General features: G+C 43.5%; 2 protein-coding genes and 1 pseudogene across 6 annotated transcripts in view; 2 read left to right on the top strand and 1 right to left on the bottom strand.

Moving 5' to 3' along the window:
* The window catches only part of Cfap300 (cilia and flagella associated protein 300), a 20479-nt gene extending 14401 nt beyond the window's left edge, over positions 1-6078 (top strand). Inside the window, exons 4-7 of one of the 2 annotated variants that reach the window (XM_027415162.2) lie at positions 75-241; positions 1514-1686; positions 4030-4096; positions 5513-6078. In XM_027415162.2, coding sequence (XP_027270963.1) covers positions 75-241; positions 1514-1686; positions 4030-4096; positions 5513-5641 — 536 coding nt within the window. In that variant the 3' untranslated portion in view covers positions 5642-6078. The remainder of the gene's footprint in view (positions 1-74; positions 242-1513; positions 1687-4029; positions 4097-5512) is intronic. The other variant, XM_027415164.2, reaches the window with a different exon arrangement.
* A 17840-nt stretch (positions 6079-23918) lies between these two features.
* Positions 23919-107215, top strand: Yap1 (Yes1 associated transcriptional regulator). 4 transcript variants are annotated; one of them, XM_027415166.2, is made up of 9 exons: positions 23919-24374; positions 26802-27049; positions 60796-60911; positions 73562-73675; positions 85223-85404; positions 87636-87683; positions 99288-99418; positions 102903-103015; positions 104323-107215. In XM_027415166.2, exons 1-9 carry the CDS (start codon positions 24093-24095, stop codon positions 104559-104561), a joined length of 1473 nt encoding a protein of 490 aa, XP_027270967.1. In that variant the 5' UTR covers positions 23919-24092; the 3' UTR covers positions 104562-107215. The 4 variants fall into 4 exon arrangements, with proteins under 4 accessions (XP_027270967.1, XP_027270966.1, XP_027270969.1 ...); XM_027415165.2 differs by having other exon boundaries at positions 85223-85416; XM_027415168.2 differs by lacking the exon at positions 87636-87683.
* Positions 80000-82881, bottom strand: LOC103163787 (annotated as a pseudogene).
* Positions 107216-144179: the final 36964 nt, after the last annotated feature.

Genomic DNA, 144179 nt, shown 5'->3' with positions numbered 1-144179 from the left:
TCAAAAGTTTAGAAATAACTAAAATCGTTAAATTTCACTTTGCATCGTTATTCTTTACAAAATATTTTTTTTAGGAACTGAAGTGAAAAAAATTGAAGCTGTAAATGTTCCATGCACACAACTTTCCATGTCATTTTTCCAACGGTTATACGATGAAAATATTGTACGAGAAAGTGGACACATTGTCAAGTGCTTCGATTCTTTCTGTGATCCGTTTCTCATTTCAGATGAACTAAGAAAAGTAAGTACAGCATCTTATGATTTCACAGTGAAGGTTTATTGAAGGAAATGAAAAATGCCAAAAACTTAAGTAAGCCTGGTTAAAACTTAAGTTACCTCTAGCCAGTCGACATGACCAGTGTGGAGGACTTACTATGGGCTTGTGTGTGCCAGTCAGACACTGATGGCAGGACACTGAAGACTGGGCTGGCACTACACAGTCACAGCACAGCAACTTGCAACAGTTCCCTGGCCCGGTGTGTCAACCATTCACAGGTAGAGAAGCTCTGGCCTATTTAATGACTAGCTACTGTCTTCAGTAGAAGTCTTTATATCAAATTAATATTAAGAATATACACAGGAAGCTGGTAATAGTGGCCCCTGCCTGTAATCCTAGCGCTGAGGAGGTAGAGGCAGGGGATCAGGGATTCAAGGCCAGCCTGGCTTAAGTAATTACAGGCTATCCTATCTCAAAAGCAAAACCAACAAAACTAAACTAAAAATGGGGCTTGGGGCATAGTGCAGTTGACAGAGTGCTTAATCTGACAGAGTACACAAAGCCTTGTGGTGATCCTCAGCACATCACAAATATGGCATGGTGGCACATGCCTATTAACCTAGCTCTTGGGAGGTAGAAACAGGAGGATCAGGGATTGAAGGTCATCCTCATCTATGTAGTTCAAGGTCAACTTGGGATACATGAGACCCTGCCCAAGAATTTTTAAAAAAAGATATTAGTAATTTGTTTTTTAAAAGAGTATATTTTATGTGTATGTTTGTTTTATCTGTATCCATGTGTATATGTGCCACACATATACCTAGTGCTCATGAAGGCCAGACAAGGTCTGAATCCCCTGATATTGGAGTTACAGATGGTTTTGAACCACCACGTGGGTGGTAGAAACTGAGCCTGGGTCCTTTGTGGGAGATGGGAACTAATCCTCTCTCCAACCCCAATATTGTTTGTTTGTTTGTGTGTTTGTTTGAGACAGCCTCCTGTATCCCAGGCTGACCTTGAACTCGCTGTGTGAATTAGAATGGCCTTGACCTTCGAATCCTCATGTTTCTATCTCCCAATTTGGGGTACAGAGCACACCACTGCACCTGTCGTGACTGGTTCTCAAAACAGCCTAAGATTGGTCAGGGGGTGTAATTTAATGGTGAACATAACTCTGTGTGTGATCCCCAGCACCACAAAAAGCACTAATTTTAAATATACTTTAAAACTTCCAAAAGCTTCAAATCAGCCCTGTATTATACATTCCATTGTCTATCATGATTTTTCTCATCTTAGGTTTTGCTCATGGAAGACTCCGAAAAGTATGAAGTCTTCAGCCCTCAGGAAAGAGAAGAGTTCCTGTTCTGTCTTTTTAAGCATCTCTGCCTTGGAGGGTCCCTTTGTCAGTATGAAGACATGCTGAAGCCATATCTGGAGACAGCAAAGCTGATCTACAAGGATCTGGTGAGGTAATGGTCTCAGTGTGTACATCTCTAGCCAGTAGAGAGAACCCTTTTTTGTTTAACCCTGGTATAATCACAGAGCCACTCATGTTCACATTGGCGACTCCTCAGGCCCTTTTGTAGCCTCCTCTCTTTCTCCAGGCCAGAAGGATTTTGTGACTATGTTTTTATTTTCAATTTTGTTTGTTGTTTGTTCATGGGATAATTTTTTTCTTCCCAGTGCTGGTATTGAACTCAAGTCCTTGATCAATAGGCAAACATTCTAGCATGGAGGCAGCAGCCCGGTCTGTAGGGTTACTATCAGTTTTTGTGTGGTTTGGTGTGTCTTGTCTTGTGAGACAGCCTTATACTGCAAAGCAAGCTGCCTTAGAACTCACTGTGGCCCAGGCAGTCCTGCATCGAAGGACAATGGCCCATTCCAGTTACTGCAGCGCCCAGCTCCCCAGAGTTAGTTCCCAGTCCTTTCATTGTTCTTTCCTCATTCAGATGTGCCCTTCACGCTGTCCTTCACTCTGTCCTTCACTCTGTCCCATCCAGTCCTGTGTTAGCAACTGCCATCTCCATTCCTCTCCCTCCACTCTCCTTCTTTTAAATACCAAAGGAATACAAGAGACCCCAAAGGATGTATGAGTTTGCTCAGGTAATTGTATGGGGGGGGCGTATTTGTGTGTGTGTGTGTGTGTGTGTAAAACCTTTATTCTAAAGAAGTAGAAGAATTTTCATTTAGATGTAATCTTTACCCTTCCAAGTTAATCCCTAAGACATGTCATTAATTTTAAGAATTCTAGGCTCACCCTTTCTCCATCCCTCTAGCCCTCCCTCCTTCCCACCCTCCTTCCTTTCTCTCTCCCTCTCACCCTCCCTCTAATCTGCCCTTCTTCATACCCTTCCTAACTTTTTGAAGCTGGAGAGAGTCCCGGCACTTAAGAGAGCCTCTTGTTCCTTAAGAGAGCCCAGTTCAGTTCCCAGAACCCACATGACTACCACCTGTGACTTCACTTCCAGGGAATCTGATGCCTTTTTCTGGCTTCTATGGGCACTACATACATGTGCTGTACACACATGTGCTGTACATACATGCATACAGGCAAACATTCAGACACATAAAATATAAGTAAAGAAATATTAAAAAAAAACATAATTTCAAGGTTAGGAATTGGGAGCCATGCCTATAATTCCAGCCCTGAGGAGGGAGAAGCATGAGGATCACTGCAGGTTCTAGGCTAGCCTGGTCTACATAATGATTCCAGAACAGCCTAGACTCCATAGTGAGATTATTAAAAAAAAAAAAAAAAAAAAAAAAAAAAAGGGAAGGAAGGAAGGTCATAGAAACATGGAAGTAGCAAAATGACTCAGCAGGTAAAGATTCTTGCTCTACTAGCCCATCACCTGAGCTCAGTTCCTGGAGAAGGAGAGAATAGACTCTACAAAACTGACCACTGATGCTGTGGCAAAGAAAGCAAACAAAAAGAAAACATTTTCAGGAAAAGCATGCATGCCCAGCCAACATCAGACTGCAGTGTGTTCTGTGCATTTGCAGCTCCTGTAAACCCAGGACACTGCACGCCAGCCATGTATGCACATGCTAACACTCTGCCATTCCACAGGAGCTTGTGGAATGTCTCACTGCTGTGTGCAGTGGGAAGGGCTCACTGGGACATTTGAAATAAATAGCTCTAGATCTTAAACACTGTAGATAATCCCACCTCATAGTCGAACCTGAAGCTTCCTCTACATTTACAAAACTTCTATTGGTGTCTATTAACTATACATAATAATGGGTTTCATCATAGTTTAATATAAATGTGTATAGTCTATTTTGATTGTATTCTCCCTGTGGCCCTCTTCTACATTTTCTCTGTGTTAAAATTTTAAAAAGACCTGAAGAGTAACAAGTGTTCATAAAAAGAGGAGCTAACTGATGTCTTATTTTGTTATGATTTATTTGTATGTGGGCACAGGCACAAGTCCAAGGAGGCCAGAAAAGGGTGTTGGATCCCTGCAGCTGGAGTCACAAGGAGGTTACAAGCCACCTAATATGGGTTCTGGGAACCAAACTCAGATCTTCTGCCAAAGCAGCAATAATTCTCTTTTCTAAACTATTATATGGACATTTTGTACTCATGTATGTCTGTATACCACATGTATGTCTGGTGCCCAAGGAGCCAGAAGAGGGTGTCAGATCCCCTGGAACTGGTGGTAAGGATGTTTGTGAGCTGCCATGTGCATCCTGGAAACTAAACCCAGGTCCCCTGCCTGGGCAGTGGGTGGGTGCTCATAACCTCGGAGCCATCTCTCCAGCCTCCAGGTTTGTTATATTTTAAATGTGCCTTTCTTCCCTCATCTTAGTGTTCGGAAACATCCTCGAACCAAGGAAATACAAATCACCTCTTCTGTCTTTAAAGTGAAGGCCTACGTGAGTATTGTGCTTCTTGATGACTCTTTGCCGATACAGTTGCTATACTTGTGGCTTAGGAAGCTAAACACTGGGAGGAAAGATGGTGGTGATGCTAAATATGTTATAAAATTCAAACGTGATAGGTCTAGCCTCACAGGAATCGAGCCGGAATCTGGAGCCAGGAGCAGAAGCACAGACTGTGGAGGAAGGGTCGCTGACTCGTTTGTTCTCAATGTTTCTTCCAAGTCTGCACACAACAGCCCATACTACACTATGAAGGCTAACGGCTTTCCCAGCCCAAACCTCCAAACTCCTTCCACAGTCCTCCCCAAAACAACATGGTCAGGTCTGTCACTGCAGTACCTCACTGTCTGGTACCAAGTTCTACATCCATTTGCTCTCTTTTGTGATGAAACACTGACCTAAAACAGCTTAGGGAAGGAGAGGGTTTATTTGCCTCCCATGACTCAGCCTCAGGTAAGGTGGCGGCTCAAGCAGAGGCCACGGGAGAGCGCTGCTTACCAGCCTGCTCCATGGCGGCTCTCTTGTGCAATCCCGACCACCTGCCCAGTGTTGGCACCGCCCACAGTGGGCTCAGTCCTCCTACATCCATCATTAGTCAAGATGATGCCCCACAGGCCTGTCTGATGGAGGTAATTCCTTAAGAGAGAACCCTCTCCCCAGATATGTCTAGGTTTGGGCCACACTGGCAAAACCAAACAGCACACGTGGCAGACACTTTACTCACCGAGCATCTCACTAGTTCAGGAAGCTCTTCTCTAAAACTGATAGTCAGTAAAGGTACAAACTTGGAGTCCCAGAACCCAGGGGAGGCAGAGGGCTACTGAGCTCTAGTCTAGCCTACTCTACATAGTGAATACCCTATCTCAGTATACACACACACACACACACACACACACACACACACACACACACACACACACACACTTGCACGCACGAAAAAAGCCAACAGGTATAGTGGCTCACACCTGTGATTCCAGCAGCAAAGCAGAGTCACCATGAGTTTGAGGCTAGCCTGGGGTATACAATTAAACAAAGCATAACAAAACAGCAAAAATATCCTGGAAAGAATATGATTGAACTGTACATTCCATAAGGGCAAGACTTAACAGTTGTGGTACATGTGTATAATAGATTTGCACTGTTAATAATACTACTGGCAGTTTATTGCTGATTTATTATCAAAAATTTTACATATGTTTCATGAATTTTGTTTATGGAGACAGATATGTTGCTATGCATCCCAGACTGGCCTCAATTTCAGTCCTTCTGCCTTAGCCACCCAAAGGACTGGAATTAAAGATGTCTGCCACTATACCTGCCTGTGTTTCATGATACTTGGGCAGAAAAATGTGTGATAGTCAAAGACTTGGAAGTGGTTTAACCCTGAATAATCCAGGCTTATCTTTTCAGGACTCTGCTGGTGTGTGCTACCCTTCAGCTAAAGAGCATGAGCAGACATTCTCTTACTTTGTCGTGGATCCCATCAAGCGTCATGTGAATGTCTTATACCACTGCTATGGTGTGGGGGAGATGGCCTAGGCTTATGTAAACCATCGTTAGTGCTGCCCCTTAGGCATGGTATCTCTGTGTCAGTAATAATGGATGAACAGATTTCAAGCAGAAAAAAGCAAACCCTGAAGTGTCTGTCCTACATTTGCCCAGCACACTGATGCAGGAACCCCTGACAGAACTGGACAAAGCAGAGAGGCACAGTGCATGTTTTTTCTGTCAAGATGTAGCCACACTCTCAGTTGCCTGTATTTTAAAATTGTTTGGGAGGCAGAGGCAGGGAGATCTTTGTGAGTTCTAGGCCAGCTTGGTCTACAGAACAAGTTCCAGGACAGCCAGGGCTACACAAAGAAATGCTGTCTTGAAAAGAAAAAGGAAAAAAAAAAGGAAGGTTTATGTCTCTACAGTTGGGAAAAACATGGAATTCTTTTGCTTCATTTTTTCCACTTAAAATCCTCAATTAAAAATAATTGTAAATTCTCATTATATATAACAAATTAAAACTCTTGCTGCCATACAGTTTCTAATTGATACATAGTAGTGATACATATGGTCTGGGGTACATTAGAGATGGTGTTTCTAATTACATGCTAGGCAATTGCTTTAGCCACTGTGATATGTCAGTACAAGGCCTCATGTAGCTTAGTCTGGCCTCAAACATGATATGTAATCAAGAGTGACAGTCAACTCCTGACCCTCCTGCTTCTACATCACAGGTGCTAGGGTGACAGCTATAGGCACTAAGAACTGTCTAGCTCTTAGATTCTTTGTTTTGTTTTTCAATTCAGGGTTTCTCTATGTAGCTTTGGAGCCTGTCCTGGTACTCACTTTGTAGACCAGGCTAGCCCCGAACTCACAGAAATCTGCCTGCCTCAAAGGTGTGCGCCACCACTGCCCAGCTAGCTCTTGGATTCTTAATTCTACCATTATTTACTCTGTGACCCTGAAGGGGTTTCTTAACCTTTTTTTCCTTAGTTGCCTTTTCTGTAAAATGTAGGAACTAATAGAATTCCTTCATAAATTGTTTTGAAAATTAGAAAAATTAAAACATATCTTGGGTTACAGTGGTGCCAAGTATATATACTAGCCTTGCAGGGATAGTACACACCTTTAAACTCAGCACTTGGGCAGCAGAGGCAGGTGGATCTCTGTACATTTGAGTCTAGCCTGGTCTACAGAGTGAGTTCTAGAACAGCCAGGGCTGTTACACACACACACACACACACACACACACAGAGAGAGAGAGAGAGAGAGAGAGAGAGAGAGAGAGAGAGAGAGAGAGACTGTCTCAGAAAACAAAAACAAAACAAAAAAACCAGGACCTTGGTTTAGTTGTGTTTTTATATTAATATGTTTGTTTGTTTTATATGTGAAGAGTTTGTTTGTTTGAGGAAGAGTCTTGGAATTCACTACATAGACCAAGCTGGTCTCCAAGCTTGTAGTCTTCCTCTCTCTGCCTCCAGAACACTGGGCTTCCAGGTGTGCAGCACCAGAGCAGGTGCTCCTTCATGTACTGTGGTGTCTCCTTCATAGACTCTTTCATCCCAGTGCCTAACACAGCATCTGGCCTTGGAAAGACACTCAGTAAATCCCCATGTCCAGGCTGACAAAGAGAAGCTGATCCTTAGAGTGACCTGGTTGAGTGTGTGGGGTGAGGTAGGGTCCCTCGGGGCAGGGGGCACAGACACAGAGCCCCTCTGTAGCGTATCAGCCCTTGAGTCTGCTACAGTTTACATGCCATGTTAAGCTCTCTTTCTGCTCAGTCCCTCCAGTTATCTCTGAAGCATTTATTGAAGTTTTTGAACTGTCAGGACCTGGATTTAGTTGTGCAGTGTGGGGTGAGATATGAAGCCTGGGAACATGCCTGAGGCCCTGGAAAATCGCTACAGCCTGTAGAAGCCATTTTCAAAAAAAAAGCAAGCTGAGTCAACTGAGAGTAGAAAGGTCTGGGTTGGGACAGCTGACCATGTGACAGCGGAGTCATATGCATAGTTTTCTGGGACTTCAAAACATTCTTCAGAGATCCCAGCTGCTACTTGAAGAGGAGGTCACAGAATTGTAATTTGGACATTAGATAGAGACATGGGTGAAGGCTGGGAAATGTCGGGCACTGTAGTTCCCGTGAGCAAATAAAGCTAGAGAAGCATAGGTGGCTTGGGAATCATGGGTGCACCTGAGACAGGGCACCCTGGCCAGGACTCTGCACTCCTCAGGAAGGCAGCTTCTTAGCGACCTGCTCACTCAGGCCAGAACCCAGAGAGACAATTCATTCTGGCATAGGCAACACAGCCATCATCAGTTGACTGAGCTGGGTGGGAGCATCATAAAGCAAAACCCTGGAAAGATTACTCATGCACTGATGAGACAAAAAAGTCCAGAAGGTAGAGGCATGCTGGGAGCTGTCAAAGCAGCATACCACCAGCTCTAAATCTATACCACCTAAGGGCAGTCTGGACATTGTGAAGTAAAGACAGTAAATGGGGCGGGGGGGGGGGGACCAAACAGGGCTGAGGCTGTAGCTCCATGGGTTGAATGCCCCCTCACAGGCACAAAGCTCTGGGTTTGATCCCCAGCACCTCAGGAACCAGAGAATTGGAGGCAGGAGGATCATGACTTCAAGGCCATCTTCAGGGAGACATGAATTCCTGTATCTAAACAAAAATAATAGCAAAGAATCCCAGCACTCGGGAGGCAAAGGCAGGCGACCTCTGAGTTCAAGGCCAGCCAGTGTATAGACCAAGTTTCCAGACAGCCAGAGTTACACAGAGAAACCCTGTTCTCAACCAAAACCAAAATCAAACCAAACAAACAAACAAAAACCAGCAGCAAAATGGAAATGATGGACCAACAAGATGTTCTGTGGTGGGAGGTGCTTGGTGACAAAACTAACTGACCTGATTTCAACCCCAGGACCCAAATGTGGAAGAAGACAGTTGCAAGCTGTCCTATGCCCTCTATACCCATACCATGCCTCATGCCTGTTTGCTTGTCTACATACACACAATAAATAAATGTAGTTTTAGAAAACTTTAAATCACGACTGGGAGCATAGCCCCATCCGTACTAGAGCACTTGTGAGCTCCTGTGTTCAACTCCAACACTGCAAAAAGAAGAAACAGAATAAGATAAAATCAAATGTGGCTCAAAATAGAAAGAGTTAGCCAGTTGGGTGAGTTCTGAGGTGACAGGGCTCTGAGGACCCGGAAGTGGGATCTGTGGGGGGAAGTTGTGGTTAGACAGGGGAAATCCCTCAGCTGAGCCCTCCCTTTTTCTTTTCTTTATTCCCTGAGCCTTTGTTCTGATTCACGAGTCTGTAGGCATTGTTCTCAGCCGTTCTCAACCAGCTTTGGTCCCCACACTTTTGAAAACAGCTCTGCAGACCCTAACAGCTGATTGGAGGCTTCCTAGGGAACACACTATCTTAAATTCTCTTAGCCAATTAATCAGCACTCAATGGTACAAACTCCTATAGCTGGGTGTGGTGGCACACACCTATAATCCTAACCCTTGGGAGGTTGAGACAAGAGGATCCTGTGAGGTCCAGAGCAGCCTGGGAAAATAGAATGAGCCCTTATTTCAAAACAAACAAAAAACCTAGCATTCATCCCATAAATGTTTACTATAATTTCCTACTATGTTCCAGCCAGGACCCATATAGTTTGTACACATAATGGTTTGGAGTGGTGAGTTGTGCTTGTAGTCTCAGTACTAAAGAAGCCAAGGTGGGGATTCCTGCAAGTCTGAGGCCAGCCAGACCTACAAAGTGAGAGCCTGACTGGAGACAAAGCAAACAAAGGCTAGAAAACTGATTCCCAACTTAAGAGGCATCAGTGCTCTTTGAAAGCCTGAAAGTGGTTCCCAGCACCACATACGGCTGCTCACAACCTCTGTACTCCAGCTCCAGGGACCCAGCAGCCGTTTCTGAATGAAGCACATTCACACACTTTATACATGAATAAAATTCCTTCCAGAGTTTGCGCTCTCTTGTTCTACTCATCCTCTACAAAAGGTTAAAGTTTAGTGTGTTTTTTAAAGGTATATTTTTATTTGTGTGTGTATGTCACATGTTCAAGTGCTCAAGGAGGCCAGAAGAAGGTGTGAAATCCCAGAGGCTGAAGTTGCAGGCAGTTTTAAGCCACCCAATGTAGGTGCTGGGAACTGAATTCTGTCCCCTGGAAGAGCAGTAAGCATCCTTAATCCCTGAGCTGTCTCTGCAGCTCTGATGTCAGTCTTAAGCATGGGAGTATTGCACATTTTGAAAGACCCCTGTGACCATTATGTGGTAAATGGGTCCAAGAAGCCATGCAGAAGTGGGAAAAGCAGTTGAGCTAGACGGCTTCTATGGAAATGAAGTATTGTGGGAAGAACTGAGCACTCCTCCTGAATTTGTCTTGCAAATATATATATATTATATATATATTATATATATATATTATTCATTTTTGTTTTCTAGCAAAATATATTAATTGCTAGTACCCTAAATGGTAACTGTATTTGGAGATAGTGCCTTTAAAGAGATAATTAAGATGAATTTAGATCATATAGGGAGATTCATATGGGTAAACAAATCTTATTGGTGTTCTTAGAAGGAAAACAGGTTAGAACACAGACAGGAGCTAGGCAAAATGGCTCAGGGATCAAGGAGGTAGCTGCATAAACCTAACTACCTGAGTTCCGCTCCTACAACCCATGATAAAAGAGAGAAACAACTCCTAAAAGTTCTCCTCTGATTCACACACATACATACACAGAGAGAGAGAGAGAGAGAGAGAGAGAGAGAGAGAGAGAGAGAGAGAGAGAGATTATTTTTTGAAAAAGAACAGATAGACTAACAGGGAAGAATGTGCAGAAAGAGGAATACAAACAAGAATTAAACCTCAGGAGAAACCAACCTGAAAAAGGTCTTGACCTTGGGTTTCTGGCCCTCAGGAAACTGTGGGGAAGCTTTCTGCTGTTTAGACCTGGCATTTCTGTGTAGTTTGTTGTGACAGTCTTCCAAAATAATACATGGAGGAAAGTGGATGTTCCAGATGCTGCCTTGAACCTGGAACCAGTGCAAGTGCCAGTGGATTTCAAAGAGACTTGTACGCTAGTGGTTTAGAACTTCCAGAACACTTGGGAGTTAGCATGTGATGGCAGTGAGCAAAGGCTTTGAGGCCGAGAGGGATGGGAATGAGTGAGACCTGTGAAAGCCTGGGGACCCGGACACGTGTTCTGCAGATGAAGCCACCGTTAACTTCCTCATGGATAATACTGGTGTGAGATACACAGTAGGGACCCACCGAAGTTTTAGATGGGTGAATAGGGGTGAAAATGTCCCTTGAAAGAACTGGTGTGGAATGGTAAAAGATTCATGGGAACAGGAAAGACTGGATGGAGACTGGGAGAGCAGCCAGGAGAGCAGGAAAAAAAATTACAGTTTTTCCAGGAATTGGCTGGAAAAACTGAGGTGTGAGTTGAGAAGGGCCTGATGTCCCTGAGGTCAGAGGGACTAAAGACTTTAGTCAAACACACACACACACACACACACACACACACACACACACACACCAGGCACACCCCACATCATTTGCCATATAGACAACAATCCTACCTAAACTAAGTGACCTCTTTTTTATTTTTATTTATTTATTGAGGCAAGGTTTGCTCTGTGTAACAGTCCTAGCTGTTCTGGAACAAGATTTGTAGACCAAGCTGGCCTCGAAATCACAGAGATCCATCTGCCTCTGCTTCCCAAGTGCTGGGATTAAAAGAATGTGCCATAACCATCCAGCACCAACTCACCTCTTAGAGCAGCCTATGGGGAGTCAGGATAGAGGCCTACAACAATGCTTTGTAGAGAAACTAAATAAATGTTTGTATAATAGAAAAGTAATTTGCAAGAGTGTTGGCGCTGAGCAAGAGGCACAGAGCCTGGAGAGAGGAGAGGAGAGAGAGAGAGACAGAGAGACAGAGAGAGAGAGAGAGAGAGAGAGAGAGAGAGAGAGAGAGGAGAGAGAGAGAGAGAGGAGAGCATTGGCAGCCAAGCAAAAGGCCTGGAAGCATTAACAGCAGCAGCTTCCAGCAGCTGCCTTAAGAAGTGCCTCTGGGTATGCCAGGAGACAGCAGCAACAGCCACAGTTGCCAGAAACTATCCAAGCACTTGGGCCTCAGCCTCAGGCTCCCTGCCTGCACCAGAGGAGAGAGCATCTGAGCCTGGGGGCCATCTACACCTGGAGCGATCACCAGAGGCTCCGCCCTGCCTGCACCTGATGGGAGCATTCACCAGAGCCACAGCACCCAGCTACACCAATTGGAGGAAGAGATGGGTAGACAAGGTAAACATTGAACAACACAGAGAGCAATACAGCACCACCAGAAACTAGTGGTTCTACTGCAACAAGACATGAACATCCCAACATAGATGAAGCAGAAGAAAACATTAAAAAATACTTTATGAAGATGATTGAGGCCCTTAGAGAGGAAATAAAAATCCCTTAAAGAAATGTAGGAAAAGACAAACAAAAAATTGAAAGAGATAAAACAAATCCCTTAAAGAAAACCAAGAAAAAGTGATCAAACAGGTTCAAGATTTAAAAACTGAAATAAGGTCAATAAAGAAAACACAAAACCAGGGAACTCCAGAAATGGAAAATTTGGGTAGATAAGCAGGAACTACAGATGCAAGCATAACCAACAGAATATGAAGATGGAAGAGAGAATCTCAGGCATTGATAATACCATAGAGGAAATAAATTCATCGGTCAATGAAAATGTTAAATCCAACAAATTCCTAACACAAAATATCCAGGAAATCTGGGACACCATGAAAACACTGAACCTAAAAATTATAGGGATAGAAGAATGAGAAGAATAACAGCACAAAGGCACAGAAAATATACTCAACAAAATCATAAAAGAAAACTTACCCAACCTAAAGAAAGACATGCCAATGAAAGTATAAGAAACTTACAGAACACCAAATAGACTGGACCCAAAAAAAGTCCCCTCACCACATAATAATCAAAACAATAAACATACAGAATAAAGAAAGAATATTAAGAGCTGCAAAGGAAAAAGGCCAAGTAGCATATAAAGGCAGACCTATCAGAATTACACCTGACTTCTCAATGGAATCAATGAAAATAAGAAGTCAAATTCTCTCTATTTGCTTATGATATGATAGTATACGTAGGTGACCCCAAAATTCTACCAGAGAACTCAAAAACATCAGTAGCCCTCCTAAATACAGATGACAAATGGGCTGAGAAGGAAATCAGAGAAGCATCACCCTTCACAATAGCCACAAATAACATAAAAATATCCTGGGGTAACTGTAACAAAACAAGTGAAAGACATATATGACAAGAACTTCAAGTCTTTAAAGAAAATATCAGAAAATGGAAAGAACTCCCACGCTCTTGGATAGGAAAGATCAACATAGTAAGAATGGCAATCCTACCAAAAGTTATCTACAGATTCAATGCAATCCCCATCAAAATCCCAACATAATTCTTCATAGACCTTGAAAGAACAATACTCAACTTCATATGAAAAACAAAAATTCCAGGATAGCCAAAACAGTCTTGTACAATAAAGGATCGTCTGGGGACATCACCATCCCTGACTTTGAGATCTAGTATAGAGCTATAGTAATGAAAACAGCTTGGTATTGGCACTAAAAACAGACAGGTAGACCAATGGAATTGAATCAAAGACCCCGATATCAACACACACACACACCTATGAACTTTTGACAAACAAGCAAAAAATAGGGCTGGAGAAATGGCTCAGAGGTTAAGAGCACTGACTGTCCTTCCAGAGGTCCTAAGTTCAATTCCCAGCAACCACATGGTGGCTCACAACCATCTGTTATGAGATCTGGTGCCCTCTTCTGGTATGCAGATATACATGGAAGCAGAATGTTGTATACATAATAAATAAATAAATAAATAAATAAAATCTTTTAAAAAAAAGAAGCAAAAATATAAAATGGAAGAAAGAAAACATATTCAACAAATGGTGCTGGTATAACTGCTGTCAACATGTAGAAGAATACAAATAGATCCATATCTATTGACATGCACAAAACTCAAGTCCAAATGGATCAAAGACCTCAATATAAATCCATCCACACTGAACGTCATAGAAGAGAAAGTGGGAAATAAATTTGAACACATAGGCACAGGAGACCACTTCCTAAATAGAAGCACAGACACTAAGAGTAACAATTAATAAATGGGACCTCCTGAAACTGAGAAACTTCTGTAAAGCCAAGAACACAGTCAACAAGACAAAACGGCTCCCTACAGAATGGGAAAAGATCTTCACCAACACCACATCTGACAGAGGGCTTATCTCCAAAATATACAAAGAACACAAGAAACTAGAAATCAAACTACCAAATAATCCAATTTTAAAAATGGGGTACAGATCTAAACAGAGATTATCAACAGAACAATCTCAAATGGTGGAAAGACACTTAAGGAAATGCTCAGCATCCTTAGCCATCAGGGAAATGCAAATCAAAACAACTCTGAGATACCATCTTTTACCTGTCAGATCAAAAACACTAATGACAGTTTATGCTGGAGATGATGTGGAGTAAGGGAAACACTCCTCCATTGCAGGTGGGAGTGCAAACTTTTACAGCTGCTTTGGAAATCAGTATGAAGTATGATGGTTTCTCAGAATATTGGGAACAATCTACCTCAAGACTCAGCAATACCACTTTTGGGCATATAACCAAAAGATGCACACTCACACCACAAGGACACTTGCCCAACTATGTTCATTGCAGCATTATTCCTAATAGCCAGAACCTGGAATCTACCTAGATGCCCCTCAACCAAAGAATGGGTAAAGAAAATGTGGTACATTTTCACAATGGAGTACTACTTAGTAGTAAAAAACAATGACATCTTGATATTTGCAGGCAAATGGACAGAACTATAGAAAGTCATCTTGAGTAAGGTAACCCAGTCTCAGAAAGACAAATATAATGTCCTCACGTATAAGTGTATATTAGACATAAAGCAAAGGATGACCAGCCTACAGGCCACAACCCTAGAGAGCCAAGGTAAAAAAGAGGACCCTAAGAGAGACATACATGGATCTGCCTAGAAAGGGGAAAAAGACAAGATCTCTGAGTAAATTGAGAGTGTGAGGGGCAGGGGAGAAGGTGGAAGGGAGGAGGAGACGAGGGAAGGGGAGTGGGGAAAAATATATAGCTCAATAAAAAATGGCAAAAAATGAATATGAGAGGACACAGAAAGCTCAAAAAGTTTTAAAATCAAGAATGAATGAATGAATGAATGAATGAATGAATGAATGAATGAATGAATCTGGCCTGGAATTCATGACAATCCTCCTGCCTCTGCTTCCTTGATGCTGCTATTGTAGGCATGCATGATGTCGAGCTAGAGAAGTACTTATATTTTGTCTATTGATGTACCTCAGAACACATAATTTTTCTCCATCACTGATTAGCTTTATGTTTCTGAGCAAATCACGCACACCAGTACATTCCAGAAACCTCTGTGGTAAAGGGACTGCTTCACATAAGCACCACACAGTGCCACAGTGGCAGCCACATGTGTGAAGTTCTCCGTGCCTTTGGTGGCTGCCTTATCAAACAGTGCAGAACAAAGCCCTGAAACCTCAGGTTCTTCCTCAAAGGAGGAAAGAGTGATCCAAGTTCTTGTTTGCCTTTTGGTTCCAACAGCCATTCCAACTCACACAAATGCAAGAGTGCTTCCCAGAAGAGAGCAAGTTCTGATCCCCCCCCCAAAAAAAAAATACATCACCAAAGAAGGTGACATTATACCTTGTGCATATAGAGAAGTTGTATATAAATGATGTATATAAATGATGTTTTTGACAGTTCATGGTCTGTATACTGTATCAGAAACTGGAAAAATTCTTGGTGTATTTGAAGAGAAGTCCGAGCTGTGGGAAAATGACAGAAGAGTTGAGGAGCCTGAGTCAAGGTTAAACAATTTATACTGTTCAGAGAAACAGACAGTCCAGCTTTACCAAGGTGTTCTAACATAGGAGAAGTTATTAAATAGTATCAGCTCTTCTTCACTCACCAGACAGAACCCTAGGGAATTACATAGGCATTAAGAGTTGTTTCCAGCCGGGCATTGGTGGCTCACATCTTTAATCCCAGCACTCCACAGGCAGAGGCAGACAGATCTCTGTAAGTTTGAGACCACCAGCCTGGTATACAGAGAGGAGTCCCAGGACAACCTCCAGAGCAATACAGAGAAACCCTGTCTCGGGGGAAAAAAAAAAAAGACTTATTTCCAAACTGGGAGGTGGTGGCCCATGCCTTTAATCCCAGAGGCAGAGGCAAGTGGCTCTCTGAATTCAAGGCCAAATATTATAATGTAACAGAATTACCAAGATGACTCAATAAGACCCAGATTGCACCTGGACATGGTGGTGTATGTCTGCCAAGAGTTGAGACCAGCTTGGGTGAAACACCCAGTCTCAAAACAAAGCATACAAAAATTCTAACTGAAAATTACACTACAGTATATGTAACCTTTTGCTTTTATTTTCTGATAAAGGTCTCACTCTCTAATCCAAGCTGACTTTGAACTTTTCCAAACTCTTCTGCTTCAGCCTCCCATATATAACTATGCTTTAGAGGAGCAGCCTACATCCATCTATAGTTGTTACAACATTAAACACACACATATCTGAAAGGGGCGGGGCTTTGTGCAATAGGCCTGACATCAAAACACAAAAGAGCAATACTGTGTAGGTTAGCCAACCACATAAATCTGTGTCAACATTTCCAAGTTAACAGAGCAAAACCCTGGAATTCTCAACTGGGCAATGGTGGTACAAACCTTTAATACTAGCACTCAGGAGGCAGAGGCAGGTGGATCTCTGTGAATTCAAGGCCAGCCTGGTCCACATAGAGAGTTCTAGCACAGCCAAAGCACAAGACACAGAGAAATCCTGTCTCAGAAAACCAAATTTACATTTTAAAAAACTTTTATTTATCTTTATGTGTACGAATCTTGCCTGTATGTATGTCTGTGTCATACATGTGCCTGGTGCCCACAGTGGGCAAAAGAAGGTGTCAGACTCCTGGAACTGGAGTTAACAAACAATTGTGAGCTGTCCTACGGGTGCAAGCAACCAAATCCACATCTGGAAGAGCAGCCAATGCTGAGTTGCCTTTCCAGTCCAGGAGTTTCTTTTTTCTATTTCTTTCCATTTGTTTGTTTGTTTGAGTCAGGGTCTCACTATATAGCTTTGATTGCCCTGGAACTCCCTATGTAGACCAGGCTGGCCTCAAACTCACAGAGATCCACCTGCCTCTGCCTCCCAAGAGTTGGGATTAAAGGCATTCTTTTCTTGATTTTTAAATTTTAATTGTGTTTTATTTGCTTTTTCTGCAGTTATTCATTTCATTGTGACATTTTCGTACCTATCATTTTTGTTGATTTCCTCTCATTCCTGCCGTATCCTGCACCCCAACTTATACCCACCCATCCCCAGCATCCCTTTTACAGTTTCATGTCACATGGATCCTTCCCTCTTCTCTGCCCCCTCCTTGAAACTTCTTTTCAGTTCTGCTGACTTATGCTGACAAATGAAAGTTAATAACTCAGATGTCCATATGAGAGAAACACAGGATTTGTCTGAGTCTGGATTGCCTCATTTAATTTAGGAATTTCCAGGTCTTTCTTCAATTTTTCTACATGATTTCATTTTTCTTTGTGGCTAAATAAAACCCCATTGTATGTATGTTTTCCATTTCATCATCTGTCGATGTCCAGCAAGGATAGTTCTATCTCCTTGCTGTTGTGCACACAGTAACAATGAGCACGGATGTAGGAGCATCTCTGTGTAAGCATGTGGCCAGGAGGCAGAGAGCTGGGTCACATGGTAGTTCTGTTTTCTGGGTTTTGAGAAACCCTCATAGTAGTTCATCAAGGCAATCCTAGTTTATACTCCCAGAATCAATTATTAGTGTCCTCTCTCCCCACATCTGCAGTGTCTATCACACAATTGACTGTTAACTTTTTTCCATCAAAAAAAATTTGAAGTAGAGTGTGACATTAAAGTGCTTGGCCTACTACATCTGAGAACCTGTGTTCGAAACCCTGCACTGGAAAAAAATAGAAAGAAAGAAAAAAGAAAACTCAGGCAGAATTCTCTAACTTAGAGAATACTGTGAAACCTTGCAGGTGCATGGCCTAGAAACTTCAGTCTCGGGAGTATAGTAGGTAGCAAAGCATTTAAGATTCAAGCTAAAACTTGGTAACAGACTCTGGGGTCCTCATTTATCTCTCTCCCTCTCCTACTTTTCATGTTTGTTGAGCATCTATTATTTGTTAAGCATTCCTGGCATTGGTTATAGAATCAGGAACACCACTGCAGAAGCATTAAGTGGTCTGGCAACTATAAACAGTTAAGGCAAACAGAGGCACTGTTTGTGCCCAGAGATGAAGCTTCTGCCTGCTGTGAGACAGGAAGAGATAAAGTGAGCTTGGAGTTTCAGGAACAGCGGGGAGGGGGGAGCAAGTTCCAGGCAGCAGTGATTATGTCTGCAGGGGACAAGGGTCAGAGAGAAAACTGTTCAAGGAACCACAGTGGCTTAGTATGCCTGGAGACAGAACACAACCACCAGCCACACTGGTGCATGCACTTGGGAGGCTGAAACAGGAGCCCCAAGAGTTTGAGAAGAGCCCAGACTGTATAGTAAGGGAAGAGAAAAGGAGAGGACAGAGAGATGGAGAGAGATGAGAGATGAGAGCATGTACAGGTGAGAGGCAAGGGCCAGAGGGCAAGGGCTGGAACATGCCACACTTGGGTGCTGAGTCTGAAGGGCTCCAGACAGGGAACCAGCTCACACCCAGGAAAGGTCATGCTAATGTCAGAGCACAGTCTCTTGGAGTCAGGTACAACTACAAACAGGACCTTGACTTGCCAGGTACTACGAGGAGCAGAGCAGAACTGGAAACAGGGTTTCGGAGTTGAGTGGCAGATATGCAGAGCTCCAACAAAAAATTAACCCACATTAGGAAGTGGTTGAAGATTAGTGATGGGGAAAGGGAAGTGATTAAGGACACACCCCATTCTCTGGCTTGAACAAATGGATGGGTTGTGCTAACATTGACACGGTGAATCAGAAGGATGTGGCTGGATGGGTGTGCTGCTGGAGTTTGAGATGGGAGTGAAGAGCTCAGGGTGTTAGGCTGGCAAGTAAATGAACGAAAAGTGCCCAGCGCAAGCCTAGGCCAGCTTTCCCAGCACCAGCTGAGGAGGGGAGGGCTCCAACCTGCTGGAGAGGTTCCGGTTCTGCAGATTCAGGGGAGACTTGAGCATGGTGGCCTTGTGTCTCAGATCAGTCCCAAACGAAGCCATTTCTGGAGGGGAAGAAAGGTTACGAATAAATGTGGTAAGGGTGTGAGTGGTGGCTACTTGCAGACACCAGGAAATACGATTCGACATCATAAATGGGGGTGCACCAATCCACCCAATTGTGGGTGTCCCTTAAGCAGGATTCCAAGAGTCTGGTGGAAGATCTGGTCACTTCTATTCCTTTTCTGGCGTTCTCAGACATGCCAGCACACCAAGAAAGGGTTACCAAGCCAGAGACATTCCAAGTGTTACTTTTGATTTTTTTTTTTTTTTTTTCCTGAGACAGGGTTTCTCTGTGTAACAGTCCTGGCTGTCCAGGAACTTGCTCTGTAGACCAGGCTGGACTTGAACCCAGAGCTCTGCCTGCCTCTGCCTCTGCCTCCCAAGTGCTGGGATATAAAGGCGTGTGTCACCATTATCGGTCTTACTTTTCATTTTTGTGAAGGATATCCCTATGATGTAGTCTCAGGTGACCTGGAATTCACTGTTGCCAAAATTGAGGCTGAGGCCTCGAATTTGTGGCCATCATGAATCAACCTCCAACACTGGTGTAATAGATAGGCACCACCATTCTTGGCTGTTTATTTACTTTCTTTCTGTTTGTTTGTTTGCGATGGAGTCTCATGCTGTAGCCAGGTTAGCCTCCCAAATGCTGGAATCTCCCTCATGAGCTTGGTTCCAAATAGTTAAGTTTAATACCTTTAATGCATGATAAATTCTTACAAGAAATAATATGCTAGTCACCAGGCAGTTACAGAATGTTCTTACAGGACTCATTCATAGTGCACCACAGATAGTGTTGTCTAGTGATGGGACAGAATTTAAAGTTCGTCAGTGAATGACTGTGCAGCTTCACAGCTCAGTCCTATCACCGGGACGGTAGTATCAAGCCTCGGTAACAGTGCCAAATGCTTGGTTGAAGCTTTTAATTGATGGGAATCCAGGCCCCATATGCTGAGCAAGGTGGTGCATGAAAGAAAAAAGGTTGAACTGAAATCATCCTAGCACTTGGAAGGCTGAGGCACTAGGCTTCACACAACTTCCTGGTGGGAGCAAGTTCTGGTGCACTTGAGGTGTAGTGCAACCTGAATTAATTCTGGGAAGTCACTGATGTTCAAATAACAGCAGAAGGAAGAGGGGGCTGGGTGGTTCAGGAGAGAGGCTCATGACAGATGAAATCAGAACCCTGAAACCATGCTGCCAATTGGTGGTCAAGAGGAGAGGATGACACAGTTCCACATCCCAACTGCAATGTCCTGGACAACAATGGGTTTGGGACTAAAAAGAAGCAAAGGTGAAAGTCTACTGTTGCAGAGTCCAACTGTTTTGTATATTTGTTTTTTCATTACAGAGTTCCTCTGTGTAGCTCTGGCTGTCCTGGAGGTCACTTTGTAAACCAGGCTGGCCTCGAACTCAAAGATCCACCTGCCTTTGCCTCCGGAGTGCTGGGATTAAAGGTATGCACCACCACCACACAGTCAGTCCAATTGTAAATTTAGTGACCTACACAGACATTGATAATGGTCCAGGACAATGGTTCATTTTTTAAAATGTCTTATTTGTATGACTGTCTTGCCCAATTGTATTTATGTGCATCTTGTGACTGCAGAGGCCAAAAGATGGTGTCAGTTCTCTTGGAACTGGAGTTATAGGGGTTCTGAGCTGCCATGTGGGTGAAGGGAGTCAAACTGGGGTCCACTAGAAGAACTGCTCTTAAACCCTGTGGATCCCTCCAGCCACCAATGGTAGGTCTATGTAGGAAGATGCCTACCAAGTGGGGTGTGGTGGTGTATGCCTGTAAACTCAGGAAGCTGAGGCAGGAAGGCTGTGAGTTCAAGACCATCCTGGAGTAGAGCCTGAGATCTTGTCTCAGGAAACTACACACAAAGAAAAGCTGCCTTAAAATAATAACTGCTGGGGGTGGGGGGTGTCAGGCACTTGTGACTAAAATCCTGGGAGGAATGGTGAGGAGCACGGTCTCATTGAAGATACAGTGGTCCTAACTGAACACAAGATCCCTCCAGAAAGCCTTGTAATCCACAGTAACTTTGTTCTCAGTTTAAAGGCCAGTGGAACTATTGACCAAAGTACCCAAGCCCTTTAATTACAGTGTCCATAGTAATAAAGCTGTCTTTAGGGGACAGCTTCCATTGACACATATGGTCACAGTGATGTTTGTTCTACACATTTCCTTTCAGCTCAAAGTTTTGCTGTTTTGAGACCGTGCCTCATGTAGCCCCATTTCCTTTACACTTAACTGTGTCAATGAGATTGTCCTTAAAATTTTACCTCCTGCTTCCCACCTTGCCACCTTGCCCACTAGAAACAGGTTCTCTCTGTGTAATTCAGTCAGACCTAGTAGTGGCAATTTCCCTGCCTCAGCCTTCCAAATTTCTAGACAATTTGAGTTCAACCTTTTTTTGTTTGTTTAAATTTTTAGACAGTCTCGCTATGAAGACAGGCTAGCCTAAAATTCACTGTATAGACCACACTGACCTAGGACTCACAGATATCCACCTGCCTCTGCCTCTGTTGTGCTGGGTGTACAACAGACATACACTACCATGCCTCGTTCAGTTCATCTTTCTTCTGTAGATTGTCTTGCCCAAAAGCTTTGTTTGTGGATTAACTGTTGGCCCTGAGGAGGGAGTGCTATCAGGCTTCTAAAGGGCTCTGGCACAACAGGCTGGGTTACTAAGTGAAGCAACCTGTAAACATGGGGTAGTGGCAATGGCTGACAACGACTAAGAACTCACCTTGTGTCACAGACTGGGCCAAGTGCTTACATCCATTGACTCATTTAATGTCTCAACAAACATGAGGTGGATGTCATTACCCTGACGCCAAAATTAGAGGGCAGGGAGCAGTTTGCTTACTATCTCACAGCTGCTGCATGGGGAACAGGACCTGAACTCTAAACTCTGAAGTTCCAGAACCCACAAGACTGTGGTTAAATGCTCTTGGCACTTGGTGGGGGTGGGGAGCAATCCTGGAATCAGTGCTAGAGAGGATATTTACCCTACTTCCTCTCTTGGACAGGAAACTGAGGCTCCTGAGCAGCTGATTACAATCTTGCCTGTCTGAAGCTGGCTTACCCGCTCTACCACACGAAGCAATAGATTGCTGCTCAGAATTCTCCTGGGCATGTCCTGGCTGGAGGGAGAGATTATCTTTTTGCTCAAGGGTCCTTTCTTTGCTTAATCCTATTTATACCCGTTTCACTTGCACTACAGACAAAATCATTAAAACAAGAAACCAGATTTCTGGAGAAGAAATTTATGTGTTTAAAAATCAGCGTTGCACAACCCTGGGAATACACTCAAAAATCACCGAATTGCTTAAGTGGAAAACTATAGTATGTGAGTTGTATCTCAATAAAACATTTGTTGTTGTTGTTCATGACTTCAACAAGGCATTGAAGAGATAGCCAGTCGCTAAGAGCACTGACTGCTCTTCCAGAGGACCCAGGTTTGCATCCCAGTACCGACCTGGCAGCTCACATCCAGTTCCATGGAATCTAAACAACTCCTTGTGGCCTCTGTGGGACCCAGGCAATCATGTGATACAAAGACATATACACAGACAAATCACCCAACACAAACCAATTTTCATTGTTTTTGAGTGATTCCAGATAGGCTCCTGGTGGACTGACACACAGAAAATTGGGGGCAAAGCTGACCTCCCTTGCTTATTCTCTTTAAGTCTCTCTCAGTGTAACCCTTGTGAGCAAAAGGGAACGTGCTCCCTCAAGTTTGTGTTTTGAGTTGAAGTTCTGAGTGACTAAATGACAGAGTTTTGGTGCTAAAAAAATATGATTTGACTCTGGGCATGGCGGAGCATGCCTTTAATCCCAGCACTCTGGAGGCAGAGGCCAGCCTGGTCTACCGAGAAAGTTCCAGGACAGCCAGAGATAACAACAGAGAAACCTTGTCTCAAAAAAACCAAACCAAAACAAAAATTTGACTTGCTTTCTGATTAAAAAAAAAAAAAAAAAAAAAAAAAAAAAAAAAAAAAGAAGTAATAATGGTTTCCTGGGCAAGGCGGTCCACATTTGTAACCCAGCCCTGTAGAGCCTGAGGCGGAGGAACAAGAATTTAAAGCCAGCCTTAGCTACATAGAGAGTTGGAGGTCAGCCTGTGCTACATTGAGAACGAAAACAGGGCAGGTGAGATGTCTCAGGGTACCTGACTTCGATTTCAGAGACCCACAACAAGGAAGAAAACAGACCCTACAGATTACGTCTGACCTCCACTTGTGCTCCACGGTACGTGGAACTCACTCCTACATATGTATGTAATAAAATATTTAATTTAAAAGAAGGAAAGAAAAAAAAAAAAACGACAAAGCTAAACCAATTCTAAAAACCGGGGAAGCAGAGGCCCTTGCTTGGACTCCTAGCAGTCAGGAAGCTGAAGCACAAAGTTTGTCAGCAGTTGGAGGATATCCTTGGCTACAGTCGGCCTGTTTCAAACAAAACTTAAATCATGTTTCCCTTTGTCTCCAAGCTTCAGTTTGTAATCATTTGCACTCCCAGTCGTTTTGTTTGGTTTGGTTTTTCGGCAAACTCGCTGGTAAATGGCAAAACTGGGACGGATGTTTAAACGCAGACTCGACTAAAATCAGTGCGGGTGAATAGGACGGCTCTCCAAGCAGCCTGCCCACGCGGCTGTCCCTCGTCGCGGCCTGGCCGTGGCCGCGGACGCGCAGCTCCAGGCCGGCCGGTGCGCACGCAGCGCCGCAGCCTCCGGGTCACGTGCGGTCGGGAGTCTGCAGGAATGTAGCGACGCGCAGGGAAAGTTTCCCCGGGGGCCGCGGGCCGCGGATTCGGTGCGGGCGGGCGCGCAGAGGAAGGAAGAGCGACGAGGAGGCGGAGCCCGCGAGGCGCGCGGGCGGGCGCTCCGCGCAACTTTTTAGTTTGGGCGTCTGGAGCCGAAGTTTCTGTCTCAGTCGGGACGCCGCCGCGGTCGGGGCGAAGAAAGGGAGGACGAAGGAGCCCGGGGAGGGCAGGGAGGGTTCGGCGGCCTCGGGCACAGGGTGCAGGGCGATGCGGGCGCGCGGCGCAGCCCCCCGAGCCTGAGCGCAGCTCCCCGGGCGAGCGTCGAGCGAGGCCGCAGCCATGGAGCCCGCGCAGCAGCCGCCGCCCCAGCCGGCCCCGCAAGGCCCCGTGCCGCCGTCCGCGCCCGCGCCGCCGTCAGGGACCCCCGCGGCCCCGCCCGCGCCCCCGGCCGGCCACCAAGTCGTGCACGTCCGCGGAGACTCGGAGACCGACCTGGAGGCGCTCTTCAACGCCGTCATGAACCCCAAGACGGCCAACGTGCCGCAGACCGTGCCCATGCGGCTGCGCAAGCTGCCCGACTCCTTCTTCAAGCCGCCCGAGCCCAAGTCCCACTCGCGACAGGTAGCGGCGCCGCGGGGGCCCGGGGACGCGCGGGGTGCGGGACTGGGGTTGGATTTCCCGGAGTCGGCGGCCGCGGGGGGCTGCACAATGCGCGCGCCTCCGTTCCGCACCTTCGCTTCGGCGGGGAGGGGGAGGGGACGGGACAGGAGGGGAGGGGACGGGGGAAGAAGGGGGGCGGCATCTGGTGCGGGACCCCAGTCCGGGGACACCCGGCCTCCCCTGTCCCGTGGCGCCGCGTTTACCGTCCCCTTGTTTTCCCGAGTTGGTGAGGGGTGGGGGTTGAACCGGTCCATTGAGTTTCTGGTTCCTTCTCTCGGTCCCCTCCCCCTCCCGCTCGCCGAAGCCTCTGCTCTCGGCCCAGGCGCCGTACGACCGACCGACCGACCGAGTGCAGGCTTCGAGCTCCCCGGCCCCCGCTCGCCCCCGCCGTGCCCTGGAACTCCGGCGGGAGGGATCTTTTCACACTCGGTGGGCTCACGTGTCGCTTGCCCGATCGTAACCTATTATTTAGCGTTCGGCCCGAGAGCTTTTAAATTGGCCACATCTGGGCATTGCGCAGGAACTCGGCTGCGCTCTGGGCGCAGAGGCTCTCCGCCGGCCTTTGATAGAGCGTTGCAGGTTGACTCATAGGCAGAGTCCTGCCTGGCTCAACTGTGATTAAAGGTAATGTTTGGGAAGCAATGACTAATTCCAGGCTCGCCATTGCTTTTTAACTGACTGCGGATGTGAACATGGCTGCTTATAACCACATCCACGACGCCTGGTTGTTTTCCCAACTGGATCCTACACAGAAGTGAAAACGTTTCAAAGTATTAACATTCCGATAGGTCCTGGTAGATTTCTTTAGTGTCGCCCCCCCCACCCCCTTCTCCATTTAATTACTTAATTTTTAAAGACCTTGCTTTAGGCTAAACCAGCGTAGGAACTTTGCCCAAAACTTAATTGGTTTTCCAAACACTGCCATCGTTAGCCCACTCGGGCTGTAACTTGAGTGGAAAGAGAGTTGCCGCCCCCACTCCAACCCCCCTCCTAGGCAGGCCTGCAGCAGAACAGGGTTTTGGAGCTCCGAAAAGCTCGATTAACCTCGCTACAAAAAGCCGAGTTAAGGAGGAAGGAAAGGTTATTTAGCCTCTAGCCTAAACACTTAATTTGTTACAACAGTAGACTTAGGTACTATTCATTATCCCCTCCCCCACTAGTGGGTTTCTGGACTCGCTGAGCTAAATGCATGTTGGCGTGCAATCTTGAACGGCCGCGGAAACTTTGAAGGAACGCTCAGATTGAATGCTCCATTTTGTAGGAACGACCACGGAGAAGTATACTTGTAATATCCGACTTCCACCCGGCCGTTTGTGGGGTAGATTTGCCTTCTGATGAGCATTTTAAGAGAGCTAGCTGTGTATCAAGAAATTTACCTTTTCTGTGTGCTAATGATTTCCTAGCCCTAAATTTAATCTGATCAGAAACTCAGAAATGCCCCTGTCTTTGCTGTGGAGCTTTAAGTGACTGCTGGGTCCTTTCAGTTTCCTTATGCTCATGAATCTAGGAAACTAAACGTTTTTGATAAACCCTAATTATAATAAAAGGATTAGATTATGAATAGTATGGGTCTCAGTTGTAAATAGTTGTCTAAGGTTCCTGCCTGAGAATTCCTATACCCCTACATGCTTCTGGCATGGAAAAACTGATTTACAGAAATGAAGACAAGTTCACTTCTGATACTTTGTCTAACACTAATCTGGTTAAACCCAAATTCGAATGTTTGGGGTCTCTGCAGGTTTTTCTTTTTCCTTCCCTTGCTGTTAATGTGTATAGATCCTTAAGTTATAATTGTAGGCACAAAGAGGGCTACCTTGTTCTCTTCATTAGGTAGTTTTTAGCATTGGTACAGTTCTGAGCCTTTGAATTCATTAAGAGTCTATAATTTATATGGTTGATTTATTAATTTACAGTCAAAAAGTGACAGATGAGGGCATTAGTTATTTAAAACAAAGTATGGGAAAAGTGCATAGTAATTCCCTGGGTTTTGTTCTAGGACTTTGAAAAGCAACCATACTGCTGTGAAATGAACTGATTTATTTATTTTGGTGTGTATAGAACAAACATGTTCTCTGCCACCAAATAACAGCTCTTGCCCTAATTTTTTTGAAAACGGGTTTTAATGACAAGTATTTACTGTTTTCACAGTGTCTGGGAGGTAGACTTTCATTCAGATGGACTCAGTAAAATAACATTTATAGTGCATATTAAATTTTCGTAATTTAAAAGTGGTCCATTTGGACACCTGTGTTCCTTAGTGTCAAAATTGAACATTAAAGTTTGCTTTTGATATTTAAATATATGCTTGCCATGAGATTCTACCTAGGAAATAGGGGGTAGGTGCTATTGTCTCAGTCGTGTAAATTTTCATTTTATTCTTCCTAATAGGCTAGTACTGATGCAGGCACTGCAGGAGCTCTGACTCCACAGCACGTTCGGGCTCACTCCTCTCCAGCATCCCTGCAGCTGGGAGCCGTTTCTCCTGGGACTCTCACCCCTACTGTGGTGTCTGGTCCTGCAGCCACCCCTGCAGCACAGCATCTCCGACAGTCTTCCTTTGAGATCCCTGATGATGTACCCCTGCCTGCAGGCTGGGAGATGGCCAAGACATCGTCTGGTCAGAGATACTTCTTAAAGTAAGTGAAGGTAACCCTGGGAGGTGGCAGTGCAGGAATGGCACTTTGCTGGTGCTAAAGATGGAACTCGGCCTTATCGGTTAACAATCATACTTTGCCATTGAACGGCACCCCCCCAGTCCTCCATTTTTATATATGGGAGTGTCCGCTTTAGTGTTGGTCATCTTGAAAGCCTATTTATTCTTGGCTCAGAGCCTTTTTGCAAACTTTTGTGGCAATATGGGGTAATCTCATTTTGAGTTTGTGCCAGATTTGTTAATTAGCCTGGCACAAAACAGAATGCCATGAAAAATTTAAATTTTAAATAGCAAGACTGACACTGGTTATATTTTCTGTGTGTGTGTTGTCCCTTGCCCGCCTCTCCCCCTGCATATACTCATATGTCTTGAGTTTTGAACCAAGGACCTTGTATATTCTTACCAAATAAATAATTGACAGAGAAGGAAATAAGTAGGACTTGGGGAAGAGGTGACTCTACAATACTCCTTGTGAAACAACAATCAGTTAAAGCTGCCTTTTGATGCCATTAAACAGCTTTTTCCCTCAAAATGAGAAGAAAACACCAGTTGTTAAGTTTGGCCTCCAGTCATGCACACTTTTCAGGCTGTACCTTCTCTGGGAAATGGAAGCAAGCCCACTGGGTATCCCTCAGCCCAGTCTTTTTGTTTTTAACAAAATGGCAAAATAACACCCATCTGAAAAGGACAAAATAGAATTTTATCCCCTCAAATTTTGAAGTTGGAGGTAGATCTAATTTTCTAGGGCTTGTTTGAATTTAGAGTGCAAACTGTCTCAGACTGGTTGTTACAGACTGTGGATTGTTCTGCTCTTTGAGTTGGTTAATTGGGCTGAGATGCTGATGTGAAGAACAATGCTCATTTTGATGCAGATCTGTTTAGATGTCTCAAGTAAATGCAGCCTCATTTATTGGATCAGAGAACACCAGTAACAACCTTGTTTTGTTTGTGAGCTACACCCCGCACCCCCCACCCCTACCCGGTCTGTATTTTCAGTTGATTGTCTTGGGTGGGTTGCTACTTTGTGTGTATTTGCTTTTTGAGACAGGGTTTCTCTGTATCCCTGGCTGTCCTGGAACTTGCTCTGTAGACCAGGCTGGCCTCCAACTTAGATCTGCATGCCTCTGCCTCCCAAGTGCTGGGATTAAAGGCTTGAGTTACTGCTTTATAGTAAGGATACAGAGTTTTGTGACATTGCAGTTCAGGAGGACAAGGGAAGAGATTTGATCTTGATCTTGGAAAGCCTCTAACCCCCCCCCCCCCCCCGCCCCCAACACACCTTGTTTTTTGTTTTGTTGCCATTTTTTCCTGTAAGGCTTTAAAAACAACAACAACAACAACAACAACAAAAACATTTTCTGGTGTTCTGGTACTCATTTCAAGGGGTCAGGTTTCAAGGAGAACAATAAAGAGCCTGAGACTGGAAAGTACATATAAGCCTGGCAAACTCATCCACCAGAGCGAGATCATTTATTCTCTAAGCAGACTTCCAAAGTAGATGGTTGGGAGAGGGGGGCTGTGTGTCCTGAAGGAGAAGGGAGGGGAAACAAACCAGGTTGTTAGGGAGGAAAAGAAAGACTTGGAGTCCTGACTGCCTCCCTGCTGTGTCCTGTGGTGACCTGGGGTGATGTTAAACAGCTTAATAGCCTGCAGGCCTTCAGTTGTGGCTGTGGTTGTGAGCCGAAGGTTAAAGAGCAACATTTATGCTGCTTTTACTCTTTTGTGTTTTCTTAAAATTGCTTGTTGGTGACATCTGTTTGCATCTTCATTATTTGAGGGAGTGATCTTTTCTGAGCTGAAATAAGCCTCTTTGTAGATTCTCTTAATTTTTTTTTTTCTATAATTCTTCCTATGGCAAGTAACTGCTGGGTATGTAGGTTTGAGGAGGGGTGCTCCACACTAGCTCCACCCCAGCTTAGCATTCTCACCTATTTTTCGTGGGGGCTAGGAAGATGGTAAACCACACCAAACTAAGACTTGCCATAGGAGGATTGAGGAAACTTGGCCTAGGAAGCAAATGCTGGCAGGGTCTGAGAATACAGTATTGATTTTGAGGCTGCCCATGGAAGTTGGGGCGGCTTCTATGATGAATGAGGGTTAGGGTTCTGTAAGCTTTTCCACATCATGCTCCTAGAAGGTCACCCACCCCTGAGGGGTGACTTGAGCCCTCACAGCAGGTGAGCTGAGTCACTGGGTGTGGTAAAGATCCTGTGGAGAACTGAATGTAGGAGGTGGGTAGTCTTATGAAGTTGCTTTTTCTGAAGAGGAAACGCCTTATGAACAATATGCGGTTTGGAGAAGTGATGTGAAACAGAACTTTCTCTCCATTGCTGGCTTCCCCCTGCTGTTGTGTACTGTGTAGTTACCATAAAGAGAAAGAGCTGTTGTGCACCAAACAGATGAATGAAATTAATATCTGCCCTCACTGAGTCAGAGATGATGATGGTAAACTAAGCTTTGATGCCAAGTAGCTATTGTGTCAAAATTTATTTTTATCTTAGTTTTTAGAATCTATTTCTCTTCCCATCTCGTGTGAGGTCCTGAATATAGCTTACAGTTTTAGTGTGAGCCCCAGGAACCGCATGATGAAAGGGGAGAACTGACTCCTCAGATTGTCCTCACACATTACAAACTCAGAACTGTGGTGCGTCCACATTTGATATGCACACACAGGTGCATAAATACATAACTGTAACAAAAACCTTTCAAAAGGATGCCAGCCAGTCGTGGAAGGAAGATCTGAACTAGTTTCTGAATTCTAGCTCATGCCAGCATGAAAACTAAACCTTCCATTCATCTTTTTAGGTATTTACTGGGACAAAGTATGTCATTTCTTGAGATTTATACATGGGGGGGGGGCGTGGAATTCTGACCACAAATGGTCCAAGTTGTCAAGGTGTTGTAACTTGAGAGATCTGGGAGAATTAGTGACTTTGGGGACAGCTAATTGTTGCCTTGTGACCTCAAATGAGTGTTGAAGTCTATTGGCCCATCCTCCACTTTCAAGGCCACCTAATTACCATGGTTGGTGTTAAAGCCTGTCCTTAAGCCAGTGAGCTCTAGAGCCTTGAACTTTATATTGGCAAATGACCGGGGCTGGGGGTGGGGTGGGGAGGTGGTGGTGGTGGTGGTATTTGCAGTACAAGCACCTCTGTCCCGGACAGGGACCCAGACTCTAGAGAGTATGCTGTACTAAAAAAAAGCCTTAGTCACTGGAGATGCCATATCTTTGTCACCAAACTTAATGTTTGAAACCAATTTCACCACAGCATTTTGAGTTTTTATTTTAAAAGAATCAATTCTCTTTATACCTCAGCACTTCTGCAGGTTTTCCTGCAGGAAATAGTTCTTCAAGTAGTTGGTCAACAACTTCCTATTTCTTTTATAGGCTGCTGAATAACTTCCTGAATTAGTGTTCGTAATATCTTTGGTTACAAGGAGTGCTTCTACTTAGGTTTATTTTATTGAATCTGGTACCTTGTAACCTTTTCCAAGTACAAAGAACTTATTGTAAACTATTACCATGTAGGCATTATAATTTGGTGTATCAAATGTGATCTAGTGATTTAATACATTTGTAGGTATACATTGTTTTAATAATGTTCTAACAGTTTTAAAGCATTTTCTGGCTGGGCGTTGGTGGTGCACACCTTTAATCCCAGCACTTGGGAGGCAGAGGCAGGCGGATCTCAGTGAGTTCGAGGCCAGCCTGGTCTCCAGAGCAAGTGCCAGGATAGGCTCCAAAGCTACACAGAGAAACCCTGTCTCGAAAAACCAAAAAAAAAAAAGTTTTCTGTGGGGATGTTTTGGGATGTATTCATTTGTCATTTTCTGAATAGAGCCAGTTCTAGAGTTTTTAGTCTTTGAGATTCGAGTTCTTAGGGCTGTGGTTTATTTAAAAGTAGAGTATTTTATGGGGTGGGAATGAAGTTCTGGCATAGCAAACACAAGGCCCTGGGTTTGCTCTATTAACTTTCTATACCACTTAGGATGGGCTGGGATAGGAGGCTCCAGTAAGCCAGTGAGATGGCTTGGTGAGTTAAACCCTGTTCAGCAAACTAATGACCTGCTTTAATCTCCAGATCCTATGGTAGGAAGAGGACCATCTCCCCAGAGTTGTCTAACCTGCAAATGTGCCTCATTTGGTGTCTGTGTGTCTGTCCTATCTCTCATGAACAGAGTAATGGGGACCAGCTGTGGCTGTGCACACCTTTAATTCCCACAGAAGCAGGTGAATGTCTTTGAGTTTGGGGCCCACTGGTTTACATAGCAAGTTCCAGACCAAGCAGGCTGCATAGAGACCCTGTCTCAAAAAAATCACCCCTGCTCTGAAAAAGAGAGAAAGAAAAGATAGAAAAAAAAAAGGCAAATAGCTTGTGGGTTTGAATGACTTTTTAAAAAGTATGTGAAAGTTACTAGAGTATCTTCTTCCATCATTTCAAAAGGTTATTTTCTCCGATTTTTTTGGAGTTACTCAGCATTTAGCTTAGCCACATACCAACTTAGAATGTACCTGCCTCATGAGTGTACTTCATGAATGTTAAGTATAAGTACTTTAGTTTGATTCTATCTGTTATGTGCTCTTTTAGAAGAAGCACTTCCTGGCCTTGAAATCCTTCCTTTTAGTAATGTAGAAAAATAACCAATTATTTTGTAGTTAGAGGAAAGAATGAAAATCAGACCCTAACTGTTCTGTTCTACCCACCCCTGATCTTCTGCCTTAAGGCTTTGGGGTAGAGGTTAGCTATTAACCAGTCACCAGTATGTTGGAATTTTAAATCATAGGACAAATCAAAATGAAGTAATTCATAAAGTCAATTATGACGAAGATTCAAACTTAATTTCCTACTGCCTGTGATAGCATTACTTACAGCTTGGAAGTCTAGTGATGACTGAGTAGCTTACAGAAGAGCCTCCTGTGATCACAAAGTGATGCAGCCCTTTCCTCAGAATCCAGGCATGAAAGGACTTGGGTGACTTTATGGTCACCCAAGTGGTTTTGCTTGCTGCAGTACCTCAGCCCAGGTTTCCTGGGAACAGCTGTGGCTACCTCAGAAGCACAGCTCTTTATGTGAGCACTCACCTCTTCCAAAAGCAAGCCCAGAAGGGTTTTCCTCTACTTCCCTCTAAATTCTGGCTAGGCTAGGGAGGTAGTTCTGTCATGACCAGGCTGTTAGCAGGAGCCATAATTATTCACGAACCAAATGATAAGCTGTTCTCTGAGTAGTGTTTCAGATTAGCAGGATAAAGCACACTGACATAGCCGTACAATGCTAGTTTCACCCACCAAGTGCTGCTGCCTCATCTATCACCATGTGCTTCTCTGTGTCTCATGGGGTAACGTGAGTCTACCCGTGACAGACACATGGGTCAGTTCTGCTGGGTCCTGACCTGGTGAATGAAGGGGGCATTTGGTTAAATCTTCCCTCTTGTAATTGTTTACATTGAGGAGGTTTTCTTTTATTTGTTTTAAGTTTGTGTGATCAAGTATATTTAAAAAGAGGTGCTGTTTGTTTGAGGCAAGGCTATGTGATTACCCCAGGCTAGTCTGGTATTCTGCCTCCTTCACGTAGCTGAGGATGACCTTGAATTTCCTGCCAATTCTCTGTCACTTTGATGCCTAGTTGAGAGGTGCACTTTTTGAGACATAAGAAAGCTTAACTACAGACTCTTGACTTGGGACTCGAGTAGATCGGATTTTTAGAATGTTGTACTGACAGAGTCAAGTTGCTGGCTCCCCTGCAGGGGTCGTCGTATGGAGCTGCCTTGGAAGAGGACCCCGGCCCAGCCAGCAGAGAGGTGGGACAAGAGTAGATGGGCTTTTTTTTGTAAAGAAGAATGGACTTGTTTTGCATTTATGACACTGCCCTCACTTACCTTCTACTTTGTGGAACTGACCTGATGTGTCTGTGTGTACACGGATATTTTGCCATTGTGTGTATGTGGAGGTCACGGCATGTGGAAAGTTGGTTATTTTCCTCCATGTAGGTGGGCAGGCTTCATGGCAAATCCAAAGTATATGTTTTTAGCTATAGAGGTAACACTCACTGACCCTGGGACAGAGTCAAAGCACTGAAGAAAGGGAGTGTACACAGGAGGACACAGCTGGCTCTGCTGAAGAGAGTAGTTTCAAGATACTCCTTTCCCATAGTTTTATTTATAAACTAATAGTGTAAAATTTAATTTGAAGGGAGTTACATGTCAATTTAGAAAGGCCCTCAGTCCTTTTTGTAAAGACAACAGTAAAAGCATTGGATTTCCTTTGGCTTGCATTCTCTCTAGGCAGACCCTTCTGATCCTTTCCAGCCCGCGCGCGCGCGTGTCTGTGTCTGTGTCTGTGCGTGCGTGCGTGCGTGCGTGCGTGCGTGCGTGCGTGTGTGCCTGTCTGTCTGTCTGTCTGTCTGTCTGTCTGGGTTGGAGGTAGCATCGATCGATTTTTCAAGGCGAGCTCTGTGTCTTTCTGGAGCCCTAAGACTCCTGTAGCACCTTGGCCCAGTACTAGAATTGCAGTTGCTACCCCCACATCCGGCTTTGTATGTAAGCTTTGGGTGGTAGCCATTTTACTAAGTGGACCATCTCCCCCACCAGCGCACCCTTATAAACCTCCTAAAATTGTATTCATAAAATATGTTATACTGCTGTTTAGTTTTCCTCACCCCCCCCCACACACACCTTCCGTGATCCTCCTAGAATAATTACTGAATATTTCTTTTGTTTTTTACATTATTGGGACTATTTGGGTTTTTCCGATAGCTGATTTTTCTAAGCAGTTTTTACATTTTCTTTAGAGTTATTAATCTCCTCCCCTTAATTTATATTTCTGTTACTTTTGCCTTCCTTGAACACCACCAAGAGTTCTTTGTGTTCCCATTCTGGACTCCTTAGACTTGTGGCTTTAGAGTCATACCAGACACAGCCATGGCTGTCATTGCAGGAGGCTTGTTCAACTAGTTGGACTCTATTTTCCCCTCCCTTGATTTGCTCACACCTTTTTGCTCAATTTTCAGAAATTTGCTGAGAAAACTACACAGATTCACAGGCAGTGACTGAGACTCAACTCTTAGCAGAGTTCAAAGAATTAAGTTTGTTTCCTTGGAATTTTGAGGGATGTATTCTATTTCACTCTAGTTTCCAGTTTTACTGATATGTTATATCAATCCTTGGAAACTAATATTTTGTTGTCTTTGGGTTCTGAAATTTTATGAAGAGCCTAAGTGTATACTCCTTAACACTCCTGGTACAGAACAAGTGGTTAGAGATGTGTGTGGGAGACCCAGGCCCCTCAGCTCAGGATTTTGCAGTGCAGCCCTCTTGACTTTGTAAAATCCTTCCTAGTTCCCCGTGAATCCCTCCCATATTCCTGCTAGTTCAGGGCCTTCGGTTTTCTTGTTTTAATGATTTATTTTTATTTTATGTGCATTGGTGTTTTGCCTGCATGTGTGTGAGGTTAGATCCTGTGAACTGAAGTTACTGATAGTTGTGAGCTACCAAGTGGGTGCTGGGGTTAAACCAGGGTTCTGGCTATTCTGGAAGAGCAGCCAGTGCTCTTAACCCCTCAGCCAGATCTTTGATTCTTATCAACCCTCAAACCTCTTCAACTTTGACTTGTAATGTTTTAAGTTGGTTTTTGTCCCTCTAAGATACTTACTTTTTTGGCAGGCATGGTGACATGCTTATAATTCCAGCACTTGGGAAGCTGAGGCAGGAGTATTGCTGTGAGTTTGAGACCAGCCTGAACTACATTCTGAGTTCCAAGCTTGCCTAGACTACAAATGAACCTTCCAAAAATACCGGAGAGAAAAAGATGGATGGTTCTTAATTTCAGTGTCCCCTTTCTGTGTTCAGTGTAAAGTATCTTCACCTGCTGATCTTCTAGTTCAACTTCTGAAATTTTTCTTTGCTTGCTTATCTTCACAACAGCAACACCCTGAGGCTGGTCAAGGCCTTGAATGTTGGTATCTTGTTATTTCTGCTCGTAGCCTGTTTCTTTAGGTGGAGGTCTTTCCGTTTTCTTTGCAGTGGACTTGGGTAGTGTTGGTATGAACACTGGGCACCACTGTTCTGGAACTGATCAGTGGCATCATCCATGTTCTTGGCTGTACTCAATGCCTGAACACAGCCTCTAGATCTGTTTGTGTGGAACGTATATATGTTCATTTCAACTTTTTCTCTGATCAGGTAAGATTTTTATTATCTTTATTAAATTATATAACTCTTGTCTGTTTAGGTCAAGTAACAACCTGCAGAACATGGTTCCCTCCACCCATTATCTTGGTTCAGGGATGGAACTCAGGTTGTTAGGCAGCCTCTGCCTTCTAAGTGCTGGGATCAAAGGCAAGTGTCTGCTTATTACAACAGGGTCCCGCCTAAGCTCAGTGTGCAGCCCAGTTTAGCTTTGAACACTGGGCAGTCTTCCTGTCTCAGCCTTCCAAGTGCTAGAGATTACAAGCCTATCACACCATGCTTACTTAACCTCCTCTGTTTTTTTTCTATGAATCATAAGACAGTGCTTGGTATACAGTTGGTGCTCATTAAATAATGAGTAAAGAATGGAATTCTAGTTGACTTCTCCTTTGTAAATGACAACAAATAGTCGTCCTTGTGTGTGGAGACCAAAGGGCCCACTTGGTTTTCCTTTTTTGTGTTCACATCTGTTTTCCATCAGTGTAGGAGACACTGCTTTGTGTTTCTTGTCTTAGTTCCATTTGTGTTGCTTTCTTTAGTGGATGCTCTTCTTTTTGTGGTGCACTTACGTGTGTGGGCACGTGTGGAGACTAGGCGTGTCATTTTCTAAAGGTGCTGTCTACCCTTTTGTTTTGAGAAGGCTAGGCTGGTTGGCCAGTGAACCCAAGGGACTCACCTGTCTAAACCTCCCCCTCTTGTATATCTGGCTTTTTTCCTGTTTGGGTTCTAGGGATCAAACTCACGCTTGAAAAGGCACTTTTACCAACTGAGTCCTCCCCTCCCCCATACTCCAAATGCTTTGTACGTCTAACTCAACCAAAAGTAACTTATATTTGGTCTTAATGGACCATTGTTAATTTCTCAACTAGTACCCCTGTTTTAACCACTGGTCATGGGTACCTTTTCAGAGGCCACCTTAGCAGCTCAGGACTCTTGAGTTAAACTTGTCTTGGAGGCTGGCCTAGTCTACATAGCAAGTTCTAGGACAGCCAGCACTATATAGTGTAAGACTTTGCTTTAAAGAAAAGCACAACACCTTAGTGACTAGAGCAGGAGGCAGCAGTTGGAGAAGAGGGATAAATGCCACTGTTGACAGAAAATACTCCGGGAGAGACTCTTAAGAGCTACACTATGAAGTGCTGACTACTGTGGGTGAGTGTGAGCCTGCGCAGTCAGTGAAGCACACAGGGCAGGGAGTGTATGCAGCAGAGCTTCTAAGTAGACATTCCCAGGACACTGACTGCATGGGACCAATCATCACAGTGACAGTGTTACCCCCATGATCTTCTGGGGGTGTGGGTGGGTGGGTGGGTGTGCTTGTGTTTGTTTGTGTTTGTTTTTAAAGATGAAAAAATCCCACAAAACTAGTGAAGTTGTCCAAATGCAGATGTTTGTTTTCTTCTACACATGTTCAGACTGATATCAGTTCAGTTTCTGAAATCCTGCAGCTTGGACGTGCTCCAGGTGATCAAACTGGGTGCCTTGAACCACCTGATCCAACGGGAATTGGACCTGGGCTTTCCTGTTGGACTAGTGACCAAATCTCTTATGGGTGGGAAAAATAGCCATGGCGATTGAGGACGACGCCTGCCCTAGTTACCTGTGTGTGCTCTACTTTTGAGTTAGTGCTGATATACTCTGGTTAAGAACCTGTGGGCCAGCAAAGCCAGCTTAGCTGGTAAAGGCACTTGTCTGTCAAACGTAGTGGAAAGAGAGAATTCTCTCTCACAGTTGTCCTCTGACTTCCATAGGTGTTTGTCACACACACATTATACACAGGGTTAATGAACATGTTCTTAAAAAGACTTCGTATGCCTGGGCGTGTGTGTGTGTGTGTGTGTGGGTGTGTGTGTGGGTGTGTGTGTGTGGGTGGGTGGGTGGGTGGGTGGGGGGGGGTAGCTCAGTGCTACAAGAGTGCCAAGTCCCATTTGCAGCATTGTGTGTACGCCATACAGATGCACAAGACAAGAGTGTAGCTGTTGGTCAGTGGGGAAACTCCTTTACTTCAAACCACACAGTGGCTTTTCCCAAAAAAAATCCACGGGGATGACATTTCTGGGTTTGTTCATTTTGATGCAGTTACTGTTTTTTCTCCTGCTCATTTTGTTTCTTCAAGGCTGGGTTGGTCTCAGGCTGGTTTCCAGCACACTCTGTAGCCTTGTCTGGCACAGCAGTCCTCCCAGTTCTGCCTCAAGTTGGAGAGATGTCAGGCTCTTCCTGGGTCTTTAAGTACTTTTATTTGCACTCATGTGCTCTGTGGTCTTCTGGTTTCATAAGCTTATGGTCTTTGTGCCACAGGCGGTTTTAAATGTTAGCTGGGGAGCAGGCACTCTCATAGGCTGACATCTCTGCCATTTCTCCCTGTGGGCTTCCCTAGGTGATGCTATCTAAAGAGATAACTTTTTGCTTCTGTTGCAAACAGAAGTGCCTCTAAATTTGCTTGTCAATTTGGATTTTCTTGGTCAGTAGTCATCCTGGTTGATACCAGTAGTTAGTCCTGGTGTAATTATTGTCCTTGTTCTCCAGAGTTGTCAGTTTGATGCTAACACATTTTTCTGAAAGCACCATGGAGCATGCAGTATTAGTGATGCAGGAAGGGGAAGGAGGATTTGTTCAATGCACAGTTTCATTGTGGGGAAGGTGTGGCTGCTTCCTGGCAGTGGGAGTGAAAGGTGGCTCACTCATCTCTCAGCCAGAGCCTACCAACCATAATTCTCTCCCCATGCCCAAAGTTCACACTTTCCCTAAACGTTAGCTGGTAGCTGGGCAACTGTGGGGACAGTTCACATTCAGACAGTAGCACTAGAATGTTTACTTTGTGTGTGTGTGCGTGCGTGCGTGCGTGCGTTTTCCAGCTCACCACATGTAGCCGAGGTTAGCTTTGAACTCCTGTTCAAGGATTACAGGCAAGGATCATCAAGGCTGGCTTCTGTAATTTTCTTGTCATTTCTTTTCTTTCTCATCCTCCCTCCCATTTTCATTCTGTATCCTTGGCTGGCTGTGAACTCCTGTGTAGCCTGATGATGAGCACCTCTTCTGCCTCTTGAGTGCTGGGGTCCAGGGTTGTGGGTGTGTGAGGCAGGTAGTCTACTAACTGAGCTATACCCCAACCCTTTTCTCAGCTTTGAGGCAGAGGTTCGTTGTATAGCCCAGGCTGTTCTGGAACTCAAGATTCCTGTCCTATCTCAGTGCTTCCTGCGCCCAGAGCCCAGAGGCAGTCTGTTTCTTAAATAGCTGCTGGAGACTTTTAGAAAGAGAGGGTAATCTTGCTGTACCTTGGCTAACCTGAACCCTGCTAATCTTGGACATCCCTTTTTATCAGTTAGGCCAGTAGTTCACCAAACCAGCACAAATTCGAACTCAAAAAACAAGTTCATTTTTCTTTGATTTTAAAATTTTTGTATGTATCAGTGTATAATAGTCTACATGCATATGTATGTAACTGCTGTGTGCTCTGTGTCCACCTAAATCAGAGGGACCCTTGAAACTGGTGGTTGTAAGCCACTGTGTGGGTGCTGGGAATGGAATCCCTGTTGTCTGTAAAGAGCAGCAGGTTCTCGTAACTTCTGAACAATTGTTCCAGCACCCCCCCCTTTTTTTTTAATCTGTTTGCTTGTTTTGAGTCAGTATGGCAGGGTAGCCCTGGCTGACCCTGGTGTGCAGTGGGAGCATTGGAGCGACCCTCCACCTCTTCCTGCCCCTTACTTAGTATTGAAATTGTAGGTGTGTAACAACATAGTTCAGGCTGGCCTTGGGCTGGCCGTCCCTCCTCTCCTCTCCCCCAAGTCTCTGAAGATCTGTCTGGAATTATTAGTAATTATAGACCTGCATCGCCATGCCATGTGTCGCCATGCTGGGGTTCTAATTTGCTGCTTTGATCAGTTTTACGAGACTTGTGAATATCAGCGTAGCCCTTTTCTTGCTGGGTGACTTCAGTGACTCTCTCCCTCTTTTCCTTCCCTCCCAAGGTTCCATATGGGAACTCCTGCATTCTAGGCAGTTAGTGTACAACATAACTGTATCCTTATTTTCATCTTTTATTTTGAGACATGCTTTAAATTCCCCAAGGTGGCATTGTACTTGGTCTCAGTCTTCCAAGTGACTGGGATTATAAGCCTGGACCACCAGGTCTGGCTAAGTTCAGTTATTTATTTCCACCGTGGTATGGTTCTGCTGCATGCCTAAACTGCAGACTAAACTGTTGCATTGTTGAGAAACATGAGGCTGTTAAGTAATAATGTTGCAGAGAGTTTATGTGCCAAGGCAGAACTTACATGTGTGTGCGTAGGGATCTAGTGTCTGCATTCATAATGGAATTTCTATGGGACGTACACCACATGCATCTCTTTGTGCTTATTCACTAATCTTCTTTACCTCTAGGATGTGGAGTTTTTGATCTGAGTTCAGAAAGTTTCCTTGTAAGATCTCGTTTTTAAAAGTGAGTGTGTGTTTCCTCCGCATGAGTTCGTGTGAGTTAACTGGGCCACAAATCGTGGTGCTGGGAACGGAACCCAGTGTAGCAAAAGCCGTAAATGCCTTTAACTACTGAGCCTTCTCTCCAGCCCCCTTCTGAGATCATTAGTCCTCTTAGTGTCTCTGTCTCTTTTGTCCTCTCTCTGCTCTTTGCCTGTGTAAGTCAGAGGCAATGCCTTGGCAGTGCTCTTCACGTGACTTCTACCTTTTGTTGGATGTGCTGTCAGCCTGGAACTTTGCAAGTAGGCCAGCTCTGGGACCCTCCCGTCTCTGCCTCGCTCTCATCACCACCTGGGTTACAGGCATGCACCACCACACCCAGCTTTGTATGAGTTCTGAGGACCCAGTGGGATCCCATCCCCTGCAAGGCAAGCGCTTCACTGATGTAGCCATCTTCTGACCTTGAATTTCCTGTTATGAATGCTGTGACTGAAGATCCCACTTCTTATTGCCCTCAATTAAAGATAAGATTTTCCTGAAACTGTGCCAGGCAGTGGTGGCGCACACCTTTAATCCCGGCACTGAGGACAGAGGCAGGCAGATCTCTGAGTTTAAGGCCAGCCTGGTCTACAGAGTGAGTTCCAGGACAGCTAGGGCTACACAGAGCAACTCTGTCTCGAACAACAGAAAGATTTTCCTGAAATAGTGTTGCAGTGCTCAGCTCTCTGGAGGGGTCATGATTCTTCCTCCATCTTCTGCAGACACCAGCACTCCGTCCCAATTTTTGTCTTCCCATTTCTGTGCCAGAAGCACTATGCAGTTACTAAGTCATTAACTTCCTGATGGTGGCCAGTATACTTGCTCATCTTGCACACTTCCGGCTTTAATTTGTGGCCTTTGAGTTTGGGAATTGATCCTTCAGATTCCTCGAGGGATGACCTGTTGAAGGTGTGAGGTTGCTGTGACCCTTTTGGAAAGTTGGTGTCTCTGAGCCTTAGAGCATGTGAAGATGGATGGGAACACCCCCTTCACTTGCTTTCTGGTCCTGATGCCAGAAGTGCATTATCTCAGAGTTTGGAGTCAACCAGGTCTGTTGGTGCTCTCTGTTTTGGTGTTTTGGGACCTCAGGCTGACCTGAGGCCTTGTGAAGCTTATGCTGGAGGCTGAGCACATTAGCATTCTCAGCCTGGATGCACATTGAATCCAAGTTGCTCTATTAATAGAGCATGTCTCACCCTTTGAAGTTGTGGAATGTTCATTTTTAAATCAGTGTCCACATAGTGTTACTTCTTGGGAGTAAGAGTTAAGTTTATTAGGTTAGCAGATTCATCAAAATGTATGTGGGTAGAATTTAGACAACAATGTGTCAATCTTAAGTATGTGCTTGAAATATCACAATAAAATTTTGAGGCAAAAGTATTTATGAAGAATAGTGTTTGAAGGGATTTTTTTACTGCTGTTTCTATCCCCATGGGAGTCCACAGTAAAGACAGGTCCCAGCTGACAGTTTAGATTGTAGAGTTCCTAGTACACGTGCATTCTTTCCCCTATGCAGTCAAACTTTCTTTAAAAGGGTTGAAAATATTCAGAATAATAAAATGGTATGGCAGTTTCTTATAATGTATAAACAGCACAGTTTTGAAGTCTAGACAGTTATGTAACCCTAAGCAGATGTAACTGGATTCCATCCTTTATTTCTCTCTTTCTCTCTCTGTCTCTCTTAAAATTACCTTCTATGTACATTATTATTACTGGTTTTTTGTTTTGTTTTGTTTTTTGAGACATGGTTTATCCGTGTAGCTCTGAGTTTAAGGCCAGGGCTTGATCCGTAGACTAGGCTGGCCTCAATCTCAGAGACCCACCTGCCTCTGTCTTCTAAGTGCCGGGAATAAAGGCGTGTGCCACCATGCCTGACACCTTCTTCAAACTTAAATGTCTACCCTCTCATAAGGCAGTGCCTCCTGGGCAGCTAAAGTGACAATGACAGTATCTTATCATCACAAAGCAATCTGTACTCTACTTTCCTAACTGTCCACAATATTAACTTTCTGCTGATAAAAATGTTGCAGGATAGTTGATCACATTGTGAACCCCCAGATATTGTTTACTGGAAAAACCTGCTTCTGGCTGTGATGTGGTTCAGCCCTAGCACACACCTTCAATCTAAGAGCTTTCTGCTTGAATATTGTAAAAGATTAAATAGAATCAACCATAAGTCAAGAGGCAGGGCAGGCAACCAGTTGACTATTAAGAATAAACCATAGAGTATGAGAGTCAGGAGGAGGGGAGCGGGAGGGAGGTACTGTCCTAACCCATGTTATACATCTTAGGATTGAGATGTATAGCACTGAACTTGGCCAACTCTAAAAGACTCTGAAAGTCAATGCAAACTTACCATCATTCCCAGATTTCTATATACACATCAAATTGGGTTTCATTTTCTAATAATGTTGAGTTTACAGTGCTTTTGTTTAAATTATATGTAACTTTTTTCTGAGGTAGGTTCTCACTTACAGACCTGGATGGCCTATAACACTGTGTAAAGCAGCCTGTCCTCAGACTCAGAGAGAGGTCCAAGTGTTTCAGCCTCTGCTGTGGAATATTAGTTTAAGATGTATTACATTCGTTTAGGCTGTGAAATATTTGTTTAATGATGCAAAGATGTGTTCTTTTATGTTGCATTTGTTTAACTCTGTGAAGCTATTACTTTGCCTGTCTAAAATACCTGATTGGTCTAATAAAGAGCTGAACAGCGATAGCAAGGCAAGAGAGAAATGGGCAGAGCTAGGGGGCAGAGAGAATAAATAGGAGAAATCTAGAGAGTGAGGAGAAAAGAGAGGACGATGCCAGGGGCCAGGGGCCAGTCACACAGCCAGCCACAGAGTAAGAAGGAAAAAAAGACACAGAATAAAGAAAGGTAAGAAGGCCAGAGGCAAAAATGTAGTTAAATAGAAACAGGATAATTTAAGCTAGAAAAGCTGGCTAGAAACAAGCCTAGCTAAGGCTGGGCATTCATAAGTCTCTGAGCATTTATTTGGGAGCTGGTGGTGGCCCCCAAAGAGTTTAAAAAAAAAAAACAAAAACAAAAAAACATCCAATGATAGCCTCCTTTCCTTAGTGCTGTGATTGAATGGGTGTACAAAATGCCTGACTAAAATAAAGTGTACTTGTAAGTGCATAAATATATCTGCCCTAAAGCAGCGAACTCAGTAATGGCAACAGGAGGGATTTTTATTGTGAGCATTTCTTACTGTGATAGAACTGGCATTAATGGAGGAAAACCGTGAACTGACCAGACAGACAGCCTCTTTCTGGAGTGTAGTTCTGATGAGACTGCAAGTCTTCCAGAAACACTTGTCTCACACAGAGGTATGAAAATGTTGTTTTATGGCCAGAGTTGTGGAAGTTGCCAGGAGGTGGACGGGGGCCTGTGCCCATCTTTTAAATAAGAAAATGCTATTGTGCTAGTCTAAAAACATGAATTAGGAAATTTGTCCCATTTAGCAAAATAATTCCATATCAGCTACTTGTTCATCACACTATTAAAAAAAAAAAAAAGAAAAGAAATAAAGCTTTCGAGTTAAACTGGCTGTTTCTTTCTCATCTGTGTTCTCTCTCAGGCCGTCATAGCCCTGAAGGGCTTCATTGCCTTCTGAAAGAAGAGCTGTCCATTGTGTCAGCATGGCACAGTCACACACACTGTCCAGCTTTTCAAATGTGTTCTTTGCCGTTATTTTAATTTTGGGCCTTTTGATTGTTAAATACAACTTAGAACTATTTGAACACATTATAGGCTATGATGATGATGCCGTGTTGACTCAAATGTATGGGGAGATTTTGATATTATTATTCTTATTTAACACACATGGTTTATAAGGTATTTCACTAGCTGGATGCCGACCTCTTTGAATCTGTAAGCCTGTGAGTGAGTGTGCTGCGTGTGGTATCCTGTTGTTGAGCTTCATCTTCACCACATGTGTAAAGGCATCTGTTTTACCTCTTCACCTATCTGGGTCTGTGTCCATTTGGGAAGGACAAACAGTCTGTGGATTGCCCTATAACAATCTTCTTACAGAGTAGGGTAGATAGAACTCCTCTGTATCTCCTATAGGTCTCATTCACAATCTGTGACCATAAATACTTGCTAAATTAACTAAGCCAAGACGTCTAGCATGTCCTTTAGCTGCTGGCTCAAAGGTCCCTAGTCACTCTGATAAGTGCATTCCCTTGTCAGGTAGTGGTGGAGTGAATGGAAGTACGGAGTTCAGCAAGTCCTTGTTACCCACTCTCCCGTCATCAAACAGGGGAGGTAGAACCTCATTTGACAGTTTAGAAGCCTCGGCTGGATATAGACAGCTCTTCCTCACATCTCTTTTTCTTGCTCTGGGCTTCAACTGCTCCGTTAGGTAAACATTTCCTTCATTATTTTATACAGCATGAGAGTACTGTGTAATCTCTAAGGGACTGTGTAAATGTCCTTTATTACTTAGCTTTTAAGGGCTAACTGAGTTACTAAAGAAGAAGTTACTTAGTTATCATCCTTTGTCTGAAGAGCAGTGGTGTGATCCTTGCCCTGCCACTGGACTCGTGATCTCTGGGCCACCATTCTACCATCCCTAGACCTGGTTAGAAAGCGGTGAGGGTTCCTTTAGGCTTGCTTGTGTTGCTGCGCTTTCATATCATTGCCGGAAGAAGTGAATTCACAGTTCTTGGTTCTTTCTGAGAAAGGGTCTCTCTGGACCAGGCTAGACTTGAACTCCTAAAGAGCCGCCTGCTTCTGCTTCCTGAGTGCTGGAATTAAAGGCTTGTGCCATCTTGTCTGGCAACAGGCATTTATTATGACTTCCTGTGTCTGTGTGGAGTTTGTACACGGGAATACAGATGTCCTCTGAAGCTGGGGTTAGGCAGTAGTGAGCAGCCGTACTTGAGTCGTCTGCAAAAGCAGTACACTCTTAACCCTTCAGCCGTCCGTCCAGTGCTGTCTACCTTAGTTTTTAGGTAGTGTCTCACTCAACCTGGGACTCGATACCTGGCCTGGGAGCTCTGGGGATTTGTATCTATGCAACCCCAGCACTGGAGTTATTGTGCCCACCACATCTGAGTGCTGGAGATCTGAACTCATGCTTTTGATTCTGCAGGCATTTAACCGACCAAGCCATCTCCTTAGCTCCCTCAATAGAACTGTCCTGGTTGGAATGTCCAGCCTCTGGGGCTGATACCAAAAGGAATGGCTTCTTTCACCTTTCCTGGTTCAGATAAGGTAGCCTTGCTCATGAAGACCTGGGAAGACGTTTAAACACATGTGGGGTTGAGGTGATTGTAGAGGCATCTGCCATTGGTGAGTGTGATGACCAGGTCACTTCTAAACAAGAGTCAAACAACACTGTTTAACCCATTGCAATAAAGAATTCCATTATGTTTTGAACATAACATTTTTAGCTGCACATAATAGAAATCCTGCAAGTCTTTCTCAATCTGTGTATAGGATTAGCTCAAGTTTCATCATGGTGTTGCTGTGGAGTGTCTTCCATGTTACTAGTAAAGGAATCAATAATAAGTAGAGAAAAGTTCTGCTTAAGGAAACTTGCTGTCTGACTTTTGTGTGTATGAAATTATTTTAAAAGCAGCCTCCCAGTGTGTGGTTGTTAAAAGTGCCTCTTCAAGCACTGAATATGCTTGTCCTTTCAGGAATACAGCCTAGCCTTCTGGATGACAGCTTGTGCATTGCAGCGTTATTTATCTATTTTTGTAAAGGGTTGCTAATCGCCTGGTGCCTCCCTGTCTGAGTCGTGTGCTTGTGGACTGTCTACTTGAAATCACTTGATAGGCGCTCTCATTTCTGCAAAAATGTTGCCTGTATTTTTAGTTCACCACCCTGGCTTAAAGTAAAATTATTTAATAGAAATATTTAGAGACCAGAAGCTTACTTTGAATAGGGCTGGTATTAACCGGACCTTTTTAGAATAGGTCTGTGTTTAAAAACATGTGTCAGTATAGTTAAGAAATATAATTCATTTATCTTACCTTTGGCCAAGCCACATATACAGCCTCTCTCTTTAACTGTTCCTAAGCATGGGCTTTTGTTTAAAAGGAAAATTAGTGTGTTCGATTTTTTTCTTTTCTTGGGGGGGGGCAGAATTTTTCTCTGTAGCCCAGGCTGCTTTCAAACCCACATGATTCTCCTGCCTCAAGTCTCCTGAAAGCTGTGACTCTAGGTGTGAAACACCACACCCAATTTAGCCATTTTATTCCTTCATTATGCTTTAGATTTGAAGACCTACAGGGTATGTGGTAGTAATGGGAGTGTTAAACCCTCTTGGAGTTCATATCTGAAATGTGAGACTGTGACCTCTGGTCCAGAGGCCAGCAGTGTTGCTGACTGAACCAACCCCTGCTGCTTCCTAAGAATAGCCGTTCTCTGCAGTGGTTAGAGCTCAGTGCATTCCGCAGCAGTTGGTCAGTGCCTGAGATACACTATGTTGCCCTTGCTGTGTTCTGAATGGGTGACTGGTGAGCGAGGGAGAAAGAGGCTCAGTGGGGTTCTCCAACACATTAGAGATGCCACTGATGTCTGTGTCCCTTATCCACATGAGTTCTGAAAACGGGAAATGTGTCTGTTGGTTTGTGAAACAATACATAATAAACATACCATCTCAGCCTCTCCTACTCAGAAACTTGAGCCTTAAGAAACACAAACTGAGAAGGAAATTGAAGCTTAAGCAACTGATGGGTAAGACCCATAACTTTAGGTCACCTACAAGGCATTTAATATATAGTACTTTGATTCTTTGAGAACTTCATGCAGTGCATTTTCACTGTGATCATCCCCATCTCCCAGACTAAGGAATTTGTAAGTTCTTGGGTGGTAGTGGGGTCTTGCTATGTAGTCTAGGCTAGCCTGGAAGTTACTGTGTGGGCAGAGTGGTCTTTACCTTATGGCTTGCCCTGTGATAGCAGCACTAAGAGCTGTGAAGGCTGGTGTGTCACATTGGCCACTGGGCTTTATTCCTATTGCATTTCTTCAGCTCTAATTGTATAACTTTGATATTTTATCTCTGAAATTAGGATATTTCTTACTTGTGATTTGCTGAGGTAACCTTGCTGGGCATGAAGGGCATGTCTTAAATACCAAGAAGACACAAACCAAATAGAAAGGCATAGCTGATATGCCTAGTCTGGTGAGGGCTTCACTCTCCTCACTCTCTGGCTGACAGAGCCACAGAAAGCTGGGGCTCTGTAATTGGCTGTTGTTAATAGTGAACCTTGATGTGTACAGGGTTTAGAGTCAATAGTCTGGAACCCCGATGCCTGCCGGGAGCCATAGTATATACGACTAAAATATATTTTATACTTGATTAGTGGAAGCTCTTCATTTGCTGAATTTCCTCTTTAGTCTCATCACAGTGGTTCCATGGTAAAATAGAACACCCCTCCAGGCACATGCCATGTTTGCACACAGATCCCAGTGGCTATTTTGATACTATAAAAGAACACAAAGTAACTTCCTGTGTAAGATTTGGTAAGTGATCTTTCAAAGGTCTCTTCTAGTTTTGAAATATTAAACTTCGCTTGCTGTGGTCAATATGGATTTCTACAGGAAGTGAGCAAGAAGTTCAGATTCACCACCTAACCTTGGACCTTTGCTTCCTAAGAACAGCTTCCAAACAAGGAGGTCCTTCCTGGTGTTTTTATTTTTCTATTCTTTTATGATATCATTGAATTGGCCTTAAAATGTCCATCTGTCCGTCTGTTGGTTCTTTATTGAAACTTGATAATACTGAAGAGCTTTCACCCCAAATTTCAATCTTGCCAAGTTAGTGGCTCATGACTGTAATCTTGGCACTTAGGAAGTTGAGGAAGGAGGATTGCCATGAGATTGATCAGTTTAGCACTACAGAGTGAAAAATGTCTTTTAAAAGAGGACCCGCCCTACCATCATCTCATACACATATTTATAAATATTTACTTTAAACTATTTTGTCTCATTAACTTCATGCTATCCTTGATATTTTAGAGTAGTTAGCATGATTTGCTCTGGCTTGAAACTTCAGACTTTTGGATGGCTTTCTCTTTGTTTTTGGACGGTCGGTCAGTCGGTCGGTCTGTCTGTCTGTCTGTCTGTCTGTCTGTCTGTCTGTCTGTCTATCTATCTATCTATCTATCTATCTATTCTGAGGTAGTGTTTTCTTATGTAGCCCTGGCTGTCTGTAGACCAGGCTGGCTTCCAGTTCAAAGATTCACTTGAGACTAAAGGCACGTGCCACCACCGCCCAGCAAATTTTGAATGCTTTTAGTCTTTAAAATGGAGAGCAGTGTGCTGACCTTGGTGAAGTCTGGGCTCTGGGTTCACTTGAAGAGGTTAAACTTTGCTCTTGCCTGTAAGAGTGTCTTGATTTGCCTGCAAGCATTTTGGGGGGGGGGGGGAGGCTTTTGAAGAACCAGGAGTGTTGGTTTGAAAGCTGAGGTAAGTACATCTGTTACAGCCCTTTATGTAAGAGACAGAAGGAAATCTGCATAGTTAGATCCTGTTTCAAAAATCCCAAATCAAGGAAACAAAACACCCAGTGGCAGATTAAAGATGCTATGAGTGTTGATAATACCTAGTATTTGTTTAAAGTTTGGGGGTAGCCATATAACATTAGTCATAATTGAGTTATGTGCTCTGAGTTTGTTTGATTTGCTTTCTTTTTAAACAGGGACTGATTTATCCCATACTAGCTTCTGGGGGTGTTGGGTGCTTCTGGAATGTGGGGGACATGTTCTTTGGGTGTGAGAGACATATATCTTGCCAGGGATGGCTGTATGAACTCCTGATCCTCTACCTCTATCTCCCAAGAGTTGGGACTGCTAAGTGTGTGCTACCACACTAGGCCTGGGGTCTTTTGTTTGGTTGCTTGCTTTTGCTTTTAAACTTGAAAGGGGTGGAGAGGGAGGGAATGAGTGTGTGTGAACATACGTGTTCAAGGCAGTCAGAAGATAGTTTTGGGAACTGGTTCTCTCCTTCAGCTTTTCTTTATTCCTTTTGGAGACAGGGTCTTACAGTTAAACTAGGTTAGCCTTTAGCCTGAAGCAGTCCTTCTGCTTCAACCTCCCCAGTTATTGGGATTTTGTATCCCATCCCTCTTGAATGTTTTTTGAATATGGTATTTTCTGTTCTCTGGGCATCACACGGGTGTCTCAAGTATCTTATTTTCTGTGTGTTGTTTCATATTGTTCAAGTAACTAAGGTTTAATGTGGGGGTAGGGACTGGAAAATACAGGGAGGTGAAAAGAACAAATAAATAATTCCTTATCTTGTGGCTCATGGATAACACTTGGCTGTGTATTTTAGGGCTATTTGAATTACAGACTTTGGATATTACCCAACAGCTCTCCAGTAAAAGGTCACATTTGTCTCCCACTAGCAGCTCATAAGTAGAACAGATCTGAATGGGATCCACACACACACACACAGGTTTCTCTGTGTAACAGCCCTGCCTGTCCTGTAACTCACTCTGTACATCAGGCTGGCCATGAACTCATTGATCCACCTGCCTCTGCCTCCCAAGTGCTGGGTTAAAGGCGTGTGTGTGTGTACCACTACAGCCTGGTTACCAAATGTGACCTTTTCTTAGTCTCATACTGGTTGTCTATATATTGCTTACCTCCATGTGTGTGTTACGTTGTGGTTTTTACTTAGTTTTGAAACCTTTATTTAGGGGTGTGTGTGTGTGCGCACACACTTGTGCACAAGTGGCACTGAGGCAGAAGGATTGCTTCATGTTTAAGGTTAGCCTGGTTTAAATGTGAGACCTTGCTGGTCTAGATGAAGCTTACTTTACACACAGTCTTGTGTTGTGTTCCCGTGTATGGAGGTCAGAGGACAGTTTTTTAGGTGTCGGCTCTCTCATTCCACCAAGAGGGTCCATCAACTCGAACTTGGGCTGTTAAACTTGACAGCAGTGCCTTTGCCCTGATACCGTCTCATTGGCCGGCATTCCTTTTTCCTGGCTGCTCTCCATTGTTTGTCACATGCCACATTTTGCTGTTGTCTCCCCGTGGCCTGCTGTGAATAGTGCCACTTTAACTTGAATGCAGGAGAGCCTGAGTCCCTGCTGTTAATACACGAGACTACACGAGAGCCAACCCTACTTTTAGATACGCTTTTTGGTGTGCTGAATCATGTTCTGGTTTTATGTTTAGTTTTGTTTTGAGGGACTTTGAAACCTTCTACTTAGCAGTGTTTGCATTCCACTTGCACAAAGTTAGCACTTGATTCGGGTCCGTGAAGACATGTAGTTTCTATGTTCTTTCATGGAAGACACTCATGGGTGTGAGGACTTTCTTTTCCTGTGCTGGGGATGAAACTCAGGGTTGCTCTGCTACTAAGCCAGACCCATTGTGAATGGGTGTGAGCTCCCATCTTCTGCGTGGTATATGAGGAGTTGAGAAAGATTCGGAGTCTTTATGGAGTACTGATACCATCTGAACACTCATGGAACTTTTTTTAAAGTTTTGTATTAGAATAGGCTAGATTAAATGGAATGATAGCTTCTTTGGGTGTGATCCACAGTCTATATGCCTTGCTCTTGCAGCTCTCCATTTTAACATGTCACCACACAGCTGATGGGCAAGAGATTGGGGACCTCATTTTTTTCTATGTCCTGCTTGCTGGTGTCATGTGGTAAGCAGCTACCACGAGCCTCATTTTTGCCATCCACAGCAAGGGGTGGTAGCCTGCAAGATTCAGAACAGCCAGCCAGCAAGAAGTGCACCAGGATCCACTTACCTGAGGCCAGATGATGTCATTGAGCACAACTCTGCTTCCAGGAGTAAAGGGGAAGAGGCATTGGTGTAATTAATTGCTGGGTGCTTCCTCCATAATGCCAGAAATCAGATGGGAAACAAGATTTACCAGTCGGTACCAAGCATTGAGAAGTCTTCAACTGGGGAGGCTTCTTTGTGCACCTGTGAGGGATGTCCCACTATACTGTCAAGTTCAGATGGCATCGCCTTTCACATGACTGACAGATGACTAACACCCTGGTGCAGTGTCTGTGTGAGTTGTTTTTCAGCTCCTGGTTGACCGCAGTAATGCTGCAGCTGTAGGCAGGGGTAAGACAGCAGTGCCTGTGCACATTTCACTTTGGCCAATGTAGACCAGATTCTTGGAGAAGCCAGGCTGGGTGTTAGCTGAGGGAAGCTCTATGAGTCAGGACCTGTGTGGAGTTAAGATGGAAGGGTCAGATGGTTGGATTCTAACTGCACTGTACTGTATGATCTGGCCTTGTATCAGTAATTCTTAATTCAGTTTAGTTACCAAATTAAGGACTCTAAGGTTTAGATTATACCTGAGTAAGGAAAGAAAAAAATAGTTTTCTTAAGATAGAATGGAATACTATCTTACTATGAAATAGTAAGGAAAGAGAAAAGAAATTCATTTTAGTATCTCAGTCCCTCTTCAAACAACAAAAGCTGTAAACCACCACATAAAGTTAAAAACAGAAGTCATGGAAGACATGGTTCGGTGGATAATCAGTCATCCCTTGGGTGTTGGAAATTACTACGTTGGCCTGGTTGAAAGGAAGCTCACTGGGACATGCTCACACTGGTTGGCTTCGGGCAACTGATACTGTGGAAAATGAAACAAAAGATAAGTGAAGTAGTATATATATGTTCTGTTCAGTTTTGTTTTCCCTACCTAACCAATGACTTCAGTTTATTTTTGTAGTTTATTATATATAGCTGTATGTCTATATATCTATATATACATATATAGATAGAGATATATATCTGTTGTAAGTGTATGCTATATGTGTGTGGGTGACTTTAGAGGCCAGCAGAGTGTCAGATCCCAGAGCTGGAGTTATAGTGATTGTGAGCCCTTTGATAGGGGTGCTAGAAACTCAATTCCAGTCCTCTGCAAGGCCAGCAAGGACTTTTAACCACTGAGCCATCTCTCCAGCCACTTGATACAAGATTAAAAAAGAAAATTAGTCGGGCAGCGGTGGCACATGCCTTTGATCCCAGCACCCAGGAGGCAGAGGCAGGCGGATCTCTGAGTTTGATGCTGGATACCCAGGGCTACCAAGAAACCCTGTCTTGAAAAACAAGCATGAAAATAAATGGAAGAGATTGAAAGTCTATTGGTTATGTCCTAGCACCCAGTTACACCATAGATCATCTTTTCCCCCTGCAAAGAAGTGCTAATGTATTTCAGAATGTGATGGGATTTCAGTCCTTAACATGAAGGCTCAGAGAAAGGTCTAATGTCACTTGTGGCAGGGTTCGTTTGAAACTGAGTATAGTCCTGGTATTCCACCTGAACAAATAAATATTCTGGTTTTGGTCAACTACGAAGTAATCTTTTTCTAATTTAATGAATGTGTAAAACTTATCAAGACAAAAGGGAGATGTTTAATCTGTATTTTTAGTGTTGAAGGTTTACTAAAATTCTGTTTGCTTAGCTTGCTTAACTTGGATGAAAGTCTAACATTTATTTTCTTAAGAAACAATGTAATAAACACAATTCAAGGCTTGTCAGTGTGAGCCCAATCAGAGCACTGTTGACATCAGACACCATTTTATGTACTTTTTAAAATGGAGAAGCAGGAACTGTAACTCACTCAGTGAAGCACTTGCCATCCAAGCAATAAAACCAAGTCTGTAATCCCAGCCAGCACTGGGAGGCAGAGACAGGAGGATCTCTGGCTTCCGCCTAACAGCCTAACTAGCAAAATGAGCAAACTACAGGCTCAGTGAGAGTTTGTCTCGAAAACTAAAGTGGAGGGTGACTAATGAAGATGCTAGATGTCAGTCTCTAGTGTTCACTCCCATCCATACATGTGCACACATAACATGTGAATGCAAGCACAGATACATAGACTGTTTGCTTCAGCCAGGAAGCCATCTTTGTACGTATGCTATCATTCCTGTTTGATGTGTTCTGTTTTTGCCGAATGAGGCACCAGGAAAAGGAATCTGCTGGACCTGCCTGGCATGAGGCAACTTCTCTCCCAAATCATCCATTGTCTATACTGTTGGATTAGAAGGCTTTACCAGATTTTAAAGTTACCAAAATTTATTTGTTATCCATAACAAAGTTATGGATAATAATGAAATAGCAAAATGAAACAGTTCACACACTTCTTAAGACTAAGTATGACTTTGTTAGTGTCTGTCTGTATCAAGTCATGTCTCTTCATTTGGTATGCAGTAGATCTTTTGTTTCTGAGACAGGGTCTTATGCTGTAGTCCAGGCTGGTATAGAACTCACTGTACAGACCAAACTGGTCTCGAGCTTGTGATAGTCTGCCTTAATCTCCTAGGTGCCTGGGTCACAGGTACTGTGCCAGGCCTGCATCATATCTTTTCTCCCCCAAAATGTAGCATGAATAAAATTAATTTAAGTTTGGAATCACCTCTCCCCCAGGTTGCCTTATTGACGTTGATGAGAATCTTTTTAGAAGATGACATTTTTATGTTATAAGAAAATATTATATGTGGGTGCTGACAAGATAGGCTTGAAAGTTACGAGCACTTGCTGTTCTTGCAGAGGAACTGGGTTTGGTTCCTAGCACCCACATGGTGACTCACAAATGTCTGTAATCTAGTTCCAGCAACCTGATTCCCTTTTTAGGTCTACACATACTCTCTTACACATCAGGCGTGCATGCAGACATTCATATACGTAAAATAATTTTAAAGAAAATACTATTTAAAGAGTTTTATTGTGTTTAGTGGGGGCTGGTGTTGTCAGCCATAGTTCATGTGACTTGCTGTTTTCCCACTTGTTTAGTATGTAGTCTGCCTTTTGGGGAATGTTCAAAGAGTAATAAAACTTGGTCTATCATAGCAGTTTGGATGGCTACAGCCATGTTGTGTGTTGGCAATTGAAATGTCAGTGTAGCTGTAAATATGTGTTGGATTCAGCTTTAGGCCTTTAGTAAGATGGTTTTCCTTGAACTAGATTTGGAAGCCAAAACACCCAAAGGCCCTTTATTTGCACTGATCAGGTCTGAGGTGGCCACAGAGAGCTGATCAGAGTGGATGGAGTGCCTAAGCCTGTCTTTTCCCAGGTCCTGAATCTAGGATGAAGTCTGAGTCAACAAAGTTATTTTTCCTGACTTGATGCTGTGCATTTAAATGCCATTTGCTCCGGACTATCGGTGTGACCACTACAGTAAAGCTGTGAGCAGTGAGATCCTAATCTGACATTTTCAGGTAAAACAGCATGTCTAGCAGATGATTTAGGAGACTGTTTACAATAGCTAGAGGTCAGCCAACCTTCTTCCCTTCAGCTTTTGAAACAGGATCTCACTTTGGAGCCCAGGCTGACTTTGAATTCGTCACAATCCTCCTGCCTCAACATCTTTAGTGCTGGGGTTTCCGGAGATGTTACACCTGACTCCTCCAACTCTGACTGACTCTTCCCCCCCACTTTTTTTTTTTTTTTTTTTTTTCTTTTTGTGCTGGGACTGAGCCTGGAGTCTTCAGTAGTGCTAGACCTACCTACTCTACTAAGCAATCTGTACTCTCCACCCCCCAGCAATTCTTCAAGTTATAGGGAGCTTCCACTTTGAGTGTTACAAATGGTAGACGTCCTGAGATTTTAGATTTCTTGGGGCTGCCGTTGTGATTCTTGTTTAATTCTTTTTCCTGGCAGTGACAGTTAGGGAAGGGCTACAAGATCTTGGGGACTCACGAATCTCAAATTCAGCTTTTGTTCTCAGCCCATGTATCCTGACATCTGCCATTTTCTGTATCATAAAAGAAAAATACAAGCTGTGAATTTGGGAGCAGTGTCCATTGCTACGACATTGTGACAAACGTGTTGAATGTAACTTTGGAGGGAAACCATTTGGCTGAAGATGACCTTATACCCGACCTGAGCCTTGCTGTTCCTCAGTATAGCTCCCTCCTCGGAGTAGCTCCTGGGGGAAGGTCTCTTAGTTGTTTAGCAGAGAATTATGCCACATGTTTCTCTCTGAGCCTCTTAGACTTCTCAAAGATAGGCGATGGATCTATAAGAAGGAATGACTGTGGTCTTAGAACTAGAGCTGTAGAAAGTTAGATAGAGCAGTGTGTCATTGTCCTGGAGTCAAGCACACTGGTTTTCCTGGTTTGAGAATAGCCTCCAGCATGTGACTATAAATAACACTTTCACAACAAGCATGGATTTGATAAGGGGCAGGAAATCTGGCCCAGCTGCCTTCCTAGCACTGCCACCAGAGTCTTCTGCCAGTAGCAACAGCCAACACTCAAAATTCAAACAGTCCTCACACCCAACATAAAAAACCCATGCTGTTTTCCTAAAGTAAGAATCTTCCTGTATATCCTGACTGGCTTGGAACTTGCTTCCTTCTGGGTCCTGGGATTGATGGTAGTATTAACAACAGCCTCTAAATCACTTTTTTTTTTTTTTTTCCTTTTGGTTGAGACAGGGTTTCTCTTTGTAGTCCTGGCCGGCCTCGAACTCAGAGATCCACCTGCCTCTGCCTCCTAAGTGCTGGGATTAAAATCATGCTCAGCTAAATCAGCTTTTCTTAATATTAGAATCAGGTCTGTCACTTGATTTTTCATTAGACACTTCACTGGCCTTATATTTAAGTGCAAATTTTCTCACTTTCCAATTTAAAAGTCAGTGTGTGTGCCTGTGTACATGCATGCATTTTGGTTGTGCATGCCATGGTGTGCATGTGGATGCCAGAAGACATTTATTTCCCACTTGTTAGGTAAGTGGGTTCCAGGGATCAAACAAGGTATCACCTGCTTGAGCCATCCTGCTGGTCCAAAATAATGTCATCTTGGTTGCAGTCTAGGACTAGCACCAGTAATTGATGCTGTTATAAACGAAACCAAATGATATTATATGTCTAAGCCCCTTTTTAGAATCTACTTTTGAAAATGTCTTCTCAAACTAAAAAACCTGTAAAACCTACTTTTTCAGCTACTTGGTATTTCATTTTATCCTGCACAACTACCAAAGAGGCAGCTGTCTCCACTCAGATTCTGCATCCTAGGTGCATGGAATAGAAGAATGTAGCAGTGTAATCTATAAACTTTCTGAATAGAAACATTTAGAAATAGAAACACAGTGTTTAACTGGAAGCCACTTTCAAGACTGTTGCTACAGGAGGAGGGGAAGTATCTCACACTGTCTGTGGAGTGGTCTGTTCACTCCACAATGAACTTGGCTGTCTGGTTATGTGGCTAGATTAGGGGACTTTAGACTATTAAAATTATTTTTCCCCCCAGTAAAGATAAAATGATACATATACAGCTCTAGCATCCTAGAACTCACTGTGTAGACTGGCCTCGAACTAGAAATCTGCCTGCCTCTGCCTCCCAAGTGCTAGGATTAAAGGTGTGGGCCTCTATGCCCAAACCTTGATTCAGTATTTGAAAATTAAATGCATAACCAAGAACTTTTTATTTACTTTATTGTCTGTCACGGTGTGTGTGCGTGTGCATGCATGTATAGAAGGCACATTCAGTTCTCTCCTTCCACCTTTACATGTCTTGTAGGGATTGAATTTGGATCGTCTGGCCTTGTGGAAAGTGTATTTTCCCCCTGAGCCATCTCACTAGGCTTTGGTTCATGGTTTGCTCATTGTTTGCCTTGGTTTTTGAGTTGACCATTGTATTATTATTATTATTATTACTACTACTACTACTACTACTACTACTACTACTACAGTCCAATCCTAGTTCCCTCCTCTCCTCCTGCTCCCTCCACCTCACCTTCACCTCCCATCTGCTCTTTAGAGAGGGTAAGGCCTCCTCTAGGAAGTCTACTAAGTCTGTCCCATTGTCTAGTTGAGGCAGGACCAAGGCACCTCTCCACCCCCACACCCCTGTGACTAGGTGGGTAAGGTGTCTCTCCATACAGAACGGGCAGTTTGTGTGTTAGATCTTGGACCCACTGCCAGTGGCCTCATATATTGTCCCAGTCACACCATTGTCACCTATATTAAGGGAGTCTTATGCAGGTTCCCTCCCCATTTGTCAGACCTGAGTCAGTGATCTCTCACTACTGGGGGTTGACCATTGTCTTAGGGTATTTATTGCTGCGAAGAGACACAGTTACCATGACAATGCTATAAAGAAAACGTTTAATGGGGGTGGCTCGATTACAGTTTCAGAGGTTCAGTCCATTATCATCATGACAGGGAACATAGAGGCAGATGTGGTGCTGGAGCTGAGAGTCCTTACATCTTGATAGGCTGGCAGCAGGAAGTCAACTGAGACACTGGGGGATATCCTGAACTTAGGAAACCTCAAAGCCTGCCCCCACAGTGACACACTTCCTCCAACAAGGCCACACCCTCTCCTACAAAGCCATGCCTTCTGATAGTGCCACTCCCTATGAGATTATGGGGGCCTATTACATTCAAACTTCTACAGCCATCTTAGGCTTTTAGCAAAAAAGTCCAGCACAGTTAGTGCTTTGGACTCTTATTCTCAGATTATTTTGGTGCTCTTTGAGGAGACAGTGTGTCTGTATTTGTTTGCTTTGTTTTCTAGTTCATTCTTAATTCTAAGCTTGGCATACGTTAATTAATGGTCTAGAACATGTTTACTGTGTCTCTCTGTCACCACTTCACCTACCAGGTGATGATGAGATGGCCACTATCTCAAGCCCTCAGACCCTCTCCCTCTGCAACTACCTTATTCTCCTTTCTTTAGCAAAATATTTTGTCTTTAAATGTGAGTGGGGATGTATGTGTGCACGTGTCCACAGAGGCCAAAAACCAGGATTCCGGGGAGCTGAGTTAAAGTTATGAGCCAGCCTGCCTAATGTGGGTGCTGGGAATTGAACCCTGGTCCTCTGGAAGAGCAGTCTGCACTTTACTGACTTTCCGTCCCCTCCTACCTTCTTTTTTGTTGGTTTGTTTTTTCAAGACAGGGTTTCTTTGTGTAGCCTTGGCTGTCCTAGAACTAGCTCTATAGATGAGGCTGCCTCTCCCAAGCTCTGGAATTACAGGCATATGCCACAGACCAGCCGGCCTTACCCTTTATTGTCTCCTCACCCATCTGCCTTTGAAATTTTTTGCTGTCTTAAGTATTGGATCAGCAAAAGAATGGAGTTGGGGGAAATATTGAAGTCTTTTTTAAAAAAAAAATTTTATTCGTGGGGAGTTGGATTGGAGTGGGAAATGGTTTTTTGTTGTTGTTGTATTTTTTTTTTTTTTTTTTTTTTTTCTGAGACAGGATCTTACTGTGTAGTTCTGGCTGACCTGATACTAAGTAGACTGTGCTAGGCTTGAACTCACGGAGATTGCCTGTCTCTGTCTGTGTTCTGGGATTAAAGGTGTGTGCTACCATGCTGGATTCTAGAGCCTTTTCTAGGAGCCACAGTTCTGGTTGTTAAAGTATAAATTTATTCTCAAAACCCTGAGAAGTAAACAAACCATTCCCCTCTCCCCCTTTCTGAAGATGAAGCAGGTTGCTAAGACACCTATCGTAATTGGAGTTTCTTTCCCTCCTTGTCCCAAACCATTTTGCCCCAAATAAACACAGAGACTTATTTATAAACTATTTGGCTGATAGCCCAGGCTTATACTGTCTAGCTCTTTATTAACCTATACCTATTAATCTATGTATTTCTACGTGGCCTTATCTTACCAGAGAAGACTCCAGCATGTAAGTCCTTCAGCGGCTACATGGTGTCTCTTGAGCCCTCTCTGCAGAATTCTCTTCTAGCTCCACATATGCTTACTGCGTGGCTATTTGCCAATCAGTGTTTTGTTCATCAACCAATAAGAGAAACGTATATATAGAAGGACATCCCCATCAACCTATATGACAGAATCCAGGTTGTCTTTGGCTGTGCTGTTTGGGGGTGGGGGTGGGGGTGGGTTTGTGTGGTGTATTTGTGAATGTATGTTCATGTGTATGCTCACATGTGTAGTCTTACAAGTATGGAGCCAGAGTTGACGTTGAGTGACTTTTCCATTGCTTCTCATCTTGATTCAGGGTCTCTCCTTGAGCCTTTGTCTTCAGTTGGCTGTACTGGCTAACCAGTGAGCTCCAAGGGTCCACCTATCCCCTCCCTTAAGTACAGAGGTCAGATCCTCATGCTAGTTTGTCATCTCCCTGTCCCTGAAGCTGGGGTTTTACACACACAGGCCTGGCTTTTCTATAAAGAAAGCATCTTGGTCTTTAAATTTAGTGGGAACTAGGTACTTTGTAGAGCAGTTGCTGAACGGTGACCTCAATAAGTGAGTTTAAATTAAATAAAATCCAGCCAGACATGCTCTTATAGAGATGGATCATGTGAAGTGCAAGCCTTCTCGGGCAGGGGAAGAAAGCTGCTCTTGTCACTGTCTTAAGTTGCTGGGAAAAAACAAGATCTTTGGTACCGCCTGAAGTCAGAGCACCAGAGTTCAGCAGTGAGGAGCTTCTCCTAAGATTTGGGGGAGAAACTCAATATGTTTGTGGGAAGTTTACAGGAACAGCTCAGATGTAGAGTGCCTATAACACATAACAAAGTATAGAAAAAAAAAACTTTCTTTTTTTTTTAAGGGGAAAAGTGTATCTGATAGTTTGGTAAAGATTTAGTGACTTGTATGAGGATAGACGGTTTATGTACAGGGCTGGGAAGTTAGAGTAAGCCCGAGTCTGATGAGAACTCAGTCACCCTCTATATGAGGCTTAGGGAATAAAATTTGAACCAAGTTTAGGCTACATGGCCTTGACCCTCAGGACTACCGCCTCCACAGTGGCGACAGCCATGGAGAACTGGCCAAAGAGAACTTGCACATTTTTACCTGAATTAACACTGTTACATGTTAATGACAGCTGCCATGCCTTTTCTGAGTTTGAACTCTTCTGTGTCCCCACAGATAGAAGCACTTACTGTCTTTTCTAGCTACAGTCTCTAGCCTTTTATAGTTTTACTTGTTTACCAGACTTAAAGAAACTCACTGAAGAAATGTAAAGTATTTTAAAAGATGATTTGATAATGCAAATTCGAATAGAAAATAAATTAGGTACAAGACTTTGGATTCACCAAGGTAGGATAATGAAGTATTTTATGTGAAATTGTCAAATGCAAATGGATGAGACATTGTTGATGAACTTGTTGCCTGTATATATACTTATTCTACTTACTGTGTATAGGTTTGGGTTTTTTTTGTTTGTTTGTTTTTGTTTGTTTGTTTTGTTTTTTTGGTTTTTCGAGACAGGATTTCTCTGTGTAGCTTTGGAGCCTATCCTGGCACTCACTCTGGAGACCAGGCTGGCCTCAAACTCACAGAGATCTGCCTGCCTCTGCCTCCAGAGTATGGGATTAAAGGTGTGCGCCACCAATGCCTGGCCTGTATATGGTTTTTCTTATGTTAGTTGTAGCCTTCTTTTTGTGTTAGACAAAAAGGAAGACTTGTGATATTATTTGTGGGTTTTTTCCCCCTTTTTGGTTTTTTGAGATAGGGTTTCTCTGTGTAGCTTTGTAGACAAGATTGGCCTCGAACTCACAGATCCGCCTGTCCCTGCCTTCTGAGTGCTGGGATTAAAGGCGTGTGCTTTTACTTAAGCTGTTTATGAGTGGTCTTCTCCTTCCATGTTATAACAATTGTGTATTTATTACTGCTTTCATTGTTGTGATAAAATGCATGCCAAACATCATTTGAGAGAGAAGGGGCAGGAGGGTGTATTTTAGTTCTCAGTGCAAGGGTTACAACTGCTGCATTATGGCAGGATGCTGTGGTTGCTGTCCAGGACCCTGAGGCAGCTGGTCACATTTCACAGGAAGGAGAGACTGGTGCTAGAGTATGTGTCTTAATAGGACACTATGCTTTGAGACCTAAAAGCCTGTTGTTAAATTGTCATTTTTAGCCAATCCTGAGTTTTAGTCACAATTTCCACCTAGGTGGTTTAGACACCACTTTCTTTTTGAATTAGAAGTGACACTGTGTAGACACTGTGTACTAGGAAATGGGTTTCTTGTCACTTAAGACTCCATATGTGACCCTTTTCAGATGGCATACTTACACATTTCAGAGGTGACAGTGTCCGTGAGTGCTACAGGGTGAAGACTGTCTGCCAGGGTTGGGGCAGTGTGGTGAGGATGTTCTCATTTGATCTCCTTTGCTAATTAGGGGAGCCATTCTTAGGGAGTAATGGTCTGACTTTCACTTTTCTTTGTCTCAGTCACATCGATCAGACAACAACATGGCAGGACCCCAGGAAGGCCATGCTCTCCCAACTGAATGTCCCTACGCCTGCCAGCACAGCAGTGCCTCAGACCCTGATGAACTCCGCCTCAGGTGAGTACCACCCATTGCAGAACCACAGCCATGCCGTTTGGATACTTGTTTTCTTTTAAGGGAAACTAGAAAGCTTCCTACCCGTGCCATTGTAGGACATTATATTTCAAAGGGTCAGGTGGCAGGGAGTTTTTGTAAATCTCAGATTTCCATTAGGTTCTAAGTTGTTTGAGGTTTCTACTTTCAGTTTTTAACAGCCTGTTAGTTTCTTTCTTTTGTGTGGTTGCTGTGCATGCTTGGGTACACAGTGACATGAGAGTAACTTTAGAGAGTCTGTTTTCTTCTACCACCATGGGAGACAGACCTAAGGGTCAAAGTCAGGTCATGGCATGGCAACAAGCACCTTTCCCTACAGGACGTCTCAACCCCATCCCCAACATTCCTGAGATGGTTTAGTAGTGATGGCTGACCTGGAACCCCTGATCTTCCTGCCTCTACCTCCCAAGTGTGGGGTTTCTGGTTGTACCATCATGTGTGTTTGTGTTTGATTGCTGTCTTCTGTCTGGGGTCTGAGTTGCCACTCCACTTATCTTTTGTAATGTGATGAAAAGTACATTGTTTTATTTTTAGTTGTCCTAAGGAAGAAAAAGAGCATAGCTGTGTTGCATGACTGCCTTGGGGATGCTGGGCTCCATGCTGTGGTATTCATAACCCCCTTTTTGTTTGTTTGTTTGTTTTGTTTGTTTGTTTGTCTGTGAGATGAGGTCTTCCCAAACTAGCCTCAAACTTGCAATCTCCTTGCCTCTGCCTGGTGCTGGTGTAGCACCTCACCACATTTAAACTCATTTTAAAACAGATATTTATGTTATCTTGACTGGACCTGTAAGGCCTGGTGTGTTGTGAACCTCAGAGCCACCCCTCTTATTCTTAGATCTAGCATGCTTCTTTAATCCCTTTAATCCCAGTACGGCAGAGGCAGAGGCAGACAGAGCTCTGTGAGTTTGAGGCCAACCTGGTCAGCATAGTGAGTTCTAAGATAGCCACTGTCTCAAAAAACAAACCAAAACCAAAAAAACAAGTTTCTATTCTCTTCATGAAGGCTGAGCTTGCAGACTAAATTATTTGGCAATTTATGTGACTGTAGTTTTTCTTGAATAATGAGGAGGAGTAGCAAGCACTGCTTGATAATGTGAAAGATTTTTAAAGGAAATTGTGCCATACATTTAAAGCCATTTATTTGTTTTAAATTCCTCTTATGTGTATGAGACTTTTCAATTTTGCTTTTAATTTTTTATTTGAATTTAGTTTTCCCTACTTGTATGTATGGTGCACCATGTGTACACCTGGTGCCCATGGAGGGCAGGAGAGAACATCAGATGCCTTGGAACTGGAGTTACAGGTGGTTATGAGCCATGGTGGGCACTAGGAACCCAGCCTGGGTCCTTGGGAGAGCAGCTAGGACTCTTAACCTCTTAACCTCTGGCTTTTGATTATAGGATAATGAGTAGCAAAGGCAGCTTCTTCACCTCTCTCATCACATACACTCAGACCTTTCTCTTTTGTTAGGTGGGCCCAAGGCCACAGCTGCCTCATGAGCAAGTAAAAAATGTCCTTCCTCTGGGTTGGGTTTCTGGTGATCCCCTGCCCCTTTACAGTCTTGTTAGATGCCTGGTGACGCACCTTGATGATGGCAAACACCAGTGGCAAATCTTGATATGCTACTGGCTTTCTTCACTACAGCAGGTTCTTCACCTTCCCTATTCAGAAGACTGACTGTGATATTAGGAACAGCAGTAGCCTAACTAAAGTGCTTCTGACAGTGGCCAGGAGCCTTGGTGGCAGGCTTGACTGGGGAGTTTTTAGAAGTGAGACCTCCTGCCCTCAATGCCAATGTGTGAGGCAGCTTCTCCACTTAACTAACTCTTGCTTTGGGTGAGTTGAAAACAAATTATAAGGAGGTGATGGCTGAAAATGAAGAGAGGAGCAGAATTTGGGGTTGAGGCATTCTAATTAATTATAGAAGTAACTTGATGAAGAATAAGTTCCCTTAGTGTTCATTGAGGGACCATATCAAGAGCATACTTGGGTGTTCTCAGAATCTGTGTTTTATATATGGTATTTGACCTAGATTACAAAATTTGAACAGTGAAAATGATGCAAGTATGCTATACTGGTAATATTACTTTGGCACCTTTTTTTTTTGTCACCAGATTTCAAATGGAAGTTGTAGAGCTAAGTTAGTATTCACACTCTAACTATAGGTGTACTTTAAAAGTCAGTAACAGAGATGCCCTTCCTTTGTAATATAGGCATCCTAATCCAACTGGCTTGATTGGGATTCCTTTTAGAACATTGTTTTATCATATTAGATTTTTTCTTTTCTTTTTTTTTTTTTCCATTTTCTTTTGGTTTGTTTTTTGGAGACAGGGTTACTCTGTAGCTCTGGCTGTCCTGGAACTCGCTTTGTAGAGCAAGCTGATCTTGAACTCAGACAATCATCCTGCTCTGTCTCCCAAGAACTGGGATTAAAGACATGTCAGTATGCCCGGTGATTTTTCTTTAAATATTTTTAAGGTTACGTTTTATTAGTTTATTGTGTGTGGGAGTAAGGAATTGGGGTTTGATCCTCTTCTATGTGGGCCCTGGCAGTTGAACTCGTGTCAAACTTGAAGGGCTTTACCTGCTGAGACATCTGTGTTTCTCCTCTAACATTGTGTTTATGGATTAAGTATTAAAATGAGAGAATTTGACCTGGTGGTGGTGGCATGTGCCATTAATCCCAGCACTCAGGAGACAGAGACAATTAGATCTCTGTGAGTTTGAGGCCAGCCTGGTCTACAGAGCTGGTTCCAGGACAGTCTCCAAAGATACAGAGAAACTAGATCTTGAAAAACAGGTGGGGGGGGCTGGGGGGAGGCTGTTTAGACTCAGAGGTATTATATTAATTGGTTTTTAAAGTGATAGAAGCCAGATTCAGAATTAGTTAGTGAGCCTGTAAGACCTCCCTACTGCTAATCACTAAACTGTGATAGGTAGCAGAGGAAACAGAAGAGGACCGGGTGGGTGGCACTGGGAACCAGAAGTTTTCGTGGTCTGCTTGCAGGTTGTTTTTAGTGACTACACTGTTCATTAGGGGGACTTTGGGGTTAGATAGTACAAAGACCTTAAAAAGTCACCAAATACTTCAAAATGAAGCTGTGTGATGACCCATGCCAGTATACAAGCACTTCAAGAGCAGAGCCAAAAGAATTGCCACAAGTTCCAGGCTAGGCTACATGTGAGACTTGGTATTGTCATATACAGGCCAGGCCACATGTGAGATCTGGTGTTCTCAAATACAGGCCAGGCTACATGTGAGACCTGGTGGTCTCATACAGGGTACCCAGTCTAAGATGCTCAGGTCCCTCACAAAATGTAGTGTTTTTGAGTACTTTGGCACATCTTCTGTGTGCTTTAAATTATCTTTAATGTATGTGATTTAACCATGGAAACAGTTTTTATGCTGGGTTTTCTCCCAAAAGAGAATTGAACTCAGGGTCTTACATAGGTGAGGCAAAGGATCTACCACTGAACATTGTCTCTGCCTGCCTGCCTGCCTGCCTGCCTGCCTGCCCCCCCCCCCCATCACACACACACACACACACACACACACACACACACACACACACACACACACACACACACACACACACACACACACACTTTCTTTAGTGGAGGTCAGATCTTATGTTTCCCTAGCTGGCCTTGCACTCCCTATGTAGCTTAGGCTGGCTCCCAATGCCCTGACCCTCTTCTTGCCTTCACTTTTCAGGTGCTGGGATTACAGATGTGAGCTACCATTCCTAGCTGGTTCACTCTAAATTAGAAAACATTTTGGTCATTTAAGGGTGAAATGAAGTGCTTTGGAATGGAAGTTAGAGTCACTTTAGTCTTGGGGACCTGGAGATCAAACCCAGGTGCCCATGCTAAGCCCTTCCTTACACCATAGCTGTACCCCCACCCCCCCCCACCCCCCCACCCCGCCCTGGGGAAACCCTAATGATAGGCATAATGTCCTGTTGATAAGATTTCATTCAATCCAAAGGCGCCTGTCTCTGTGCCTGGGGTGTGTGGGAGTTTGGAGGGAGGGGGTAGTGATGTAATTATATTATCTCAAAAAGAAGAAATAAAAAAGGTTAATTTAAACATAAAGTAAATGTGATCTGATATTTTGTAGTTAAACTATTTGTAATTACTGGTAGCTGGAATTACTTCATTTAAAGTAATTTAAAACATCTGTCTACCATCCCATCTTTGGGACTGTGTTTATCTTTGAAGCTCTCTAATCAAATATAGACCTTGGCCTTTTTATATCCAAGAAGTGAGTTTATTTCTAGCTTTCAGACATAGGAAATCTGTCTGATGTGGGCAGTACAGTGTTACATATACAGATTTCTGTTTTTTTCCCTTGATTATTTTAAGAGGAGATTTGTCAATAATACTGTACTAACGCATATATACTAACAAGATGTTATTAACAAAAACTCAGACAGGAATAATATTGTAATGAAGCCCTCAGTCAGTGCAACCAAGAACCAGTTTGTCTTGTTTGTATTCCTGACGTCTGTGTTTTCAAACAGAATGGCTGTTTTTCTTCCCTATATGGCAATTCAGGTAATCTGAGAAATGACAGGCTGAGATGGAAAATGGCTTTGAGGGTAGAGTGTTTGCAAAGGAGAAGGTGAGAAGGGGAGGGAGGGAAGAAGCATGGCCCCAGAGAATTAAATAAACATAAACATGAGTAATCTACAACCCTTAGAAGTAGGCTTTAGCTGGTATAACCAACCCTACGCTCTGGAAATGGTGGCAGGAATATCAGGAGTTAATGACTAGCTCGGGTACATAGTTCAAATACCACTCTGGGCTACATGAGACCCTACATCCAAAGAAAAAGAAAAGGAAGAAAAATTGTGGTTTGCTTGTAGCTTTATTTATCACCCTATTATTTCTTTGTGCTGTGGATCAGACCCAGGGTGTCACATGAGCCAGGTAGACACCACACTGAACCATAAACCTGACCATGCATCTTGGTTAGTAACATTAGAACCAGCCACCATTCTTACATAAAAATGTAGATATGAATTGGGCACATCTCTTGGTGGCACAGACCTCCCAGTGACCCCAGCTCACCCCTCCCTGTCCCTCAAATTACAGTCTAAATGCAAATAAGCAGTGTGAAAGAAACACTGAGATTTAAAGTTTCTTGCTGAAATAGAGACAGTCGGTCATCCAAAGGTAAAATGGCCAGTTGGTTTGGAGATGTCCTTGGACCTTCCAAAGTACCAGGACTCTTCGAAAGCTTGTTGAGTCAGGCCTTAACTAGCTGCATGCTTCTGCTTATGGGAGCGGCTTCCCAGCTGACTTCACCTTCTCGGAGCGTCTCATGCACTCTGCATGGATGACTTTTGACATCACCCAATGCCACTCAAGTATTCTTTTTTCCATTCATACTTAAACGCAGGGTAGCTGTGTTGAAAACTGGATTTATAGTTAACCTTTTGTTTCTGGTTTTTTGAGGTGGGTTCAGCTGCAGCCCAGACTGACCTCAGATTTATGAATGACCTTCTTGACAGGACCTTCCTGGGTGTGGGGTGCTGGGTACTAGTTGTTTTCTGTAGCTTTAACCGTGCTACTTCTCCCTCTCTTTTTCCTCTAGGAAAGGAGGTGACATAACTCGTGGCACTTCTCTCCTGCCATATGGACCTAGGGTTTTAGGTTTGGCAGCAGTATCCTACTTACTAGCTGTCCTGCCAACATTTTCATTTTCTAAGCAGGATTTTAATGTTTTGATTATTTAATGTTTATATCTGAGTATATGTGTGTCACATGTGTGCAGGAACCTACAGAAATCAAAAGAGGGCATTGAATCCCCCAGAACTGGAGTGGGTACTGGGAACTGAACTCAGCCGGTGCTCTTAACCATTCACGGTCTCTCCAGCCTTGATAGGATTTTGTAACCAACCCTGACTAGTATTGAACTTTGGACCCTTCTCCCTGGGTCCCAAGTGTCATGGTTACAGGCTGGTGCTAGATATATTGCTGTGTTTTTTGTTTGTTTGTTTGCTTGTTTGTTTTGTTTTTTTGGTCTAGGTTAGGCAAGGTTTCCAAGGCTTGCATTAGCAGTTAGCCCCTAAATATGAGGGCAGATAGAAACCCAAGTTCTCTTGATCTGATCCGAGAGCACACACTAACAGTTCTTTCTATACATTTAAGAATCATTTGAATTCTGACAGTCACTGTTGGGTGTAAATTTTGAACCCATGGGAGAAGAAATACCTGGCACATCAGCCATTGACTTAAGGGTGCAGGAGCACACTGTTTGTTGGAGAATACAAGGGGATTTTTTGCTATACATAGTTGCCAGTACCCAGCTCCTGAGGAAAATGAATTATTAAATATCAGGACTCAAAGATAGAAGTGTCTGTGGTAAACTTTAGTATTATTTGAAGATGTTTTGGAAACTTTGTGAAAAATGATTAAATTATTTACATTCAAGGACCAAATGAAATGCCTGTTTTATTTCTTCTCTTGGTGAGTGCTAGGATTTTGTTTTTGTCTTTTCCACTGATTTCTAAGTCCTTCTGGTCACTATTGCTCCAGCAGTTTTGTGACTCATGGTAGGAATATTTGTGTGAAAGATTAAGATGCTAATTCTTCAAAAATGACATCTAGGCTACCATATATAGGCAGGAGTGAAGTGAGAGCAACTAAATCCTGCAGCAGTAGCCAGGGTGTTCCTACGTAATACTTAAAAAGAATTATATAAAGTTATAAAGTTAATCAGTGGATAAAACCTAACTTTGGCTTTAATGAAAGGCAAGTGTTTTTACTTCAACAGTTTGAAGTCTAAATGAGCGCTTTACCAAACCACTGTGCTGTTGCATTAAGTTTCCTAAGTAGGACATGCATAAATAGACCCGTGTCTCTTTCAGGGACCATCTTGGAAGATTGGGCAGAAAGACTGTAAGAGCCAGAGGAAAGGGGAGGAAGGCTGTGAAATGCTGCATGCTCGAACATTGTGGACCTGGCATGACTATACATGCATTAACTCACAGCCTGTAGTGACCTGCAAAAAGTCAAGCCAGTCCACATCCAGCATGGCCAGGAGGATGGGCTCCAGAGCCCTGGCCCCTGAGAGGTTGTCTGTGTGCTTGTGACTGGCTCCAAGACTATACCCATGCCCATTAGAGCATCACTAATTAGGCTCAGTGAGTTACTTTTTCCTTTTTCTTCCTTTTTTTTTTTTTTTTTTTTTTTTTTTTTAAACGGGTGATTTACTTGCACTTTTGTGTACCATGTCCATACCTGGTACGTTTGGGGCCAGAAGAGGGTGTCAGATCTCCCAGAACTGGTGTTAGAAATAGGTGTGAGCTACCATATAGATGCTGGAAACCCAATCCAGGTCCTTTGTAAGAGCAGTCAGTGCTCTAAACCCCCTAGCTGTCTTTCCAGCCCTCTTGAGTTAGTTATGAAGGAAGGTTTGCTGGAGTGTCTAGAGGTAGTTGGGGTAGATATGGTCAGGCCACCTTGTGTGTTGTATACATGCATGAATTTTCCAAGGGGGAAAAAAAACTAAAAAATTGATTGGAGTTAGTTACATAGGTGAAATTTGGAGAGAGGCCTGTTCCTAGCCTCTCTGGGTATGTGTGGCATTCTAGGAAGTTTGTCTACTATAACATGGTAAGTACAGATGAGTTTTGACGGTGGTCACTGTTTTACTTTGAGACTAGATATTGTCAAGATCATTCATTCAACAGATATTAAATGTTGTGTTTTCTGTAACAAAATCTCAACAGGAAGTGCCATGTGAATGTTTATCCCTTGCTGAGCCTTCAGGTGGGATACAGGAAACTGGTGGGAGGGAAGCAGAGATGCAGCACTCCTACCCTCAGCCAACCACTGTTTGAATCATGAGAATGTTATAAACACACATCGTGTTTCCTACAGTTAAAATGGAAAGGGGAAGATAGATAAGTTAAAGTGATCGGGGCTAGAGGGAGATGGCCTCATGCATGACTTCTACTGTAGCTCCTAAAACTGCTGTCTGTGCAGCTTAGGCCCAGGTGGACTCAAGGAGGGGACTATCTGGTGGTCTTGAGCCATGTTTTGGAAAGTCAAAGCTAGTTAGCAAGTGGGCCACTTTGATCCTTGTAGGATTCTGAAGAGAGAGAGTGGAGAGTGGGTATGTGATCCATATTGGTTCATTTAATAGACAGGAAATCAGAGGGAACATTTGGAGCATCCAGTGTAGCTAGATTGTAACTGGTGAATGGTAAGAGAGTGGTTGGGTTCTGGATCTGATGAACAGTAGTTTAGTGAAGGGGAGGGAAGGAAAGATGAAGGTGTGCTGGCACCTGCTGAGACCTGAAACTTAATGTTAACAACCGTAGAGTCTGTGGGAGCAGACAGAAGACACTCTCCGCACACCTTAGTGTGAGTTCTGAGCCTTATTCTGAAGATTTTTAGAATTCCATTAAAAACGTAAGTTCTGGGCTGGAGACATGCATGGCTTGGTGGTTAAGACCACTGGTTGCTCTACCAGAGGCAGAACTATTTATTCAAGAAAATCTACTGTGAGCATTCTATTTGGAACTTCGTTCTTTAATTATAAGTGTTGTCTCCATTCTGTAGACACTAAGAGGAAGTATCTCTAGTTAAAGAGTTTCCCCAGGATTAGAAGACTAATAAATGTTGAGCCAAGCTGGGCCCAGGGCTCAGGATGCACCATGTGCAGGACACTGGGAAGCATGGGGATTCCACCCCAAGCCTTCAGGTGTGTGGTCCCAAAGTATTGTCTCCCACACTGCCCATTGCCGTCTAGAAGGAGTTTGGGGGCCATCAACATGTTCTCGTGGTTTGATTCAAGGGTTTTCTTGAGAATTTGGGGTGGGGGCATTTGTTTGCCAAAGCAGTTTCCATCAGTGATTGCTTTGGAGTCCGACATCTAAGCTTTTACATACACTATTACAGAAGCTGAGGTAAAAGTGTTTTGTACACACAGACCTGTTCTGAACACAGCATGCCTTATGAAATGTTGTTCATCAGTGCATAGCTGTTGGAGAGGGACTGGTGTTAACTTACGCAAGGCTTTTAACGGGGAAATGGTCTACATAACCCAGAACACTGAGACTTTTACAAGTTTCAAGAAGAGGAAACTTGTGGTTGGCCAAGCATGATATTCATGAGGAGCTTTACTGGGTTTGAATACCAGATCTGCCACTTCCTAACTTAGTTTCTTCATCTGTTACAATTGTGTCCACATTGTGAGGGTTTTAAATGAGTTAATGCTTGTTTGCAGAGAGTGCACAAATGTGCCTGCTGTGACAGGAGTTTGTCAGATTTTCTATTACTTCCTTTAGGAGGTCATTGAGAGAACTTTCTAAGGAAACTACTGAGAGCCCTGTGCTGTAAGCACTGGAACCACCCACTGGGTGTGTGCTAGCCACTCAGGGTTCTCCTGGAGGAGGGGTTGGCCTAACATGACGGCAGTGAAGATTTTCCTGTTTGAGTTCAAATTGTAAATGATTTTCCTTAATTATTACCCAGGCAAGAACACACAGGCAATTGCATGTAGTTGAATCTTCTCCAGTGTTGCAATATTTTAAATCAATCTGCCGTGTTACAATATCTTAAATCTTATTTGATTAAAATACTGCAAGAAGTTGTATTTGTTCTAGTAGATAAATTATCAACTAGACAGTATTGGCAAATCCTACATAAAATTGTATTTTCCTAAGGATATATTTTTAAATTAACCTTCATTTTTCTTGCTTATTCTAATTCTAGTTTTTCAACCACTTTTTAAATCTCATTTAAAATACTGGCCTCTTCTTCCCCTACAAAGGTTGGATTTTGTTTGTTTGTTTGTTTTTTCCCCTCCATCTTTATCATCTTGCCCAAAAGGTTTTGGCGTGGGGATCCAGCATGGTAGTCTAGTTTTTAAAAACACCCCCGTCTTTTATACACCCAAAGGCCTAACTTGAGAATGTGAATTGAGGTGATAGAGACTTTGTCGCAGAAAGGGAGGGAGGGAGGGAACAAATTTCCCCTCAAGGACCATTTCTGAAGCCTAGATTTATATTGCTCTACCCAATTTTGACTATAGTTAAAGATTCTTTTCAGCTTTCTACAGATTGATTGACTCACTGACTGACTGACTGATAATCTTGGACATCAAATTGCCTAGCATCTTACATGCTAGGTGAGCACCTAACCATAGAGCTGTAGCCCAGGCTTCCTTTTCCAGCTGTCTCTCCTTTATTCTGCTATTAAAGGGTGATGCAGAGCTGTTTGAGGTATCTTCCTGGTCTCTGTCTCCCCCCTCTCCCCCTTCCCTTCAGTTTGTGGAGACAGGATTTGTTTGTGGAACATTCTGTTTATACAGGAAATGTTAAGGACATAGATGAATAGGTAAATGACTGTTCTGCTTTGAAGTCATAGGCCGTGTCCCTGTCTCCACCACCCCCCACCCCGTAGTTTTGGCTGTCCATGAACTCACTTTGTAGACCAGGCTGGCATGGAACTCAGAGGTCCACCTGCTTCTCTGCCTCTCAAGTGCTGGCAGTAAAGGCGTGCACTGCCACCACCCAGCTTCACAGTTAGATACAGAGTTCTTCTAAGGTTGTTAGCATAGCCTTTGAGGTGTAAGTACATTATTTAAGTTTAATTAACATAGGAAGGATACAGTGAGTGCCTCTTGGTTCTCACCAAGTCTATTGCCCTCATTAGTGATGTCTGACTTCAGTTATTTAATAGTAGACAAGACTGTTATTAGTGGGAAACTTTCTGAACTAATGCCCTTTTCCAGAACTTAGAAATCAAACCCAGCATCCAACACACACCCATTGGGCAAGCTCCTGCCCATTGGCTATATTGCTAACCCTTTAAAATTTCTTTAAAGATAAGGTTGGATTTGGATTAGTGCTGGCCTTGAAGTTTTGATTGCGTGAGCTTGCCTCGGTCTCCTGAATAATTGGATTACAGGTGTGTGTGTGAGACAGAGACAGACAGGAACACACACACTATGCCTGGATCACTTGGATTTAGTTCTTCTGAAATTTATAATTAAAGCTTGATAGATTTCTTGTAATCTAGGAATGCTCACAAAAGTTTAGGGCAATTGTAATGATAAATCTTTCCTTTCCGCCAAGCCGCCCGAGTTCCACCTACCACCTGGACAGCCAAAATAATACACAGAGTCTTATATTAGGTACAATGCTGCTGGCCAATGACTAGGATTTCTTATCTGCAAGATCAGTCTTAGTTATCAACCATAACTATTAATCTATATATTTATAAGACTTAGAGAGGACGCTGACCTTGCATCCTGTCTTCCTGGTGGCTATTACTGTATCTACTACATTTCCCAGAATCCTCCTTGACTCCTACTCCCACCTAACTTGCTTTTCTATTGGCCAACAACTTTATTCAACAACCAATAAGATAAGTATACACAGAAGGACTTGCCCCATCAGGCAATAGATTTTATAGCTCCAGGAAACAGATGTGTTTGAGTTGCAGACCTACCTTGGGCATTTCTGGTTGTTTTTCTGTGTGTGGGGACATAGAACAGGACCAAGCAAGTGGAGCCACAGTGTGGCTTTAAATTTGGCAGCACCATCATTACACAGTGGAGATGAGTAGTCATGGCCTGTTGTTTTTCCTGGGCCCATGAGTTCTCAGCTGGGTTAGGGAGAACATCACTGAAGTCTGTAGGGTGAAGTCCCTAAGTAAGCAGGGACAGCATGCTGTCACTGCTGCTCTGACCATGGTGGCTAGGGTGCAGAATGGTGCTGCTGAACAAGAATCCAGGCACGCAAGCACACAGAAAGTAAGCATCGAAGCCTAGATTGTCCAGCTGTGGCCACTGCCAGTCTGTCTGGAACTCTTTTTTTTTTTTTTTTTTTTTTTTTTTTTGGTTTTTTAAGACAGGGTTTCTCTGTGTAGCCCTGGCTGTCTTGGCACTCACTCTGTAGACCAGGCTGGCCTCGATTCACAGAGATCACCTGCCTCTGCCTCCTGAGTGCAAGCATTAAAGGCGAGCACCGCCACACCTGCCTGCCTTTGAACTTTTAAGCATCTTGTATATTTTTCAGAAGTATCTTAGGGTTGAACCACCTTCTTGGTTAAAGGTGTGAGAATTCTGTCTGTCTAGTGGATGGTTGGGTGGTTCCATAATTTTATTCTGGGCCTCTTCTCATTACTTATTTTACAGGAGCTTCCTTACTCTCATGAAAATAGGAAATCTTGTTGCTTCCTAGCCCTGTCCCACCCGTCCACCAAACTTAGAATTCCAGCCCCAGTCCTCTGTTCTGCTTTACAGCAAACTTTTTAATATTTTTGGACTGTAACTCTGTATTTCTTGATGTAAGTTAGCTCAAATAATAGGTCTAAGTGGAGTATGGCTTTGTCAGCTAAAGTGTGCTTTTAATCCGACCACTCATCTGTGTCTTGGAGATGTTGGCTTCATTATTTAATGGTTTAGTTTTCATGGAGGAGAGTTGGGTATGTGGCCTGCCTTATTTTCTCTGGACATGTGCTGCAGTCTGTTTTACCGCATTGCCTTGTATACAACTGTGTTTGTTCTTTTTAAAATGAACACTGCTCAGCTTCTTCAGCTTCTTAGGGTGCAGCAGATCAAAACCAACCACAGTCTGTTTTCTATGTTGTAGGACCTCTTCCTGATGGATGGGAGCAAGCCATGACGCAGGATGGAGATGTGTACTACATAAACCATAAGAACAAGACTACGTCCTGGCTGGACCCAAGGCTCGACCCTCGTTTTGGTAAAGGGTTACCTCAGAACCTTTGTGGTCATTTTGATGATAGTCTGCGGCTGGGGGATCTAAGAAAATACATCTCAGTGAAACTGCACTGCCTGGTGGTAACCAATGGCTGCACACCCAGCTTTTCCCTTCCCTGTGTTTTTTGTTTGAATTTGAGAGATCTGGGTCCAAAACTGCATTCTTGCCTGGGTTGGGTGGTGAATACTATAGAAGCTACCAGCCATCTTCTCTGACTGCTTCATTCATATGGTGATCTTGGAAACAAGCCACAAGTCAGGCTTGTCTACAGCCTGTAGCCTGGGCTTCCCCCAGAGAGGGGCCTGCTAGTGCTTGGCTTATCCAGCAGGGCTGAAAGTGGGGTCACACCCTGAGCACCAGGTCAAGTCTAAGGAAAGCAGTTTACAACTGTTGGGGAATGTTCCGACCTTGTTTCATGTTACGTTTCCTTTCCTTCGCTTTTTATTTAGGAAAGGAAGGGCAAAACAGAGCCCTCCTTCCAATGTGCACATTTTGGTAAGGGTCTCCTGCCCCGTTTGACTACCTTTTTGTCCTTATTGTCTGTATTTATTTTCTCATAGTGATTTTGTCTGTTGCTTTTTGAATCTCTTTCCAAAGCATGGAAAATGAGTCTAAAAGGGAACAGATAATGTGGTTTGAGCACTCATTCTGGCCGAGATGCTACTTAATGGAAGCAATGTGTGGTTCGGGTCAGACGCATGGGTGGAGCCTTGGAAGCTTCCCTGGGGCCGACCTGGCCACACCACAGGCTTTACTGGGAAGGAGAATTAACCCCGTGAATGCCATCAAAACACAACCCTGGGCCTTCAAAACAACCCCCCATCTGTTTGCTTGGAAGCAAGCAACAATAAAAAGCAGTGTTTGGAGTAGTTAACCCCCACCCCAAGGAAAGTCAGGTGGAGTTGCAGCCTAGGCAGTCATTTTGACAGCCGATTTGGCTCAAATATGAGTTGTTGGAGCTTCCAGACCTGTTATGGTGTTAAGAAAGTAATCTACATGGTAGCACTTTGCAACCTCAGATTCTTTTTAATGCTTGAATAGATAGCCCGTGTGGTTGAAAACCCCTTAAATGCTGCATTGGTATCCTCTGGATGATAACAGCCATGTTTCCTTATTCATATTTGGTGATTGAGTTCATCTGCCCTTGGGAAGCTTGGAAGATTCGTGTTGTGCCACTGCCTCTTGACTTAAACTCGTGGCGGTGGGGGGTGGGTGTTTGATGTGTATGTTTTTGAAAGAGAAAAGTAATTGGGAAAAACATTAGCAGTAAAGAAGAGAAACTTAGCTGTTAGCCTGTTTTATCTGGTGATAGATAGTACCTACAGCTGGGTCTTTTAAGGTATTTGGGTATTTGAGGTGGAAAAAGAAAACATACTCCTCCCACATGCACCAACAGTGTGTCTCCTGCAGTTCCCTCCCTCCCTTGCTGCCTTCTTGGGCCCACTGTGTATGTGTATTCCAGACAGGCTTGACTACATGCCAGAGCTTTTGATTTTGTGACCCGACTTTTAATCTGTTCCAGACCTTTGCAGTCAGAGCTGGAGTGTAACTGTGGGGGTGGGGAGAAGAACCAAGTGGGCTTTTCTTTTCTAGAGTAACAGCAGAGTGAAGCAAGCTGTTAGCTGCTGGAGTTGACTCTGCCTGCAAACCCTGAGTTCACTACAGTGGGTCATGTTTTATCTCTGTGACATAAATATAAACTGCTCCTCTGGCTTCTGACTCTGGGGCCATTCAAACACAAGCACATGGTGTCAGTTGTTGCCTCCATTCCTGTGGCGTTTGCTTGCTTCTCTGTGTTCTCAAGTACAGTTGAGTCTTAGCTAAGCCAAGTAGAAGTATGTCTTTTAGAATGGATGATAAATGGTAACTTACCACCTGTCCAACATCAACCTCTCATGTCTATATTCTTTATTAGATTCTTTTTATACAATAACCCACTTGGTGGTGGTTATTGTTTTTGGTTTTTCGAGACGGGATTTCTCTCTGTAGCTCTGGCTGTCCTGAAACACTCTATGTAGACCAGGCTGGCCTCAAACTCAGAGATCCATCTGCCTCTGCCTTCCAAGTGCTGGGATCAAAGGTGTGCACTTCCACTGCCTGGCCCCCACTTCCTTTTTTACATCTTTGTTTTATGTGTGGTTGGTATGCACTTGTGGAAGATGCTGGTGTTAAACTTGGCTGTCTGCTGCTGGCTGCATTAAAGAGTATGGCATTGTTGTGTAGTGTGTGTGCTGACTTTAAATTATTTCATATTTTGGGCTATGGAGGTAGACAGTTCAGTGAGTAAAGTACTTTTAGTGTAACTATGAGGAGCCCGAGTTTGTTTTTTTGTTTTTGTGTTGTTTCCAGGCAGATCTTGCTGTGTAACTCTGGCTGGCCTGGAAATAAGAGATCTCTGATTTTGCCTCCTGAATGCTGGGACTAAAGGTATGCACGTCCACACCCAGCTTTTTATTTAATCATTTCTTTCAAGGCTATGTCCTTTTTTAAAAAAGTGAATTGGCTCTTTTTTTTTTTTCACATGTATGAGTATTTTGCCCTTGTGCATATCTGTGCACTGTGTGAGATATCGAGCATACAGAGAAAGAAAAGAAGCATGTGTAGTCTGGGACCTTGCAAATGGTTACTTCTCAACAACTTTCTTCTGAGGGTCTGCTGGTCGCAGCTGGGATTCTGTCTGAGGAGGAGTCAGGAGGAGTCAAGATGACCTTTCATCTTGAGATAAGCGCTATCTGCCTGCTGCCGAGTAGGCCAGACTGCACTGGTGCTGCTAGCTAGCAGAGTTGCCCCCACTGCCTGAAGGTGTTCTGTTACTGATCAGCTTGCTTTCTATATTTAGAACCTATATGAGACCACCATGACTGACAGACAGCTGCTGTGAGTCCTGCCTGTCAGTCTCCCACCAACAGTTCTTCAACTTAAGCATTTCTTTTTTTCTTTTTGGTTTTTCCAGACAGGGTTTCTCTGGAGACCAGGCTGACCTGGAACTCACAGAGATCTGCCTGCCTCTGTCTCCTGAGTGCTGGGAATAAAGGTGTGCATCACCACTGCCTGGCTGACTTAAGCATTTCTTGACATGCATTTTTTGATGTATAAGATTATTGATTAAATATCCAAGATAGTTCAGGGGCCAGTGAGATAGCTGAGTGGTAAAGGTGCTGCCTGCCTGGTGGCCTGAGTTCAGTCCCCAGGACCCCTATAGTAGAAGAAAAGAACTGACTCCTTTAAGTTGACAGGCACACTTTGGTACACCCAATAAATAAACTAAAAACAGTTTAGTACTTGGGCTTGACATTTTTATTCACCCAGGGTGAGTAGGTGTGTTATTAAGTGAATATGTATAATTTCTACATGAAGGAACTGGCTTTGTAGACCAGGCTGGCTCAGACTTACAGAGATCCACCAACCTCTGCCTCCTGGGTGCTGGAATTAAAGGCGTGTACCACCACCGCCCACCTTATTTCATTTTTTAATAGAAGGCCTTATTCTCTGGACAGTCCTCCTGCCTTAGTCCCCTGAGTACAAGGATTATAGGATACACTATGATACCTGGCTCTGCTGACTTTTCTCCTTTTTGTTATATCCAAATTGTGTTGTTGGGATGGATGGGACCCTGACACGACTCATGAGCGGCAGATCACATGACCACAGTCTTTTGAAGGTTAAAGGGAAAAAATGGATGGATAGAATAACTTGTTGGTATTTTGATTAGCTAAAGATGGGAATAGTTGCCCGGGTGTGGTGGGCCTTAAATCCTAGCACTTGGGGCAGGGGCACGTAGATCTCAGTTTGAGGCCAGCCTAGTCTACAGGGTATGTTCCAGGCCAACCAGCCCCTACAAAGTGATACCCTGTCTCAAAAGGTATGTGTGTGCATCCCTTCATGGTAAAGGTCTTAGAGAGAGCAGGGATACAAGGGACATACCTAAACATAATAAAGACAACATACAGCAAGCCAACAGCCAACGTTGGAGAGTCAAACTAAATGGAGAGAAACTCAAAACAATCCCACTGAAATCAAGAACAAGACAAGGCTGTCCACTCTGCATATCTGTTTGATATAGTTGGTGTGTGGGCGTGTTGGTGCATGCTGTGCTGTGTTAGACAAGCAAGATACAAGATGAGTGAGCACTCTGTCCAGGAGGCAGCAACACTGAAATGAGCACACACAGTGGACCCACCCCAGCTCTGTTGCATGTTCTGTTTAAGTCCATGTAGGTCTGTTGTGTGGACTGGTTCTTCCTGGTCTTTTGATGTCCTATCTCTTCGTCTTTTAGGTACCTTTGAACATGATTGGTACTCAACAGTCCAGTTTTAGCTTGCCTGCAGCATCAGCCATGAAGGTTACTATTGTAGTGTGCATTCTGCCTCCAGTGTTGTTCTAGAAGCTGGTGGTGTGAAACAAAGGTTCTTAGCTTTTTTCCATGAAGTTTTGTTATTGATCAATGTGATGTTTCCTTGGCCTGGTGGTATTGTTTTATTTGAGGCAGGGGTACATTCTATAATGCAGGATGGCCTGTCACTCACTGTGCAACTCCAGCTTAACTTCAGTCCATGGTGATCCTCCTGCCTCTGTTTCCTGAGTGCTGGCTTTACAGACATGAAGCACTATTCTCGGCCCAATTTATTTTCACCAATTATATTTTATAAGTAATTTACTTAGTGTCAAATATTCAGTAATTTTCTATTTTTTTAATGGATGAAATGCCACCAGGCGGTGGTGGAGCATGCCTTTAATCCCAGCCCTAGGAAGGCAGAGGCCAGCTGATCTCTGTGAATTCAAGGCCGGCCTGTTCTACAAGAGCTAGTAGTTCCAGGACAGGCTCCAAAGCCACAGAGAAACCCTGTCTCAAAAAACCAGAAGCGGGGGAAGGGGAGGGAGAGAGGCTTATCAGGCTTAGGTTCTGTTTTGATACTTCATAATGCCAGTGCTTCTCAAATTAAAAGGGGGTCGTTTTCTAATACTATTTATTTAATTTTTAAAATTCATTGTATTTTCATGTGTTTTGTGTGTCTGGTATCTGTGGAGGCTGGAATAGGGCAGTGGTCCCTTGGAACTGGAATTCCGGATGGTTGTGCAGCATCGTGTGGCTGCTAGAATCAAGCTTGGTCCTCTGGAAGAGCACCTCCTGCTGTCATCCTGTGTGTGCTTTCTCTCCAGCCACTTGTACTCTTTTAATTAATTACAGTTAAACACATTTTTTCTTCCCAGTGGGTATTTGCTCTTGGCCTCAGCTTTTCAAAATAGTTTTTTAGATTATAATTTTCCATGTATGCATGCATGTCTCATGGCACACATGGTAGAAATTAGAGGACAACTTATATGCTTTCTTTACCTTGTGGGTTTCAGAGCTCCCCGGGTCGTCAGGCCTAGTGGCAAAGCCCCTTTACCCTCCAGCCCTCATGCTGTGCAAAGCCTGGATTTTTGACTGGCTCACTGCATGTGGAGCTTCTCAGCCAGTCCTCAGCTCGTGATTAGCTCCTGCTGCTGAGCTTGCCACTGTTGTGTTCATGAGATGTGCAAATGTGCTATCGGTTCTCTCCCTGAGTGCGCATACTACACCCCACACCAAAGAAGGGTCCTCTAGCTTAACTCCACCTTCCATCCTTGTGCCTTCCAGTCTTGTAGGAAACATACACATGAACATCTCTGGGCATCAGAAAAAATCTGGAGACGGTGAACAGCATGATCAAATGGGAAGACAGGAGAGGGAGCCATGTATGAAGGAGCCAGTGTTTACAAACCACTCTGAAGAAGGGAGGGGGTATGGTTTTTATAAAGCACTTATGAAACTGAAGACTCAACGAGTCATTGAGTCGGTGTACCCATCTGCAGTCTGGATTCCTTAGATTCTTAAGGTTGAGAGTAGATGTGGGGAGATGTGATAGCCAACAGTGCCTGTCTATGTGTTAGTGACTGATAATTTTATTATGTAAGGTTATTGGTGCTTGGCAAATCTTTACTCTCAGACACTGTTAGCTTCTTATCCACTCCAAAGGAAAACACTTAGCTTATTCCATAATCATTTCAGAATGCTTTTAAAATGTCCATTAAAAATGCCCATTTTATGTTTGTGTGTATATGCCTGGCTGTCGTTGTGTGTGCAGGAGGTTAAGAAGTATTAGGAAAGCCCCTGAAACTTTAGTTACAAACTGTTGTAAGTCACTGTAGTGGGTGCTGGGAACTGAACCCGGGTCCTCTGGAAGAGCAGTACATGCTCTCAACTGCTGAGCCATCTCTCCAGGCCCCCTGTTTATTTTTTTTTTTTCAGTATGTAAATGTTTTGTTTTAATGCCCAGAGCATGGAACGAAGGACTGTTGCTCCTCCTGGCCTGTTTCACAGGTTCTCGATGGGCTGGTGAGGCCAGTATGGGTACTTCTTCTTGTCCAGAGTGGTTTCTGGGAAGACTTCATTCAAGGCATCAATGGTCATCTGATCAAAGGGCGTGATGTTCTTAATCTTCTCCAGCTGCTTCTCGGATCCTGCCCTGGGATTCAGACAGGAATACGGCATAGTTCTTCACATCCTCCTTTTCCTCATTGTCCACCAGGGCTGTGTATTTATCCTCAGGCACTGGAATCTTCAGGGCATTATACTTCTTTTCAAAATCATCCACCAAGCCAGCCTTGGCCACATTGGCCTTGTGATAAGCCCAGTCAATCGCTGGCAGTTCTCAAGCAGATTAGCCAACCTGGTGTGGAGGGTCTCATTCCAAGACTTTAGGGAGTTTGCAATTGTCTTTTGATTTCGGGGTATGATCTCGACAAAAGACACCCAATCAATGGTTTTTAGGGCAAGTTGGGATCCTTCACCGACCCCAGTGGAGCGCCGTCTCCCCCCGTTTATTCTTAAACGATTTTATGTTTAATGCAGTTTTGTTGGGTGAGAGGTCAGCAAGGCTCTGAGGAAGTAGTTGGTTGTGCTTTGAGCTGTTTGCTCTGGAGTTAACCCATAAACACAATATAACCAAGAGGACATCCTGGGAGGTGTTCAGAACTCATCCCTACTAGATGAGCTCAGTGTCTTTAGATACCACAAACTGAAAGTGGTAAGAACAGGGAAGAAAATACTATGGTGGAAGCATACAGCTGACCCAGACTTGTCCTAATACAGACACTTAAGGATTAACTACTGCAGGTTAAAACTCCAAGAAATCACAAAATTTTTATAATCAGTAGCATACCACAGGGCCTGGAGAGATGGCTCAAGGCTAAGAGCACTTGTTGCTCTTGCAGAGGGTCCAGGTTTCGTTCCCAGAATCCACAAGGTGACTCACAGTCATCTGTAATTCCAGTTCCGGGGAGTTCAGCAACCTCTTCTGATCTCTGAGGGCACCGACACACATGGTGCACAGACATGAAAATACACACAAGATAAAAATAAAGCTTTTAAAAAATGGCACATCCTGGAATGTTCAATAACAGTTCCATTAAATTAAAACCCAGAAACTAGAAGCTAACTTTTAAAATACAACCTGCTCTTTAATATTGTTACTTACTAATAGTATTTAATATTAGCTCTTTGAGTGTGAAGGTTGTTCTTTGTGTGACTGGCTGTGCACTGTGTGGCAGCACCAGACAGAGCGCTAGTGCTGTGGTCTAATTAGACCACACAACAGAAACAAACCCAGTATAGGGGATAAGACTAGTAAGTAAAAGAAAGCTATGAACCTATGGAAGAATTCATGTCTACCTTACACAAGTAAATGGTTTCCTATCTCTCTGGTGTACATGGAGAAGAAGCAAAGGCAGTGGCCAGGCCAAGCATGCCTGAAATCCGAGTACTTGGATGCTAGGCATGAGGGTTAGGAGCTTGAGGCCAGCCTGGGCTACTTGGTGATGAGGTTAAGTAACCAATGATAACTGTAGATTATTGTGTAGAAAAACACATGAGCAAGTAATGGGACCCTAGGATTGCTCTCCACAAGGGGGGAAAGGAACACAGGAAACTATTTAGACTTTAGAATAGATTTAGCAAAAGTGAAGACACACTGGGATGGATATATTATCTCTCACCCTTCGGTGAATGAAATTGGAGAATTTTGCAAGACTTTGTGGAAGAAGAGTCTTTTAGCACTGAGGGTGCCGATGAAATCTGGTAAAAGCTGCTCAGGTCCCCTGTCATAGCACAAGGACACAACTCAAAGGCTTCCACCAGCCAAAATGGTACTGTGAGCATCGTCAGGACACCCATTGGGTGTAATACATGGACTCACTGTCTGTCTCGAGTAGGTGCTCTGGAGCCAGCTTATCTTAAACGATGTAATCATGGTGTGAATCAGGCATTTGCACTTAACCTGCACAAACAAAATTTCAGATGATCAAGATATATGGCAAAATTAAGAACTTAAGGTTAACACCTGTGAAGAGATGACAAATTGGCACTATTTGGAACCTCTAAGGAAAGAATGAATTTGAAAAACCATTTTATTGAAACACATTTAGGGTTTGTGTCTGATGCATCCTGTGAACATTGTTTAGATTCTGTTTTAAACAAATGAGTTATTTTTTAAAATCCAATTGACAGATTATTATAAACTCAGTAATAAGGAACTGACAGGTTTGGGCATTGTAATCAAGTCTTTTGTTTGTGTTTTTCTAGTATTTCTATGTTTCAGAGATGGGTTCTGAAATACTAGCCTGAGGTCCTCATTTTTGAGGGCTGGTAAGATGGATCAGTAGTTAAAAGTTGCCACAGGAGCAGCAAGAGCCTGGGCTTAATCTCTGGAACCTGTGGGAAGGGCAGGATATCTTGCACTGCATCTGTAGTCCTGCTCTGCTGCAAGCTTGGAAGTGGAGACAGCACAATCACCTTGAAGCTTATGAGCCATCTAATTTGGAGTACACAGCAAGAGAGACTGCTGGATGATTTTATGTCAACTTCATACAAGCTAAAGTCATGAGACAACCTCAATTGAGAAAATGCCTCCATAAGTTCTGGTTGTACACAAGACTGTAGAGCATTTTCTTATTTAGTGATTGATAGGGGAGAGCTCAGCCTGTTGTGGGTGGTGCCATCCATAAGCTAGTGGTCCTGGGTTCTATCAGTAAGCAGGCTGAGCAAGCTATGGGAGCATGCCAGTAAGCAGTATCCCTCAGTGGCTTCTAGCTTCTGCCTCCTGGTTTCTGTCCTGACTTCTCGTGATATGAAAGAGTAACCATTCCTCCCCAAAGTTGCTTTTGGTCATGATGTTTCATCACAGCAATAGGAACCTTGGCTAAAACAGACCTTGCCTAAAAAGTAAGACAGAAGGGGAGGGCTGATGTAAGAGCATTGTGCGCGCGCGCGCGCGCACGCACGCACACACACACACACACAGTCACAGTCACAGTGTTTGTCTGAAAATAGGGAGGATAGAGGTGCAACAAGATTTTCTGTCAGGTGATAACTTGGGGAGCGGTAAGTGAGCTCAAAGATCCAAAGTATACACTTGGGGACCTAGAAATATGCTTCTACATAGTTGATCACTCATAGAAATCACAATAGAAGAAGGTAGCTGACAAACAGTGGTGAAGGATTCTGTTCCAGAATACAGGTATGCAGCAAGTGGGGTGCGAAGGTAAGTTTTTCCTCTGCAAAAGTGTAAATGCAACTGAAAAACTGAAGAAAGGAGGGGGGACACAGAAAATCTGGGTTGGAGTGGAAGTATAGGAGCAAAGGAAGGAAATAGAAATAAATTAATACACCGCTGTATAGTCTGACAAATGGCTCAGGTTTCCCTGAAATTTGGCCCCGTAAGAGAATGATCTGATTTTCTTTCAATGTTCTTGGTTCTGTACCAACACACTGCTGACATCTTAGAAGACATGGGTAGTTGAGAGAGAAGGTAGGGTTCCTGTTTCGTGTTTTATTTGAATAGCTAGAATTTCTCCCTTGGCAGATAATTATTTATTATCAACTGTTCTTCGCACTTGTTTGTTGATTTTTGTTGTGCTCCTGTGATATCTTACTTTTCTTGTGGCTTTGACTGGTACCTGCAGGAAGGGTTTTTCTGGCTCAGTGTAGGGGATCAGTTCATCATAGTGGGGAAGCTGCTGGAGAGAATGACTGTGGCAGGAATATGAGGCTGCTTCTCTCCTACAGGCCTTCTTCCCCCCTCCCTCTTTTATGCAGTCTGGGCACCCAGCTTGTGAGTTGATGCCACCCATGTTCAGCTTGGTTCCTCCCTCATTAACTGAGCCTATCTGGAAGCAGCCTCAGAGAGGCATGTCTCCTAGGTTATTCCAAGACCCATCGACTTGACAGATGACATTTAGCTACCACAGGGATTGAACCCTGGGCCTTTCACAGACAGGCAAATGTTAGTGCCCTTTCAGCCAGCCCCACAACCCAGGAAGATTTATAACTGGACAGTGGGAAGGCCTGGTTTGCTCAAGAGGGTGGGGGAATACAAGGAGCTTGCCTTGAGGCTAGTAGCTAAAGAGTGGTTTAATTTTGCTTTCTATTTAATGGCCTTGTAAAGCATCAGGCATCCTGCCCCTGTTGTTGAGAAGTGTTTCTTTTTATACTCTTGAAGAGATGCTATAAGATTGATAAAAGATGGCTAAGGCATGAGACTTGGCTGGTAAAGGCATTGCCACAAAGCCTGGTGAGCTGAATTTGATCCCTGGACTCACATTATGGAAGAGAGAACAGACTCTTGCAAGTTGTCTTCTGATCTCCACAGGCCCACAGTGGCACACACAGAGCTAAGTACGTAAACAAATAAAAGGAATTCCACTGGTACATAAACCAGTCCAAATGGATCATATGGGTTCAATGACAAAAAGTTGACTTTTCTGGCAATATGCCCAGGTTATAGTCATGAGACCCATTTGCTTGCAAGTTCACTTGGAAGAGGCGCACAATGGGTCACTGTTGCACATTTGCTTTGTGGAGATGCATTAATAGTCAAGGGTTATTTTGTTACTTGACTTCACTTCAAAAAGTGGTCTTTGAGCTGTTGATTAAATTCCTATCCTTTGTAGAAAGTCTCTGCAGCTTTGTGTTTTTGTTTTTGTTTTTGTTTTTGTTTTTAAGATTTCAGCTTTGTGTTTTCAGTGGTTGTGCATGCATGCCCACACATTCTGTATGGAAGTCAGGGGACGATTTTTGGCATCAATTCTCTTTCCATCTTATTTTTGAGACAGTTTCTCACTGTGTCCTGAGATTACCCAACCCACTGGGAGATTCCTAGAGATTCTCCTGCCTCTGCCTCATGTTTCCCAGCAGGAGTGCTGGGATTACAGCTGTGTGCCATCCCATCCTGCTTTACATGTGGCAAATACCTTCATCTGCCAAGCTCCTCACTGGCCCCTCTAACTGTATTTGTACAGCTTTGCCACTTTGCATATGCTTTGATTCCTGGTGCTATTCAAGTTCCATTTGCTTTAGGGCTTCAGTAAGTTGTAGAGGCAGCAGTGAGCCAAAGCCATCACACTTGTCATGCGGTGACTACTGAGGGATGTCTGTCTGGCAGGCCATCTGTGCTCTTGCATACCTAGCTATCCTTTTCTAGTTTCTCAGGACACATCTTTGTTTCATTTCAGCTATGAACCAGAGAATCACTCAGAGCGCTCCAGTGAAGCAGCCGCCACCCTTGGCTCCCCAGAGCCCACAGGGAGGTGTCCTGGGTGGTGGCAACTCCAGCCAGCAGCAGCAGATGCAACTGCAGCAGCTCCAGATGGAGAAGGAGAGACTGCGGTTGAAACAGCAAGAATTACTGCGGCAGGTGAGGCCACAGGTTAGAGTCCAGCCTTTCTCTTTCAGTCTTCACAAGTCCAGAAATACTCAGTGCTTTTTAGCTTAGCTTTGGTTAGGGGAGAGTTGGCTTTAGGGAGGTCAGGTTTGTCTGGCCTGTCCTTTTCCTCTTCCTTGTAACTCATGGTCATACATCATGAAGAGCTGTGTTAGCCAGAGTGGTGGCGCATGCCTCTCACCTAGCACTTGGAAGGACAGTGCAAAAAGATCAGGAGTTCAAGACCAGCCTCAGCTACATAGTAATTTGAAGGCCAACGTGAGCTTCATGAGACCCTGTCTCAAAGCAAACAAAAAACAAATAACAAATGAAAAGTATCTGTTTGGGCCATAGTCATTGCAGTTGAAGCCAAGACGCTTCTCTCAAAGCACATGTCGCAGACTTTGTGGTTCCGAGAGCTTCACAAGTAGATGGACTCTGGGCCATCCCTGGAGAAAAACGTCTTTTATCTTAAATGAATTCTCTGTAGAGAGTATACCAGTGTGACAAGTGTTTCAGTATTGCTAAAGCAAAGAATTTCAGAATACAATTACCCCAAGTTTAGATGCCACATGTCTTTTAGTGTGTTGTTTCATGTTGAGGCCAGGAGGACCTGACAGTGGGGAGCTTGAGACCCTTCCTTTCAGAACACACTGTTGGTCTTCAGGCTGAGTAAGAAGAAATTTTCTTCAAACAAGTTTGGGACTGAGGTATAGTCTAGTGAAAGAACATTTGCCTAGTGTGTCTGAGCCCCAAATCCCCATCTCCACCCAATCATTTGATTTGTTTTCTTTATCTTATCTCAAGTATTTAAGATATTGTTGATCGTGGGGAGTTGGTCTTTGGTTAAACAGTAGACCTTTTTTAAAATTTGCATATGAAATCATTGAATAGGTGGTAACACAGTACAGCAGTGAAGAATGTACAAAAGGAGAATACTTGGAAATAAAATCTCTTTTACCCAGATTCTCTAGTTTTCTTTTGGTTGTAAAATAACCAAGTTTCTTCTTTATCCTCATTCCCCACCCCCAAGATATAAAAATAAATATAGTTTATAAAATAAAATAGTTCCTGTTTTTCCCAAATCATAGCTACTGTGCATATATAAAATCAGTTTTACATTATACTTCTGTACAGTAAGTAGAATCCCAGGCAGACTCATCCTAAAACTGTTGGTGCTCATTTATAATGGGTCCTCATGATCCAGCTGTGGTTTGCAAAGTTTGTGCCAGCGGACGATGGGTGAAAGGACTTGAAAAACCATCTATAAAAGATGCACAGAGAAGCATCCTAATGAGAGGCACCCCTCACTCCGGCACTGTGAAAAAGGAAGAGTATTTTCCAGTTCTATGAAAGACTGAGAACATGATATCATAGCAAGTATTTCAGTGTGTGGCTGTTAGAAGAAATAAAAAATAATGCCTAGTTTGTTGTCTTTATTCTTTTGTGGCCAAGTACTAATTGGTTAAAATAAATGCAGGTCTCAATTTTACGTGCATGTGGGCTACCAAAAATAAGAAACTTTCATAAGAAACTTGCTTAATTTATAATGTCCGTGTCTTCTGGTTTTTTTTTGTTTTGTTTTGTTTTTGTTTTAAGTCAAGAAATGTACCGTTGTCACTCTTTTGTATTAATCAATTAGCCTGGTTTTCTTGGTGGACCAATTCTGCTACTTGTATTATTCTTCCAAAGAATTTTTCTAACTGTTCTTGGGTGTTGGGTCCTGGACAGAATGGCCTCCTTCTTTAGAGGTGACCTCTGCTTCTTTTCTCTGCTACCTACTATTGCCTTGCGTTGAAGGGACAGATCTCTGTTCTGACGCTAATGGACTGTTTTGTTTAGCAATCTGTAAATTGTGAGTGCATTCTAAGGCCTCTGGCTGCTTGTGAACGTCTTCCATCCACAGCTGTGTCTTATCACTGAAACATTGAAAGTTATTTCTTCCCACTTCATCTAACACAGAAGCAAAGAGCCTACCTGACTGTTACTAAATTTGCCTTTGTCTGGCATCAAGTCTTGCTGTCTGTCCTCAGTGCTGCTAGACTGTGAGGGGCAGTCTGTTCTCTGGTGACTTTACTGGCTCCTGTCCTTCCTAGCCCGCTGTTTCTTGGGTAGCTTGGGAATTCTGTGCTATGGTGAGATGTCTGGATACAGTTTATAAGTCAGCCTATACAGCCAAACCATGGCTTAAAGTAATTTTTATCCGTCTTATTTTTTACTCTTAGGCAATACGGAATATCAATCCCAGCACAGCAAATGCTCCAAAATGTCAGGTAGGCTCTTACATGATGTTTTAGCATTGGGGAAAAAGATAACTAAATTAGGAAAGAGAGACACCGTGTTCCTGGCCCTGTCCTTACTGGAGATAAGCCAGAGTGGATATGTTTGAGTCATCTTTCTCCCAGGACACTTAGCTTTTCCAAGGGACTGAGGACTGTCTACCCATGCCAGTCTTCCCGTGTGTGTGTGTGTGTGTGTGTGTGTGTGTGTGTGTGTGTGTGTGTGTGTGTGTGGTTTTGGAAAGTCTCAGGACTTCCTAGTTCACACACAGTGTGTCTCAGTAATCATTCTGCCAGTCTCCAAATGTGTATGCTTTTTGTTTGAGCAGCTTAAAATAATTTTTTTTTTCCTAAAAGAATCAGTGAATTGAGCTATAGCAGAGAAAGCAGTAGTTCATATACTTGCAGGCTGTTTTTGGAAATCACAGTGAAAATGTTTTTTCTCAATGGCCCTTCTGAAGGGAGGGTGTTATAAATGTCAAAGCTCTCGGGAAATTGAGCTCTGCCCAATTGGTGTTTCAGGTCTCTTTCCCCATGATGAGCTCCAGGGCATACATACTAGTCACAGAAACACCCTGTATTGTCATAGCTGCTCTCCTGACAGACTCCTGCCTGAGCATGGGAATACTGCATTCTAGAAAGCGAAGTGGATCCTATGTGTTTCTGCTCTATAATACTAAAGTAATTAGGAGTAGAGGGTCCATGTGCCTCTTGAGCAGCAGCAGCCATGCAACATGCTTCCCTCCTTCCCTTGCCAAACCCCCCTTTCTTTTGGGGTATCACTATATTATAACTCAGGCTGACTTCAGGTTTTTCAGGCTGTCCAGCCTCCCAAGTGGAACACAGGGAACGTAGTATTTGGATTAGCTGTAGAGGCAGGGACTACCAGAATGATACTCTGCCGGAGGAATTCTTTGCAGATCAAATACCATCCTCAGAGACCTGTTGGCTTTGTAAGAAAATAAACTCTCACTTTTCTTTTTTTCAAATTTTGCGTCAGTCTTGCCTTGACTCACAGATCTGCCTTCCTCTGCTTCCAGGTGCTGGGATTAAAGATGTGCACTACCACACCTAGTCTGAGCTCTGTTTGTTCTCTTTATCTCAAATGCCTTCATTTAACCCAAATCTAAGCAAAGGAGTGAAAAACTACCAGAGTAGAGCAGTCACTCTCAAGATGTGGGTCACTGTGCCTCATCTGGCCTCGAAACACAGTCTAATGCTGGATTTTACAGACTGAAGACAGTCTTGTCTTCTGTGCTTCTATGAAGTAATGACTTCTATTAGTGATTCCCAAGAGCCAGAGTTAACTTCTAAGATTAAAAGTCAGAAATAGATGCTGCTGAAACTCTGGTAAATAAATGCTTTCAGATCTTCATTTCATATTTGAATAGAAAATACTTGCTGTAGTAAAGTCACCAGGAGATACTAAACATCTTCCTTTTTTTATTTTATGTGCATTGATGTTTTGCCTACATGATGTCTGTGTGAGAAAGTCAGATTTTGTATAGACAGTTGTGAGCTGCCGTGTGGGTGCTGGGATTTGAACTCAGGTTCCTGTGTGTTTCACCCTTTGTGTAAGCTAGGATAGATAGCCTTGAATTCTCATGGATGCCATGGCACCTGGTTTGAGCTAGGGGCACAGCTCAGTGTTCACACACACTCAAAAAGGTGGGATGTAAACCACAAAAGGTGTTAAAATTGGAATCAATACTTTAAATTTGTCTAATCTAGATGAAAAATATTGGAGATACAATTTTTTAAAATTGTAACATGTGCCACTCCACATGTTAAAGATTTAAAATAAAGTGTCCTGTGGGCATGATTGTACAGACGTATGATCCCTGTACTTAGGAGGTGAAGACAGGAGATCAGGACTTCATAGCCTACCTTGGCTACATAGCAAGTTTGAGACCAGCCTGTAATTACATAAGACCCTTTCTAAAAACAAATAGTTGTTTGCTTACATATGGTTTAGTTGTCAACATATTGATGGTTTGTGAAGATGCCTATCGGTGTATTTGGCTGTGGTGGTGGAATCTGTAGGATTGTAGTGATGGATGTTTCTCTCTTATCCTACATATTTTCTCCATGACCCTAAGACCACCCATAGGAAAAAGATTGTCATAAAGGGGTATAGCTGTACTTGTCTAATGAGGAAAGCACAGTTTATTTAATCAGTGTTTCGAGTGACCAGAGAGCCTTCAGAAATGATAGCCCAAAGATCCAGGGAAAACAGTTTGATACTGCAGTTCAATGAGCAATAAAAAGAAGATAAGATCCAGTGCTAACCTCTAGGGGAAGCCAACAGACCTGACAGTTCTGGTTCTGCTGGCCTCAGATCAGGACAGCTTCTGGAGTGGAGGTCTCAGCCCTTCAGAGGTGCTTAGAGACCCCTTTCCTTGAAGAGTAAGGGGAGGGGTAATGTTTCTGGACTTTGGTTTGTGTTTACCCTGACTCTCCTTGGAGAAAAGGAATTCTCAATCTGGCCTGCTGCTTTTGGGGACAGAGGGGGAGTGTGAGGAAGATGGGGAGGAGAGGGGGGTAGAAAGGGACATGGGTTCTAAGGGTTTGGGGCCCTTCCTCTGTCCTTTGTTTCAGAGCACTCAGCTTGCCAAAGCACCATGCAACAGTGTCAAGCAAGATTTTGTTTTGGTTTTGAGCGTGGTGGTTTGTTTTTTCAGTGTTTCTCTGTCATCCTGGCTGTCCTAGAACTCTGTAGACAGGGCCTCCAGAGATCTCTTTGCCTCTGCCTCCCTCTCACAAGCTGGGGTTAAAAGTGTGCCACACCTGGCAGGGAAGATCTTAGTGTAGGTGGCTTCCCAGGAGGGATACAAGAAAACCAGTCTACAAGAACGTGCAGACTTAGCAGTGGTTGCTTTGTATGACTTCTCTCAGTAGAAATCACCCATGTGAACAAGACGTAGATATGGCTCCTCTTTCACAATTAACGATAGCGCCTTGTGTATGTATACCAGGGTGTCAGTGGGCACCAGACTCCACAGTGTGCTGCATTGGTGGTTTGGTTTTGTTTTGAAACAGGGTCTTAACTATGTAGGTCTAGCCTCCTGCTTTGACCAGGCTGGCCTTGAACTCCTAGAAAATTTCAGGATTCTGTCTTCTGAGTTACGGGATTATAAGTGTGTACCACCACTGTCAGCATTTTTAAATTACTGAAGTCAGAAACTTTTTTGATGAGGTTAATCACGTCTGTATTTGGTATTCTATGACATTTGTCGATGTGGGTTAATGAAAAACCTGAAGGCCTGTAATGTGAATCATATCGAAAGAAGAAAGACTTTCAAGGCATTTTTAGATCTTCAATAATTAAATATGGAACTTGTCTTCATAATTTATTACAGTGTGTTTACAGGATTCAGGGAAATTGTCCTTACATAGATGCTAAGTTTTCATTTTCCCATCCAAAAGAAACTGTACTCTGTAAACATCCATCTCTGCTTTGAGTGTGAGACTCACAGCCCCACATTCTAGTCAGATCTCTCACATACACAAGGCGGTGCTGCTTTAGAATTGCAGAGGCCTTCCTTGTGAGCACACTCTGGCCGTGTCACAGGTCTTCAGGGAGACATTGTGAGGCAGTACCATCTTCTGGGTATACTTTGCCCTCTCTTTCTGCTGACAATGTGGTTCTGATTGTCTGGCGTTCTCTCCTGCCTGTTAAGGCTCCCTGGCTCGTAGTGTGTGGTCAGCCTCTGCTCCGTTCCCTTCTCTCCTACCAATTAAAGCTCTGTTTCCTCTAAGGCCAAGTCTCACCCAGAGGTGTCCTCATCAGAATTTTTGAAATACCCAGAAAGAAGACAATCATATAAAAATGTCTTACCGCAGCAATCAGTGAGCCTAAGATTTAGGTGGTCAAAAGTCAATCTCAGTCTTCATAGAAATGATACTGTTTTGTGACTGAATTAGACCAGTTCCCGTTGTAGCGCCTCAGAAGCTGTTTCTGAGAGCACTAGTGTTGGAGGCATTGGCTGACACTTGGTAGAAAAAAGGCTCAGTTGCCCCATATTTTTTACACAGCAGAATCACCCCACTGTTCAGAAACATGTGAAAACAATTGCCAACGATATTTCTTTCCTGTGAATTTAGTAATAGCAAAGAATTTGGCTTTCCCCCAACCCAAAACTGTCTTTCAAGTTAGCAGACAAATCCTTTTAACACCTTTTCCAACATTATCTTTCTTCTCTTGAAAGTCCTACTTTTTCATAAATCCTAGATTTATTTGACTGGTTTCTCGATGTTTTATTTTTTGGTGGGAATGTTAAAGACAATTTTGAGTAAAAATGGAAGGGAAAAGCTGAGCATAGAGGTATATGCCTGTATTTGTAGGACTCGCCTTGAATCCCAGCACACAAGAAGTAGGGACAAGCAGATTGCTGCAAGTTCAAGGCCAGCCTGGTCTGCACAATGATTTCTAAGCCTTCCAGGGCTACATAGTGAGACAAAGGTGTTGGAGATTAGCCAGAACCACCTCCCACACACCATTAAAAGTTTACTTTGTTCATTTTACTAACTAAAATCTCTCTTAAGGGATTGAAGCCATAAGGCGCCTTTGTTTTTTTCTTATTTACTTTTTGATTTGAGCCCCAAGTTACGAAAGACCAAACTCTAGAAATCTGTCAGAAACAGTTTTGAATCTCAGTGTGATCCTAAGAACACTGCACTGCAGGTGTTTATGTTATTGCCTGTCAGAGCAGAGAAGTAAATAGTCCTCACGATGGTCCAAAGTATACTACATACTTCTTTCAGTCGAAGTGTTTTGGATTTGAAAATAATTTTGTAGATGACACAGACATTAAGAAATGGGGCTAGGATGTAGCTTAGTGGTAGAGCACTTGACCAGCATGTTTATCGTGTCCTAAATTCAATCCCTAACACCAAAAAAAAAAAAAAAAATGAATAAAAGTATTGTAGACTAAATCTGTTGGTGGCCATGCAGTCTTGGCTGCTGAGGAGGTAGAAGAATCTCAAGTTCAAGACAAGACCCTATCAGAATAAAGGGGTTGGGGACACATAATTCATTGGTAGAATGAATTGCCTGGCATGCATGGCTCCTGGGGTTCAGTCTTCAGTACTAGGAAGCAAAATCCCTCTTCTTTTGCTTTGTGGGCCTGGGGATTGAACCCAAGACCTTGTATGTGATAGCCAAAAACTCCACCACTAGGCTGCATTCCCTAGCCCAACTTAATGTTTTTATTTTAGAAGTAATGAAGAACTCTGTGACTTATCGATGAGTTGGAAAATGAGGCTGACAAGACCCATGTCTGTTTTGGTTTGGTTTTTTGAGAGGGGGATGGCCAGGAACTCACTGTGTAGACCAGGCTGGCCTAGAACTTGGGTCACAAACATGTACCATCATACCTGGCTAAGACTTCTATTTTGAGCAATGAAAATAAATGGCTGCTTCTGCCATTTTAGAGTTGTTGATCCAGACTGCAATCTCCACGAAATATTGTTAATAGGAAAATATACTTTGGAATTATTCTTTATTTCCTACATTTAGATTCAACTAACAAACTTGTCCCTTCTTAAGTAGATGATTATCAACTTGCCCACACAAGTGCCATGTAGAATCCAAAAGCAGATGTTTTGCAGCATAGCTCAGTACTGCCAAAGACAACAGTTGTTTTAAGAAAGTATATGTTGACTTGGCTGCTTCCTCCTCAGATGGCTAACTTAGTATTTTCATGTGCAGCATATATGATTTGTTGCATTGGGTTCAATAAATTAAAATTGTTGTTGGCTTCAAGAAATTGTCAAAAGCTAGAGAAGTGATCAGTCGGTGTAAATATTTCCCACATAAACGATGGGAGTGCAGTGGAGGAGTCACTTTGCCCGTGATCTGTCTTCTTTTGTTCTAATTTATTCTCTGTGATGCAGCCTGGCTTGAACTACGAACAGTCCTGCATCAGCAACCCTACTATGATTACAGACTGCAACATACCTGGCTTCCACTCCACCTTCCTGTTTTTTAGTCACGTAGCTTCGGAGGTCATTGAGTCTAAAAGCAGCAGTTTCCCTTCCCATAGAGAGTCATCTGTGCACGTTTATGTACAGCCACGGGCTTCCACTACCACTCTGTAGTAGATGTTGCTTTTCCTCAGTGTTCCTTAATCTACGTGTAGGTGGTTTTAGTAACCAAGTTTGAAAGTATTGAAGTAAATGACACATGCCATTCACACTTAATAAGCAAAAGGCGTTCTGCATGTTGTCAGAACGTTTTGGAGAAGACTTAAGTCAGGTCTCAACACATGAGTGGAAATTGGGGAGTATATCCTACTCGATGCTTTACTTAGTCAGATATTGAAGGAGAGTAAAATCCCTTGTAAGCTGTCCAATGAAACACATGTTGGTTGGGGATGAAGAGTTAGTGGTGGAGTGTTTTCGTCTCACCAGTTCAGTCCTCAGCATAGAAACAAATGTTTGTTACTGAAAACACCCACTATTCTTCAACTGGGTCAGTGTGGTGGAGCTGTTAGAGCTTAAGTCTGGACATAATTGGATAGTCTACAAGAGTGATTTCACTGAAGCATTTGATGTTGCAAGTTGCTCCTATCTCCAAGGAGCTTGGGGATTAGTTCATCTTGAACACAACGCCTAAAATTAGACTGCTGAACTAAAAATATGGGTTTGTTAAACTTCTCTTTTCCCAAAGGTAGTTGGAAAAGTTTGTGAAAGTCTTTCAAAAATGGGGAAGTAAGCAAGTCAGAAGTTTGGCCAGAGCCTAGTCAGGCTTTTGCTCTGTGTCAAAGGTCAAATAGTTCTTCTAGAGTATTTGACTTTTTCTAAGTCAAGTAAGTATTTTTAGTGCATTTTCTTCTGTAATAATTCAAACATGCAGTAGCTTTTCCCAGTGAGCCTGTAAATCTCAGCTAATCTGGGACATGTTTAGAGTTGGATCTGCACTGTGAATAAAGTCAGTGGTCCTAGCCTAGTCTGAGGGTGCTTTCCATTGTGGGTCATAAGGAAGGGTTTACTGAATCCCAAGATGGACTTGTATTTACCACCCGGTTCAGTAGCAGTGTCCTCTCCCACACACAGTACTTGCCCAGCAAGTGTGAGGTGCTGAATCTGATCCTCGGTACTACTGAGATCAGAGAAAAGGAAGGCAGTTAGTGTGTGCTCTGTATTAAAAACAATGCCATCTTTTAAAAAATGAAGATGAACACAGTGGTAATAGTAAAAAATTGGGGCAGAGGATTAGACTAGTTTTTGGTTTTTTGAGACAGCGTTCTTGTAGCCCAGGTTGACTTTAGAACTTAAAATCCTGCCTCAGCCTTCCAGGTGCTGAAATTACAAGTGTGCACCACCACCTCACCTAGCTTAGGTCTGGGTTGGTGGTGTGTGTGTGTGTACACCAAATGAAACAGTATATGCCATGTGGTTCCATTCACACAGAACTGGACTTAAGTGCTAACTGGGAATGGCAGAGAATGCAGGTCCTTGTTTGCTGAGGATGGGAGTGAGGAGAACAGCAACCGTAGGAGGAAACAGGGCTGATTCTGGTGTCTGTAGCCCCAGTTACAGAACTGTGTACAGTTAGAAGTCATGGGTGTGAATCAGTGTCAGAACTACTCAGGGTACCTACTCAGTTCTTTCTAGAAATTTTGGAATTCGGCTTGGACTAAAATGTCTGGTGTGTATGTGTCTGTGCGCGCATGTATTATCAATGTCTTTGGTTCTGGTTTCTTGGCAAACTAATGCCAACCCATCACCCACAGTACCTGTTTTCATTGATCCTCTCAAGGTCACTTTAGCTGAGTTTTTGGTTGTGGCTCAGGTGCTCTTCTGAAGTTTGGGTTCCTTGGGTAACTAGGAATGAATGGCAGCCTTTTCACTGAGTCTGCTGGGTCTGCAGCATCTCCTGATGGGAGAAACTGAGTTGTTAAATGAAGGAGGAAGTAACAATAGCTCCAAAACCAGAAAAGCAGCAGAATTCAAAGCAGTAAAATCGTGGGGCAATTAAATTTGGTTTGGTTTTTAAATTTTTTTTTGAGCAGGAGTTTCTCTGTATAGCCCTGGCTGTCCTGGAACTCACTGTTGTAGACCAGGCTGGCCTGGATTTCAGAGATTGCGCCTCTGCCTCCTGAATGCTGGGATTCAAGGTGTGTGCCACCACAAACACAGTACAGTTATTTCTATCAACTGTTGGTCAGTTATGGCAATGCTGCTGTTTATTGAAAGAAATTCAAAGCCAGGCAGACAGATGTCTCTGTAACACAATTAATAAAAACCCAGAGACAGATACTGGGTTTCAAGCTGAAGATCACAGAAGCAAAGCAGCTAGCTAGCTGGTCACTAGCTTTTACCTCTCTACCTTAGGCTGAAAGGACTGCCCTCTGCTTAGCGTGACTGGGGAATAAATCTCACCAAACCTCAGACTGCAATCCCAGACTGCTGCCTCTTTATTTCTCTCAAATCCTGGGATTAAAGGCATGTGATCCCAGGTGCTGAGATCACCTTCGTTGTGAGCTGTTTCTTTTTAGGACTGGATCAAGTTCATGTAGCTCAGTGTGGCCTTGAACTAACAGATGTATCTGCTTGTCTCTTGAGTCCTGGGATTAAAGGTGTGTGTCACCATTGCTTGGCTTCTATGGCTTATGTCTAGCTTTGCTTTCTGTACCCTCGGGCAAGCTTTAATAAATCCTAAATAATATATCACCACGTGTCTCTGATAAAATGAATCTGAGGTGTTGGGATATGGGGGAGGGATGGCACTTGCCTAACTTGCCCCCACAGCTCATCACAAAACCCTGGGAGTCTTCATTTTCACAGTGTTACTGTTGTTATTCAGTAAAACAGCTTATTTACTCTGTCCTTAAAGAACATGGGATAAATACAGTATGATCAGTGCCATAAGCTTGCTGTGTGTTCAGGGTTTTAACAATTAACATGAAAGAAGTGTTGCTTCTTAAGCTCTAAGCACCAGGAAGAAAGACATGTCCTAGCTAGAACCACACATGGGGAAACTGCAGGAATGCACCACTGTTAGAGGAGTCACGTCTCACTTTTCAGGGTGGTGTAGGAAAGTCAGTGATAGAACTCCGTTGGACAGAGATGGAGGGGTCATCCCTGCACTGCCAAGGAAGTGGACTAACTGCTGGGCAGATCAGGAAGAGATGACAAGATCTCAGGCTGGGCCTGGTGGTCTCGTTCCTTGTTGAAATGGGAAAGGGGTGGACATATGCTCTACTCACTAGAGGATATGCAGACACTGCGTAAGAAAGACAGACACAAACACACACACAGGTACAGGGCCCAGACACAACTGAAGACCTTTCGCTTGTAACGATTCCAATATGGACACTTGTGTGTCCCCCCCTTCCCTGCCCCTGCCACCTTGCAGCAATTTCAGCTTAAAAGATGGGATCATTTGAGCTCCAGACACCCAGCTCCAAGTTGAAATTTGCTGGGTGGAAAAACTGTATGTCAGAACCTGAAAGGTCCTTGTGTATATTTCATTAACTAGTCATGGATTCCAGCTTATAAGAAGGACAGAAGAAGCCAGGCGACCAGAGTAGGAAGAGTCTGGAGTATGAAGTGTAGTGGGAGAAGAGGTCATCCAAGAGTGGGGGGGCACCCATCATTACAGTCACTTCCCACCAAATGGCTAGCATATCAAACAGCGGGCTTCATTATGACTTTCATATGTGTATGTTATGTGCTTTCCTCATATTTCACAACGGGAGAAACCATATGATACCTGGTTTGTGGGTTTCTTTTGTTTTGTTTTTGTTTTTTTCAGTTCTTTTTTTGCTTGTTTCACTATATTGACCTCCATTTTCATGTGTTTCCTTCGTGGCTGAATAAAAGCCATTGTGCGTATATATCACGTTTTCTTTATCTACCTACACATCTGGCTTACTGGGTCTCCACTTCTGCCTCTGCTGTTGTGAATAACCCAGCATAAACATAGATGTGCAAGTGTCTCTAGGAATTCAATCCCTCTGTTTCCCCAGGGTGATGCAGCTGGTCTGATGGTCCTTCTGTTTTTAATGTCTATGTTGTGCTGATTTCCATTGTGGCTGTACTAATTTACATACCCTCCAGCATCATGTAAGGTTTCCTTTCTTCCCTACCTCAGCATGTTTGTTTTCTTGATAGTCATTTGAACGAGTTGTGGGTTGTTTTGTTTTCCCTTTTAGTTTTTCAAGACAGGGTTTCTCTGTGTAACAGCCCTGGCTGTCCTGGAACTAGCTCTGTAGACCAGGGTAGTCTTGAACTCACTGAGATCTGCCTGCCTCTGCCTCCCAAGTGCTGGGATTAAAAGCCTATGCTACCCAGCTTTGAACTAGTTTTGATCTGCATTTCCTTGGTGGCTAAGGAATGGAGGTTTTATTAATAATGCTTATCAATAGTAAAGGAGAATTTATTGCATAGCTTGTCATAATATATAAAGGATCTGTAATAATGAATATAAATAGTACTTATGAAGTAATAATATATTATGGAAATGTCTGAGTTATGGAAATACTGATGAAAAATCAGACCCACAATGAATACTGTTATTGTCCATTCATAATTAAAGAAAATGTAAAATTTGCATTCATATTTGCCAAAAATTTAAGGTAATCTTTCCCTTCCACGTTGTCACACAAGTTCAAAAACCTGAATCTTCAGGCACCTCTAGTTATGGAGCTCCAGTTTAAACAAGGAAATGAACAGAGGGTATAAATAAGCCTGGATTAAAAAAAAAAAAAAAAAAGTGGGTTTACAGAGAGGAGAAATCGTGGAAGTGGCTGTGGAGAGAACGGTTTTTCTGGCCCTGGACACTGCAGGGATGACGTGGGTGGGAGGAGCTGGAGGAAGGGTGTGCCTTAAAGGCAATTGCAGAGGGGCCTGGCAGTGTCCTTTGTGATGCCCAGAGAAGGCCATATTGCAAGTCAGCTAACAAGTAGGCAGAGGGAGCCTGTGCTCAAGCAAGGGTGGTGGTTGCACAGGAGACATAGGGGCAGAGTAGTGACGGCGTCAGTGAGAGACCCTGGCCGAAAACTCTGAAACATCTCCTGGCCAGATGCCCAGGTGGGATTCTCCTGAGTACTGTTGGAGCCCTGTAAACATGTCTCCCCAGAGGAGAGGACACGGCTCTGTCCAGCTTGGGGGAGGGGGTCCCTGAAGTCAAGGAGGCTTGATGGCAGGGTATAAACACTGCTGGGGCTGAGGGGAGGGTTGTGTCTGGCAACAAGTCATCAAATGTTCTTTCTGTTCTGTTTTTACTGCTGGCCCAAACCATTGAGAGCTGGTAAGTAATGACAAAATCTAAGAAGAATTGTCTAAAGCCAGGAAGGGTTTGGGGGTCTTTTCCAATAAAGAGAAATGAAATGTTAATGTTAATTATGCATGTTTGGGGATTAGTACAAGTAGGCAAACTGACATGTCTGCAGCTTAGTTTCTTTCTAGTCATTTGAAGTATATAGAAGAATTTGGTTATTCTGATTAAGAAACATGTTAGCTTTAAGGAAAACATTAATATTGTAATACACTACACCCCCCTTTTCATTGTGACACTTTATCTCTTTTAATCTAACAATAAATTTGTTAATCAGCAGACTGATCCTCTCTACATTTGTTTATTTGTTTAAGGAATTAGCTCTCCGAAGCCAGTTGCCCACACTGGAGCAGGACGGAGGAACTCAGAATGCTGTGTCTTCCCCCGGGATGTCTCAGGAATTGAGGACAATGACAACCAATAGTTCAGATCCCTTTCTTAACAGGTTAGTAAGAATGCTGGCCAGGACCTGGAGGATTGTCGCTGGCGTCATTGCTCTGTTTTGTGCTTGTCTGGCTGTTTTGAACGTCTATGTGAGCCATAACCCATAGCTGTCAGCCATCTCCACAAATGCCAAGTGCAGTCAGAGCTGAGGGTTGAAGGGGCCGAATCCTGGACAAGAAGACGAACTGTTCAGGCTTGTGGAAGGGATGTGGGTCAAAGCCCCAACATGCTTGCATCTGCCTACACTCTATGCTAACATTGCTTAAAATGGCAGTCTTCAAGAAACACGTGAGTGCCTTCCCCATGAAAGGCATGGACAGCATCTTATCCCCTGAGCTGGAACTTTCCACATGGCTAGCTATTCATGTAAAGCCTCATCTCATACTCTTTAAGGCTCTCATGTAAGGAGGTAAAATATACAAGGCTGTGTCCCACCCAAAACCATAAACTTTGGTGGCATTATTTTAAGCAATACAGCTTACAGGCACCTCGTAATAAGTGAGTTCACAGTCCTTGGGGTCTGGACTTCAAGTGGATGATACACAAATCACTGTGTTGAGAACTGTTTTTTATTTGCAAACCATTTTAATTAATATTTAAAACCTACCCTGCTGTTTTAATTTTGCTTTTTAAGAGAAATTAGAATACTCTCTGGGCTAGACTCCCTCCTCCCATAATGCTTTTAAGCAACAAATTTTTCCTTCCTCCTCCCCTTTTTTTTCCTCTTCTGTTTTGAGTCAGGATCTCTTTGTAGCCCACATCAGTGATCCTCCTACCTCAGCCTTCAAAGTGGTAAGATTTACAAGATGGAGCCATCATGCCAGCTTGCAACACACTTGTAAAATTGGTTTAGGGAGCCTGGCAATGGTGGTGCATGCTTTTAATCCCAACAGAGACAGAAGGATCTCTGAGTTTGAGGTCAGCCTGATCTACAGAGCTAGTTCCAGGACAGCCAGGGTTGTAACACCCAGAAATCCTATCTCAAAGAAACAAATACAAAAGAACAAAATAAGGTTTAGGAAAACTTTTTAATTCTCATAAGTTAAATTGAAAAAAATTTTTTTCATTTTAACAAAAAGTATTTTTGTCCTGTTAAAATGTTTTGAACAATTGAATTTTCCACCATCCTGGAACTCTTGGAGTAAATTTGTGCCAGGCACACCCTCACTTAGCAGAAATAGGGGGATTATTCCTGTGGGTTTGAGGACAGCCAGAGCTACATAGTGAGATCTTCTCAAAAGAAAGCAAACTCAGGCCAGGCAGTGGTTGCCCACACCTTTAATCCCAGCACTCAGGAGGCAGAGCAGGCAGATCTCTGTGAGTTCGAGGCCAGCCTGGTCTACAGTGAGTTCTAGAACAGGTTCCAAAGCGAGAGAGAGAGAGAGAGAGAGAGAGAGAGAGAGAGAGAGAGAGAGAGAGAGAGAGGGAGGAGGAGGGAGGGAGGGAGGGAGGAGGGGGGAGGGAGGGAGGGAGGGAGGGAGGGGGGGAGGGAGGGAGAGAGAGGAGAGAGGGAAAGAGGGAGAACGAATGAGAATATTCTGGAGTTAGCCTGGCAGGTAGGTTTGTTTTCAAAGGCAATGAAATGTATAAATCCAACCTGGGGTGCTAACTCACTATGATCCCAGCACTTGGGAGACTGACACAGTATGAATAACACGTTCCAGGACAAGCTGTCTGAAAATATACACACAGAGATACAGATTTTAAATTTTGGTGTAAAGTCAAGTACACTGACACAAGACTGTGATTCTAAACTGAAGCTGGAGATGCCAAGAAAAGGACCTGCACAGTCTCCCAGGAGAAAAGTCCCTGTCTAGTTGAAGACTTCCCTGAGGATAAAATTGAGCCGGGAAACGGCTAAGTTGCACATCTTCCTGACGGTTCAGTCACTATCTCCAGACAGGGTCCTCATTTAGGTCTCCTAAAGGCTCAGGTCCCAGATTCCAAAATGCACCTGGATGACAGTTTTCTTTCTTAAAAAAGACTCTTGATGTCTTGTCCATTGCTTACTAGTGAATCATACCTATACATTAAGTTTAGCTCTGGCCTGTGCGACCCCACCTGTCTCTCAGGTGTACCTCCATGCTCCCTCTTTTTGCCTTCAAAGTCCTTCAGTCACAGCTGCTGCTGCAGATGAGGCTCGTGGTTCCATAGAATGTGTGTTCATCTTTTTTTTTTTTTTTTTTATTAACCTCTGTCCTCCGAGCTTCTCTGTCAGGTTGTCCTAGATGTTCAGCATTGGTTAGCAAGGGTTTGGTAGAGATCAGTTATAGCCAAGAAAGCAGTATGAGCTCTCCCCACATCACGGTGGGCTTCCCTCTGTAGCTTGTGAAAGTTTGTAAAGTCACCTCCTCCTTATCAGACTCAATTGTCTGATGAGTGTCCTGTGTGGGAACAGTGTCCCAACATTTAAAGCTAACAGGCATCCTTGGCAGAGCCACATGGCTGTGTGTATGCCAGCAGTCTTAGAGGCAAGTTTGTGTTTCTTGGATCTGTGTGAGGCTTGTGAATTTTGCCAAAATCTGGCAGAAACGTTGGCATAAGCCAGTGTTTGTCATCTACTGAGTGATAAGGGAAAGAATGGGGCAAATGCATTGAAAGGTAGGGAAGGAGATTGCAATAAAGCTTTTTTTTTTTTTTTTTAATGCTGAGGTGAGGTTTGTTGGTTTGTTTTTGTTTTGTTTTTTGACAAGCACACACTTAAAATGTCCACCGTGTAAGGAGAGTCAGTCTACATTTGTGATCAGAAACCAGGAGGAATAGCAGCTGCCTTCTGGGTTGGGGTTTGTTAGTTTTGTAGAATTTAGGTCTCCAGTTAACACCAGCTGCTGTTCTGGGCCATCACTTAGAGTGTTCAAGGCACTGAGTGCAGTCTTGAGACTTTCCATTCAGCCTTAACTAAAAATGTCGGTTGGCACCCACCTGCCCATTTCTCCTGAAGGCTCTTTGCTTTGTTGATCTTTTACTTCTGAAGTTGGGGTCTCTTCTCTGGTGCTGAAGTGTTTGGGTGCTCCCCTCCCCCAACAGAAGCCAGAAGATCTAGCTGTGGGAACCCTTATCTTCAGGGACTCATCTGTTTTGGCACAAAAGCATTCTGTTTTTTTTCTTTGGGCTTGGCTTTTTGTTGGCTTAAGTTTTCTGCCTTGGAGCTGGGAATTCCACGTAAGACTAATGCAAACTTGCCCACCTGGAGTGTAGGTTTTGATCTCTCTTCTCTCCCTGGGAACTTGAGACCTTGAAGGCCCCAAGCTTCAAGGTAGTTAATGGAACTTGTCACTTTTACTCACTTGCCACCAACCTCAAAACCTTAGGATACCTCTTGTACCTTTGACAGCTATCATTTTAGTATGTCTGTCCTACTGTAGGAGAGAGGCTGTCAGGCTTAAAAGAGGCACTAAGGTGGAAGGTCATGCTTTAGTACATGTTTAGTTTTGTCCTGAATTGAATAAAAAATTTTCTGTCGGTCTTTGTCAATGTTTTCATAGTGGCACCTATCACTCTAGAGATGAGAGCACGGACAGTGGCCTCAGCATGAGTAGCTACAGTGTCCCTCGGACCCCGGATGACTTCCTGAACAGTGTTGATGAAATGGATACAGGCAAGTATTTATTCACTTACAGCTGGTCATTGGCTCTGATGAACAACTTTGAGCAAAGATAAGAACTTTAAGTCAAATTCAGCCTGTTTTGTTTCTCCTTCCTTCCTAAACAGGGTTGCACTGTGTGGCCTGGGATTCACAGAGGCCCTGTCTGGAGTGCTGGGATTATGGCATGAGCCTTTAAAAAAAACACTGATTTTTACTTTCTTTTTGAGATAAGGTCTTGCTGTATAGCTCATGCAGAGATTTCAGTCACACAGCATCTTTTGATACCTGTTTTGTTAACGTGGACGTGGTGGGGGGGCTATTAGAAGTCTCTCTCATTTTAGGTTTGTGTTCTTAATTTTGGATAATTTTTTTATGTAGTTCATTGTGTCTCTTTTCTCTGAATTCTTTGGGTTCAACCTGGGGTATTAAGGGCTAGGAAGTCAGATGTGTGGGAGTTTAGTGTAAAGCCCACTGGTTTTATTGTTGCAATAGTTATAGAGGTATTGATGAGCTAAGACACACCTGCCTTGGAGGGGTGAGAAGACAGCAGGATGAGCACTTCTCGGTAAGCTAGCTGGGAGTGACACATTCACCCCAAAGTGTAGAGGAAGTGTACCGTCTTCATGCCCTATTTTATCTGATGCATGAAGACGGTATTTGGAGAGCTTGTTTTGTCCCTGCTTCTTATGGGTTCACCTAGGTCTGAAATCCCCTTTAGGAGTCATTTGAGCCCACCTCATGACTAGCCCCACCCTGGCTCCTCTGGCCCTTGTGTCTCCTCTCCAGTCCCCTGCAGCACTCACAAATGGTGTTTTCCTGAAAGTAAGTTCTGATGAAGCTCCAAGGAGGAGTGCTAATGTCATGGGTGAATCAAAAGTCCTGTGGGCTGCTAAGTTTGAAATGAGTCTGGGGCACTCACAGTCTTCGAGGACCAATGCTGTTGTGTGTGTGACCTGAGAGTAGAGCAGCATGTCCCAGAGTGCATCTGAGAGAAAAGACCCTCCATCTTAATCTTCTTAGGAATGGTGGCTCCTTTCTGGGAAAGAAAGGGAGGCATGGCTGTCATTTCTTGATGCTGCATATAGCTTTCCAAAGGAGTTTCAGTTCTTCATGGCCCACATCAGTGATTATTACACTTTGTAATGAGCAGCCAGGCTGTACATTACATGGCTGTGAAATGGTGAGGCACATACAAACTTGACATTACCTAGTGGTCTGTGTGTGATTTTCTAAGGTAGATTCTGGGTGTTCCCGGGACTTCATGCAGTGCAGCTCTGGTATACAACAAAACACTCTTGTTTATTCCTCCCCAAAACTAGGTGACACTATCAACCAAAGCACCCTGCCTTCACAGCAGAGCCGTTTCCCAGATTACCTTGAAGCCATCCCTGGGACAAATGTGGACCTTGGAACACTGGAAGGAGATGCGATGAACATAGAAGGAGAGGAGCTGATGCCCAGCCTGCAGGAAGCACTGAGTTCCGACATCCTTAATGACATGGAGTCTGTGTTGGCTGCCACCAAGCTAGATAAAGAAAGCTTTCTCACATGGTTATAGAGTTGCCAGGAAGCCACTCTCTGAGTCTGAAGGATCCACGGAGCCTAAGATGTGCACCCCTGAAATTCAGATAAGCCAGTGGTTGAGTATTTGGCTATTACAGGAAACAGATGAACAAATGTCCAGCAGGGATCTTCCATCCACTGTTCTGCTCTTTTTCGACATCGCTGCTGTTAACGTTGCTGACCTGTTCACATCCTGCCCTAAAGAATCAGAACCACACAAAACAAAAACCCCCTTCGTGTTCTTTTGCTCTAGTAACTACTATTCTCTGGGGTTGCTGGGGAATATCCTGTTTGGGTGATGGATGTTCTTCCTTTTGCCCAGTGGTCTTCACCCATCATTTTAACTGAACACTCAGACTGAGAACTGAAATGCTTCATGTCAGAGCATTTGTTCAAGAGGTAGTTTCCTCCGTTGCCCTTGGCCCTCTGGTCCAGCAAGCCAAAAACATGGCATCTGATCTTAAGTAGTCAGTGCCATCGGGAGATCTCAAAGACTGGTGAACTTTTTATTTCTTCTCCTGGTGATGCCATTAGTCACATGGTAACCTGGATTTTATTTTAGAAGCTTATAAGGCATGAGACAGTTTCCATAGAAATATATTAATTATTGCCACATACTCTAGGCTAGGTTTGAGTGGGTATTTTTGTGGGTGCTGGTTGGTCTCCCTCCCTCCCTCCTTCCCTTCCTCCCTTCCTCCCTTCCTCCCTCCCTCCCTCCCTCCCTCCCTCCCTTCCTCTCTTCCTTCCTTCGGTGATTGGTTTTGTTGGAACATAGGCAAATTAGTAAAGTTGTTTATGGCTATAGCTTGGGTGGGCAGTACTGTGGGGGGGGTGCAGGAAATCTGTATTTCCTGGCTTTTTACCATCTTATTTAAATCTTGGTTATCTCCTTTCTACATATGTACACACACTTATAATGTCTATGGTAGTGTGATAGCAGAATGTATCTTTTTAAAGGTTTCCTTCTTTTCCAGTTTATTTTTTAAACAGTAGCCTTGAACATACGCATTTAGAATACATGACTAGTAGTTTTTGTTTCACAAATAAATAGTTTAAATTCCTGTTGGCAAACTGTAGGTGTTCAAGGTAGGGCAGTGTTCTAGAAAGGGTTCTGCTGTGGTGAAGCCTGGAGGAGCTCTCTTGCCCTCTGTACGCTTTGGTGACTAGGATGGAAGCAAACAAGTGGCCTCACTCCCCCTGGGACCAGTTCATGCTGGGCAGTCACTGAGCAGGAGTGAACTTCAGAGGTAGACATGCCTTTTGCCTTCACCTCAGTTTTGGATGTGAATTCAGGTACTTGAGTTCTCATTTGTCATGGTCACAATGAAGACCAGATTGAGTGTTACCTGCAAGGTCATTCTTGCAAATCCTGCTCACACTTTTCTGCCAAATGGACCCTGGGGGCTTGTGTAGAAGGCTGTGAGGTCATGGGTTGGCTGGTAAAGTGATCAGACTTTAAATGTGGGGGGGTAGTTGAACTTAGCAAAGGGATAGAGATAAGCATGAGTATGCCTTATTTTTGCAAGAAGAGAGATTGCTAGAGTATGTGTCTTCAGGAGTAATGATGGCTTCCAAAGAGTATTTTTTAAAGGAACAAAATAAGCATGAATTAACTTTTCAATATAAGCTATGACGTGTAATAGTTGGTTATGAATTGTAGTGGCACCAGCTAGCACCTCTGTCATTTAAGGATCTTTTTGAATGCTTTTAGAAGAATCCCTTATTTTCAAGGGTTAAAATGAGCAGACAAACTATTCTTTCCCTGGCTAAAGCTGCTGTGGGAACCCTCAGCTTAGGAAGGTGGAAATCTGTTGGCGCTTTGGTTTAGTGTAGCACGGGAATGGAAGTAGAAAAGTTTTATTCAGTTCTTTGAGTGCTCAGAAAATGCAATCAGTGTATTATATATGATGATTCGTAGTCAGAATCAATGTATTATACGTGATGATTCATAGTCATTTGTAGTCATCGACCCTAAGGCTTTTTACTAAGAAACTAGCTGAAGATTCACCCTTGAATTAGGTCTGGGGAAATGGCCACCATCAGGAGGATTTACTTTAGAACAAAAATGAAATTCTAGTCTAACTCAATAGTGTGTGGTGAGTGTGCAGACCATAGGGCATTGGTGAGTGCCTGCAATTTGCCAGTAAGCCATTGAGTAAGACTGCATCCTCTGTGTGGACCGATGAGCTGTAGTGTGGTTGGAGGATGGGAAGTTGGGCTGAGGAGGTTAGTGGGGCCGTGATAGGAAAGTTTTTATGAACTTCTTTCTCTTAAGACTTAGCTCACATCTTGTTACCAGTAAAGAAGTTGTTCCTAAACTTTGAGTCGCTTAAGCTTGCCCACAAAATGAGGTGTGCAATTTTCCTTCCCTGGGGATTGTTTGCCTGGTAATACCTCAGTGTCCAGCAGCCCTTGGTGCCTGACAGCTCTCTGGCCTTATCACACCCTTTGTGCTGACTTCGGGCGGGGACCTGAGCACCCTTCCCTTCCCTCAATCACGGCCTCAATGTCGTCTTTCTTGTTGTGTCCTTGCTGATGTAAAAGTGTTTAATGCTTCCTGGCTGTAGTGGGTAGCATGCGGATAAGAATTTAACTGGTTATTCTTGAATTTCTTTTACAATAAACCAATTTTTATAATCTTGAAATGAATCAGCTTTTTACATTTGTTTTCTTTTCAATTTAGGACTTCCTTTGAGTTCCTTGGGATCAGAAATAGAGGGCATTGACTGGAGTTTCAGAGCAGCTAGTGCTCTGTGCGTCATATTAACTTTCCTAATACAGAGACAACCGCTAAAAAGAAAAAAGGAAACACCTATGGAATGTGCGATATGACTGACTGTTTTTAAATGAACTTGTGCCTTAGGTAGAGAGATTGAAAAGGAGCAGAAATGAACTAAATAATTTTAAAATCCACACCAGGTGGTATTGGACCTTGAGAGTGGTGCAGTGGCTGTGATAGCTTTGGAGTGTTGACATTTGGAGACCTAGATGAATTTTATCTTGTTAAGTATATTTTGTTTTTTGGGTTGGGTTGGTTTTTAGGGGTTTGTTTGTTTTTGGTATTTGGGGTTGGGTTTTTTTGTTTTTAGTTTGGTTTGGTTTTTGGTTTTTCAATACAGGATTTCTCTGTGTAACAGCTCTGCTGTCCTGGAACTCAGTCTAGAGACCAGGCTGGCCTTGAACTCAGAGATCCACCTGCCTCTGCCTCCCAATGCTGGGATTAAAGGCCTGCGCCACTACTGCCAGCATGTTTTTATAAGGACTGTGGATGTTCTCCATTGTTGGCTGTACTTTGAGAAACTTTTCTCCATGGATTTTTGTTGTTTTGTTTGAGTCAGGGTTTCTCTGTATAGCCCTGTCTGGAACTTGCTCTGTAAACCAGCTGTCTTCAAACTTACAGAGATCCACCTGCCTCTGCCTCTGCCTCTGCCTCTGCCTCTGCCTCTGCCTCTGCCTCTCCCTCTAGAGTGGTGAGATTAAAAGCATATGCTACCACCGCCTAGCTTCTCCATGTTTTTATTGCTTTATTTTAGAAAGAATGCACACTTGTCAAATACATATACATATGTGTGTGTGTGTATATATATTATATATATATATATATATATATATATAGAGAGAGAGAGAGAGAGAGAGAGATTTATGTATATAGATATATAAACCTGTATTATATTTTTATTAGATATAAGTGTGTGCTCATGTTAGGTATATACATAAATTGTTACCATGGTATTATTATTTACTACCTTTTTGTTTCCTCATGTGGTTCAAATATATACTTAAACTCTGTTCTTAAACTTTTTTTTTTTAAACATTTATTTTTTTCCTGTCTTTTGTTTTTTCAAGACAGGGTTTCTCTGTGTAGCTTTGGAGCCTATCCTGGCACTCGCTCTGGAGACCAGGCTGGCCTCGAACTCAGAGAGATCCACCTGCCTCTGCCTCCCGAGTGCTGGTATTAAAGGTGTGCACCACCAACGCCCGGCTTGTTCTTAAAGCTTTTTTTTTTCTTTTTTTTTTTTTTTTTTTTTTTTTTGGCTTAGTGATTTTCCAGTAGAACAAATACTAAAAGCAAAATGTAGTTTGCAGTAGTCACTGGTAGATAGATTACAGAAATCAGTTTTGCCTCTAAGAGGTGTGGTGTTCAGATGCTGTCCATGACTATCATGCCTGTACACTCCATATGCATCACGTCAGACATGCCATAGTTAGTAGAAACATGTCTGCTCTGTTCTCGTCTATAAAGGGATGGGACATCACTGAGGAAACTGAGGTGGACCTGGCACTGTCTTTTATGATGGCCTTGATGGAACTGGTGCTTCTGCGTATCAGTCAAGCGCTCTGCCATCTGGACTACCTCCCTGCCCCTGGCCTTTGTTGTCATTTTTCCAAAGCATTCTCTCATGATTTTCAACAAGTTACATTTGTGAGAGACTTGTCTTTGTAAGTACAAAGAAAGCGGTATGACCTGGACTTTGAGCAAGAAGTGTAGTAGATTTGATTTATTCTTGTATATGCCATTTCTGATGTTGACACGCCACCTTCAGTCAGGCATACCTGAAAGTTTTTTTTGTTTTTTTGTTTTTTTCCTTTTCCCCCCACATATCCAGAACAGCTTTTGGAGACTTGGCATTGTCCCCCTTTTGGCACAGAATACAAGGACTCTGTACCTCAGCAGGTGTAGTGTGTGCTTAGCCTGTATGAAGCCCAACCACAAGAAGCAGAGGCCTGCTTCATGCTCACAGCACTACCCCTGGCTAGGGAGGTGTCCAAGGCTGTCCACTGACTGTGCTGACGCAACACGGGGCATAGTAAAAGGCAATGGTGATTGGTGCTTCACAGCTGAGGTGAAGCAAGCCAGCCTGTCTCCCTGATCCTCCCAACCATCGCTTATCCTAAATTGACCTCTGTGAGAGTAAATATGGAAGCTACTCTCCTTTGCCTCAGAGTTGACACATTGGTGCTGATTAGAGTCACATGGCTCAGCAGTGTCCTCCATGTCATCCTACCCACTCTATTTGTAACTTTTATATATCTGTTGTATGAGTATGTACAGTTGCTCACAAAGGCCAGAAGAGGGTGTCAGGTCCCTGGAGCTGTAATGAGAGGTACGAGAAACTTGTGCTGAGCGGTATTCTGTTTAAGAGTTTAGCTGCTCCCAGAATTGCTGTGGTCCACAAGACCATACAGTAAGATTCCAGTTGACATATTCACCAGGCTAACCCACTGGAATCACCATCAATTGTATTCCTATGGAGGAAAACCCCATTTGCAAAGCCTTAGGGATTCCTGCCTTTTGAATAGTCACTGTCATCCCTATAAAGCCCTTGTGAAACAATAGCGCTCCCCCTTTTCCATAGTGGGATTTATCCCCCAAAATGCCAGCAGTGAAACCCTGACTCAGAAAGTCCAAAAATAAATAAATCCCAGCAGTGTATTAGTCAATTATTGGACACCACTCCCTCTTGTACTGGTAAACTGGATAACCCAGGGGCCCTGGTGTGGAAGCATTAACACACTAGGCAATCTTTTGCCCTCATAGTTAAATCTGCATAAATTAAAAGCTAGCTCCCTTCAGTTATCTCTTATAGACCACATGCAGAGCCTCAAAAGACAGGAGACACAGGTGGCAAGCAGGCCTGAGTGGCACCAATCCCTCTGACAGCTCAGGGAGAAAGCAGCTTATTCGCCTGCTGGCTTGCTGTCATAGCTTCTCCCTTTAATCTAGTGTTCATAGGCAGTTGGTGAAAATACTGATATGGATTAAGGGTCCATTTTCCTTCCACAGCTTGTGCTGGTTGCGATGGCCATTGTGATGCTGTTTTCAGCAAGAACAAAACCCAACACATAAAGCATTTCTTCCTTTTCTTACATTTATTATAAACTTCTAGGTTTACTAACCACATAAATGTAACTTTATGTACTAAAACTTTTTCTCCCTTCTTAGTGATAAGTCCCTCACTCCATTTAACCCACTCCCCACCTCTTTGAGTTTTGCATGGATGCTTCTCGAAATATGTCCTCCATGAGACGTGAGTCGACTGCCCTGTCTCAGGATGTTATCTGCCTTCCTAGTTCTGGGGGATCTGCATGCCCATATCCTTGCTATTGTCAGACTGTTCGTTGTATCTGTATTGGGTATAAAAACAAAGCCTCCTCCATATAAATCCCATTGGAATGCACAAAGGATGCAAACTAGAGTTTTCAGTCTTGTTATCCGAACCACTGAAAATACAAGTCTTCCATATTCTGGCTGAAGATGGTTTATTGGGGCTTATGAGTGTTAACAACCAGCTCAACTTCTGGGAGAGGTCTCATCCTGATCTGGAGCGGAGAGGCCAGTGCTGGCCAAATCAGGGATGGTGTTTAGGGAATTTAACACTGATATGAACTAAAAAGTATTGACCAGATTCTTACCAGTTTTCCCAAAGTCTCTGGAACAGAATCCCCAAGACCTGAATATTTCCATTGTTCTCATTGCTCTGAATCTTGTGCTACTGAATGGCAAATTAGACCAATCAGGTTGGTGGCCCCTATACTATCCACTTGGGAAACTGAAGACTCAGATTGTTTCCTCCTATGGTAAAGGGAAATCTAACAATGTACAGCACTCAGATGCTGACTTTGACCAAAGCAAGAGGTTTCAAAAAGAGCCTGGAGACATGGCTCTGAGATTGACATCCTTTTGTAGGATCCAAGTTCAGTTCCCAGCACCCACATCAGGAGGCTCACAATCACCCATACTCTAGCTCCACGGGGTCCAACACCCACTTCAGGGGTGCCAGCACATATATCCATGCAGGGACATATACACGTGATTTTAAGAGAAGAAAAAGATGTTATAAGACCAACTATTAAGCTGTCCATATTTTTTCAAAACAAAATTTATTTTGTAACAGTCTTATGTAACCCAGGCTGGCACTTAGCTCTCTGTGTAGCCACGGATGACCAGAGCTTTGTCCCTCCACCTCCCAAGTGGAATTATAAGTGTGCTCCAGTGCACCCAGTTTTTATACAGTGCTGGAAAACATCTTGTAACCCTATTAAAAATGCAATAGGAAAAAATAGTAGAAAACATGTATCCTGCACTCAGGAGACAGGCAGTCAGATCTCTGTGAGTTTGAGGCCAGCCTGGTCTACAGAGGGAGTTCCAGGACAGGCTCTGAAGCTACACAGAGAAACCCTGTCTGAAAAAAAAAAAAAAAAAAAAAAAAAAAAAGGAAAAGGAAAGAATGGATGAATGTAATATTAAAGAAAAGGTGGGGGTACTGGGGACTAAAGGCATAAGCAGGGAGAAAGGGTTAGGCAAAACTAAGGATTATGAAAGACTTGTGGAGACTCACTAATCTGTAAGCTAATTACAACATAATTTCTGAAGGATTTTGAGTGGAGGTATACCCTGCAGTAAGGGGTGAGGACAATACTGCTTCCAGAAGACATGGGTTATTTAAAGCTTGGGACCATGTGGGATACTTCTATGAGTTGTTGGTCAGGGAGAACACAGGTATAGCCTTAATTTCCTACCATAACTAGGTGATAAGACCCCAATGCTGAATACACCACACCTTTTGTTGTAGAACATAAGACAAATCAACCATTAGCTGACTAGAAAACTCTAGCCAACCCTGTTGGCTAGTCTTCATGGAACTAGAAGGTGCTATGCAGGCCAATGAGAAAAGGTATCAGTGGTCTTAGTCCTGGACCATGCTACAATAACAAACTGGCAGGTCATATGTGCCTTCTAGTGCAATAGTGGCATGATTGTTACAGTTTTCTGATAGGAGTTTAGGCTAGTTTCACAGAAGGAAGTCATGCCTGATACTGTAAACGTGGTCAAAGCTTGGGTAGTTACAAGCCCCAAGGGCTAGAGAACCCACTGTTTTGCTAACTGGCCTTCTAAATGTTTATGCCCATAAATCTTTGCTGCTAATGAAGGGACCAGACCCTCACCCAGCACCCTGTTTTAGCAGCCATGACAGGCTGCAGAAAAGGTTAAGCAACATGTGCTTGCCTGACCTTGCCCCTCCTCCCAGTCACTAGGAGGTCAGCTACCCACCAGGCGGCAAAGAACCAATCAGAAGTTTGGGCAGGCTTTGGGCAAGCTTTACAGTGCAGAGCATAGCAACCAGCCTGGGAGGGCCTATAGGCCATAGCAACCAGTTGACCAATCTACACAGGACAGGTCGTCCAAGCCCAAATGTACACCAATCCTGAGACTGTACCCCCCTAGATACTCCCCTTACTCTGCGCAATACATTTTCCCCCACCCCCACCTCGCAATTCTCAGGGGCCTTCTTATGCCAACTGCTGTGTTGGAAAGAAGGGCCCAAGTTAATTCGGTTAGCTCGTTAATAATAAAAGACTGCATTTGCATCAGAATGGGTCTCTTGGTGATTTGGGGGTTCAGAATTTGGGCACAACACTCTCAGCCATGGTCAGAGGCTTCTTGTTTACAGTTGACAGTGGTTAATGCAGAGAAACATACTGGTGGAAGAACTGTGAATAGTGACTGCTAAATGGGACATCTATAGCAACCTCATGGAGGCTTAGGGAGCAACAAGGCAGAGGGACAGGAAGATTTGGCAGATGGTAAGGAATGATGTGCAATACTGCCCTTTGGACATGGCATGGCTGCTGTGACCTCACGGCAGCCACAGTTACCTGCACAAGATCAAGCCAGTTCCAATGCAGGTGAAATGAGGAAGTCGCCATGAAGCCTGCCCCCTTGCTGAGTACCTATTAGCAACTGGTGGCTGCTGGGAAGGGGAGAGCCACTTTTCTTTGAGAGTGTGACCACTGGTATAGATTGACCGTTCTAGTGATGGCTCCACTCCAAAATGACATAAAGTTGGGAGGGTCTGTGGGGAAATGGTGGGTGGGTATGATCAAAATACATCATAGATGTATATGAAATTCTGAAAGAATACATTTTAAATATTATGTAAAAGACAGTGGACTAGATAGAGCTTTGAGAGAGGCTTGCTGAGAACACTGCCCGGTATTCTAGAAGATCTCAAAGGTGGGACAAGAAGTCAGTGGTGGCAGACAAGTCGGCAGCCCTATGCTGTTCCTTCTTCCAGACAGAACTAAGACTGATCCCTCAATCAGCAGGAAAGTAAATAATGCCAGAGAGAAATGAACCATGGAAGAGACCAGTCCCTATGGGGAAGCTATTTTATTCAACCAGTGTGTGATGAATACCCACAAGGTAGTTTAAAAAAAAAAAACTTTCTGCTGGGGGAGCTAGAATGTGGTCAAGCACTTGTGTGTCATTCTTGGGATCAATCTGGTCTAGCCAGAGCTGTAGAGTGAGAGCCTGTCTCAAACCCAATGAAAGAGTTGCTTTAAAGGCAACTAAAGGACAGTGAATCATGCCAGAAAACCCAGGAGAGGAGACAGGCATAGAGGCCAGCACTATCCCTGTGATGCGGAGGCTGAAGATGGGCTAGGTGTGAGGACAGAGACATGACAAAAAGGACAACCACTTTAGTAGTGGACATGATGAGCAAACTCAGAGTACTGTGTCCCCTTTCATTCTCCCTGATATTAGTAGAAATAGAGAAGGTGGCAACAGGAGGTGTGCCCATTAGTTTCCACATTGGCAGATTCCTTAAGGTGTTGAGTCTTCATCATCAGCTTAATAACGTTTAGCGTCTCCATGGAAATACATCTTATATATGTCTATGAGGGCATTTCCTGGAATGTTTTACCTGAGCAGGGAAGAGACACCTGAATGTGGAAGGCACGTTGACTACATAAACAGGAAGAGAGAAGAGAACAAGGTGAACAGCATTCATCCTTGCTTCCCGGCTGCTGGTGTTTTGTGACCAGCCACCTCACATGCTTGCCACCATGGCTTCCCTGTCCAGATAGACTGACCCCACAAATGGTGAATCAGAACAAGCCCTTCCCTGCTTTAATTGCCATTGTTAGCTTTTTGTGGTTTTGGTTTTTTGTTTGTTTGTTTGTTTGTTTTGTTGCAAGGAGAAAAATAACTAATGTGATTCTTTACTATGGAAACTGTATGTATGAGGGCCTCGGCATGTGGGGAGTCTGGGCAACAGCTGAAGCTGCACCTGGGCTTCAGCCCCCACTCCCTGCATTTGTAGTGACACCTGTCATGCCTCTAGCCCGACCTCTGCCACCCCTGCATCATTAGAAATGAGTTGTTGGAGAAGCTGTGCAGTTCTTCCCAGTGTCAGTTTATCAAAGTCCACTCCAACACCTCCCCTGCCCCCCCTTTTTCTTTTACTCATGACACAGATTTTTATTTATATAAGCTTCACTCTATGCTGGGCTGGTGAAACAATCTGATGACCCGGATCCAGGGCCAAAGGCATGGATGGACCCTTAGCCCCATCCCTGCAGGGCTGATAATGAAGTCCAAGGACTGAGACTTTCCAAACCTCCAGCATTCTTATGTCCCCCAAGCTTTGAGTTATTTCTTTTACCTTACACCAAGGAATTCCTGGCATCTCATCTTCAATTAGCAGGGGTGAGAGAGGGCACACCAATGAGTCTGGTCCCCCTTTGCACATTGGTGACAATGACAACTCAGCCTTGGCGAGACTTCTCTCACTTATTTTAACAGTTGCTTCAAAATATTCACAGGTGGTTAAGGACACAGGTGGGCATGAGTCACTCACCCCAGGATCCCCACTGTGACTTGTAGAGTTTCTGCTAAGCTGGTCTGTGGGGTCTAGAACCCTGCCCCCTCATGTCTGCATCAGTTCAGGCTGGACAGCAAAGTACAGGGTTCCCAGGAGTGCATCCACTTCCCACACAGGAATGCCTCCTCCTCTCTGTCCTTTTTTCCTCCTCCTCCTCATCCTCCTCTCCTCATTTTCCGCCTTCTAGTTTGATTTTTTTAATATTTATTTTTTATTTTTAATTATGTGTAGGTGTGTGTCTGTATGAGATATGTGCACATGGCTGCTAATTGCCCTCAGAAGCCAGAGGTGTCCTCTGGGCCTAGAGTTATAGACAGTCAAGAGCCATGATGAGTCAAGGTTATTTAGTCAGCTCTTGATACATTAAGGTACAGTATCTTAAATTACTCCTTAAAGGGTATTTAAGAAAAACAAATGTGGGGCTGAAGGTGTGGCTCAGTGGTTAAGAACGCAGGCCTCTCTTGAGAAGAACCCCGGCTCCCAGCTCTCATATGGTGGTTCACAACCATTTGTATCTCCAATTGCAAGGGATCTACTTTGTCTTCTGGCCCCTGTTGTTACCAGGCTGAGAGCTTTGTCTTCTGGCCCCTGTGGGTACCAGGCTGAGAACTTTGGATGCCCCGATCTGATTTTCTTTTTGCAGCAGTCTTATGACTCATTCTTCCCATTCACTCACGCTGCCTAGCTGAGGTGGAAGTCACATTTGAACATATTCTCTTACACACATACCTGCTACTCAAGTTCTGAACAGTTTCTGAGAGTCCTGGACCACACAATAGAAACAGCGTCTTTTTTGTTTGTTTGGTTTTGCTTTTAGGGTTTAGGGTTTTTTTGTTTTGTTTTGTTTGTTGTTGTTGTTTTTATTTTTGTTGTAGTGTTTTTGTTGTTGTTGTTGTTTTGAGACAAGGTTTCTCTGTAGCTATTTGGAGGTTGTCCTGGAACTCTCTCTGTAGACAAGGCTGGCCTCGAACTCACAGAGATCTACCTACCTCTGCCTCCCAAGTGCTGTGATTAAAGGCTGCTTTTGGTTTTTGAAGGTAGGGTTTCACTTCGTAGTCCTGGCTGTCCTGGAACTCTGTAGACCAGGATGGCCTTGAACTCACAGAGATCCACCTGCCTTTGCCTCCACTGCCCAGCAAGAATCTGTTTAAATTAAGTTTTTGTTTATTTAAAGAAAAGAAATCAGTTTTGGTGGCCACACCTTTAATCCCAGAATTTGGAAGACAGAGGCAGGTGACTCTGTGAGTTCAAGGCCAGCCTAGTCTACATAGTGAGTTCCAGTTTAGTGTGAGGGTCTGCTGTGAGACACTGTTCTAAAAGGGAAAAAAGGAGAGGATGAATACAAAGCTGGAAAATGATGCTGGTACTGCAAAAAAAAAAAAATTGAAACTTTCCTGATGTATCTTTAAAAACTCAGAAAATCTTTTTTTTAATTTATTAACTTATTTTTATTACATATACAGTGTTCTGTCTGCATGTTTGCCTATATGCCAGAAGAGGGCACCAGATCTCATGATAGATGGTTGTGAGCCACAATGTGGTTGCTGGGAATTGAACTCAGGAACTCTGGAAGAGCAGTCAGTGCTCTTAACCACTGATCTATCTCTCTAGCCTTCAGAAACATCTTATATAATGTTTTAGACTGGCTGTCAATCAGAAAAAATAAACCTCCAAGAAATTATATGTTCTCCGAGGGTCCCCAATTTTGCAGTCTCTGGCTGTGGGAATCTATCCACTTGAGCAGATGAAGGGACCTAACTTATTCCATACAGTGAATCTGTGAATGCTGACTTTCAGTTACATGTATTCAACCATTTTGCCAGATACTTCCATGAGCTGACAAACCCCAGGGAATGTAACTAGAAACTTTACATGAAGCTTCAACTAAGGCTAAGAGCTTCACTGGACTCCTTCCTGTGGGGGAGGCTCCACCAGAGGTGCTGCCCATTCTAAACACCTGGCCAAGCCAGGGCCACTGCTAACAAGACACTGCATTTGTTTCCTTGAGCTGAGTAAGATCAACAAAGCATGATTGGATTTTGTTTCAGAAAATAGATGTTTTGTTTTCATCATGTTCCAGGAACATTAATTGTGAACTTGAAAACCCCAGAAGGACAGTGGGAAATGTCAAACTTGACTATTTGGCTATTCACCTCACCTTCTATGATACTGTATGCAAGGGGATGCCCTAGAAAATTTACCAACATGACCGCTCCATAGTAAGATTTAAGAGAAGGTTGGTTTTTGTTTTGTTTTGTCTTTTTTTTGGGGGGAAAGGGGGACTTCAAGACAGCTTCTCTGTGTAGCTTTGGAGCCTATCCTGGAACTAGCTCTTGTAGACCAGACTGGTCTCAAACTCACAGAGATCTACCTGCCTCTGCTTCCCAAGTGCTGGAACTAAAACGTGTCACCACACCCAGCTCATTTGAGTATTTAAGTTAAAAATTAAAATCCTGGGGGAGAAGGAATGGGGGTGAGGGGAGGGAGAGGGGAATTACATGTGAAACAAGCCTGTTCCCTAACCTGAATTAATAATAATAATAATAATAATAATAAGAGAAAAAAATTAAAACCCACCTGTAACTGACTGTCAGAGATGGTATTAAGCATAAACAAATTTTCTTTTGAAAAATGAAGAATTATATCCACACCAGTTTGATTGTTAAAACTGTTCCCAAAATCCTGTACTTCTCAGTATTCACATGAGTGGAATGCTTCTACCAACAATCAACTTCTATCAACTATCAACTGGAAAGAGAGTTGATAAAGACAAAAATCAATCTCTCTCTCTCTCTCTCTCTCTCTCTCTCTCTCTCTCTCTCTCTCTCTCTCTCTCGTGTGTTTTGCCTGAATATCTGTGTACCACATGCATGCCTGGTGCCCAGGGAGGACAGAAGTGGCCATGGATCCTCTGAAACTTGGATTACATATGTTTGTGAGCCACTATGTGGGTGCTGGGAATGGACTCAGATCCTCTGCAACAGCAATAAGGGCTCTTCACCTTGAGTGTAGCTTTCTTGTCAGACTTGTCTTTGGACCACCAGCCCACAAGTAATGACAAAAACTTATTAATTATGAAAGCTTGGTCTTTAGCTTAGGCTTGTTTTGAACGAGCTCTCAAAATTTAAATTAACCCATTTATATTCATCTCCTTTCTGCTACCTGGCATTACCTCTCTTTCATCTTGCACCTTCTATTTCCTCTCCATCTGGCTGGCAACTCCACCCTTCCTTTTCCCAGAGTCCTCTCTGTCCTCAGAAGTCCCGCCTAACCTCTTCCTGCCTAGTTATCAGCCATTCAGCTCTTTATTAAACCAACCAGAAGGTGTCTTGCCAAAGACACATCTTTACAGTATAAACAAATATTCCACAACATTTGAGCCTCCTCTTCCTCCATTTTTGGGGAAAGAGGTTGAGATGGTGAGATTATAGGCATGGGATTAATATAAATCTCTATATTGAATATAAATACTTAACCAGATTATTTTTGGAGTAAATTATATTTATATATGTATGGGTGAAAATGAGGGCAAAAGGATGGTAGATGTAAGAGGCTGTAGGAGCAGTTATTTATCTCAAGATCTAGCCGAAGCCCAGACTAAGAAGTCTTGTCTTCATGCTGAGACTTCCTAGTGTGCATCCTAGTGTGGTCCTCTGTGGTCCACAGAGATGACACACACTATGGGAAGGTGATTTCCCTACTGTCAGTCACTGCACACCCAAGCTTCTTCACATACTTCGCTGACCTAGGAAGAGACTGTCTTCACCCAGGGTCAAATAAATGAAGCTCCTTAAGGTGTGACTCACTGTGTAACTGAATGTGAGGATCCCCCAAAATCTGCAGCATGAAAAGGCTCCTGAACTCTTTGTCCAAAGATTCAAAATCAAATTTGTAAAGAACACAAGGTATTTCTGGATTGTTCTGTGTGGCATCTGTGGTCACGATTCTGAACCCCCAACCTCTGTGCACCTTGCCCTGTGCACTCAGACTCCTCCATGCCAATGATCTGCCTAAAACACCTCAGTTTACACCCATAGGCTAAGAGTTGCAGAATTTCTACTGTACATACAGTTATCTGCTCCTATAGAGGTATAATAGTTCCTTCTGGAATGCAAAGACTTTTGGTATTTTTCTACCATCATTTCTCAGCATATACTCATCAAAATAATGTATCTTTGGCTTGTGTTGAATATTTTAATTTAAAATATTTTAAGTTTTATCTTTAAAATGGCTGTTTAAAGCTGCTGGTGGTGACGCACTCTTTAATCCCAGCACTTGGGAAGCAGCGGCAGGTCAATCTCTGAGAGCTAGAGGCTAGTCTGGTCCACAGAGTGAGTTCCAGAACAGCCAGCGCTGTTGCACAGAGAAACCCTGTTTCGAACCCCCCCCCCACAAAAAGAAAAAGAGAGAAAGAAAAAAACATAACAACAAAAAATTGCTATTGGAGTTGCTGACTTGAGTTTCTTAAAATATCATCCAGTGAATTGATGTTTGGGACTAGGACATATTTTCCAACAATTTCTGAAATAGACCTAGACTTACTGCTATCGTTTTGTACTATGTGTTTATGCAAAGCAGCGTTCTCAGAATTGACAGCTACAAAATTAAAATACGGACCAACTTAAAGAAATGATGATGCTCATTGGTTGCAGTACCAAATACTCAGCCAGGATTCCATTCTTTATGCAAGAATAAGCAAGTACATTATAAGTATGCCAACTTGTTTCACCTTTAGTTAGTGGCAATAGTCTATGTATACTACAGCATTGTTGGAAGTAAATTTCTTTATGATTTACTATCACCAAATGTTTGATTTGTGTACCCAGTCTATACACCACAGAACTGGGTTTGGAAGTGGGAAAGTTCAAGAAGCCTGTTCCTAGAGTAGGCAACAGGTAAATTAAACTCTATTTGAGGAAGTGTTACATTTCTCCCAATACAAATCTGTTTTAAGGTCAGCTAAGCTCAACTAAAACTGAAGGTCCAGAGGCCCACTGTTAATATAACATGTGTTAATATAATGCTTTATACAACCCATTCATAATTTTTTAAACATTTGCCTATGTATAAAAATGTTTTTCATTCATGTATGAATGTGTACCATGTGCATGCCTGGTGCCTGCTGAGGTCAGGTCCCATGGAACTGCTGTTATTCATGTTTGTGAACCACCCAGGGGATGCTGGGAACCGAAAGGAACCTAGGGCTTCTACAAAAGCACCAAGTGCTCTTAATCACCGAGCTAACTCTCTAGCCCCATACAGCCCATTTATAAAAAGAACTGGTTGCCTCATTCCTGTATAACGATGATACTCATTAGATTTGTTATACATTGATTATTTCTACATTGGCAAAGTGACAATCATAGATTGTGTTGTTGTTTAATACGTTACTTTTTTGTTTTTAGCATGACTCGTATATTACAAACTTAAATAGAACTGTGTTTACGTGCGTGCGTGCGTGCGCGCGCGCGCGTGTGTGTTTAGAGGTAAGTTGAACAGTCAACTGAACTGAGGAGCTACAAAAGCTGGAGCGTGGCCATTCAACCCTCTCGCGAGCTCTCGCACCTCCTAAGTCAGGACCCTGTTGAGAGCCTTGTGGGGCGGGACTATTCCAGCGAAAAAAGATCTTGCAGTGATGGTTGGAGTTTCACAATCACCCTCTGCCTAAAGCGAGAAACCGGACTTGAAACCGCAGGGCTCAGATTTATGGACAACTCTTTGCCACGCCTCCTGGCTACTGTGACTAGTTTCCTGGTGTTCCACAGCATTTCCGGTATGCCTGAGCAAGTCTGGTGTGTCAGTCGTTCCTGCTGGAGGCTCTGCTCTCCCGCCCGGCGCTGAGTGGGCGGGGCATCCTGGAGGGGTGGAGTGAGGGTGGGTGAGCACTACGCACGCGCATGCCTGGCACGCGCATGCCTGGCGGCCTGAGCCCCGCACCACCGCCGGCGGGACACTGCACCTCCTGGCTGCGGGAAAGCCACGTAATGACTTGAGAGTTTTGCAATCCTGCTTTTGTTTCCCTTGTGCAAACTACCAAACTCCAGAAACTGAGTTTCCCAAGCACAGAATGTGGTTAATGATCCTCACTTACGCAGCTGTTTGATGACTGAAAAGTTAACCTAGTTTTGTTTCTTTCCAGTGTTCTGCCAGAGTCAACAACTAGCCACTGAGGATCCACTGGTTTCTAGATATACGGAGTGAATGGCTATATAACTGCACCTGCTTACTGCCCAGTAAGGGAAGCAGACAAACACTTCAAGGGAGGTGCAGTGATGACATTATTGCTGGGGTGGGGGGAACTCTGGGAGTGCCCCAGACGGCATCTAAGACACTGGCATCTAAGCCACTCTCTAATTCGCACGGGATCCCTCCCTTGAAGAATCGAGGAGATGGTGAACACAGGGCACTGAAGCAAGAAAACATGTAAGCAGACACCAGACATGGAACCACAGCAAAGACCAGGGAAGTTGCTAGAACTGTAGTCTAGTTGGAAAAGGCCTGATTGTGAGCAAACACCTAAATGATAACATGTGGGCAGTAGAGTTGGTTTGCTTGTTTTGTTGAGATGTGGTATCACACTGTATGTAGTCCAGTCTGCCAGACTCATGACAATTCCAACTCAAATGCTGGGGTTGCAAATAGGAACCACTCACCCTGCCCCCCACCCGTGTGTGTGTGTGTGTGTGTGTGTGTGTGTGTGTGTGTGTGTGTGTTGGGGGCTTTAACCTGGAGCCTTCTTGCACATGAGCGTGGTAAACACCCTTTACCACAGGCCATGATTGTTACCCTGAAACAGGAAGAGGTCACTGAAGCAGAAGCCATGGTTTGGTTCTGAGGAAGGAGTTTGAAGATGTAGGTGGGTAGAGATGAACAGATATGCAAGGCCTGGCCCAGCTGCTAAGAATGACTACAGAGATCTAGTCTACAAAAACGTGGTCTAGAATCTAGCATTTCTAAAGTATTACTCCCCATACCAAATAAAACATTACTATTTAAATGCCACATGTCCTCTGCTGGCATCTCAAAAACAAAAGGGAAAAAACTGAAGGAGATCATGGAGTTCTCACTCCTCAGATACTAATGGGATGGTCCCACATTGAGTACTGAGTTAAGCTTTAATGCCTCCTTTATAAACTTACAAGGTTTAATCCAAAAGCAAACCTTAGTCTTCAGCATAAACAAAAATCTCTATGCTCTCTTCATTCAACTGCCCTTTGGGGGACTTGCTTCTTGCTTATTTCCACCTGTCTTGTTCCTCCCCAGAAGCTAGGAAGCCCTGCAAAGTGTCATCAGACTTGCATAAGACCAGCCTCTCTGAAAGAGGTCAGGTAGAGCTGGGCAGGCAGAGACTGCCGGCCTGGGCTTGCAGGCTGCCTTCGGGGATTAGAAGCCCTAAGAGGGCTAGTGGAGTTATACCTCTCCTTGGCATCGTGTTAGGATAGGTGAGTGAGCTGGGCATGTTCTAATTTTGAGGAAGCACCTGAAACACTGCTTAAAAAAAAAAAATTTAAATTAGAAACAAGCTCCTTTTACATGTCAATCTCAGTTCCCTCTCCCTCCCCTCCTCCCCTGCCCCCGACTGATCCCCTATCCCATCCCCTTTCTGCTCCCCAGGGGGGGTGAGGCCTTTCACGGGGGATCTTCAAAGTCTGTCATATCATTTGGAGCAGGGCCTAGACCCTCCCCAGTGGAAACACTGCTTTTGAAACAGCAGCTTGCAATATTAGCTAGTACTTTGCTTCCTATTTAAATACATTGATCAGTGATTTCATATTGGATGTACTCACTGAACCCTAAGCTTATAGATTTGGCTAGGCCAGCTGGCCAAAGAACTCTGGGATCCATTTCCCCGGATTCCAGTTACAGATACATGCCACTGCACCCAATGTTTTACATGAGTATTGGGATCCAAGCTCATGTCCTCATGCTTTTGTGTCATTTTACTGTCTAAGTCATCTTCCTAGCCCCTTTATTGTGTTTCTAAGTACCTTTTATTGTGGAATGAAAGGGAAAAGACAATTTCACTAATTTACTCACCAGTGATAAAATTTTCATTAGCTCACTTATGCTAACTGAATATGTTACTGATATCTTAGGCATAGAAATTAATGGTTTTCAAAGAGGGGAGTGGGGTAGCTGCCAGAATTAGTTTTAATCTTAGTCCAGTTGTTAAAGGCAATGTCAGAACCAAATATCTGAAAACCAAGAAGTTGGCCAACTGTCTCACACTTTTGGAAGTCACTCAGTGGTCTTGCTAGAGTAACTGTGCTCCAGAGTGAAAGGCCAGCCAGTCCCTCTAGAGTCTCACCATGAAAGTCTACAGACTGTAAGCAAGTTCACACTTCCCCACACTGGACAAGATCAGCCCTGTTTTGCTCATGGATCCCACAGCTTGCTTTATTCTTTTTGGAGAAATCTTTATGTGACTGTCTGATTGTGTTGAGGGTGTTATTTGGGAAGCTGTGTGTGCCTCAGTGACCTTTCTCCAACTAGGTCCTACTTTCAGAAGTCTTCATCACCTCCCAGTTAGGATACAAAGTAATCAATTTAACAATAAGTTCATCATTTGAGGTGAAGCCCTCATGATCCAATCAGCTCCCAAAGGCTTCCTCCCTGAGCACTGCTGCATCAGGCACCAAGTCTTCAGCACACAAACACCACCACTCCCCGCCCCACCCCCAGGATATTTCCAATGAAAACCAAGAATAGCATCCTATCTCAGTGCCTCCAACAGTTTCCACATATGAACATTGGGCTTACAATTCAATCTGCATCACATATTAACTTCAGAATACCATCCAGAGTCAAAGACACATGTAAATTGTGGAGTCAAACAATGGTTTTTAAGATTGCATACATACATGCACTGTGTGCATGTTGATTGAGTGTTGATGCCCTGGAATACAAGATACAGACACCTGTATGCTACTGTGTGGGCACTGGGAATCAAACAAGGTCCCCCTGCAAGAGCACCAAGTGCTCCTAGCAGCTGACATCAGAGTTGAACTGATTTAAGGAGTGCTCTGAAGCAGACACGAATGGAAGACAACAGTGGCTTTAGAGTTAGGTAGTTTATAGGTTCCTGTATTAGCTGACCAGACACAGGTCGAGGTAGAGTTATCTACTTTAATACATGAGCCCAGAATAACACCTGTTAAGGTGGCAGTCTCCAAGGGGTTCCTATCTCCAAGGTACATTTCTTGGTGTAGTTTCCTCCCACATTAAATGGGGCTGACCTGTGTGACTCACGGGATATTTCAGAATTGATGTGTATCTTCTGAGGCACCCCTCCTTGCATTGCTCACTTGCGGGAAGTCAGTTGTTGTATTGTAAGGAAACTTATGTTGTTCCATGGTGAGTTTTAGGTGTCAGGGAACTGGGTCTTCTGTTAGCAAAGAGCACGAATATGGCGGTATAAAAATCAGATGGCTTGGAAACAGGTCCTTCCATCACTGTCAAGCTTTTGCATGATCCCAGTCTAGATACCATCTTGAATGTAACTTCAGGAGAGACCTGGAGGCAGAATAAAACAGCTAGGCCACCCTAGTATCTCCATCTGTAGAAACTGTATGAGAGAATAATGAGGGTTTGGGGGCTAGGCTACAGTTTGAGGGTAATTATTTAGCAGAAGGTAATATGTCTGTCTTAGAGATTGGTTAAAGTCATTCAGAAGTAGCCTATAGCTGATGAGTACAAGAGGAAGGCTAGCTTGACTTACTGTATGAGAACATAGACTTAAATCATGACTAACCATTCAAACTCCTGACCTCTGGTGACTCTGAAGAGCTCTTTCCTCCTGGGAGAACTGTTACTGCATCAATATTAGTACTGAGGACACAATACTGTCACCATGCTAGCCATTCTCATATGGCCTAGTGACAGGGTTAGCTCTTATCTAAGAAGCATATGCTATAGATTCTGCAGTGGGATGAGTGAAGCAGGGCTCAGGAGTTCTGAGTTCTTCTATTTCCAATTTCAAGGTGCCTAAAGTACTTTCAGAATTTGCTGTCATATCTATATACCATCATTTCTTCTTTTTAAGTTTTAAATTATATTAGAATTTTTTGTGTAGGAGCTGGAGAGTTAAAAGCCTTCGTTCCTCTTGCAGAGTCTTGGGTTCAATTTCTAGCATCCACATGACATGTAACCATCTGTATCTCCAGTAACAGAATCAGAACCTTCATGGGGAACAAGCACACATGCAGTGTACATGCATACATGAAGGCAAAACACTCAAAGTGAATAAATGGAATTTTAAAAACTGTGTGGCTCTGTACACCTTTAATACCAGCACTTGCAGGGCTGCAGCAGGTGGATTGCTGTGAGTTCAAGGACAGCCAGGTCTATAGAGTGAGGACAGCCAGGGCAACATAGAAAAAACTCTGTCACTAAACAAAGCAAAACAAAACAAAAATACAAAACTCTGTGTGTGTGTGTGTGTGTGTGTGTGTGTGTGTGTGTGTGTGTGTGTGTGTGTGTGTGTCCTGCACATACACATCCCACAGTGAGGCGTGGTACTCAAAGGACAGCTTGCAGGAATTGGTTCTTTCCTTCCATGATGTGGGTGCTGGAGATTAAACTCAGGTTGTCAGGGTTGGTAGCAAACACCTTTATCCACTAAGACATCTTGCTGTCTCCTGCCACCATTCCTCAGTAACCATTTCCCAACCCCAAACACTGAAGTTATCCAAGATTCTTTATCACCTTGTTACTTGTATCTAATCATATATTTACATGTACATACACTATACACATGTGCTTTCAACATGCATTTTGAACCCTCCCTTTATATGGCGGTAAGGACAGACCCTGAGGCTACACACAAGCTAAGAAAATATTACTGAATCACAGTCCTTAACACACACACAATGTGTGGGGAAGGACACCAGTGAGCAAGACAATGTTTGTCTCCAAACAACTCATATTCTTTCATTCTAGTGAGGGGCACGGTATAGTTATAGTCAAGTATATATTATGTCAGATATGGACACATGCTATACAGGAAAGTATAAGTTAATGAGGGCAAGGGGATGGAGAGGAAGCCTGGTCATGTCTCTTCATATCCCACTCCCCAACTGATATTTTAAAGATGCTTCATCTCTCATCTAAGCTATTCCTAACATACACGGTGTGAAAATGTATTGTTGTGATTGTTGTAATAAATAGCTGAATGGCCAATAGCTAGGCAGGAGGTATAGTTGGGATTTCTGGACGGACACACACACACACACACACACACACACACACACCACACACAGAGAGAGAGAGAGAGAGAGAGAGAGAGAGAGAGAGAGAGAGAGAGAGAGAGAGAGGAAGTAGAGGGTAAGTCTAGGCGAGTGTCAGAAACCAACTAGTCATGGAGGGAGTCTTACATACAGAATAAAAGAAAGGTAAAAGGCCACAAGGCAAAACATAGATTAATAGAAGTGGGCTAATTTAAGTTATAAGGGCTACTGGACAAGCTAAAGCTAAGGCCAAGCTTTCATAATCAGTCTCCATGTTCTTATTTGGGAGCTGGCTGGTGGGACAGAGAAAGACTTGTTACATCCTACTCTGTTCCCTCCTTCATTACCTCAAGTTTGGTATCTGAGCCCATGTCTGAGTGTGTTATGGCCCCATTCCCAGTGCCTCAGCACCTCTGTGTTCCTCAGAAGGTAAACCTAAGAATACTTCCCTTTTTCATTGCAAACTCTCAATTTGGACAGCAAGAGCACCCATTGCCTGCATTGTTCTCAGAAATCTCACCTTGACCTGTTCACACTCCCAAGGTGAAACCCCCCATTATGCTAAGCCAACCCTCTCCTCTCCGCCACTATTGGTGTTCCCCTTCCCTTCCTTGTTATCTCTTTAGCTACCTCTTCCTTCCTTCTACACTCTTTGAGACAGGATTTCATGTAGCCCAGGCTGGCCTAGAACTTTCTATGAAGGCGAGCACTCTACATTAAGCCACTCCAGTCAAGCTCCTTCTTCTTGAGGTCTCATCCTCTATTTCAGTCAGCATTCTCTAAGGTGAAAAACTGACTCAGGCTCTGAACTCAGTGGTCAAGCACTCGATGCTGGACCAGGTTTGATTCCCAGTACTTGCATGGTGGCTCATAACTTTCTGTAACTCCAGTTCCAGAGGACCTTGCTGTGGAGTATTTCTTTACACAGTGTGAATAAATGTCACTAAGATTGGTTTAATAAACAAGTTTACTGGCCAATAGCTGAACAGGATGAAGTTAGACCAGAAAGCCAACCTGAGAATGATGGGATGAGGAAGGGTGGAGTCAGAGGATTGGCTTGCAGATGCAGAAGGAGCAGGAGATGAACATGCCGTGTTAGTAAAGGTACTTCCACGTGGCAGAGCATAAAGAAGGAATATGGGTTAACTTGAAAGGTAAGTGCTCGTTACTAATGCGCCTGTGCTATTGGCCAAGCATTTACAATTAATATAAGCCTCAGAGTGGTTCTTTGAAACCTGGTGGTCAGGACAGGAAACTTCTGCCTGTAGGACCTGATTCCCTTATTTGGCCTCCTGAGACACCAGGAACATGTGATATGCAGGTATATATATAGACAAAATACCCATACACATTAAAGGAAAGAAAAATAAAAAGTGACTCATCCAAGAATTTAGAAAGGGGTTGGGACTTGTCACCATGACTGTCCTTGAAAGGTTCAGGCTTTATTGCTGATCACCTCTACCTCTTTAAGAGACAGACCCCGCCCCCTGACAACAGTCAGGGCACGTACAGGGACGTGCCATCACCACATCACCCACCACACATTTACAGCCTGTGTGAGGACTCTGGGCACGTGTGGAACCTCAGTGCGCATGCACAGTCTTCTCTTTAAAAGTTCCAGCTTCCCTGCTTCGCTCTCTCTCTGCTTCTTCTTTGCTCTGCTCTTCTCTTCTCTCTGCCTCTCTATGGCGACCCACCATGGTAGTCAGCCATTAACCCTGTTTCTCTTCTCTTTTAGTCTCCCTACTCTGCCAGGCTTATAATAAACTGGTTAATATGTTTCATATTGCTCCTCTTTTTCTTCAAAAATTTTAACAGTCCTCAGCTTCCTTTTTATTCACATTGATGTCTGTGGACTACAGGGCTAGAATTTACCCTTGTTGCTTGCCCATGTATTTTGCCCTGGGAAAGCTGCATTCTGTCACTCGGCAGCTTGGGCATCCATGGCTGTTCCTTGTCGGTCATTGTGATAATAGAATAGTTCTGCTTCTTAATAGGCAGGCCACCTCAGGGTCTAACATCCCCAGAGTTCTTGAAGGTCCCTGTTCTGTGATGGGGTCTCTGGCCCAGCAGATCCATCATCACCGTACCTCACTAAAGATTGGCTTAGTTTGTACTACCGCTGCAAAATCACTGAGACACAGTCACGTGCTGGCAGCAGCAGACACTGCTTTCTCACAGGTGTGGAAGAGGGGAGGTCAAATTCAAGGCACCAAGGCAGGTTCAATTCTGTGATCCTCCAGACGGGAATTAAGACCTGCTTGTGGGGAAGATGAAAGGCAAGCTAGTTGGAGACAGTGTAACCCCTTTTCTATCGTCCCCCACACAGGGAGGGAGCTGCCATGGTCTCATCATGTCCTCTTAGAGGTTCCACTTCTTTTTGGTATCACATTAGTAAACACCTGAATTTTGGAGAGCACATATTCAAGCCACAGGCACGATCCCCTCTCACAAGTGCATGCCTTATAGCTTTGTTAAATACTGTACCCATTTAGTAATGGCCTTCTAGGACATGCTCTTTAGCTCTCTAGCCTTGGTGGCCTATTCTCATTTTGCAGCCACATTAGCGTCCGGATTCTACTAAGCCGTTTCCTGTTCTACTTTCTCCAATTTCTGCTTCTCACTGTGTGCTTTCCCAATTTCGTGGTTTGGCTCTTGGACGCCCCCTAATGGTCATGTGTTGAATCCCCAACCTGTGGAACTACTGGAACAGGTCCTGCGAGTGGAAGGAAGGAGGGAGGCACTTTTCTCTGAGATGCAGTGTGAGGTTCTCCCACATTCGCTTCCCATGCCACCTCTGCCCAAATCAGAAGGTGAAATCTCAGAAAACTTGAGCACAAATAAGTGCTTTTCCCAATGAATTTGATTTAATGTGGTTTGTATCATGATTCCCACTTTTTCTTACTTTTCAAAACCACACAGGTGGTATCTGCCACAAGTTGTGGCTATTTTTTCAGGTTGTTGAGCCGTTTATTTTGTTCCAGGTTAATAGGCTCATATCCTATCCGTCCTGTATTTTGGTTTCCTCAAGCTCATTCTAAGAAGGCAGTCTCCTGGCTCCTGCCAGTATGCTGGACTGGGCTGGTGGCTGCCTTGTAGTCAGCCATTCACTTCCTTCCTTATCAAAGCCAGCGGGATCCCATCCAGGTTACACTGTAACTTACCACAGTTATTAGCCTTGGGGTCAGAAGTTTCTGTAGGGACTGATCCCCAGACGGGGCAGTAGGTAAAGCCTCTTAAGTTATAAATTACTTTAAGGTTAAACCAAAGTCTAGCTTCCAGAGAACACAGAAGCTCTTGACTGTAAGCATTGGGTAGAATTATATTCCTTCTGAAGTGGTTTGTGCAATGATAACAAAATATTTTTAAGCCCAAAGGCAGTGAAGTATGTTTCCTTCAAGTTTTTACCTGTTTTTGCCTGATTGCCATTTTCCACAGCATTGTCTACTTGTTTGGGCTTTAAGAATGCTGCAGTTTGGCTGAGAGATGGCACAGTTGTTAAAGGCAAGGCTCACGACTCTTAAAGGTACAAGAACACTATGACTTATCATCTACTTGGTGTTTATAATACAGAGTTTCGTGTAGGGTACATCAAACATCTACTCCTCCTGAGTGCTGGGATTAGAAGCATGCACCACCAGGCTGGTTTATACTGCCTGCACTGTGGGGCTTTGTGCCATGCAAATGCTCTCCCAGCTGAGCTACATCCTCAGTCCAGATATAACTGTCTCAGAAAGGATGGCCTTGAGCATCTGAGTGTCCTGCTCCACCCTAATGTTGGATTTACAGATGTGTGACACCATGCTCAGCTTATTGAGTCTTGGAACTCAAATCCAGCACTCCATGCAGGTTAGGCAAGCACTTTACCAACACACACCCAGCCCCCCAGCCCATAGATAGCTTTTGTACTGTTGGCAGGCACAGAAAGTGTGAATTGATCTCCATTCCTACTGAGCAGCAAATTGGTAGCAGTACACAGTTGATCTGATACAGCAAAGTGATGATTTCTTCAAATATAAATGTACTCTAGGGTCCAGAGAGATGGCTCAGCAGTTAAGAGCACTGTCTGCTCTTCCAGAGAACCTAGGTTTGATTCCCAGCACCCACATGGAGGCTCAGGACCATCTGTAACTACAGTTTCAGGAAGTGTGATACCTTGGGCACCTGGCACACATGTGGTACACAGATACAAGCAGCCAAAACATCCACACAAATAAAATAATAATAATAAAAACAAAACATATGCAGCCAGGCATGGTGGCACGTGCCTTTAATCTCAGCACTTGGGAGGCAGAGGCAGGCAGATCTCTGAGTCGCAGGCCAGCCTGGTCTACAAGTGAGTTCCGGGACAGCCAGGCCTACACAGAGAAACCCTGTCTCAAAAAACCAAAACCAACCAAAACAGAACATATGCTTGTTTGTCTTCACAGTGAAGTTTACTAAAACTGTCATTCAAGAGGCTTCAAGCTTTGGCTCCCAATGCCATTTCTCTCAGAACAGTCTGTCCCAGACCACAGATGGGCAAGGCTCCAAAAACATAATTGAAAATCACCTTAGAACCCTGAACAGCATTTCCACAGAAACGGAACAGAAGTGACCTCCGCCAGTGCATGTCCATCCAGCATGTGAACATAGCTGAAACCTGTCTGGTAGTAGGATTAATTGGCAAGGCCTCCCTCTCCTTCCTGTACCCAATCCCACCTGCTCTCCACAGTGGCCAGTGTCTAAAACATAATCCTCATCATACAGTTTAGTTCCTTTGAAACCATACCCAGAACCATGTAGCAAATAAATTTTGGTTTTAACCCACACATTTTTCTTTAATCTTTAAAGGCACACGACTTTAATCCCAGCACTCGGGAGGTAGAGGCAGGCGGATCTCTGTGAGTTCGAGACCAGCCTGGTCTACAAGAGCTAGTTCCAGGATAGCCTCCAAAGCCACAGAGATACATTGTCTCAAAAAACCAAAAAAAAAAAAAAAATCTTTTTGTCTGTTTTTTTACAGGAGATATTATATATTGAACATGACTCCCCACCCCATCAGTCCCCTTTGTCCCCCATTAATCCCCTTTGTCCCTTACCCCATCAGTCCCCTTTGTCCCTTACCCTATCAGTCCCCTTTGTCCCCCATTAATCCCCTTTGTCCCTTACCCCATCAGTCCCCTTTGTCCCCCATTAGTCTCCTTTGCCCCCTTTCTCCACAGGCATTTTTACATCTGCTTTCATTTAACCTGCACATGTATGATTTCATGTGACAGCATAAGGTCTAGGAAATACAGATTGGAGAAAACATACTTTCTGAGACCGGTGTGGCTCTCTTAATCTGTTGTCCCAATTCTTTCCTTGATCTTCACTTTTTTCCACTCCCTTGGCTATGTGCTCAGTATTGGCTTTGATCCAAGTGCTATGTTTGGTTTTGGTTTTTGTCTTTTTAAAGCTTATTTTTATTACTTCACATGTCTTTGTTTTGTACATGCATGTGTGAGTGCATGAGCCGTGACTTGTGGAGGTCAGAGGACGACTTGAGGGAGTCCGTTCTTCCTTCCACCATGTGGGTTCCTTCCAAGGCTTGAACTCTGGTTGTCAGGCTTGGCAGTGCGCATGCTCTGAGCCAGCTCCCAGCCCACAGCTCACTTTTAAGATCTGGTTTGTTTTCAAGTCAGCTCACATACTTCCACATGGTATTTTCTTCACTTGGAATTTCCTGGAAGATTCCTGATCAAAGCCAAGTGAGAACTGCTTTGGAAGTGGGTCCAGGTCTATTATCCTAGCAACTGGGGAGGTGGAAGCAGGAAGGTCAGGGGTTCAGGGTCATCCTCAACTACACAGTGAGTTGAAAGCCAGCTTAGGATATGTGAGACTCTCTTTAAAATAACACCAGCAGCCACAGTTCCCTCTGTGTTCTTAGGAGCTCACTCTAGAGTCTAGACAGAAAACTAAAGTTGCTAATCACAGAGTATTGTGAGGGACCCTTTCATAGGCCTGTTTAGGGTGCTGTGGTCCCAAGAACAAAGGAGTAACTAAATTGACTTAACTAGGAGACCGGGAAGTGATAAAAGAGGAAGCAATATTTTAGTTGACTCATGAAGAGTGACAGGAACTTCATGTTCTAAGGGAGAAGGGGTATTGCAGGCAGAGAGCAGTATTTACAGAAGCAAAACCTCAGCAGGAAGGGCTGGAGCAGTCAGAACACAGAGGGTTCTGCATGCTTCCAGGGTGAAGTATGCATGACGCAGCAACAGGAAGTAGGTGCAGTAGAGAAGTGCAGCAAGCCACCAAGGAAGGAGGGATGTGTCTGAGCTCAGGGTTTGACTGCACAGGCTGTCATGGTAAGGAGAGCAATGACAGAGGAGGCTCTGAGCTGTGGGAGCTAGGAGATAAGGCCACCTGCTCACATCTGGGCAGATCAAGACAATCAATCAGGAAGTGGGACCAAGCTCTAAACATCCAAGCCTGGACCCTGAGATCACTTCCTAGCATGGCCCTGACTCCCAAAGGATCCAGAGCCTCACACAATTCCACCACCACTTGAAGTCTGACTGCTCACATAGATAAGCACATGGGTGGACATTTTGCACCTCAGCCCTATCACTAGGTAAAAAAATCTCTACTTTACATTCTACAAAGATACCTTATAGAGTTAAGAATTCTGATCCAGGCATGGTGGTACATGACTGTAATTCTCATACTTGAGAGGTAGAGGCAGGGGAATAAATAATATATTCAAGACAGAATTTAGGGCCAGCCCACCTCTGAGAAGAACTTCTCAGACAAAACAAAATGAATTCTGTTATTCATCTCACCTCTGGCATCCATGATTGGCACATAACAGGCCTTATTTGTTTACTATTTTAAATAACCTGTTAATTATCTATTTTGTGGTGCTGAGAAAATCAGGCTCTGGGCTATAATGCGATAGGCAAGAGCTGTGGTCCCACTGAGTGACAGCCCAAGCCCACAAGAGATATTTAAAATAGTTTTCGCCCTCTCCAAGTATCAACTCTGGGAAAATGCCCAATAAGCCTGGAAGTTAAGTCTGTTAAAAATCTACAGGCAAACTTCTTACATCTTTGTGCATTTTCTGCCATTATTTCAATATAGAAAAAAATGCAGATACACAAGAAAACCTGTTAGCACTCCCCAAATAGAGCCCTAAATGTTGAAGCTTGGCAAACAATTCCCTCCAAGTCACTGCCCAGGCAATCAGTTCATTCCGAACCTCTTGGCAGCCTTTCTCTCCATTCTAGATGACTTTTGGGAGGACAAATTGGATTTTCCCCTCTCAAACAATGAGTGGTTTCTTTTAAAGTAGGTGAAAGGTAATGTGAGGGGAAGAGCGAAACCGGGCTTCCCAAACACAGGCTTTCAAGTTTGCCAAGTGCTCAGCGGAGGGCTGCGCTGACTTCAAAGGGCTGGAAAGTGTAATGTAATCAGAACCACTAACCCGAAGGTCAGGTCTCTGGGTCGGCTCTCACCGCAGGCGCACACCATGAGCACCAGAAGCAGAGTTTCAGATCGTATGTCACCTGGTGGACAGGGAATGAAATACAAGGAGACCAAATGGGTGATTCCCCGTTGTTTTTTGTTTGTTTGTTTGTTTGTTTGTTTGTTTTTTAGGTTTAATTATTTATTTTATTTATGTTCATGAATGTTTGCCTTTGTGTATTTGTGCATATCATGTGTGTATCTGGTGCCTGTGAGTCACCATGTGGGTGTTGGGAATTGAACCCAGGTTCTCTACAAGAGCAGCCAGTGTTCTAACCCTTGAGCCATCTCTTCAGAATTGACTTTCTTCCCCTTTTAGTTGCATGTGCCGAGTTACATTTTGTAAACAGCTTGCACTGTCCTTGAATAAGAACTTTGCACTCCAGGTTCCTCTGTCTTGAGTGAGAGAATTCTATATTGTTTGGTGAGCCTGAGAGTTTGTGTTCTAAAACATTGCTGCTCAATAAAAACAATGACACTCTGACAGAAAGGAGATTTCCATAGACTCGTCTGTTGTTAATCAAGCACTCAGGCCTTTTTGCCTTCTGTAGTGGGACTTAAAATCTTAGCTCCATCCAGGAATGTTGGCACACACTTGTAATCTCAGCCTTCAGGAGGCTGAGGCAAGCGGTTAGAGTTCAGGTCACCCTGGGCTAGCTAATGAGGCTTTCTGAAAACAAAACAAAACAATGGAGAGCCGGAAGAACTCCTTGGTTGGAACCTCTCCTCTAAGTATTTCTGTGCAGGTCCCTTTTCATCGCCAGGCTCAGGTGTGGGCGTTTCCAAGACGCAGACAAGCCTGTTCTTACTTCACTCCTAGAGATCACTATTTGTCTCAACCTGCCCAAATCTGGGGTAGAGGACAGGCTTGACTGGAGTCTGGCTGGGAGCTCCAGATTCCACCACAGGCAAGCTGAGACCCTTCCACCTGGGGACAGCAACCTGTTTTTCCTCTTACAGGAAGGAGGTGACTTCCTGTGGGCTGGCATTTCTGGAGTGAGAGTTTGTCTGAGATTGTAGAAAGAAACACTTTAGCCATCTGTAGCTTCCTACAGCTCAGATAGAAAACTTCACTAAAAAACAAGCTCTTACCCGACAGACCTGGCTGGTCTTAAACTCACAGCAATCCTTCTGCCTCAGAGCTGGGGTTGTAGGTGTGACCTACCACACCAGGCACAAATCACAACCACACAGCCATAAAGAGCTCCCTATTCTGCATCATTCACATGATAGCTAGAATGAGACCCTGTTTATTCTGAGCACAGGGGCCAGTAAGTGTGGGTGAGACAGGGAACACTATCGTTCTGGGGTCTTGGCAGGAGGAGGAAGAGAGAAAATTGCTTAAGAAAGACAAAGAGCCAAGTGCCATTGAGGTCAGCCTGGACTGTACAGCAAGACCTCTCAAAAAACTAAACCAAACCACACCACCACAGCTACAAAACTCAGAATAGGAATAAGTCAGGCATGAGGTGTACCTTGTAAGTCAGTACTTGGGTGGCTGAGCCAGGAAGAGTACATGCGTCTGAGGCCAGCCTGGGTTTCATAACAAGACCCTATGCAAAAAGCCAAGAGCTGGAATGATACTTTAGTGGTGGCATGTTTGCCTAGCACATGCAAGGTCCCAGGTTTGATCCTTAGCACTGTAAAAACACATTTAAAAACATAATAGTATGTAGGCATTCCATGTAGTTTAAGGCCAACTGACTGCCAATCCCTTTAGTCCATATTTTTTTCTTAGATAGGGCCTCACATGTAGTCCTGAAGGAACCAGCTCCCCATTTGGGCAGCCATAACAGCCTAACACGTGCTTGCCTGACCTTGTTTAGTCACTAGGGGGTTAGACGCCTGCCTCGTAGCAACGAACCAATCAGAAGTTAGCTGGTGGCACTATGCTTTACGGCTCTGGCAATGACTCGCAGAGCATAGCAACCACTCTGGGAGGGCCTATGGGCCATAACAACCAGTTGACCAATCAACACAGGGCAAACCCTCCAAGCCTGGAGGCACACCAATCCTGAGCCTGTGTGTACCCCTAGACCCTCCCCTTATGCTGCCCTATAAGATCTCTATGCAGACGCTTCGAGCTGTCTTTCCTAGCCATTCGCCATGGTGGATGGATGAAAGGCCAGAGCTAACATGGGGTCAGCTCGTTAAACAACTGCAATAAAGCCTCTTGAATGTTGCATCAACTGGACTGGACATTGAGTTCTTGGGGGACTGGCTGGATCGGGGAGATTCCTCACCTCGAGGGTCTTTCAGCCCTGGCTGTTACTGCATAGACCAATTGGCCTCAAACTTGTGGCAGGCCTGCCTCTGCTGAGACAACAGGTATGTGCAACCCCTGGAGAAGGACCTATTGTTGATAAGGCTATACTATGCAGCAATCCATTTCTGAGTGCTTTCTCAACGAAGAACATTTCATTTTTAAATTACAATGAGATGCATGCCTAAGTTTTCCTAATGGTTTTGTTCTCCAAATTAGAACATCGATATGGAATCCCCCCTACTTGTGTTTTGGGGATGAAACTCAGGGCCTCATACAAGCTGGAAAGTGTTCCACCACTGGGTGTTAATCCCAATCATAAACTCTATATTCCTCTCTTTTTAAAAGGACATGCATGTGTGTGTGTGTGTGTGTGTGTGTGTGTGTGTGTGTGTGTGCCCTGTGTGCATGGAGTGCCAGGGAGGGAGTCTGGAAGGCAGCGCTGGATCCCCTGGAATTGGAGCTATGGATGGCTGCCAGCTGCTGTGTGGGTGCTGAGAACTGAACTTGGATCCTCTGCAAGAGCAGCCAGTGTTCTAAGCACTGAGCCATTTCTCCAACCTTCCTCCCCCACTCCACTTTCTACCAGAAAGTAATTGCAAAGGAAGTGAGGAGGGGGTAGAATAGCCGCCTCAAACTATGCTTCCTAGAATGTTTCAGGATGGCTGAAGACCATCTGCTCTGAAAAAGCTGCCTTCCTGTGGGAGAAATCTGAATCTCAGAGGACATCTGCCTTAGTGGAGAGAGATGGAGGTGCAAACAGGCTTTCTCCGGGCCTGTATCTGCCTTCCCCAGGCTCTAGGAAGATGATAGCCACACCATGCCTGCGATGTCACAGATTCTAAGCTATATTGTCTAGAGGCTCTATGCCTAATGGGAGCACACTGCCCTTCCCCTCACTAGCTAGTGATGTGTGACCACCACACTCTGGGAGCCCCATTCTCTTCCAGGCAGTATAATAGCTTTAGTCACTTGGCCCTTGCTGTGACTCTCATATTTTGTATGTTTTCCATGCAGGTGTGTATGCTAATAAATCTCTTTATCTTTTATCCTAGAAATCTGCTGCTAATTTAATTTAGTAGTTTCAAGTAGGTTTTGGGGGAGGGAGCACAGGATGGGGTGGCAAGAATGAGTAAGCCAGGGATTAAGCCCAACCTTTGTGCATGCAATGTGTATACTAGGCATTGGGTGACATGCTATTCAATTATTGAACCTTCAGGAGGAAAGTCCAGCTAAGCATAGGTAACGAGCCAGCGTTATAACTCCTTACTGGTTCAAGTGAGAGAATCTGAGGGTTAAAATAAAGACAGCAGGTCATTCTTGCAAGGAGAATGCCAATTTTATTCAGAGGGAAGTTGACTTATGTACCACAGCATAACCCCTGGAGGTCACTCAGATGAAAGTCCATGCTCTTAAGCCCCAGGCAATGGGCAGATAATCTGCAAATTGTAAACAGGCCTAGTCAGCAGAAAGAAATGAGGAAGTAGCACCTAGTGAGGCAGTCAGTACCCCAAGGGTACTGCAGATGAACCTTAGATAAGAGGAGGGCAGCAGACCCCCCAGGAGATCCCCCATAAGTATACATTTTGTCATTGGGTACAATAATAGTCAATTGTAGAACCTTCAAAAGAAAAGGTTTTGGACTTTGCTTTGTTTTTGTTTTTTTGTTAAAAAAAATGAAGTTCTAAAATAGTCACATTGAAGTTTATTTTGTTTTTGTGTTCAAAGTCAACAGAAAAACACGTGATCATGTTAGAAAGCAAGTAGGAGCCCATTGAGATAGCATAGCTAACTTCAATGGGAGGGCCTTCAAATTGCCTAACTCCAGAACTGCTTGGTGAATATGTAATTAGTCCATCTTCTTTTTTTTTCTTTAGAAACAATCATTTTACATATCAATCCCCCCCACCCCAGTTCCCTCTCCCTCCCATCCTCCCATGACCCTACCAACCCTCCAGTCCACCCCCCACCCACTCCTCAAGAATGGTGACACCTTCCATGGGAGATCATCAAAGTCTGTCACATCATTTGGGGGAGGGCCTAGGCCCTTCTCCGTGTATCTAGGCTGAAAGAGTATCCTTCCAGAGGAAATGGACTCCCAAAGTCCATTTTTTTGTGTGTGTGTGCACTAGGGATAAACACTGGTTCCACTTTTAGAGGTCCCATAGACTGCCCAGGCATCCCAACTGGCACCCACATTCAGAGGGTTTGGTTCACTCGAATGCTGGTTCCCCAGCTGTCAGACTGAGGTCCATGTGCTCTCACTACATCATGTCAGCTGGTTCTGTAGGTTTTTCCTGCATGGTCTTGACTCCTTTGCTCATCCCTCCTTCCTCTCTTCAACTGGATTCCAGGAGTATGGCTCAGTGTGTAGCTATGGGTGCCTGCTTCTTCTTCCATCAGCTACTGGATGAAGACTCTAGGATGGCAACCAAGGTAGTCATCAATCTCATTACAGGGGAAGGCCATCAAATGTGGCCTCTCCACTACTGCCTAGATTCTTAGGGTCATCTTTATGGATCTTTGAACATTTTCCTAGTGCCCGATTTCTCTTAAATGTATACTGGCTCACTCCCTCTATTAAGGTATCTCTTTTCTTGCTCTCCTCTATTCCTCTCCTGTCTCAGTCTTCCTGATCCCTTTTCACCCCTCTTCTCCCCTTCTCTTTTTCTCACCCCCCCCCCCCCCCGTGCTCCAATGGAGTTCTTCTCTGGGGGACCATGTATGTCTCTCTTAGGGTCCTCCTTGTTTTCTAGGTGGCTGGTAATCCTTTGCTCTATGTCTAATATCCATATATGAGTGAGTACATACCGTGTTTGTCTTTTTAGGACTGGGTTACCTCACTCAGGATGGTTTCTTCCAGTTCCATCCATTTGCCTGCGAATTTCAAGATTCCATTGTTTTTTGTTTTTTTTTTTCTGCTGAGTAATACTCCATTGTGTAAATGTACCACATTTTCTCCATCATTCTTTAGTTGAGGGGCATCTAGGTTGCTTCCAGGTTCTGGCTATTACAAAAAGTGCTGCTACGAACATAGTTGAACAGATGTTCTTGTTGTATGAATGTGCATCCTTTGGGTATATGCCCAAGAGAAGAATTGCTGGATCTTGAGATAGACTGATTCCCATTTTTCTGAGAAACCACCATACTGATTTCCAAAGTGCCCGCACAAGTTTGTACTCCCACCAGCAGTGGAGGAATGTTCCCAATATTCCACATCCTCTCAGCATAGACTGTCATTGGTATTTTTTATTTTACCCATTCTGGCCTGTGTAAAATCATATCTCAGAGTTGTTTTGGTTTGCATTTCCCTGATGGCTAAGGATGTTGAGCACTTTCTTATGTGTCTTTCAGCCATTTTAGATTCCTCTATTGAGAATTCTATATTTAGTTCTGAACCCCACTTTTTAATTGAATTGCTTGGTGTTTTGATGACTAGCTTCTTGAGTTCTTTTTATTTTATTTTATTTTATTTTATTTTATTTTATTTTTGCTTCTTGAGTTCTTTGTAAATTTTGGAGATCAGTCCTCTGTCAGATGTGGTATTAGTGAAGATCTTTTTCCATTCTGTGGGCTGCTGTTTTGTCTTGTTGACTATGTCCTTTGCCTTACAGAAGCTTCTCAGTTTCAGGAGGTCCCATTTATTAATTGTTGATCTCAGTGTCCGTGCTAGTGGAGTTATGTTCATGAAGTGATCTCCTGTACCAACTCTTTCAAGGGTACCTCTCACTTTCTCTTATAGAGGCTCTGTGTGGGTGGATTTATGTTGAGGTCTTTGATCCATTTGGACTTAAGTTTTGTGCATGGCAATAGATATAGATCTATCTGCAATCTTCTACACGTCCACATCCAGTTGTGCCATCACCATTTGTTGAAGATGCTTTTTTCCCCATTGTATAGTTTTAGCTTCTTTGTCAAAAATCAGGTGTTCATAGGTGTGTGGGTTAATATCAGGGTCTTCAATTTGATTCCATTGGTTTACCTGTCTGTTTCTGTGCCAATACCAAGAATACCAAGCTGTTTTCATTACTATAGCTCTATAGTAGAGCTTGAAGTCAGGGATGGTGATGCCTCTGGAAGTCCCTTTATTGTACAGGGTTGTTTTGGCTATCCTGAGGTTTTTGTTTTTCCATATAAAGTTGAACATTGTTCTTTCAAGGTCTGTGAAGAATTTTGATGGGGATTGCATTGAATCTGTAGATTGCTTTTGGCAAGATTGCCATTTTTGCTATGTTAATCCTACCTATCCAAGATCATGGGAAATCTTTCCATTTTCTCGTATCTTATTTAATTTCTTTCTTTAAAGACTCAAAGATAGTAGAGCTACTGTTTTTGTTTGTTTGTTTGTTTGTTTTGTTTTTTTGTTAATCTTGTATCCTGCTGAAGGTGTTTTATCTATCAGTTGTAGGAGTTCCCTGGTAGAATTTTTCTGGTCACTTATGTAAACTATCATATCATCTGCAAATAGTGAGAGTTTGACTTCTTCCATTCCAATTTGTATCCCCTTGATCTCCTTTTGTTGTCTTATTGCTCTAGCTAGAACTTTGAGTACAACATGGAAGAGAGATGGGGAGAGTGGACAACCTTGTCTTGTCCCTGATTTTAGAGGAATTGCATTGAGTTTCTCTCCATTTAGTTTGATGTTGGCTGTTGGCTTGCTGTATATTGCTTTTGTTTTGTTTAGGTATGTTCCTGTTATCCCTGATCTCTACAGGACCTTTATCATGAAGGGGTGTTGAATTTTGTCAAAGGTTTTTTCAGCATCTAGTGAGATGATAGTATGATTTTTCTTTTTCAGCTTGTTTATATGGTGAATTACATTGATGGATTTTCGTGTGTTCAACCATCCCTGCATCCTGGAGATGAAGCCTACTTGATCATGGTGGATGATTTTTCTGATGTGTTCTTGGATTTGATTTGCCAGTATTTTATTGAGTACTTTTGCATCAATGTTCATGAGGGATATTGGTCTGTAGTTCTCTTTTTTAGTTGTATCTTTGTGTGGCTTGGGTATCAAGGTTGTTGAAGCCTTGTAAAAGGAGTTTGGTAATGACCCTTCTGCTTCTATTGTGTGGAACACTTGTATGGTATTAGCTGTTCTTTGAACTTATGGTAGAATTCTGCACTGAAACCATCTGGCCCTGGCTTTTTTTGGGTTGGTAGACTTTTGATGACTGCTTCTATTTCATTAGGGGTTATAGGCCTGTTTAAATTGCTCATCTATTCTTGATTTAATCTTCATAAGTGATGTCTATCCAGAAAATTGTCCATTGCCTTTAAATTTTTAGAATTTTGTGAAGTACAGGTTTTCAAAGTATGACCTGAAGATTCTCTGGATTTCCACAGTGTCCTTGTTATGCCCCCCTTTTCTGATCTTGTTAATTTGCGTGTTCTGTCTCTGCCTTTTGGTTAGTTTGGATAAAGGTTTGTCTATCTTGTTGATTTTCCAGAAGAACCAAATCTTTGTTACATTGATTCTTTGAATTGTTTTCTTTGTTTCGACTTTATTGATTTCTGCCCTCAGATTGATTATTTCCTGGCGTCTACTCCTCCAGGGTAAGTTTGCTTCTTTTTGTTCTAGAGCTTTCAGTTGTGCTGTTAGTTCTCTAGTGTGACTATTCTCCAATTTCTTTATGTGGGCACTTAGTGCTATGAACTTTCCTCTGAGCACTGCTTTCAAAGTGTCCCATAAGCTTGGGTATGTTGTGTCTTCATTCTCATTGAATTCTAGGAAGTCTTTAATTTCTTTTTTTTTTTTTTTTAATTTCTTCCTAGACCCAGGAATTGTGCAATTGCACATTGTTCAATTTCAATGAGGTTGTAGGGTTTCTGCAACTTGTGGTGTTGTTGAATTCTAACTTTAAAGCATGGTGGTCTGATTAGATACAGGGGGTTTATTCCTTTTTTTTTTTCTTTGTATCTGTTGAGGTTTGGTATGTTGCCAAGTATGTGGTCGATTTTAGAGAAGGTTCCATGTGGAGCTGAGAAGAAGGTATATTCTTTTGTGTTTGGATGGAATGTTTTATAGATGTCCGTTACACCGGGTCGTAACTTCTGTTAGTTCCTTTGTTTCTTTGTTAAGTTTCTGTCCGTTGGTCCTGTCTAGTGAGAGTGGGTTGTTGAAGTCTCCCACTGTGTGTGGGATTTTATGTGTGAGTTGAGTTTTAGTAGTGTTTCTTTTACGAATGTGGGTGCCTTTGTATTTGGGGCACAGATGTTCAGGACTGAGACTTCATCTTGATGGACTTTTTCTGTGATGAATATGAAATGACCTTCTTCATCTCTTTTGATTGATTTTAGTTTGAAGTCTAATTTGTTAGACATTAGGATTGCTACACCTACTTGTTTCTAGGTCCATTTGATTGGAAAATCTATTCCCAACCCTTTACTCTAAGGGAATGTCTATCTTTGAAGTTGAGATGTGTTTCTTGTATGCAGCAGAAGGCTGGATTCTGTCTTCGTATCCATTCTGTTAGCCTGGTTTTTTTTTTTTTTTTTTTTTTTTTTTAATAGGCAAGTTAGACCATTGATATTGGGGGATATTAATGACCATTGATTGTTAATTCTTGTTTATTTTGGATTTTTTGTTGTTGGTGGTATTGTGTGTGGATCCCCCCCTTTTTTTCTTTTCGTGTTTGGTAAAGTGGGATTATCTATTGCCTATGTTTTTGTGAGTGTAGTTAATTTCCTTAGGTTGGAGTTTTTCTTCCAGAATTTTCTGTAGGGCTGGATTGGTTTTGTCATGGAATATCTTGTTTTCTCCATATGTAATGATTGAAAGTTTTGCTGGGTATAGTAGTCTGGGCTGGCATCCATGGTCTCTTAGTGTTGGTAGAATATCTATCCAGGACCTTCTGGCTTTCAGAGTTTCCATGGAGAAGTCTGGTATAATTCTGATAGGTTTACCTTTGTATGCTACTTGGCCTTTTCCCTTTGCTGCTCTTAATATTTTTTCTTTATTCTGTATGTTTGGTGTTCTGACTATTGTGTGGCAAGGGAATTTTTTTTTTATGTGGTCCAGTCTATTTGGTGTTTTGTAAGCTTCTTGTACTTTCATAGGCATATCCTTCTTTAGGTTGGGGAAGTTTTCTTCTATGATTTTGTTGAATATGTTTTCTATATCCTTGAGCTTTGTATTTCTTTGCTTTCCTCTATACCTATTATTCTAAGGTTTGGTCTTTTCATAGTATCTCATATTTCCTGGGTATTTTGTGTTAGGGATTTGTTGGACTTAAGATTTTCTTTGGGGAATGAATCTATTTCTTCTAGTGAGTCTTCAACACCTAATATTCTCTCTTCCATCTCTTTTATTCTATTGGTTATACTTACATCTGTAGTTCTTGATCATTTACCTAGCTTTTCTATTTCCAGCATTACCTCATTCTGTGTTATCTTTATTGTTCCTATTTCTGCTTTCAAGCCTTGAACTGTTTGAATTGTTTTCTTCACTTGTTTGGTTGTTTTTTCTTGGCTTTCCTTGCTTTCTTTAAGAGATTTGTTTATTCTTGAATTTTTTGGTTTGTCTTTTTCTCCATTTCCTGTATTTTTGTTTGTTTTTCTTCCTTTTCTTTCAGGGATTTTCTCGTTTCCTCTTTGAGGGTCTCTAACATCTACATAAAGTTGTTTTTAAGGTCATTCTCTTCTGCTCCTTCTGCATTGGGATGTTCAGGACTTGCTGGTGTGGAGTTCATAGATTCTGGTGTTGTCAATGGTCTTTCTGTTGTTAAATGTGTTCTTATACTGTCATCTTCCTATCCCTTTTTCCAGTGGGAGCAGGTGGGATCTCCCCCTCTCCCCTTGTCTCCCAGTGAGTGTAAGTGAGCCATGACTTCAATGTCAGCAACTCTGGATGGTCCAGCCTCTCCTGGTGTTCTCCTCATACAGAGGGCGTAGGGGGGGCGAAGACTCAAGCTCAAGCTGAGGGTGTAGGTCAGCCAAGACTGTGATGCAGGCAGATTCCAGAGAGTTCATGA

The sequence above is a fragment of the Cricetulus griseus genome, chromosome 4, assembly GCF_003668045.3.
Source record: "Cricetulus griseus strain 17A/GY chromosome 4, alternate assembly CriGri-PICRH-1.0, whole genome shotgun sequence".
Taxonomy (NCBI): Eukaryota; Metazoa; Chordata; class Mammalia; order Rodentia; family Cricetidae; genus Cricetulus; species Cricetulus griseus.
This window is presented reverse-complemented; position numbering and strand designations above follow the sequence as displayed.

Coding starts and splice junctions, on each gene's coding strand:
- Yap1 (XM_027415165.2), top strand. CDS start 24,093: ATGGAGCCCGCGCAGCAGCCGCCGCCCCAGCCGGCCCCGCAAGGCCCC. Junction 24,375..26,801: donor CCAAGTCCCACTCGCGACAG/GTAGCGGCGCCG, acceptor TCTTCCTAATAG/GCTAGTACTGATGCAGGCAC. Junction 85,417..87,635: donor TGCGGCAGGTGAGGCCACAG/GTTAGAGTCCAG, acceptor TTTTACTCTTAG/GCAATACGGAATATCAATCC.